Source organism: Phoenix dactylifera, unplaced genomic scaffold (genome assembly GCF_009389715.1).
Source record: "Phoenix dactylifera cultivar Barhee BC4 unplaced genomic scaffold, palm_55x_up_171113_PBpolish2nd_filt_p 000797F, whole genome shotgun sequence".
NCBI classification, from domain to species: domain Eukaryota; kingdom Viridiplantae; phylum Streptophyta; class Magnoliopsida; order Arecales; family Arecaceae; genus Phoenix; species Phoenix dactylifera.
In genome coordinates this window covers 840-143,142 of record NW_024068164.1, presented here as the reverse complement: position 1 = coordinate 143,142, position 142,303 = coordinate 840, and the positions used below count along the sequence as shown (strand labels likewise).

The window sequence follows — 142,303 nt, the reverse complement described above, 5'->3', positions numbered from 1 at the left end:
AAGGGAGAACAGAATTGAGCTTGATTTGGGCCTTAACACAAGTCGACCTACCTATGTTGGACCCCTCGGATTCAACAAATGATTTAGCTGTTGAGTGATTTGATCTCGCAAATATGTAGCAGTATTTCATAAGATTCTAACTAATATATATCGGTTAATTATTTTTCAAGAAAAATCTTAGATCAATTGGTGGCTTCAGTAGGGCTGCAGGTGAAATTTATTGTAGGAGACCATGAGCTAGAGCCATAGAAAGATTTGTTTTATTGGATATTTCTTGGCCTCGTCCAGTATTTATCATGGATGGATGGTTTAAAACTTTAATGGAAAAAGGTTTTCATAATTTCATTTCTTAGGCTATCAATATCTCTCATATATTTGGCTGTAGAATAAAATTCCAACAACTTGGACTGTAGATAGTCCGCATGAATGCCCTCCCAATAGAGCCATTGGGAATGCATAACGATGCGACCCATTTGGTTTATCTGTCATGTTAATCTACTTTCTCCTTTTGAAAAAATAGATCAGAGATGAAGAGGGTCTAAAGCAATGTATGTGATACCGGTCCAAACCGAGCGGTTTGGAATGTACCATACCGATCAGAATGTACCATACCACTTCAAAACATACCATACCGGTCGAAGCGTACCGTACTGTACCGGTTCAGTATCCAATATGGATGGCGTGTTGATACTTAATACGTCAAAAAAAATTTCGTATCATACGTACTGACACCATACTAGTGTAGCACTGGTACGGGATCCAGTAACGAGACGGCAAATCTTAATCTAAAGCTTTTGCTATAGAGAATCCTAAGAAACATATTCTACATACTAGTTTTTATATTTGATTTGTTTTATTTTATTCCATTTTTGCAAGAGGAAAGAGTTGCCTGATGGAATAAACCAAAATTGAAGTTCAACTGCTCTATTTGGAAGAGGGATGCAACCACCACCTACAACGTTATCCCTGCCACATTGACTAATGAGTATGCATAAGTAACAGCTGCATCAATTCATCAACCCTATCCCAAACTTCTCAATAAAAGATGGAAAACACTTGATGATAGGTCATAATTATTCACAGAAAAATCAAAGCTGATAGACAATGCGACCGACGGTAAGCGAGAGGAAGGGGAAAAGAAAACAAGAACATGTGGATGCTGGATGTTCTATCTGCATCACCATTTGAGTCATCTTCTTATCATTTGTTTGGTATCATGGTCAAGTGATGCATGCATGAGAATGCGAGGTAGCATGTTTTAAGCTTCTTTTTTTCAAGAATGTGCAAGTATATTTCCAATGCATGATATTATGAATGACTTCAAAAGGATATCCCTAACAGAAGTTTGCAAGAAGATATTAGAAATGAGAGAAAAATAATGAATAGAAACCAACTACTGCGAGAGATGATATCCTGCAGATTTGATAATGGAGCAATATATTGGGTCTACCACTTGACAAATTTAGTGTATTTGAGCATTCAGACAATCAATGCAAGCAGACAATTATAAGAAAATAATTACCAACTATGAGTACGATCTAGATACCCAAAAAGGAGCCCCTTACAAAACATCCCACATACTGAGAAATAAGGAAACCCCATTACAGAGCCCCTTACAAAACATCCCACATACTGAGAAATAAGGAAACCCCATTACAGTGTGATCTCAGGCAGTCCAGCTGTGAGAAAGTGTCATCTAAAAGTTGGTGGTGCCTAAGGCATATCCATCATAGAGATTGCAGATCATAATGAAGATTCATGTACTAGAATTACTACAAAACTGTGAAAATAAAATTAACAAGATCAATACTGTTATCATTAAGCATCAAGCGATGGCACAACTAACCAATCAAAGAAACAAAGCCCATGAATTTGAAGGGTTAAAGCATAGAGGCTGCAATCATCTTCATAGGCTGCAATATTCTCCATGGAACCTGTCATTTTTAACTCTCTAACCAATCAAACAACTATTGCAGCAAGCACACTTTATCAAGAACTTTTAGGTGCTCTGGAAAAAGTATTATCTATCACTTATTATTAACTCTTTGTGACATTATTCACCAAATCAATCACTAACAAGATCCTAAGCCCAATAAATAATGTACTATAATGCTAAAAATTTGTTTTTTCGGGGCCTTCCAATGTCTTGTTCTAGCAAGTGAATTTGAAGAAAGCTCAGTTTCGCTGTTTCCACTATCAGGTTCACCATTGAATGGTACTAATCACAGAGCACATTTTTCTACAGAAAGAAAGGAGTCAATTGGACAACATTTTAAATTAAAAGGGAGATGATAAACATACCAATCGGGTATCAACATCAAACTTTTGAGGCATGTGCATTATCTCCACCATAAACAGATCAATTGGAGCATCAAGCTTGCATATACAGAGCACCCATCCATAATCAAAAAATAATAATAATTGCTCATTGCATAGGAACTGGAGCACATTATGAGAAGACATGAGGCAATTCTGCAGGAATGAACTTTCCAATAAAAACATTCAAGCTTCATTTAGAAGGAATCACAATCAAAAGGCCAATTAGTGAGATATCTACAAAAAGATAAAAGGCAGCTGAAAATATATCAACTGATAATGCGTAAGTTCTTGTCAAGACATCTTCGATTCGTCCAAGAAAGAGCGCGAGATCCCTTCTCGAGAGGCAAGAAGAAGAAGAACGAGCGAGGGCGAGTGGAAGACGGCGACGTGTGGAGCGAGAATAGGGTTCTGAGCGGGAACGGAGAGGGAAGTGGGAACTACTACAGAGCTGCCGAAAACATCAAGCTGTTAACGACTTGAGTGAGAGAAGGCACAATATGAACAAACGACAAAGAAAAAAGAAACAAAAAGGGAACATAATCCCATTTTAGTCCCCTACCATAACTATACATTTATTTTTTATCCACCTCTAAAAATAGAGATATATAATATTTTGTACCTGAATCGGTGGCTTACTTTTTCTAAGTAGTGGAGAAGAGGACCGAAATTTGCCATTGAAAGACGCTACTAAAACAAAAAGATGAGCTGTCAAGAACGTAGAGGAGGTAGGATGAGCGGTTGGTTAGATTTAGTATGGATCGTACGATGACAGACAGGTGTATATGCTCCTATCGTCGAGTGGTTCAGAATATCTCTCTTTCAAGGAGGTAGACTTTTCTTGGGGGTAGGGAGGAAGTTGATCGTAAATTATCAATAAATCTAGAATTAATTCTTTTTAGGCCGTTGCCCGAGTGATTAATGGGGAAGGACTGTAAATTTGTTGATGATTTGCTAGAAAATTGATTTCTATTTGAAGAGTGCAGATAAGCTCATGCCAACCTGTCAGTCTTGGATTCAATTCGTAATTTTTCTTGGGAGGCCATTTGGATTTATTGGGCCGGACGAACCCCATTATTATACTTCATGAGATTAGTGAATAGACATTTCAAAGTTTGCAATATCAAGGCTGCATGTTCACAGGCCGGACGGCCCACCTGATGTGTTCAATCCCCACTATTTGGACGATCGCGCTTTTAAACCCAACGGGCCAGAAATATGGGCCTGCTTGTCAAATAAGCCATCCTCAGGCTTGTATCAGCTCAACTCGAGCACGGTCCGGCCTGACCCGGATCTTATAGCATATTATACATACATACATACATATACATACATACATGTATATGTATTTATGTATTTTCTTTTCAGATTACAAACCCTTGCTTTAGTGGAAATAATGTTCTTCTTACTAAGATCACAATACTGGGACAATTCAAGGTTTCAATAATGCCAATATCCCCCTTTTGTCACCTTTTTCTGCCATAGTGATGAAAATACTGCTATTACTTCCCTAGTCAAGCCTTCAATTGTATTTTTGAGAAATAAGTTGCAGCTGTTATTAGCTGTTGAAAATGAAAATATAACAAGCAATAACTGAAAGTTCGAACAGTTCGTTGAACATTTTATGTTTATAAAATAAAAATTGTTTCTGAACTAGCAGGAAATTTTTTTTTTTCTTTTGCGGAATGTGAAGAATGAAAAATGTGAAATAATGATTGTTATTTTCCATAAAAAGTGTAACAAAACGAATGCTAAAATAATGTAACGCAAAGAGAGGCCTCCTACAGTCAATATTCAAAGTTTGAGAACAGTTTACCATGTTGGTGTTATACATGTATTTTAACCTCAAAATCCAGCTTTGTGAACTGTTCTCAGCCTGGTTGAAGGCGCCTTAATTGACTTTGCTAGTCGTTATATGTTCCTCTTTTATTTCTCTCCATTTTCCTATCCAATTACTATGTGCCCTGAAGGCAGTTCGGTGGCCGGGTCGCCCTTCACCACTGTAATGTCCGGGCCCAGAACCTACTAGGCCCAATAAGAAATAGGCCCAGTTAAGGGTTGGGCCCAAATTTCACTGTGGGCAGTATTATTATAATGGTTATTATAATGGTTAAAAAAAAAAAACGAAGAGATAAGACTGACAGGGAAGGGTCACCTCACCCCCTGCTGGCAGCCGATGCCGGCGCGCCGGAGACAGGGGGGCGGCGGCCAGTCCCGGAGTATGGAGGAAAGGAGAGGATGGGACCTCTCAGAGGGGGGTTTCATCCTCTAAACAAATTATTTAAGCCTCTGCCGGCAACCCCAAGTGACAGACCCCCTAGAATACTGAACGAGAGAGTGAGAGAGCCGAAGCCCTGGAGCCGAAGGCGAAGGAGCCCTGAAGCTCCAAGAGGAAGGAGGGACTACCAGGGGGAGGTACTGCCCGATTGCAACCGGCCAAGGTAAGGAGCATTAGGGTAGGGTTTAACAGAAGAAAAGAAACCCCTTTGTGGGGTGCTCTCCCCCTCTGTGTCAACAGTGAAACAGAGGGGAGGAGGCCGGCACAGGAGAGGGAGAAAAACCCACAAGCCCCGGGTCGGGCTGGACTCACAGGGCCGCCAGCCCCGGCCGGACCACCACCTCTTCTCCGGCAAGAGGTGGTGGTGCCGGAGGGAAGGACCAAAGAAAAGAAAAGGAAGAAGGGAAGAAGAAAGAAAGAAAGAAAGAAAGAGAGAGGAGGAAGAGGCCGTAGATCCGGCCGGAGGAGAAGAAGAAGACCGGAGGACCGGCCGAAATGGCTAGGGCTTCCGATCGGAACCAAGGAGAGAGAGAAAAAGGAGAGGAGGAGGGGACTTGCCCGTGTACGGCCGTGAGCGTCGCCGGTGCGGGCTCGGCCGGGGAAGCCGAGAGCTCGGCCGCGGGCTCGGCCGGGGAAGCCGAGAGCTCGGCCGCGGGCTCGACCGAAGAAGCCGAGAGCTCGGCTGCGGGCGTCGCCGATCGCGGTCCGACCCCCTCCCCGTGAGGAGGAGACCATCGACCTCCCTTCGCCGGAGAGGAGAGGAGAGGAGGATGGGAGATCGGGATGAAAGGAAGCTTCGGGAAGGAGAAGAAAAAAAAAAAAAGAAGAAACGGTGAAGAAAAAGAAAGAAAAAGAGAAACAAAAAGAAAAGAAAAGAAAAAGAAAAGAAAAGAAAGAAAAAGAGAAGAGAAAAGAAAAGAGTGGGTTAACGGGCCGGAATCGGGTTCGGATCCGAAACACGTTAAGCCCAATAATAAGAAATTGGTTTAGCCAATTGAAGCTGAACCCGAGCCCAATCAAATTGGGCTAAGTCTGGACAAGCCGATTTAAACCAGGTCCAAACCCAATTAAGTATGTGGGTCTCAGTAGGCCCAATTAATCATAAAGAAAGCCCAGTTCAAACCCCGACTTAACAGATAGTAGGTCAAATTGACCTCGGGCTGACCCTAACTCAAGCCCAAACAAGCCATACTGACCCTAAACCCAAAATTGAACCCAATTAAACTTGGGATTAAGCACATTGACCAAATCAGAGGACCCAATTGGCTAGAAAAGGTTGAACCCAATCATGAACCAGGCCCAATCCTTTAATTAAAACCCAATTAACCTATGTGAACCCAATCTGGTTTTAAACTGAGCCCCAAAGGCTCTAAATTGGGTAAATTGGACTTGGCTAGATCCTTGGATGGGATCCAAGCAAGTAAGTTCATAGTATGATGAACTAAGAGATTTTATAATAAATAAATGGAAAATAATGTAAACCCTATGATGTTGTTTTAGGTGATTAAGAATTTGTCACCTGGACTTGAGCAATTTGGAAAGCGAATTGAGGTAAGTAATCTGTCTTAATCCTATCGTAGATCTTGTATTACGTTTTATAAGATGAACCAGTGTTTTTTTTATACAATTTGAATTGTATGCATGATTAGTGAAGAATGTAAGTAACCTGTCCTAATCCTGTTATGGATCATGTCATTAATGTTTCCTACGCATTTATTTTAAGTATATATGTTTCATGCATGATATGTTACAATGCATAAGTAACTTGCATGATCCCAGAAGCTATGGCTATGTATGCAACATGATGATACTGATATTTTAATTATGCATGTAAGTTTATAAAGTCTTAGCTAGCCCAGAGGCACTATAATGGGCTCAAAGATGCTACTGAGAATGACTGAGCCGTCAGTGGCTGAATAGTAACTGAGCTTGCCCCGCCAGTGGCTGAATAGTAACTGAGCTGCCCCGCCAGTGGCTGAATAGTAACTGAGCCTGCCCCGCCAGTGGCTGAATTGGAATTGGGCCTGCCCCGCCAGTGGCTGAATAGTAACTGAGCTTGCCCCGCCAGTGGCTGAATAGTAACTGAGCTGCCCCACCAGTGGCTGAATAGTAACTGAGCTGGCCCCGCCAGTGGTCGAGTCTGACTTCGCAGTAGCATCCGAGAGAAAAAGGACCACGGCATGCCGGGGGGGCACGGTTTCATGAAAATTTTGTGATTTGCACTACTGCTTTGTTTAAATTGCATACATATTATGCCATGATGATTATTAGATAAACATGCATGTCAGCTTCTCAAACCCTGATTTACATGTTTAGCCTACTGGTTGATCCGGTAGGATTATGCAGGATTACTTACTGAGCCGTGTAGCTCATATCCGTTCATTTACTTTTTCTTTCAGATCCTTACCACTGATAGCTGCCAGAGACACGTTAATCTGGTATCAGGGCTTCTTTCTTTTGGGGTAAAGCAAGTATACTATTATGTACATAAACTACATAGAAGCTCTGTATTTGGGTACTGACTAGCAGGTTGTACTAAGAATGCTTTCACATGAAAAGATTCGGTTGGTTTGACTACCCTGTTACCCAGGTATGAGGCTGCGTGCTATTATGGGCGGTAGTCGGCAATAGCACGGCCGTGTCACGGATCCGGGTCCGGGGCGTGACATTCTAGTGGTATCAGAGCAATAGGTTAACCATGAGTAAAAATTTTAAATTTTAATAAGGGCAGGGGTAGTTAAATCTCATTTAGTGAAATTCCGTATAATTGGAAAGAAAGAAAAGATTTTATTGGTTGCATCATCGGTCAGTCACGAAAATTGCTTGACACAAATATTTTGATAGGTGATAATGAGCAACAAAAAAGAAAGAAGCTAGGGCTAATACAAAGCCATTCTAGGGGCATGATTGTGACAGGTATGGTATTAGAGCTTAAGATTTAAGACTACTAAGGATTTTGGTATTTTGAATCAGAATGCTAACGAGCCATGCCAAAATAAGAAAAAGCTATTTTGGAGATTTCTCGACGGAGTAATTTGTATTTTGGATTATGATTAAATTAGATTTTGACTGATGTTAAGTGGAATACTAGCCATGGAATATTAAAGTACATTGTGATTATTTATGTATCAGTATATAGGTGATATTGGAAGTTTAACTTGGTACTGGGTACTGTGGATGATACTTCTAGTTTGAAGTTAATTATTTTGATGGCAGGATAGGGTTTATTCATAAGTTGTTTCAGGCTTGGACAAGGAAAGATATTTTTTAATATTCTTCGAGGATAAAATCTGTATGACAATTATGCAGGCAACTATTATATAGAAAGAAAGTATATTTGAGAAATGAGATCTAAGAGTTTCTCCTTGTTTACTTGGAATGTGAAATATTAGATCTTTGCAAATTATAATGCAAGATTAATATTTTGATTGGAAGTCATTTAGTAAATTCCGAGAATAAATTTCAATGTTGAAGAAGATTTTTAAATAGAGATCTTACAACAAAAGTATACATCCTTTTCTTTTAACGGAGATGTGAGATCCAGAATCACCTTCTAGCAATGCTAAAGTAGGGCAGATTATTGTTCATGCAATTTAAAGATACCTAATATAAGATTGGGATATTGAGAAATAATTTTCAGAAGTTTACACAATTTCGAGCTTAAAATGTCCTAAGATGACTTGAGAGCTTATCTCGTATTAGGAAAGAAGGCTTATTTTCAATGAATGAAGTTGTTGAAAATGTAAAATTCCTTTTAAAGCGTTGTCGCTTATTTAAGAGGATCTTATGTTGGGATACCCTTTCTTTGCTCGCTCATGGAAAAGTAAAAAGAAGTTTTGGCTAAGTAACATTCGATCAAGATGGAGGAAAGATTTGAAATGCAAATACAGACGAGGAATTAAATAGTTCTGTTTGTAGGCAAATAGTATGTTGATCAAAAGTTATTTGTGAATTCAAAGGAATTTGATCAGAATGCGCAGCGAAAACATAGTGATCTGAATTATTTATCTAAGTTGGCCAGAAGTATTATTCTTTTGATTCGGAAAGTTTTAATAACAAAAGATTTGATCTGTTTTCTTGTGTAGTAAGATTTTTCTAGATAAATAAAAGGAGAATGTTCTGATTTTTGGATAGCACTGTGCTATCCTAGATTCTCCAGTTTTATGTCATGCTAAGAAACTTCTTAGCATCTTTTGACATGAATTAATAGATCATCGATTTTGATCTTGGATCTAGAATATGTTGGTATGAACCTTCTCCCACCTAAATTTGAAGCTTGAATTTTTTTAATTAATATCCATCCTTTATTCGATTGAAAGAAATTGAGGTTGTCAATTGACTTTGATGAATATCTATCAAGGGTGGATTGAAGTTGTTTATGATCTAATCTTGTGATAGATCGGGTAATCGAGAGCAGTTGATACTTTGACAAAGAAACTCGAAGTTCTTATTCAGAATTGAGATGTAGATTTTTGTGTATAAGAGAAAAGTTTGATTTAGATCACCTACCAAAAGAATCAAATCTGAAAATGTTAGACCTTATTCTTTTGATAAGATCTAATGATGAAACTGTATTGATGAATAGAATTATTGAAAAATTTGAATTAGAATTCTAATGGAGAAAAGTGTTGTTGATTCTCTGAATAATCTGGAGACAGCTATATAATTTCACCAGTGAGTTTTTCTATTGTGGCAATTCCTGGAAGATTTTGAGCATCTTAAATTTAGTATTAACGGATTGATGGTTCCTTAGGGCTTAGACCTGGAATGGCCCCTACACCTAGCTATAACATTTTCAATCTTTCTCTTCGAAAGGGGTTTGAGGTTTTGCTAGGATAAAGGTTGATCATTAAATTGTAGGCAAAGTTAAGAGAAGAAAGAGGATTATAGATTATGAAAAGTATTTGATGCTAATGCTCTCACCTATTTCTATTAACCCGATTACGACCGTTGTGTGGACTTAATCGAGAGCAATTAATTTCTTGGGCCAAGAATCATAGCATTTAAAATCTAAGGTTGGAAGATTAGTCCTCTTTTGAAAGAGATCAAAGAACTCCTACGTGTCATAGATGGAAAGGTTCAAGTTTTGAGATGCCATGACTTTGTATGTCAAAATCTTATCAGTAGGTACTCCGAGAGAGAGACTAACTGAGATCTCGAGGATGACTCAATGGTTGACTACTTTTAAAAACCAGAACCTAAGGTATGTTTAATTTCGAGGACGAAATTTATTTTAAGGGGGGTAGGATGTAATGTCCGGGCCCAGAACCTACTAGGCCCAATAAGAAATAGGCCCAGTTAAGGGTTGGGCCCAAATTTCACTGTGGGCAGTATTATTATAATGGTTATTATAATGGTTAAAAAAAAAAAAACGAAGGGATAAGACTGACAGGGAAGGGTCACCTCACCCCCTGCTGGCAGCCGATGCCGGCGCGCCAGAGACAGGGGGGCGGCGGCCAGTCCCGGAGTATGGAGGAAAGGAGAGGATGGGACCTCTCAGAGGGAGGTTTCATCCTCTAAACAAATTATTTAAGCCTCTGCCGGCAACCCCAAGTGACAGACCCCCTAGAATACTGAACGAGAGAGTGAGAGAGCCGAAGCCCTGGAGCCGAAGGCGAAGGAGCCCTGAAGCTCCAAGAGGAAGGAGGGACTACCAGGGGGAGGTACTGCCCGATTGCAACCGGCCAAGGTAAGGAGCATTAGGGTAGGGTTTAACAGAAGAAAAGAAACCCCTTTGTGGGGTGCTCTCCCCCTCTGTGTCAACAGTGAAACAGAGGGGAGGAGGCCGGCACAGGAGAGGGAGAAAAACCCACAAGCCCCGGGTCGGGCTGGACTCACAGGGCCGCCAGCCCCGGCCGGACCATCACCTCTTCTCCGGCAAGAGGTGGTGGTGCCGGAGGGAAGGACCAAAGAAAAGAAAAGGAAGAAGGGAAGAAGAAAGAAAGAAAGAAAGAAAGAGAGAGGAGGAAGAGGCCGTAGATCCGGCCGGAGGAGAAGAAGAAGACCGGAGGACCGGCCGAAATGGCTAGGGCTTCCGATCGGAACCAAGGAGAGAGAGAAAAAGGAGAGGAGGAGGGGACTTGCCCGTGTACGGCCGTGAGCGTCGCCGGTGCGGGCTCGGCCGGGGAAGCCGAGAGCTCGGCCACGGGCTCGACCGAAGAAGCCGAGAGCTCGGCTGCGGGCGTCGCCGATCGCGGTCCGACCCCCTCCCCGTGAGGAGGAGACCATCGACCTCCCTTCGCCGGAGAGGAGAGGAGAGGAGGAATGGGAGATCGGGATGAAAGGAAGCTTCGGGAAGGAGAAGAAAAAAAAAAAGAAGAAACGGTGAAGAAAAAGAAAGAAAAAGAGAAACAAAAAGAAAAGAAAAGAAAAAGAAAAGAAAAGAAAGAAAAAGAGAAGAGAAAAGAAAAGAGTGGGTTAACGGGCCGGAATCGGGTTCGGATCCGAAACACGTTAAGCCCAATAATAAGAAATTGGTTTAGCCAATTGAAGCTGAACTCGAGCCCAATCAAATTGGGCTAAGTCTGGACAAGCCGATTTAAACCAGGTCCAAACCCAATTAAGTATGTGGGTCTCAGTAGGCCCAATTAATCATAAAGAAAGCCCAGTTCAAACCCCGACTTAACAGATAGTAGGTCAAATTGACCTCGGGCTGACCCTAACTCAAGCCCAAACAAGCCATACTGACCCTAAACCCAAAATTGAACCCAATTAAACTTGGGATTAAGCACATTGACCAAATCAGAGGACCCAATTGGCTAGAAAAGGTTGAACCCAATCATGAACCAGGCCCAATCCTTTAATTAAAACCCAATTAACCTATGTGAACCCAATCTGGTTTTAAACTGAGCCCCAAAGGCTCTAAATTGGGTAAGTTGGACTTGGCTAGATCCTTGGATGGGATCCAAGCAAGTAAGTTCATAGTATGATGAACTAAGAGATTTTATAATAAATAAATGGGGAATAATGTAAACCCTATGATGTTGTTTTAGGTGATTAAGGATTTGTCACCTGGACTTGAGCAATTTGGAAAGCGAATTGAGGTAAGTAATCTGTCTTAATCCTATCGTAGATCTTGTATTACGTTTTATAAGATGAACCAGTGTTTTTTTATACAATTTGAATTGTATGCATGATTAGTGAAGAATGTAAGTAACCTGTCCTAATCCTGTTATGGATCATGTCATTAATGTTTCCTACGCATTTATTTTAAGTATATATGTTTCATGCATGATATGTTACAATGCATAAGTAACTTGCATGATCCCAGAAGCTATGGCTATGTATGCAACATGATGATACTGATATTTTAATTATGCATGTAAGTTTATAAAGTCTTAGCTAGCCCAGAGACACTATAATGGGCTCAAAGATGCTACTGAGAATGACTGAGCCGTCAGTGGCTGAATAGTAACTGAGCTTGCCCCGCCAGTGGCTGAATAGTAACTGAGCTGCCCCGCCAGTGGCTGAATAGTAACTGAGCCTGCCCCGCCAGTGGCTGAATTGGAATTGGGCCTGCCCCGCCAGTGGCTGAATAGTAACTGAGCTTGCCCCGCCAGTGGCTGAATAGTAACTGAGCTGCCCCGCCAGTGGCTGAATAGTAACTGAGCTGGCCCCGCCAGTGGTCGAGTCTGACTTCGCAGTAGCATCCGAGAGAAAAAGGACCACGGCATGCCGGGGGGGCACGGTTTCATGAAAATTTTGTGATTTGCAGTACTGCTTTGTTTAAATTGCATACATATTATGCCATGATGATTATTAGATAAACATGCATGTCAGCTTCTCAAACCCTGATTTACATGTTTAGCCTACTGGTTGATCCGGTAGGATTATGCAGGATTACTTACTGAGCCGTGTAGCTCATATCCGTTCATTTACTTTTTCTTTCAGATCCTTACCACTGATAGCTGCCAGAGACACGTTAATCTGGTATCAGGGCTTCTTTCTTTTGGGGTAAAGCAAGTATACTATTATGTACATAAACTACATAGAAGCTCTGTATTTGGGTACTGACCAGCAGGTTGTACTAAGAATGCTTTCACATGAAAAGATTCGGTTGGTTTGACTACCCTGTTACCCAGGTATGAGGCTGCGTGCTATTATGGGCGGTAGTCGGCAATAGCACGGCCGTGTCACGGATCCGAGTCCGGGGCGTGACAACCACGACGCTACCATTAATAGAACTGTGCACCACCACGCCTTCCGCGAGAGGGAGAGGAGAAGGGCCACACCTGAGGGGCAAGCTTAAAAGTTTTCACTCTCAAGCAAAAGGTGATTATACTACTGACCAACTTGCAAGGAAAAGTCTCGCTTTCTAAACAATATTGCAAAGAAAGGAATCACGCACGGGGATGCCACTGCTACCACCATTCTTTCAAAAGCTTGTAGCCTTTCGTTCCTTGGGGAAGACAGTATGCTTGAATCCTAGGGGCTTCGACAGATTCGTGATGCTTTACAAAGTTAAAAGGAGCAATTCGTATGCATCACTTGACTCCACTGTCAAAGTGCTTGATTGCTTTCGAATACATTTCCCACTAGAGGAGGAGACAAAAGAAACATAGATTAAAGGTGAAAAAGAAAGCCTGTAGAACTAGGGTTTGATAGTTGGTCTCCCAAACAGTAGCAGGAGGTTCCAGGTTCGAAGCCAGATAGTTGGGTTCCTAGCTACTTCCTGCACTGACTTTAAAAACGGAAAGTATAACAAGAAAAAGATCTTGAGAGGTGCTCTTCCCATCCTACGTCTCAAAAGAAAAGGAAAAATGTTAAGATAATGGAAAATAATTATAAAGATGGCTTTCGTTCTTGGAAAGAAAAATGGAGTTATGTTGTTCTGGCAATTATTTGCATCCATAGTTGCATAAAATAGGTTTAATGCCTCAGTTATTCATGTGATGTAGAAAGCACAAATTAATGATCAATTTCTTTTTTTTCGAGATAATAAATCGATGATCGACTTCATTCCAAGGATATCGATTAGATATAGCTTGAATAGGGGATGAAACATTGTGAGTTATTTATGCATGCATGAAAGTTGGTAGAAATATTTGGAGACATTCTACATTATGCATGCATCTTTTGGACCAAACCTTGAAGATTATATGGCTCAGCTGCTATCAAAATCAGGACAGGATGCTTCTGGTTTCAGTCAGTCTTGTCCTGGAACCATTAATATGGCTTCATTGTTAAAGGATGTACCTCAGTTTAGTCGGTCAATACAAAGTAAGGGAGAAACCCTGTCCGCAATTTTTAACTAAAGAGGGATGGACCTCTTGGCTTGAAAATTCTGCTCATGTCTTTGAGTCGCATTCTCGATCTGACCGGTAATATATATTATTTCAGTTCTGCACTGCTTTTTTTATTTTCCGTCCAGAAACACCGTGGGATCGAAGACCATCTCACCTGAACAAGGATCTCTCATTTTAATAAAGAGCCGAGAACGCACACACACACACAAACATACAAATATATGTGCGCGCGCATACATACATACATACATACATATATATATATATATATATATATGTATATATGTATATATGTATATGTATATATGTATATATGTATATATGTATATATGTATATATGTATATATGTATATATGTATATATATGTATATATATATGTATATATATATATATACGCACACATGCATACATATATATATATATATATATATATATATATATATATATATATATATATATATATAAATATGCATATATATATATATATATATACACATGTATATATATATATATATACACCAGTTATATATATATACACGCATGTTATAGAAGTATACACAATCCCATAATTATTTGATGGGATCGGTGACTCGATCTCATAATTATAGAAGTACACAATATACAAACCTACAAAATCAGAAAAATAAGAAAAAATCTTGCATGATTGGAAGGTTGTTGAATAAACAAATATCTTTTGTCTGATTTTGGTAGATTTTTAATAGATAGATGGAATGGTGGAGAGAAGATATCCTGCCTAAACTTGGTAGGTTGCCAACGACGTCTACGTTTGATAGGTTGGTAATACCTTCCGTGACCTGACCACCACTATGCGACGTTGCAGGGTTCAAGAGATTGATTAGTTCTTTTCTGATTTCAATGACTGCCTTTACTTTGTGTTAGGCCCAACTAATGGTCAGCAAAAATTGCAAGGCTTGGAATCATCACACTGGAAATATTGGCTAGAACTCTACTGCTGAGTGCCTAAGGGCTTGTTTAGTTCGCGGAAAAAGAAATAAAAAAGGTGTTGTCAACGGGAAAGTAATGAGATGCCTTTTGTTTGTTGGAGTTTTGAAAGGAGAAAAATGAAAAAGTTGTATTTTTATGGAAATATAATTTTCACATTTTATGGAAAAATCTTTTCCATGAGAAACATGGGAAGTTAATTTTCAATGAGCCGAAAATCACTCTATTTTTATTTTTTTTCCAAAAAGTCCCTTCAGTATTAAAGAGGCATTAAAGACCTAATTTTTATTAAGAATATAATAGGAATTACAAATAACTTTTTCAGAAAAGTAGATGGTCAATCAAACCTAAGTGCTCTGAAAATCTGTCACTTTCCCATGATTAACCAAACATGCCCAATGTACTTTTTCATGCATCCTCTTCCTATAAATTTGCTTCGCAAGAATCATATTTGTAGAAGGAAAAATGCTTTCTGCGAAGCAAACGAGCCCTAAAGAGTTGAAGGACAGGTGGTATATGGATGCTACTAGATGCCTTTAGAATCATTTAGATTTCTGCTCTACTGAAAGAATGGCGAGGCTTATGGCTGATCCACATTACTGGTTTCATTTTGAGTTAAAGTAATTTGGACCGGATAAATTCTTCATGGCTTGAAACTTAAAAGATGGCATCCCCAGCCGTGCAGCTTGTTTCATGCAGCCATGCTCATGGAAGCAGTTTTTTTTTTTTTCCTTAAGGTGCAATTGAAAGCAGTTATTGCATAACAAGTGAGGGCGGAGATAATAGCTGAACCAAAATCAAAGCCAACCCAATTGCACTAAATTATATACATATTTTGTAAGCGTGACACCAGGTGATGACCAACGTTCTATAAAATCTCTATGCGTTACTACTTATATAAGAAGGACAAGAAAAGGTACGTAGAGGTCGCTTTCCATGTGACGTTGGACATGCTTTACTTCAAAACGCAACCTGGAAAGATGTGGACGTGGGTTGATTTTAGAAAGTGGTCGGTGCTCCACGAAACTAATGCATGTGACGATGTATATTACGGTTATACGATATAAAAATGGGAAAGGAAAAAGGCAACGGGAAGCCGAGTCTATACTCTATAATAATAATAGCAATCTTCGCAGGTAGAAAAATATTTGGCTATTTGGCAAATTTGACTGGCCGTACAAAAAATGAAGCAAGAAATAATATTAAACAAATAAGAATGCTACAGTTCATTAAAAAAAAAACAAAGAAGAATTCTTCAGATCGCCACCCTAATGGCATACTTTAAGCACTATTGCCATTCCTTTTTTTTTTAGTAAATCGAAATCATTAAAACGGTTTCAAATAGTGTCCATTAGAATTTCAAAATAAAGTATTAAAAATTTTTTAAAAAATATCTACCACAGTGGTCTACAAGAAAGAACCAATTCTCATTTTGTACCAAATCTTCATCAAAAAAATTGCACCAATCTCCACGTACCATATACATACATTTTTTTGCTCATACCATGATAAGTTTTTTTTTCGGTCTATACATCTTTACTCTTAAATGCCATACATGATCAATGAGGTAAATGTGCCCTTGTCAACCAAGCAAGTTTAATTTATAGGTGTTATGCCCTTCGTCGACCAAGCAAGTTTAATTTGTAGGTATCATGGTGCAGAAGCGATTGGTGGAAATTTGGCCTTGTTAATCTGGAGACGATAACTAAATTTTATCAATTGGTGAGAGATAGCCTGATGCAAGCTACTATATTTAACTACCGACGCTTGTACTTAAATAGAAACAAGCACAAATTTGTCACATACGCAAGTTAAATTTTGATAATCTAGTTAGTATGATAAAGTTGGCCGGATCAAAATATAACCGTAAGCACCATGCCAATTGGGGAGACAATCATCCTATTTTTGTGGATTTTGAAAGGTCAAACATCAATATAAAATGCCAATCTCATATGGATAAGTTGAGCCACTATGATCATACTGACTCTTGTCATAAAATTGGCAATCTTATTTGTTTCCATGGCTACTCATAGAGCACAACTCACATTCCTTATCTAGCGCATATCAAAATTATATTTTTATTAAAGTATACACAAAATTAAGATTAGCTGGATCCTAATAAATTATAAATTAAGGACAAACAAGAACCTTCATATTAATAAAAAATTGTAAGAATTTTTTTGTACCACCAGAGGAGAAGAAGCATCCGAAGAATCCTTATTTTCCACATGATTACGGAACAATCGTTAGCACTCCAACGTCATGTTTAATTTGAGGAATAACATAGTCTAAACCAAAGAGGATTTAGGCTTATTTCATTTAATTCGTGAAGTAACTGGAATATGGAGGGTTAGGAACAATCCACTAGTAATAATCCGTTTCCGAATGCAGAAAGAGGGATTAGATATTTATCGGAAATTCATCAATGCATCATGAAAAGGATTTTAATTATAGATCACTGGACTTTAAAATCCATATCAAACATGTAATAACTCTAGATTGGACCAAAGGAAAATTTATGGATATTAAATTTTTAGAATGAACATTATGTTTCTGTTCAAACTAAAGCCCGATGAGTGATGGCCTTCTCCCAAGAATTTAAAAAAAAAAACAAAGAAAGAAAGAAAGTTCAGATATGATGCTTTTATGTCTGGTAAAATATGTTTTCGCTCCAAAAACTGTTTAGGGATTGTTTACCTGCTAATGACATGATATACTGACTTAATTAAAAACATAATTTATTGACTAATTAGGTTCACAAAGAGTTGCAATTATTGCAAGAAAAATTACATCAATGTGTTTCTTGTGGTCTTTGTCATTACAACTGGACACATTGGCATATATAGAATTGGTTGTTCAGGTGAATCTTTTTTTAGAAAATTGAACTATTGCGTGCAATACATTGGTCGATCCAATCCAGTTTAAAGTTATTTTCTTGTTTACTATTTTAGCAGCCACTCTTCCAAGGATTTCGTGCCTTGAGTAATCTCCACCCCTCCTTCTTTTTTATATAATTTTTAAAATTGTTTTAGTAATAATATTCATTTTTATACTATTTAAATTATCCAAAAAAGTGAAAAATTAAAATAAATTATATTTGTTAAGTCCAGTTTAAACAATTTTGATGACCTGGTGTCACCATTCTTGGAGTGTTCTCCCTCGAATAAATCATGTGTATCATGATGCTTCTAAATGTGCCCAAAAGTACTTTATAATTATGAATGAGAAGAAAGGGTCTAATTAACGGAAAGAGGCTTCCACCATATGCTCAACGGTAGCCATCAGATAAAAAAAGTCTGATGTCAGTATGATGCACACGATCACTGTGGCCAAAAGGCATATCATAAATTTAATTTTTGTTTTAAAAAAATTACAGGACACTCTCTCAAAGTTGAGCAAATCTAAGATCGCCTCGAATTTAAAAAATTCTAAACAGACCTCTCAAATTTGCAAGTTATTCCAAATTAGCAGTCTTACCATTAATCTCCGAGTGGCGTATCCCACTGCACAGTAGTCTCAGAACTCACATTTCTTCGTACAAATCCACCATAGGATCATCCATTGCACAGATCTTAAAGTGCTTCAAAGTCCTTTATTCATCCATCTACATAGATCTCAAAGCAATTGGTGCATGACCATGATTATCCTTTTGTCTACACAGTTCTCAAATCAACTAGTAGATGATCTACATTATTTATCCATCTACACAAATCTCAAAGCGATCGCAAAGATGAACTAGATAATTCATCCCTCTACATGTATCTCAAAATGATTAGTGGATGATCATGATTATTAATCAACATGCACAGATCTCAAAGCAACCATATGAATGATCGGTATATTCGAAAAATGGTTATGTGGATGGTTTAGATTATTCATCCATCTGTACGAATCTTAAAATTGAAATAGAGTAAAGGAAGAAGATGGCATTTTAGTCAATTGAAATAGTAGGATGGCATCATCTGCTGGTTGGGGAGTCGAAGGATAAGAGATCCATTTGAAACTTCATGGAACCGAGGGGCGCGGCCCAAAGTTGACGAGACCAAATTTAAAACCAACTCAGACTTTCTTCACATGAATTAATTCACATTAGAGTGTTAAAAAATAATATAATACCGCTTGCTCCTGACATTCGGCGAGGTTTACGCCGTATCTATTCCGATCAAAACCACGCATGGGGTCAGATGCACATTTCTATCTTCCTGAGATAATATCTCGTCCGTTCACTTCCATCACCATCTAAAGCCTACGGCAGATCATATTACGTCATACAAATTTCTATGCGGCGTCAAGGCATAATAAACGGCGACATACTGACCATGAACTAAAGAGCACCCTGCAAAAAGATGCTGTCGCTTTCCGCGTGTTCGGATTCGGATAGCTCCGGAAAGAAAGAACGGTCGGATGGAGCGGAGCGGCGGGGGAAGATATCAGGATCCAACGGTCGACGTCGAAAAGGCGGTTGCCGCCTTGCAGCGGACGTCTCGGTGTTCCCAGTCGGATCCCTGTCGCTCCCGTTGTCGGCATTTTATAGAAAGCACCACCAACATTTAGTACTAATTATTTTTTAAAATAGACAAATGGATTTAGCTAAATGATGCCGTGCTATATAAAAAGGGGAGGTGTGCCTCAAAATCCTCGTCTGAAGTAAGGAGAGGAGAGCGGAGGAGGACGAGGACGGGGGCATCTTCTTCCGGCTAGGGCTTGGCCATTGGTGGTGGTCTCTTGCATCTTTTGTAACTGCGATTACAGCAATCTCCTTTAAAACATTCAATATAGCTAGGAAGAGGACGGAGAAAGAAAACTTCTCCTTTTTTTGTCCCCCTTCTCTCTATACACATGCATACTGTTGTCTTCTACACGTACAGTCGTGTTCTCCTCCAGATCGTTGTTGTTTTTTCTTTCTAGGTTCTGGTCTGGTCTAATATCTAGATAGTTTCTTTTGTTTCTCCAAGTTAAAGAAAAAGAGTTTACAGATATTGCAGGTGTTAATTTCTTCCTCTTCCTCGATATAATCTTCTTGTCTGCTAGAGTTGTAAAGGAAAATATATATTACCGGATTCTCGATCGTGATATTTGGGAGATCGTGAACCAGTTTTTTTTTTCTCTTGGTTTTGATTTCCTCGTTCCTTTTCGTCTGTTCTTAGTTTTTTTAACGAAGAAAGATATCTCCAGAGCTATTTATTTGATGGAGAGCGTACTTATCGATCAATCTCTTGTGAATCCGAGGAAGAACGTTGCCGTTAACAATAGCAGCAGTTACGGAGGATTTATGACGAGATCGCATAACACGTTTTCTTCTTCTTCTTCTTATCCTTCTTCCGCTAGCCAGCTTTTCCTCAACCTAAACGCCGGCACCGGCGGCAGCACGGCGAGTTTTGGACTTTGCGGATCCCGTCCTGCGCCGTCGCGTCATTCCTCTCTTCCTTCCTTCTCCGCCACTCCATCCGTGCTCGCTCCACCACCTGCTTTTCCTCCTCCTGTTGCTCCGGTTCATCAACCCCCTCTCCTTCCGCTCCCTTTCTCCAAGTCGGCAACACTCCCTTCCCCGAGTCCGACCAAGAGGATCGCCTTCTTCGCCGCCGCTGTCACCACCGCGAGATCCAGAGACCACCGGAACAAGACGAAGCCCGACGGTAACCCGAGGAAGGAGGCCCGATCGTCGGGGACCCCCTCCGTGCGATCCAACCTGCCTAAGGGAGAATCCGTGTCCGTGGTTCCCCAGAAGTCTGCACAAAAGCCCGCCAGTCCGCCGCCGCCGGCGGAACGGGTAGAGAAGGTGGAGGAGGGAGGAGAGCAGAAGGAGGAGAGGTTCCCGATGGAATCCGTGTACTCGCTCTCGCCGCCTCCGAGCAGCCTCCCGCTGCCGACGTTCTTCCTCAAGAGGCCCAAGGCCGCCTCCGTCGCCGCCGCTACGTGCGTCGCCGCAGCGATGGGATGCGGTGATGCAGGCTTCGACACAGGCGGCGGCGGCCGCGGCGGTAAGGTGAACGCCGGCGCCACCGATGACCTCCGCCGACTCCTCCGCCTTTAGAAAGGTGGACACGCCATTCCTTTTGTCCATTTTTCTTTTTGTTTTTCTTTTGGAAAAATAAAAAGAAAAAATGTGGCAGGAGGAATGTTTCAGTTGGTTTGGCGCTTGTGCGCTTGGTAAGCTGTGATGGTTTTGGAACTTCTGGCGGCGTACAAGTTTGCAGGGCGGTACATGCCCTGAAACGGAGGTACAAATTAGGGTTTCCTTGCCCCTGTATGAAAGGTTGGTTTGATATTATCTTTTCTACTTTTCTCATTGTTATGGTGGGTCAGGTTTATTTTGTGCTTTGATTGTGATCATCTAGGTATGGCTTATAAGTAAATACTTATTAATGATCAGATTATGTAACATCCTCATCTTTAGTGTTTGTAGAAAAGTATCGATATTTTAATTAGTGTTATAATTATTTTGTTTAATAATCCATAACAAGGTATGTTTCTACATAAGGTAGAACATAAAATTGGGCTTAAAAGAAAATTTGGTATTCTTCTTTCAATAGAGTTTTTGAGGCGCCATTCTTAATTTATTACAGAAAAGTCCAAGTACCATTGTGACTTGAATAGACTTGGGACATCTTATGCATCGCTTTTACCTTTCTCACTTGCCCAAATTTTGATTCACCTGGAAATGAAATGCGGCATGTGATGGAGATATGTTCAAGAATCAACACCTAGCTACTTTACATTTCCTTGTATGCAGATGTTTTAAGTTTGACAGTTTGGCTTGTTAAAGGAATGATGCATATATGTTGAACCATGGCCAGCCTCAATTTGTGAACTTGGATATGATCTTTGGTCTTGATTAATATTACATAGACATTGACGTTTGAAAAAATAATGAACCTTTTAGCATACGACAAATGGCTTCCGTTAACTTCATCGTATATTCTTCTGCATATAATTTTGATGACAAACAATTCTTCAAGGATGTAAAATATGTGCTCATGTAGGTGTGTCAATGTAATAACTATGGCTTGTGCTTGATGCTTCGGTATGAAGGAGGCCATGATTTGTATTTAGGTGCATTATAATAAATGTAGTATGGAAGTAGATGGCATATAGTATTGGTTTAGTTATGCTTTTTTCCTTATCTAGCTTTGTGATGTGAATTAAGTCTAGCATTGGCATGGTAATATCTAATGCCAAGGATAGGCTAGAAATATTTCGACCGAGCTGGTAGTATATCATGGCTTATTTTCCCATGTACCTAGTTAAGTTTTGCTTACGTGGGACTCCTACTGGACACTTGATTCAGTAGTTTGAAGCAATGATGCATTAGATCTAGTGTACCTGAGCTGCACCAATTCTTATTGAAATTAATAAAGAAAAGGTTGTTAGTATTTTCTATCTAAAATGTACATACATTTTGGTGAAACATATGCATTCATGAAATTGCAATCACAACAAAAGTATATAATTAAACAGTCCACAAAAATAAGTTCCCTTAGTTTTCCAGGAAAAAAGACTAGACTTAAAACACATAACTAAGTAGCACTTTTCTTAAATTAGATGGCCAATTTGTTGATCAATTTGCTTTTGGACAAATGCAATCTCAATAGGAGCTTCAATAATAGCTTGTATTTTATTAACTACTAGTTGCAAAGACTCAAACGTTGTGGAAGATAAGGTGGGATTGGTCAAGTTGATACTATTCACATGTAATCCAACTCTAGCGATGCTGTTATAGCATGATTGTTCAAAATCTAGCACGTGTAATGTGCATACCTTGTGCTGGAGTGAAAAACGAAAAGAAAATAATACATAGCAGAAATTTTTAGCGAGCGAGAGAGAGAGAGAGAGAGAGAGAGAGAGAGAGAGAGGGGCTGAGGTGATCTTGAAAAAGGAATAAATAAATAATTAATTTCTTTCTTGAAAGGTGAAACAGAACATCGAGGAGAGTTGTCTGCTTAAAATACGAACAATATGGAGTCAAATGGAAATAGAATTCTACCTCAGAAGTTCTCATCAGCCCATATTAACCTACAATGGGCATATAACTTGACCCTGAATGATATCATCCCAAAAAATATGGTGGTATTAAAGGATGTAGGAGCATCCCAGATTTTTCTATTAGTATATGCACTACAAAAAAAATCAGGTATTGCCGGTATTTTTAATTGTCTATACCGATGATTATAAGCGTCGTTAGTTCTATTACTGGCGCTTTATAAAGAATCGCAAAAGCGTCGGTAATGTGAGATTGAAAAAAAAATCTACCGACGCTTTTAAAAAGCGTTGCTAACTGCCGACATTGTCGATGCTTATAAGCATCAGCTTTTAACCGTTAATATTTTTTATAACAATGCCTTAAATCATTGTTATAATTATTTTTAAAAAATATTTAAAAAAATTATAAGCGTTGGCTTTTAACTGTTAATATTTTTTATGACAACACTTTAAAATATTATTATATATTTTTTTTAAAAAATATTTTACCAAAAAATAAAAAAAATTAAAACTCTGTACACACACACACACACACACACACACATATACTCAACAAAAGTCGTATTATTACATAATCAAACAGATTATTCAAAATATTCATATCGTCAAATATGATTATATTTACATTATCAATTGACATTTACAATGTATTTCGAAAAACATAAAAAATATACATATAAAACTCCTAAATAAATAGTCTAAGAGCTATCAGGGGTCCATGGCACTATCATCATCTCTACAAGTAGAGAAAGTATCAGAAACCTATAAGAAATGGATAGAAACTTTAGAAGTTAAGAAAGCAAAAATTATTATGCTAATACAAAAGTATATGATAATTATGTAAAATATTCAAATGGATGTAGTTATTTACCTGAGGAGGGACAAACCAATGCAATATAGATGCAATTTAGTCAAACTGAGCCCTTAAAGATTATATCTCTATCTGATGGCTATGTCTCAACTCCTCCATATCTGTATGATAGTTTTGTCATATCTCCTCCATCTCTGTATGATGGCTCTTCCTCGTCTCCTCTATCTTCTTCATCTCTATATGATGGCTCTACCTCATTTTTTCTATCTCTGTATGATAGCGCTCCCTCATCTCCTCCATCGCTACTTTTAGACTACAAACCTCTGCAAGGGTACTCTCTGGAGGGAGCACAAACTTACTCTACACCAAAGTAAATAATGTTTTAACGATCTTAAATCAAAAATTATAATTATAATAGTAAATAAATTAATACACAATATTAAATTCAAACTTAACGAGAGATTGAAGTAGTGATGAGAAAAAATAATGAAAAAAAGGAGCAAATGATGGTGTCTACTAAGAATGATGCTGAGAGGCCCAACTGTCGTGCCAAAGGAACAAGTGAGACCTTGATTCGGGCAATTAAATAATTAGAAGAGTCCCATGGTCAGGCACATCAAAGAGATTAGAGATAAAACAAATAGAGTAGTAATATCAAAATCAAAATTAGAAAAAAAATGTGCGAAGATTTAGAAACATTGTTTCCGGTAATTTTTCTTACAAAATAAAAATTTCCGTTGATTTTTTTCTTAAATAAATAGATCATAAAAAACTGATAAATTCTCTAATAAAAATTAAAATGCCCAAAAAGTCCAACTCAAGCCTTCGATTTGGATTTTTTTTTTAAAAAAAAATGCGGTTGGAGATAACAAAACAAAGAAAGAACAATAAAAAGGATAAAAAGCGGACTTAACCGAGCTTTCATTAGAGAAAAGGGTAAGAACTAATAGTCAGGGAAAAGAGCGACTGAGAAAAGAGGATGGAATGGTACAAGGAGATTGCGAACGAGAGGGAGGTGGCTGGCGTGGGCAGCGAGGAAGAGGGCGGAGATGTCGGGTCGAAGCTCCTCATACTCGACACGAACCCCATTGAGGGCCTCCTCCCGGAGCAGCACCTCTGCCCACCTCCCCTTGAGGCACACGGCCCCGACCCCGACGTAGCTGACATCCACCATCGGATCCACCGGACACTCCGCCGTTCTGCTATGCCTCTTCCGCCTTGTAGTCTATCGGCCACACCTGCTGCTGCCGTGGACGGGTAGAGGTGGAGCTCGACGAAAATGGAGACTGGGTTGGAAACGGTTAGAAATTTATGTTGGGGTACGATTAAGCCTCCAATGCTTACAAGCGTCGTCTTAGTACATTAAGATTTTTGATGATGATTTTAAAAAGCGCCGTGTTAGCTTAGATTTCTGACGACACTTATAAGCGTCGTTGTAACTTTCTTCCTACTTATGATGCTCTTAAGCACTGTAATATACCAACACAACTCATTCGGGTTGGTAAAATTTGGCGCGGTGGCTAAATTAGCGATACTTTTTTATAGCATCGACGGATCGTAGTAAAAAAAAATAATTTTTTTTCTATAGTGATGCATGCCACTTCTTGTTGTGTCCTTGCATTCCTAACCACCGAAGGTTCATTGCCTAGGGATAGTGATTGGAAATTTCAATAGGGGAAGCTTTAGTCACCAGTTCTCTTCTAGCATCAGAACTTGCAATCCGTTTGTTTTGCTGGGGGCACGGATGAGATGAACAATCCTCAGTATACGTTCCTCCAAGAGAAAAAGAATAATTTGCACGTAAACGTGCACCGTAACGACACGTGGCATGAGAGGGTCTAGGAGGCCGAGTCTCGGTCAAGGGCTGTAATAATTCGTGCGCAAATAATTTCCGATACCACTTTTGGCTGGTGAGCCTGCCACCACCAACCAACGGCGCCGACTTTCTACCATTATTGGAGGACGGCGTTGACAGCGGTCGGTGGCGACTGGCGAGGGCATTTCCAAGTAGTCAAATCGAACGGGGAGCGGATCAGCTACAATGGTACAAATGTGGTAATAAACCGACGCGCCGCTGATGACGCCCATTAAGATTCCACCCGTCATGCTTTCGGTGGAGCCATCGTCACTATCGGTGCTCGAAGACTTCTCTCCGATTTCCTCTGATTAAAATAGATAAAGTTACGGTATTTGATCAGCGGGAAAAAAAAAATCTAAGCTAAAAATTGACTATGACGCTAACCATGGTAAGGACTTGCGATAACGTTCCAAGCTTGCTATGTTTCTGTTTGTTGGACGAGACTTTTTGGGCCGGCGATAATTGAATTTTTTGCTTGGACGGTGGGCCATAGAAATCTATTCGCTGTCAGAAATAGTGTGCTTTTTTGTTATATTATAATCTGCTACCGTTCCAGACCGTTTTATATAATAATATATGAAGTGTTAGATGAGAGTGATAATTTATGATTCGGCCCTCACCCCAATTTACAAAGGGATCCACTTTAAATAAGTTGGATTTGATAAAAATAAATTTAAACGGTAAAAATGCCAATTCATCAAAATATATTTACTAAATAGATTGAGTTCAGATTTGAACCTTTGATCCGTTAAAACTATTTTGACCTCTTTAATAATTGAGTCAAGTTATTATCCGACTCGTTTAAAAAATATATTTAACCTATTTGAAACTTGTTTAACCCGATCCGCTTAATATGTTTAACCTATTTAAATTCATTTAAACCATTAAAATTCCATCTAACCTGTTTAATCTGTTATGGGGGTTACGTTTGTTCGGTCGGAATATCTGTTTAATAAAGACGTTCGATTCAGATTTGAAATTTTGACTGGTTTAATAAATATATCATATTTGGGTTGCTGAATTTTTGACTCGACCCATACCTGAACTGATTCGATTTGATTGCCACATCTAGTTTTAGACTTGCAAGGCCAACGTTTTTAATGTTGAAAAATAGATTTCATTATTGCGAGTGCATGCTCCTAAAAGCAACCTTATAGGTTCAGGTTCTAAGCCTCTAACCTCACATCATGGTTTGCCACTTTGTCTATAAATTGGTCGGTCTTTGTAAAGGTTTTTTCTTCTGGCGATGAAATCAAGGTACCATTCAGGCCTTCTACCATACTTCAATTTAGCAAGCCAACAAGAATGCATTTGTGTGACGATAAAAACATCCTGAAATTTGGCCGGCTTGGACGCTAAAAACAGACCTGTGAGGCGGACTTCGGCAAAAAAGAAAAAGCCCTATTCGGAAAGCACTACAGGCTTAGAAAAATAAAAAGTTAACCCGACCCAAGATGATTATATATACTAATATACTAATTATATTAACTAATTATAATAATAATAATATAATATTATATAATATATTAATGAATATATATTCAATATCGGATATGTTGAGCACGCATGATATTGACCTTTTATGAATGGGCCAACCCTCGACAAAAAGTGGAGGCCCCATATTCGGGCCGGACCGGGCTTAGGTATAAACATTGGGTCTCATTTCTACTGTATAGCCTGGCCCGACGTTTGATTAGCTCTAGTTCCAAGGAATTCAATATCCTCTACGAACACTAGATCAAGAAATAGACCTCTTTTTTCTACAGCAATCCAAGTGGGCAATATTTCTTCTTTTCTGATTTCATCAATTTACAAATTGCAAGGATGGCAAGCAGTGGCACTTCTAACCCCATTGGTCAAACAGATAACAGAGCTCCTCTTTTTTTTTTTTTTCTTTTTTTTTTCTTTTTTTTTTGCTAAGGCAGATGGATTATACCTGATGAGTACGGATGCATCCAATAAATTTAAAAATAAAATACCTCGGAATGCCCGGAGCAACTCCCTGTTACCACCCCATAGGGTATTATCGGAGTGACTAGCTACGTAAACAACCCTCTAATCCGCGGCCCCATTAGCTTTACGGAACAAATGCTTGGCCTAAAAGGTCCCTCCAAAATGATAGGGATGAGCACAAACCGGTAGGCTTTCGAAGTGTATCGTCACCTAACAATAGAGTGGATAACAGAATGAACGGAAGCACCTCTTCAAAATGACATGATCAAGCATATGCTGAATAAAACTGCTGTACTTCATGTAGTTTAGGTGAGAGCTAGTGGTGACAGGAAGTGCATGCTAAGCATGTCTGCTATGAGGTTACAATCATGGTTAGTCACCCTAGCTTGCCTCTAGACTTCACCTTACTTGGACGTGACACTCTCCTAGCGTATCTAAGCGTTTACCTACGCTGCAATAATATGAAATCGTTTCTGTTTCTTGCAAGAGAAATTTGTTTATAGATGTTCACTGTGAATGCGTCAAGAAGTCACAGTCATCGTGATAATGTCAAATAAACCGAGAGGTATACATATATTGTCATTGCTGGTGACAATGTGGAGACTTTTTAGGATCTTCATGGAGAGCTGAATCTGGGATACTAACTAATTGTGTAGTCGATGAGAGTACGTAGAAGGTTGGTGACTTCATGATTCTACTCATCAGCAGGAGTGTTCATGCAGAGAATTACTTCAACGAGTCTTCTGGGGACTTGCACTGGGAGCTAGCTTAGCTTGTGATCCAAAGTGTTCAGATCATGAAAGGGTTTTGTAGAGTAGAAGGGGAAAACTAGTAATCAGCAATGAAGGCTCTAGTTAGTGGAGGTGCAGTTCTTTAGTCTTCCGGGGATGAAGTTGGGATGGTGGTATAAGTTACAGAGCAGGAATAAATTGGTATGAAGTTCGAAGCAAAGTGGTTTGTGTTTGTATATTTTCATCTTCGCTGCAAACACTTGCACAGTGGTCATGGTCGAGATCCCTTCTACACATCCACTTAACTATAGATGAATACAATGTGTCCATAGAAAGGCACCATGAATTTCTTAACCTTCTATCTGCTGACTAATATTAAACCTTCGGACTGGGGCTGTATCTTTCCTTCCTTCGGGTGAATGGACTGTTGGATTGCCCGATGGTCACTTTGAGATCTATGCAGATGGATGAATGGTGTTCGGAGTGCTTCGAAACATATGCTGGGTGCAATCCCATTGTCAATCCACTACAACAAAAAATCTGTTTGCCGACCCTATATTGCCGACGCTAGATAAAAGCGTCGGCAATTTTTTCTTTTGCAACAGTAAATGCCGACGCTTTTGGAAAGCGTCGGTACAAAATCTTCCGCCGACGCTTTTGATAGTGATCACCGACGCTTATAAGCGTCGGCATAAGGGATAAATGCGACGACGCTTATAAGCGTCGTCGGACTTCATTTCTCCCACAACAAAACCCGATCGACCCTCTCCCTCCGCAGCCTTAAATCCCTACTATCCCTAGCTCGCTCACGCCGACCGACTCCCCCCTCCCTCCGCCGATCTCAGCCATTCCTCTTCTTCGAGCGACCCCAAATCGCGTTCCTCCGCCGCATCTCCTTCCCCTCCTCCCCCTCTCCGTTGGCCTCCTCTCTGTGGATATCTCCCGCCTCCTCCGCCGCAGAGCACTCACGCGGCGTTTGAAGTTTGGAGCCGGCAAGGACAGGGACAAGGCCAGGTTTGGGATCTTCTTCTCTTGCTTCGATCTTTAAATTCTAGATGTTCTGGATCTTTAAATCCGTGCTTGCCACCGCCATCCACACCGGCAGAGCCTGAGGGTAGCTATCCTCCTCCGCCGCCTAGGATGCCGAATTCTGAATACTACCCTCCATCATCAGGTTCATGGGTTTGCTCACATTGTTACTGGGATTTCTTCTATGCTAGTCTATATATATGTTGTGTTTTTCTTTCTATTAGTTCGTAACTTCTGTTTTTTTTTTAAATTTGAAGAACTATTGGTGCTTTTGGTTGATGTATAACTATAGAGTAAGGTGGTTTTCTTCTGCATATTTTCAAATTACTGCTCATAGATTACGTATTAGAAGCTAAATGATTGAGGAGGTGATCGTAGAGGGGAAAAAGATGCTGGAATGTTTGAGTGAAAATCTGACCTTGCCTACGGGACTCCTTCCCCAATTCATGGTGGAAATAAGCTTTATATTTTTTTTTGTTTTTAATTTTGATATGATTTTGCACGACAAAATAAGCTCCAGGTTCAGGTTCTATTCTGATACTGGTGTCCTTGTCGTATTTTCCAAAAGTATTATCCTATCATAAAGCTGATTATCGATTAGATGCAAAAAATATCAAATTTTAAATAAACTTTGATCGAAACCCATCAAAATAAATATAGTTTAGGCCTGATGCCCCTCCGCTATATTTGGTCATTAACTCCTTCAATTTTTTTTTTAGATTTATAAGTGGTATCTAAGTTTATAGTCATCATCTGACCAAAGATATTTATATACTACAAACAAGAGAAGTTCATGGTTCTGTTGGTTCTTCTGGTGGTCCTGATGTGGTGCTGACGGTCCTACTATAGTTCTCAAAAAGTAATTGATCCTTAGGTCTACCTAAACCATCTTTTTAGCTTTATAATTAGCATCTAATTTTGCAATTATGATCTGACACAGGACATTTGTACTAATGCACTATAAAATAATGTAAGAGAGAACTCCTTTCAGCTGTTATGAAAGTGAATTAGTACGTTATCAAATCAAAGCCATAATTATATCTCAAACAAAACCGTAGTTTATTTCCTACAAAAGTGGATGTCAGACAAGTAATTGCAGTTAAACATCGTGCTTCTGTAGCAGTGATGCGAGCAATTCCTTAACCCTTCATGCTTCGAGTCTAGACCCCATAAAACAGAGTCAACCACATTTAGTATTTATTTTCATAAGTACATAAGTACTAAAGGGTCTCAAAAAAATCTATTTTGAGAATACGACCATGGCAACCACATTTGGTCCAGACATCTACAGGCTGTAGAAATTTGAAAAATATATTAAAATGGTCTCACTTTGAAACACCAGTCAAAACACCATGCTATTAAACTGAGAGCAATATTTGACTTGCCTTGAACCATCTGACATCATCAGGATTGTGAAACATAAAACGCACAGTGGCCTTCTTCTTTGACACTCTTTGGGGGTAACTGCAACAACAAGGGTAACTCCATCTATTAGTAGTATTATAGAATTTAACCTTCATATTTAAATTTGTTCTTGAAATATAAATTAGCCTTTAGTGATTATAGATGATAAGGAACTTCATACTCTGCATGCAAAAAGAGAAGAGAGGAGGTTGGGAGCTTAATGCAGCTTGCAAATCTCATGGGTAACTTATTAGTAGTTGTTGAAACTTCATTCTTCTATACCTCAATGTCTAGTTGGAGAAAAGGTTTGTGCTTCATCCACTGTTTGCAATTAGATGCTTGAAATTTTCTGTCTGCTCTGGCCTAATCTGCTTATTCTTTTTTTATGGATTGTGATTTATGTGGTTTGCTATGAGCTGGTTCAATAGTGATTAGGTAGTGATTTAGTGTGTTATTTGGATTTTTTCCCTCTTCTGGTGGACTAGTGGATTATGCTTTAGTTACTCTTGTATTCCACTTCAGGTTGGTTCAGCTTCTCGGGGGGTGACCAAGAAATGGTGCCTAACTCTGCGAAAATGTCCACCGTGTTCAATTGCATAACATATATACTATCACAGCATTGTTATGTTTTTAAAACATTTTAACAGTCATGGAGTTTTGAATTTGGACTGGTTAGGCATGATCGATGTCTATTACTCATTGTAAGTCTTAAAAGTAGATGAATTAGAGAACATGGGGCTGTAGTAATACCAATATTGCATGCAATTGTCATTTTTGTTTTGTGATCCTGAGCATCGATGAACATTGGTCTTGTTCGGTTGCTGTTCTCTGTTAATTTATAGGTTTTGTATTTCCGGTTCTGTTTTTATTTGGCCCAGGTGTCTGATCTCTGTGTTTGACTGTAGTTATGATTTCTATGGTTATGGTTGTGATCATGATATAATTACATATTGAGATGAAATACAGCTGTTGTGTGGCAGATACTTCTATTCGTTTAATATCCACAGTGGTCTTCTCTTCTTGCTTTGCCTCTTGAAATCACTATAGCCAAATTTGATGTCATGAATTTTGAATCATGAATCAATTAAGCTGGGCATGCAGAAGACATTAGAGAATTTCAAGAACATTATCCTATTATCTTCGCCACAGGTATCGTTTCTTTCTCCATTAATAATAATGGCTTCTTCTTTCTCAGATAATTAGAAATAAATTATCTTTCTCAGAATTACTCATGGCCCCAAGCATTTTTACTTGCATTTTTATTACCTGGAAAATAATTAGAAATAATTAGTTACTCTTGCATTTTTAAATATTGATGCCAAATAAATTACTTGCAGAAATAAATTAGTTACTCTTGCATTTTTAAACAGATTTCAATTGCTTAAGTACTTGCTTAGGTAACAAAATGCACCGAGGAAAACGATTCAGAGATGTGGAGTTCCAGTAGTCTCAGGTGGGATCTTCTTCTACTCAGTCCATGCGATCCCAGCAGCCCCAGCAGCACGAGTCTGAGTCTCAGCATGAGTTCCAGTCTCAGCAACATCCAGGCCAGGAGGTTATGGATGACTTGCATATCCAAGGTAATTTGATTTAAAGTGCATATATTAAGTTCATTTACAATCTAATTATTTTAATTAATTTGCCTCCAATGTTTTAATTATTATTTTTTATAGATGAACAAGTGAGAGTGAGGTTGACACGGGGTTCCTCTCGAGCACGGGATGTGTGGCAGCTTCGTGAGGATGAGAAGATGGTCGTCGAATGCAACGAACTAGGGCAGCCCATCAAGAGGGCTGGAAGCCTTTTATCAAGTTTCTTAGGATCAGTTGCGCGTAGGGGTCAGTTGTGTCCGCTCAACTATCATAAGTGGAATGATATGCTTCCTTCTTATAAAGTTGAGCTTCTTAAATTTGTACAGGTAAAGAATTGAATTTAATATTGTTAATTTGATAGGTACTGTATGTTAATTTGCTTACTATTATAAATTTAATTTTTTGATTTTATATTATTATAACATTCTTTTGTTTTGGTGTAGAAAAAGTTTGTGCTCCCTCCAGAGAGCCATGATTGGGTGCTAAAATCCCTCAACCGCAAATGAAAAGAATATAAGTCGAAGTTGAAGGCCGACTGGAAGCGCGAGGGTATGACAGAGGAGGAGGTTGCTCGTGTTTGTCCTCCTGATGTATACCATCATCAGTGGAGGGAGCTTGTTCACTATTGGTTTTCCGAGAGAGGACAGGTTGTGTATTCTCTCTCAATACCTTATATAATATTTAATATATTTAATATATTACAATGTTTAATTTTTTCGTAGTAGACATATTCTGACATTGGTCGAGCCGCACGAGCATCTCAGACAATTCCTCACACTTCAGGCTCGAAGAGTTATGCGAGGCTCAGAGCTGAATTCGTAAGTTTTTTTGAAACTTTTTGAAACTCTTGTATCATATAGCATGTATCATGATATAGTTCTATAAGATGAAACTCTTCCAATATACTTTTTGTTGTAGATGGAAGACCATGGGAGGAAACCTGGTGAGGTGGAGTTCTATAAGATGACTCACACCCACCGAGATGGCAGCTTTGTTCGAGAGGAGTCGAGAGATATAGTTGTATGTATTTATTAATAATTTCTGCAATGATTTTTTATATATATTAATTTTTCAAAAATTAATTTGATTGTTTTTGAGAGATATAGGACAGAGCTACATCCCTTATTTCAGAGCGTATCGGAGAGTCATCTTCAATCGGCAACACCAGAGGTGTCGAAGCTCAGGTGTTTACCGAGTTGATGGGCTCGGAGCGTTATGGACGAGTGAGGGGTTATGGCGTTGGAGTTACCCCCACTCAGTTGTCTGCAGTGGATAGATATACTCAAGATGGTAGACAGAGTAGTAGCACTGCAGAAGTTAATGATCTGAAGGCAGAGATAAAAGAGTTGAAGCAGAGCCACCAAACAGAGATGCAATCTTTGAGGGCTCAGATTAATCAGATTACATCTTTGTTGCATCAGTTTGTCCCTCCTCAGGTAAATTACTACATCTACTTGAACATTTTGCATAAGTATCATATTTTTCTTAAAGAGTTTAATAATTTTCGTATTCTTAACTGCTTTAGTTTTTTTATTACAGGTTCCTGATAGTTCATCTGCACGTAGAGATGGTGATGCTAGCGACCCCTGAAGCATTTATTTTAGAGTTTATATGTATTTTTTTATGCTTTTTGAAGTACATTGTAAACGTAAATTGATAGTATGAATGTAATTTGACAATATGAATGTTTAGATAAATATGTTTGATTTTGTGTATATCTCGCTTAGTTGTGTGGCTTTGATTTTGTAAACAGGGTTTAGAAATTTAGTGCCTCCCTTTTCAGGAATGGCCTGAAGAAGATTATCCACCATATGCAAATGGTCCTGGCTATGTTGTGTCTTCTGATATTTCAAGCTTTATTGTATCAGAATTTGAGAAACAAAAATTGAGGGTACGCCTTTTTCTTTTTTTTTAATCTTCTTATGCTTTGAACATTCTGGAACAGTTAATTTCTTTAGACAGGCTTAGGACTGCTTGAAACCAAATCTTACGTGCGTGCATGATGTTTTTCATCTTTGAAATGATCTTTGTGATGGCTGTCTGAAATCAAAAGACAGTCTCCCATGTTTTTGTGGATTTCTTTACTATTTAATCTGTTAAACGTGCATTCTTGCCTAGGATGTGGGTTTCTGTACTCACTGGACAGATGTTTTTTTAAATAAAAAAAAAAGTTTTAAAACCTTTCTGGTTTCAATAATTGGTTCCCTTGACATGCCTTTGGAAAGGAACAAAAATAAAACGGAACTGTGTCTATGAAGAGCAAAAAATCTTCCTATAGCAATGCTTTGGTTTCTTTTGTCATTTGCATAAACTGACACCAAAACCTTCTGTCTCCCTATTTTTTGGCTAATAATGGTGCTTGTCCTATTATTCTCATGTGATTACATAAATGGCCTTTGCTTGTTTTCCATATATTGGGAGATGTGATAGGGTTCTATACTCTAATGTTATTTTAGATACCTTGGCTTTCTTGAACTGCAGGTGCTCTTTAAAATGTGGTTGTCGAGTACTATGCACTGTTCTTGTATCTGTTGTTTTTAAATATATTACATATCTGATCTGCATAGCCAGGCACTTGAATGCGTTTTGTAGTTCCAGTACTTTTGAAATCTGTATCCTTATTTTTGAGAACAGGTTTTTGCAGTTTCCATGAATAAATATTCTAGAGGCTTTTACTTTGGAAATGCAGAAGTGTTTTCAGAATTGATTTTGTGGAGGATTTGCCTGGTCGATGGTATAAGGAGGACCATTGAAGATGTAGGCTTTTGGAGTCAAGTTACTATGATCAAATTCTATTGATGTGCTGGAAGATAGGAACAGCGATAAGAACAGCTGATATATTGATAATCTTCCATTTAAAATGGAATTATGAAGGTTGAAGAGTATATAATGTTGCCGCTAGCTTTATGTTTGTTAAGGCAAATGAATCATTCTTTGGGAGGACATCAACATGACCAAGACTTTCATTGCTTTCCTTTTTTTTATTGGATGATACTAATGTTTCTGTGTTGCCTTCTGGAATTAGGACTTTGCAGCATCCGGATATTGAACAATGGTTTATGGCTACTGAAGTAGAAGAGCTAATAAACAACTAAAGGATATTTGGAATGTTTGATTGTGCTACAAATGAACTAAGCTCTTCATAAATTGCTCAAGCATGGCTCCGGCTTGTTCAACTAGTTGAATTCAAGCTGCAGTTAGGGCTGAATTTATAAATGAGCAGAGCTGGAGTTCTTTCCAGCTTAACAAGTTATTTCTGAGCACAGGAAAGCTATGAAAACCAGCTCATTCAAATTGTCATAAGCCAAGTCAAGCTGAGCCTGAACGAACTCCTGGTATGGCCAAGCTGAGCTACAGCATCCCAAGGCCAGCGGAGATGCTTGTACAGCTGTGCCCTGCGCCAAAGGCATCATAAATGCTCTCATCCCTTTTGGGGAACCCTGCAAGCCCTGAGGTCTGCCTGATAGTATGCATCCTTCCCCTCCTTCCAGTCAAAATCTTATGTGGGTAGGCCTGCAATTCAGTCAATTCAACCTCAAAACCATTCTCTAATCCACAAGATCAAAATCCAAATGCTTTGATATGGAAAAAAAGGCACGAGCAATTCTATTTTTGATTTTTTTTCTCCTGACCTGGTGACCAACATCCCAAATGATCGTCTTCAGGGGTATTGAACACATGATGGAGAGCCACAGTCAGCTCCACCACTCCCAAGCTGGCACTTAGATTTTGTAAACAGGGTTTAGAAATTTTAAAAATTATTTTTAAAAAAAAATTAATATTCTAACGACGCTTTAAAGCGTCGCTAAAATTTCGACCAGAAATCAATTAGCGACGCTTTAAAGCGTCGCTAAAAATGTCGACCAGAAATCAATTAGCGACGCTTTAAAGCGTCGCTAAGTTTGCAATTGCCGACGCTAAAAAGCGTCGGGAAAGCCTTCGACGCTTTTCAATGCGTCGGAAAACATTTTCTCCACTGTAGCATAGGCGACGCCTTCCCGACGCTTACGAGTTTTTAGCGACGCTTAAAAGCGTCGTTAAAGGCCAAAAAAAGCGTCGCTAATGACCATTATTCTTGTAGTGATCATCCTTTCACGCGAAAGATACAACCCGAACCCTAAACTTTCTGCAACTCATCAAAGCCGTAAAAATATTCTTATCAGCTTCTTATGGCACTAAGTTGGCAATTGTGGCACGAATGGAACTCAAGACTAGACAGCTACAAATCTTCCCAGCAGGCACATTGTCCTCACCAATTTAACAAGTTTCTAAACTCATTGAGAATAAGGATCTTTGGAACTTTAGAGCTTGGCCAAGATGCAAATTCCCGAGGTGTGATGGTGGTCTCATATTTCAGCATTTTGGAACCATCTCTCAATTGTGTGAAAGATTCGACTACTAACATAATCTATTCTAGATGTCTCCTAATTTCTCCATAAAATCTACACATCCAAATGCACATGTGCCTTTAGTCTTTAGAGCTCGAAGGAAAGTGCCATCAATCATCAAGTGCAATGACCAATTGATGATACAGTTGTCAATCCATTGTAAGTATATACACACACACACACACATTGAGATTCAGAGACACGAAAACATTTGGAAGCACACCGACAAAAGACCAAATACTCAGAAAAGTTATTCTACAATACATTATGTTCAAAAGAAAGCAACATGTCCTATAGAGAATGGATACATCAAAATATATCGAGTCATATACTTATGACAAGATACACAAACAACAAGATTGGAGAAACTAGAAATTATAATGGCTAAGACATACTCAAAACATAGAGATGGACTTGTTAGGCAAAAGAAGAAGAAGAATAAAAATCTGATTCTGAAACAGTGAAGATTACAGCAGAGAAAAGGTCATATTACCAGATATCAGTCTTATATGTAACACAGAGTTTCAAAGTTTTACATTGAAATTGTAAGGAGTAAGTTGTTAATCAAATCAGAGCAATAAAAGATGCATATTAAGCAACCACTAATGGTGGCTAGTATATTGCAGTAGCATGAAGAGAAAATGCTGAAGTAGCACCAAAATCTCACATATCGAGTTATAAAGCTTATGCATGATTTTCCTATTACTAAATCCAATGTCTGATTTTGTATTGTGTGCAGGAAAAAAATGTTGTAGTAATTTCTGATCGCTGATCTAACTCTTTTATTTCACCATAAAGCAATGCTCTGTCAAGAATGCGCTGCATGGTTTGATAATAGTGTAGGGCAAAAAATTTGGAAATCAGACCTCGTAGCATCATTGCTCAAAAGTTAAAGGTAAAACTATGACCTGATATAGAAAAAAAAATAGAAGAATAGGACCTACTTCTTTGTCTGGTTGCTATTTAACAATTAATCTTCATGCATGTAGCTAGGTATCTTAGTCTAGCCTTTTAAACAAAGTTAGCTCTATATCTACACTTTGTCTTTTTGCACACCATTTGACCTATTTTACATAAAGACTAGGGATTAAACATAAAGGAACCACTGAAATGAAAGATCGAGGATGAAATGCTATATCAATGAGGAACTAAGTATAAAATAGCTGACATTCAAAGGTGGCCTCAAATTTTTTTTATTTAAAAAACATTCTTTTGGAAAGAAATTGGGTAAGACTCAATCAAATTTCTTAAAATGAAAGGACACGATATAAAATAAACGATACAATAGAATAGAGAACAGGATAAAAATTGCATCAACTACCGCAATTGCTTTATTATCTTGCCCATTTGATAAAGAAGGAGGCATGCAACTTCGCAGGTTCATGCCATTTGACTTTCCAAGTTGATCAAACTATGTCGCCTAGAGTATTGTTGACCACTTATGCTATGTTTGACCAGGATATTCTAAACTAGTCCTCTCTTGTACCTCTTAAGAAAATTAAAATATACCATGTTTTGGCCACTAAAACAAAGCTTACCTACTCCATTGAATGTATTCTACTATTCTAAAATAAAAGCTTGACTTCTAGGAACTGCAGAGAGCTAAATCACCATAGGTATACAGCTCAGCCTTTGAATCAAGTCGTGCAAAGGAGACAGCAATACATAGATTTTAGATGAGTCCATGCCATTGACCGGACTCTTTCTCAACTCATAATTTCTTTTCATTCCTTGGCAGCCGCCATGGTATGGTTGGCTCTTGATGTGGTGAAACTTTTAGTTCAATCAGATTTATTACCGAGCTGGTGGACCAGTCCAACCACAAAACAATACTCATGGATCGCTTTCTTTCCATCATGTTCCTTTTTTATCTATTTTTATGCATGTTGGTTGGTGGCTGGATTGGTCTACTATTGAGCTGGTGGATCTGATTTAACCAATAATTTCTCCTTTATGAGCCCAGCTAACTGATGGGGCATGAAGTTGGCCACTAGCCGTTGGATAGATAATACTGTAGTAGATCCAACCAAATATTAATACAAGATGGTACTTGAAAATTGACCGCACATTATCTTTTTTTTTTTTGTCCAGTAGTCATATATAGTCAACTGAATGCGTAGATCAAATGGTTTGCCACATCCTAAGTAAGTCTAACCAAGGACACTAGTGCTACTAGTATGAGTTAGAGAGTTTGTTTAGATAATTATAATTATTTAAAATTCTAGGTGTCTCAACATTGACTCACCTAGAATTTTAAATAATTATAATATTGAATATCCTCTCTCTAATTCTTAAAAAAATATAAATAAAATGAACTATAAAGATCGACTCACCTAGGGTTTTATACATCCTTATTTTACACACATTTTTAACAGATGCATCTTTTACATATAAGTTTTTAAATAACTAAAATGCACAAACTGATACATGAGAACACCCATCCATAAAATAACAGAAAGATGAGGAAATTTTATGAAAATAATTGCGGTCGTATGTTTGCAATTTTTAACGTCTCATTTATTACCAATGACACTAGAGTCCAAACTGCATGAGAATTGCAATTCCCAAAAGCCATGAAAACAGTTGTGTCTGACACAGCTGAAAACAAAGGGCCCAAAAAGCATGTCACAACTGAACGAATTAGTGGAAATGGTCAACGGGAGAAGATCCAACAGCAAACTGCAAACACCCAGCCCTCAAAACTAACATACCGGTCACATACGTGTCTTTCGTTCAATCGTTACAAAGAAAGCTTGCTGTCCCATCTCTGGAATCGCATCCACACAGCGCCCTTTCTGTGAAAGTGCCAGTTAGAGCCCCGGCATACTCCGGCGGTCCCCAGCGCCGCCGCGGCCGCCGTCGCATTCACGGGCCTTGCCCACCGGTCCACCGGCCGCCCCTCCGCCCCCACGCCACGTCACCCCTCACGCTCCTCGCACGTGGCTCCCCCTGGGGACTAAACCAAGGACCCCTCATTAGAATATATTCACATTAATTAAGACTAAAACGGAATAACGAGAGAAGAGGGGACTTAGAAAGAGAGGGAGAGAAGAAGGTCGTGCTTCCGGGCCGAAGCTGAGGAGCGGTTTTCTTTGGAAAGCAAAGAGAGAGTAAGAGATGGGGAAGAACGTGTGACCTCTAACGACGGGAGAAAAAGAAAGAGGCCGCTACTTCGCCTCAGCTGCTTAGGGTTTCTGCTAAGCTCCGGTAATTCCACGCCCCCTCGCGATCTATTCCATGTATTTCTTCCGTTTTTCTTTGTAAATTTCTTCTGCTTTTGCTTTGCCTTCGTCCCTTGTTATCGTTTCTTGGAAGACCGTGGCTTCTTTTTTTCTCTTTATTTCTTGGTTATGAATCTCTCTTTATGCTGTTTGCTTCAGCGTGGCGGAGGTGGCGATGGGGTAGGGGTTCGGATTTTGAATAACGTGGCATGAATCTTGATTTTTCTTTTGTTTCTCACCCAATTTTGGATTAATTTTCGGTTTCTGATTTTCTTTTTGCCGAATTTGTCTCCGGAATTTTTTTTTAATATAAAAATTCTAAATCCCCCTTCCGATTTGATGAAGTTTGGTATGCTGATTTGGAGTTTATCTTGCGATTTATTAGCGTTTCGAGTTAGGGTTTGATCGTATTATCATGATTAGGCTTGTTTCTTTATGGGTGTCGTTGAAGATAAGTTAGCATGAGATTCTTGATTTTGAATTTTGAATCTAGTACTGTAATTCCTCTCCAAAAATCTGGTACCATTGTTTTATTTTTTATGATATGCATGATTGTGTTTGGTTAATCTTTTTTTTCCCTTAATTTCTTGATTACAAAATACATTGTCGACGGAACTGCTTTAAGTTTTGGTTGAATTGTGGGCACCAATTGTCTCTCCCCCCCACTTTGTACGATGTTTTAGTGAAAAAAATACCGTCTAAACTGTGCGTATGAGCTAGATAAGATTCCACCTTCATTTGTCAGGCTTGGAATGTGATTTGCTTTATTGCCTCTTCGTTCTATTTACAAATATGTTGTGGAATGATATTGAAACATTAGCGAATGCTGAAAAGTTCTCCTGCGTTTGGTGATTGTTATCTGGTTAAAGTACTGTGTTGATGTTGACCAATGTTATAGGGTGTACCGACTCTCCAAACAGTTGTTCTGTTATGTACGTGTATTCAATTCCTGGTTACTTAGAAGTGATTGATGATGATGAAACGTAATGGAGAACTATTCACTGATGGAGAACAGAAACACAATCTTTCTTTTGTCTTTCTTTATTTGCAATATTTCGCCAAACGAAGCCAACAACTTCTCAAGTTTTTTGGTCTGGGTTGGTTGTTTGTTGTCCACATATGTTTGCATTGGCTTTGTTCCTTTATTAGCATTCTGGATTCCCCCCTATGGCATCTTCCTGTTGCAATGCATCCTTTTCCCGATTACTCCATTTCTGTTTCAATGCATCTTTTTAATATTATTTTTTTAAATTTTTCTTCATTTTTTTATTTTCAGGATTCTTTCTTTGAAAATTTTCATGTTGTTTCCGGTTCATCAGCAGTTGATTATTGTTCTTGTATTATCCCGATGCATCCTTGTGCCCCAACATGGACAGAGTTAACTATATTGACAGCTATGGCTTGTCACGTTGTTTTGAAAACCGAAGTAAGACAGACATGATTCAAGGAGGACAAATTGGAGGAAAAAAATGAAAAACAGATATTACGAGCTGCTCTTGGATGAGTTATCATTGGAGCAGTTCCTGGATGAGCTGCTCATTGGGAGTTTAGGAAAATTCCATAATAAAATATTCTGTTTCTTTTTGAATTTTGCGAGTCCTTTGTAATTTATTGATATTGCATAATTGCATCGACCATACGTTGAATATACAGTTCCTTTTCCTTTCATCAGCAAGGCTTTTTAAATAAGATTTTGATGCTGCTGATTTAGAAAATCTTCAAGAAGCTTCACTAGTCTCTTTCCTCTGTTTATAGCGAAGGTTTTGTAGCCATGTCAGGTTGGCTTGGCAAACAATTCATGTTGTCAAAGTTGGGTTTGAACCTTAAAGGTTCTTGAAGTTAATATGCAGGTTAGGATATTTGAAGGATTGACATATTTCAAAGTTGAAGGAACCTAAACCTTAATACGCAGGAGGATTTTTATATATTTGAATTGATTGGGACTTGATGCATGGTGTTTGGAATTCAAGGAAAAATTTATTACAGGAGGTAGGGTCTTACACAAGGATTAAGGATGTAATTTTTGATACAGAATTTAAGGATTTTTAGGGATGAATATGAGAATTTTAAGTTTGCGAAAATTTAACAATAATCCTATCATTTGCACAGACTGTGAAAGTTGAAACTAATAATATAACTTAACGGAAGGCATGAGGTGGTTTAATTGATGATATGCAGAGGTAGATGTTTGCAGGTGGGGATTTGAAAGCATGATAATGATACATAAGATGAGTAAGAAGAGATTATATAAGAAGTAACGTACTGTTGGCATCACATCAGCAAAGTCTCCAGCCACCATATATAAGAAGTAAGAAGAGATTATATGAGTGTCCTTATTTTCTAATTTCTTTTTTGTTTTTTTTTTTTCGGGGGGGAGAGGGGCAGGGGTGTAACATATGGATATGATTGTCAAACATGCATATTGGTCAGGACATTGAGCCAAACATGCATACTTGTCAGAAAATTAATTAATGATGATTGATAAATATCAAAACTAGAATTTAAAAATTATTGATTTGTGTTATGTAGTAATGTAAGGATGCTTATGGTAAATGTTACTAACACTTGCTTTATGAGTCATTTCATAATTGAATAAAAACAAGGAGCCGAAGATGTTAGGGGCTACAGCTACGCTTTTGTAGCACCGAACATGGTTCTGAGTACTCAAGACATTGTGTCTGGAGAGGTCCCTTCACTTGCCTTAGGTGGCGAGTGGAGTTGGGCTCTTGTGTAGCGTGTGTTTTCGGTTGCGTGAAGGCGTGCTTGGCCTCTGTCTGGAGCGGTGGATGTGCCGATGGCGTGGAAGGCTGCTGCTGGGTTCACTGGATCAAAGAAATGACATTCGATTATACTCTCCTCGGTGACGATATCGTCATCGGGGATCAGAAGGTAGGTAGCTCTATGCTATAGAAAGTGTCTTGCACAGATTTGGGGGTCAGCCTTTCGATGTCGAAATCGCTGGTCTCGGATATTGTAGCCTTGGAATTAATTAGCAAAGAAATTCCGTTCATATAGAAAAATAGTTCATTTTTTAAGTTCTCTTCCTGTGGCTATATGTACATGTTGCATATTTAAGACCTTTACATTTTTCATACAAGAAGCCATTACTCTTATTAACAAAAGCAAAATAATCTCTGCTTCAGATTTATTATATGTTATCTATTCTTTTGTTTATGGACTATAATCTTCAAATTTTCACATATATGTTTAATTTCCTCATTCTGCCCATCATCCATTTTTTTTTATTGATTTTGCTACATGGTGCATTTGAGCATGTTTCTGACTAATAACATCCTCTATGATAAGGCTAAGTAGTGCAAGATAGTGTCATCAAGCCATTTGAAGAATCAAAAAAAAAAAAAAACACTAAAGTTGATAATGGCACATCTAATAAGACACTCCAGATCTAAAGGTACAGCTAGAGTTAACAAAACTTATAACCTTTTGATCAGTTTTTTTTGCTTGATTGATGACCTTATAAAGTTTTTGTTTTTTTTTAAAATGAATCCCATGGTTTTGAGATTTTTTTTCTTGAAATTTTTATTTCTTAATACTTCCTCAAACAAGTTTCAATTTTGCACATGCTACTTTCACAACTAAACTGGAAAAAAGGGAGTGTTCTCAGTCCTTTTTTATCATTCTAAGTTTTTATTAATATGCTTTGGCTAACAGATCTAACAAAGGAAACAAAAAATGTAGAGTGAAAGATATTTGACTTTCTAACTTCACCATTGTTCAGAAAGGGGAAAAATTGGCTGTTGAAATCAGTTTTGTCCAATCAATTTTCATTTTTCAGTGAGATTGCAAATGAAAAAGAATTTGGCTCTAGTCTGCCTTACTAGCCAATTTGTGGTGCTTTGTCAAACACTGTTTCTGAATCTGCTTTGATTTGGCCAGCAATTATCTAGTGTTTTTGTTTTGAGTGGCAGTATTATCTCTTCTCTGACTTTTGTAACTATACTACCAATTTATTTTCAATTAGGTAATTTTTCATCCCATTTTTTTTTGCTCTCTTTTTAGAGGTCTGTGCTGTTGGTGCTTAGTTATGTTTTTCTATAACAAATTCCAAACTATGATACTTACTCGAATTAATTAAATCCGCTAAAGGTAATCAAAATTTTAAAACTATGTTTTTTATGAGAATAAAACTATACATATGTTATTTTCTGAGAAGCTATCTTAAAAAGCATATACTTGTGTTTAGTGTAATTTTGAATTTTCCTATTTAACTCTTGTTCCTTCCTATGCATCAAATGTACTATGGATGACCCAGATTTGTTCAAGGTTCCTGTGTGCATTTATTTATAGGGTTGGATCCCCATCATCATTTTTGAGATAAAAATAATTCTTCAATTCCTTGAGCAATACACTAACTAAATTATGAAATTTTACATGAAGTATTTTGAATCTTTATCTTTATCAATTTTCAAAATATCTACTAATCAGTTTCTTGAACTGTTAATTTACTTATAACTAGTGGATCAGTGATTGTCAAACAATTAAATTGGGTACTAGAAAGATTTTGTACTCTCTGACTATGGCAAAGACTACATCTGGCTCTCTAATGTTTAGTTTCTTTTATCTGCATTGGGTGATGGAGCAGATTCATATATGAGTGGCATAGCAAATCTCATGAATTTTAAGAAGACGGGAGCACCAAACTGGTGTCTTCATATTTAAGTGGCATAAATAAAATGCATAACTACTTTTAGTTTTTGCATTCAATATGTATTCATTTATGAATCACAAAGCAATAAATTGTAAAAAAAATATTGAATTGGGGTTGTTTTTGATAATACATGGGACAACAAATTATGCATGATTGGAGAGTGGAGAAGAAGCAGTAGGTATCAGCTGCATGAGCAAAAGGATTTTAATGAATATGTGTTGCCCTAGGTAAATTAATTCAGTTACTAGGATCATCGTAATAGTTTTAGATCATGGCATCTTTTATGTGAGATAGACCGTGGATGGAAATTTTGGGACTGCTGATTGTGCATTCTGTGTGAGCTTAGTTACTATTAGCAGTCTGATGGATCTATATATACAAATATCTGATGTACACATATGGAAGTACATATGCACACATACATGTAGATATGTATACAAATGATAGTATTGATGGAAGGTGCAATTGTATCAAATCATGAAAAGAAAAGGCATGCATGGAGAGCCTTGAGAATGTCGTGAGTGGTTGGTTCAGGCGGAACCGGGATTTCGGGTTCATCTGACATAGTCAATACATGTAGACAGGATTCTATTCATCGATGAAAACGCGCTTTAAAACTCAATTTATTCTAGGAAAATAACCCTCGATTAAGAAGTGAAGTGAGGCTTTCCAGGCCGAACGAAACGCATGGCCAATTCCTCAGAAGATTCTTCCACAATGGACTCTGATGACAAATCCGGTCCGATGGCTGTTCTCCACAATCATCTCTTGGAAAGAAGAGAAGAAAGGAAAAGATGGGAAACAGCCGGAAGAGCCACGATAGGGTCTCCTAGTTTCAACTCTATCAATCAGATCAGAGGAAAATGCAAAGCGGAAGCTCGCGGGTCTTAGTAGTTCCACTTCTTGAGCCGCTCACTTAGCCGATCCCGAATAGCCGAGGATCAAATCAAGCATTAAAGACATACCCGAACCCGCCGATGAAAGTGGTACGTGAGTTGGGTTTAGAACGTCGTGCGGCGTGAACTCTGATTCGATCCGGGTATTCAATCCCGCCGCAAGGCCACAACGAGCGGAACGGAACTTCTATTTCGGCTGCAAATGAAATCACACTAGGCACACCAAGCTAAAAGTCAAGTTTGAGTGCTGTGTCCTGAATAGTTTTGACATACATATGTTTATTTGGTTAGCACCTTGTAACCCATATTGTTGCCTCCTATTAGATGGCACTGCATGGATATAATTGTTAGAGAATTGAGCGTATAATTATGATGTGGCACACTGGTTAGAGCCAGACAGATGCAAGCAGAATCTTTTTTTTTTTGGCGCCTTTGGGTGGGGGTGGTTAGGCAGGATAACACGCCACTTCAACCTCAGCCACCCCAAAGTTTTTTTAATAAATATTTGATCAGGTATTCTTAATGTTTGGCTATAGGTTTAATAGACTGCCCCTTTCGATCAATTGTGTTGACATTGTTATGACATTCCTTATCAGTTACTTCATGGATTAAACTTGTATAGGCTTTGTAATCTGCCCCAACAATCAAAGGGACTAGTTGTCAAGTTGCTTCGTGGCTCGTAGTTGAGTTGCTTTAATTTTTTAATAATCCATGAGTTGGGAATTTAAAGGAGGGTTGCTGTATTGCCTTCTTTAAACAATAAGGAGGTATTTTCATTTACTCCTATCTATCAACAGTTATACATGGACGGTCTGGATTATATGTAGTGATTTTCAGGAAAGTCAAACCCTCCCATTGCACAACTTGCACCCACAATATTCAGAAAACAGAACTCTTTTCTTTAAGTTATGAATTCAACTCTAAGTTGAGTTTGGAAAAAGAAGAAACTAAACTTGCACCCATTGCATAACTTTTTCATATCTACGTTTGATCTTTTATGATATTTTTTGGGAAAAAAATGATTTTGATGCCCTCCTTTTTTCCCCTTTTTCATCAAAGAAGAGGAAGAGTAATGTCTATTTTCTTGATTCATATATTTTATATTTTTAATTTGTTTTATTTTTTTCTCAATTTTTATTCATATTATGCTTTTTAACTCACTTGTATATCTGAAATATTTTGAAATTCGAATACGGGAGCAATATCTTCTGCTCTCTCTTTTTTTAGTTGCTTGCACCTTCCTCCTAGAACCCACCCCGACCAAAATAAACATAAGTAGCGCTAAAATCTTGGATCTGGCAGATTGGCACCAATGTTACAGGTGCATCTTGGCATGCACTTTCATTCTTTAGAAGTACATTCTTGTATACAAACATACACACGCCTCTATACATACACGCCCCTCTATGTGGTGACATGCTTTAAGGGATGAGTCCTTTGTAAGTTTATTTATATGGCGTTCTGTTGTGTTGGAATGGCGTACACTCCAGCACTTCTTTCCTGAAATTGATTCTATCAAGCTGGGATCTTAAAGGAAACTTGGAGACCGACCATGCATGCTTTGCTGCCCATCTTTACATTTTTGCCATCTGTGTCAACTTAAATATTAGAGCGATCTAGCATGTACACCAATTGCTGGAAATTAGGAAACTCATCATTCTTTAGCTCCTCTTTATCAACTTCCATGTAATATTTTAGTTGATATTTAGAAAAGAAGGTATTCTCTGAGTACTGAGTTGTACAAATGTCAACAGCCATGATGATAATAAATTGAATCTCTCGATTGGATGCTAGCGGGGTCCTCAATGCGGTGTTAGTTACTTAGGATGCTGTTTCATTGAAATATGACCTGTGGAGATCACAGTTGTTTGTACTGATAGTCTGCAACTTCTTTATTACTTTTTCTTACTCTTTGCATTTATTGCACTTGTTTAAAATAGTGCATGAAGTATCCTTCTATGGTTACATGCGTTACTAATGCAAGTAAAGCAATATGTGATGGCAGCAACTAACTAATAAGCATTATGCTAAGGAAGATTATGAACTTTGTGTCTGATCCAGTAGAAGTGAAATATCTGTGATGGGTGGGTGGACAGGTTCCTAGTGAGTTCATGTGCTCAGAGAACTGTCATCTTTTGAAGTGTATCCCTTGTGAACATTCTTCTGCTTATTTTTTAAATTTAACATCCTTTCCAGAACATGCGGCAGATGAGGTATAAGAGGTTGCGTTCTTTGTAAAAGTGAACTCTTATAATAGTCACTTTCTTCTTGAAACGTATGGCTTGCTTGATGAAGATTTTACATGCAAGGATGTTAGACATCGGTAAAATTCATTTTTCATTTGAAGTTTCTGGCTTCTAGAATCACTGCATGGGTTAGTGTATTACTGTTTAAGAATTTGCATTTTGAAATTAATAGTTCATCAACATGCGTTATTTGTTGAAGATAATTATGATGATGGCTTATATAATTGGTCAACTTATCAACTTATGTTCACTGCAGAGAAGAAAGCCACATATACTTGGTCTGAAGTTTTTACCATTGTTTTCTCCTCACCTTTTTCGGGGGCTGGATGCTTTAATAATAGCATGTTGCATGGATGGCATAGTTGAAGTTTATAATCTTCTTGTGTGAAACAATATGACACTAGAAGATTTCTTTACTCTTACTGAGATGAAGAATGGCCTTTCAACTCTTGCAAGAGTTGAAGAGCTGATTTCAGTGATGGAAAGGCAGAAAGATTGTGTTACGAATAATGCAGGCGATACTGCAAGACAATGGTCAACTGTTACAGGCACCTTAGCAGCCACAGAAAACAAGGACTGTCTTAAACATTTTGTTGAGTTAAATGGACTCTTCTTTCTCAATCATTGGCTTCAAGAAGCTTTGAAGTGTAGTAATGATGTCAGTAGCAGTACAATGGAAGAGGTAATAAATTCAATACTTGGATCCCTTGAGAGGCTTCCACATGACAAGGAAAAGTCAACTGCTTATGGAATTTGGGTCACTGTTGAACAATTGCTAGGTCAAAATAACCCTAGCATAAAGGAAAGGGTGAAGAATTTGCTCGATAAATGGAACAATAGAAGGGTGGACGATGTTAGTAACCAGGATATGGAGAATGGCGGGACATGCCAAGATAACCAGCACAAGCCTTCAGCTGATGCAAACACAGTTGATGTTGTACACTCACTGCAGCCAGTTGACATTTCTTCACACAATGTATTGCCTCAGGAGGGGAATTGCACGGTAGGCTTTGCTGGGACTGAGTCTCGCCACCCAAATTCTACAAAATGCTCTGACAGTCCCCAATTGGATACAATCAATGATGTAACAATTTCTGCGCCAAATCAGACCATGCCAACTGAGTCTCCAAATTCAGCAAATGCAAATGCAAATGAAGAAGAGATTAATTCACTGGGCTCCTCCCATGTGTCAAATTCTTTTCAGGAAAACTTTGCTATTACAGAAGAGTCTTCTGTCACAGTAGTGGAAATGGCCTCTGCTCGCTTATGCAGATCTACTGGTGGGGGCGGAAATGATGCTGATAAAGATTCTGAAGCTTCAGAATTAAATGATGTTGATGGTGCAAAAGAGATGGAGTTGGAGGTAGAGGTGAATATAACGGAAGGTGGCCTATGCAAAGCTAGTCAAAAAGAAAGTTGTAATGCTTCGTCATCTTCTGGTGTATCTGTGTCTGTACCTGCACAGATGAAATCCACTGTATCATGTGATTTTGATTCGCGGGAGAGCAAAAGTTGTATGTCAAAGAATTCAGAGCCTCAGCCAATGATTAAGGGTGCTGATTGCGGGTTGCCAAAGTATCTAAGTACCACAAAGGAGCTCAATTGTGTTGCTCGTGTTGCCAAGGGTTCTCAAGATTTGCCCAGCAGTGCATGCAACCAAAGTAAAATAGATGGTCCTGAGAATTCTATCCAAAGAAAAGAAGATGTGGGAAGTGATAGCAGCATTAAAGGGCATTGCAGTGAGGGAAAGCTGAAGGTGAGCGAGGGAGTTAACCTTGGGATCCTGAGTAGTTCTTCAAAAACAGTGAGCATGAAGGTTACGGATAAGATGGACAGGTCGGAAATGGAACTTGACTGCAGGGAGATTGATGCATTGGAAGTCGCACGGCAAGTTGCTCTTGAAGTGGAACGTGAAGTTGTTGACTACAGAGAGCCATTCTGTAGCTCTTCTCCTGATATTGATTCAGGGGGGAGAGTGGAAACCTGTAGCCCTGATTTGGCAGAAGGCAAACTGGATCAGCCAGTGATGGAAGAACTAAATGGGAACAAGTCACCGACTGGGAAAGATCTTTCTGATATTGCCTCTTCTCCCAAGGATGATAATCCAAGAATTCCAGTGCAAAGTGGAATTGATACTGAGAGACATGAGCAAGTTTTCAAACCTGAGCTGACTTCAGTTGCTCGAGAAAAAGAACGTAAGCTTGACAAGAATGTATGGGACTTTGATCTGAATGAAGATGTCTGCAATGAGGATGATCACTCAACTAACTCCATGCATAACAATCAAGTCAACCTGTCTGCGCCCAAAGCTATTGTTGCTGCTTCAAAAGGAGCTCCAGAATTTTCAATTAGCCCACTTCGCTTTGAAGGTGAACTGGGTTGGAAGGGTTCTGCTGCCAGGAGTGCTTTTCGCCCAGCATCTCCTCGAAAAACTCCAGATGCTGAGAAGACAAATTTGGGTCCACAAAACAAAACGAACTTCCTTGAAATAGACTTGAATGTGGCCGAGAGTGAGGATAATGTGGCTGATGAACAAACATCTGTAAGACAGATACCTTGTTCCCTTGGCTTTCCTTCTGGGGAATCTTCTATGGAGGTTAGTTCAAGAAGAGCAGAGAGGCTGAAGCTGGATCTTAATCGCCTTGGAGATGAGGATACGTCACCGCATCCATCATCATTTTGGAAACTTCATCGCCAGAACGGAGATCAGTGCCTGTCCACTGCTTCATCATCCTCAAGGCATCCTTCGATGAGAGATTTTGACTTAAATGATCACCCATCTTTATTTGACATTGGCGGTTCTCATAACCTGAATAAGTCATCTTCCAAGGCCTCAGGCATGTCTGGAAGCTCCGAACTTGATGATCCTGTTGTTGCAATTATGGGATCGAGGGTGGCTGTGGAAAAGAAGGATTATGGGAACCAAACTCGGCAGTCATATTTGGGGAATGGACCAAGTTTAGAGCCTGCTGTCTCTGCCCGACAGGTGCAGCCTTATGCTCACATGTGGCCGCCTGCTTATGTATATAATGGGCATGCCACCGGTCTTGCCATGCCTTACCCTCCAGCACAATATGGACCTGGGAGCATCCCGTACATGGTAGATTCAAGAGGGGCCCCTGTTGTGCCACAGATACTAGGCTCGGCAGGACTGAGTGGTGCACGCACTGCCGTGCCCCCTTTTCTTATGAGTGTGGCTAGTGCACCTGTGAGTGTGAACAGGATTGGTTCTTTGCCATCAGGTTTGGATTTGAATTCCGGCATGACATTTATGGACAGCGGAAACAGGGAGCCAGGGGATTTTAGGCAGGTTATGCATGGACACAATGGTTTAATGGAAGAGCAGACTTGGACTGCCTCACAGCTTGCAAGTTCCCAGACGACACTGAAGCGCAAGGATCCAGACTCTGGATGGGATCCTCGAAGTTTGTGCTACAAACAAGTGACATCTTGGCCGTAACATTCTCTCAGGCTAACGGTTTTGTTTTGTGTTTTCTTTATAATTTTATCTTTCAAGGTTTCTTCGTCGTGGGAGGGGTGCCTTGCGTGATCGGAGAGTTGTTCACAAGATTGGTTCGGTGAAAGATGAATCGACCGATTGACATGTGGGAGTGGCTTCAGAAAAGGTAAATTGAATAATGTTGGTTATACTTAGCTCAGGAAATTTAATTTCCGGAAAAAAATGTTAGGTATTTTTGTTTCATATTGGTTTTCTCTCTTTTTTTAAAAAAAATTTTTATTGCTTTGTGAAGGCAGTCTCATCTAGTGGAATCTGGGATCATGCATCTGTACATTCCTCATAATTATTTTAACATATTGAAAGAATTTAGGTTCTACCTGAAAGGCTTTAGTTCTGGTTATCTGTGCCAGTATAGTGAAATATTTGCTGTATTTATTTTAATTATAAAAAGCCATGCGAGAGTCTCCCCGTCTCATTGGGTATTGGTGCAATTTCCTAAAATTTTGTTCATTTCCGTCAACTGCTGAGGTCAAACTTCATTTTTAAGGTAGTTGATTTGTTGTTGTGCGATTGTCGGTAGTGGAGAAAGTATTCTTCACGGCTGGATGATGTTCGAACTGAACATTATAACAATTCGATTATGTGTTGGGTAATCGCCTTTCCTGGATTTCATTAATAAAAGAATAATATATGGGTAACTCTATGCTGAGTTGGAAAGTGCTAAAGTGATGCAGCAATTTTTTTAAGAGAAAAGTTACATAATCTGTTGTTAACCTTCTTATTTCTCCGTTGACCGTCAGTTAGTACATGATGCCGGTTGTCTACGTTATTTTGTGTTAATGAGCTGCCATGAGAGAGTTAGACAATTGTGCAACTCTTTCGTGTGATATTTTGTTGCCGCATGCTGCAATCTTAAAAACTGCCGGTTGCTCTCAACCAAGAGGGGTTCAACTAGTCTCAATGGAGCTAGGGTAAAAGTAGATAGGATAATATCCATATTCATATCTATTAAAGAAAATTGATATGGATTTGGATAGATAGCAATTTGAACTATATTCGAATATTTAATTTTATTTGAAATCTTATTTAATTTTATATAGTATTTATAAATTTTTAACCAAAATATATAATTATACGAATATGTTATTAATTTGATTTATGATGTATTTAGTAATAATTTTAATTTTATAGTTATACATTAATTATTTAATTTATATTCATATTTATGTCAATAATTTCAGTATTTCATTTCTATCCGTATCCGTTTAAATTAAATATATTAATATAAATTTTTTGCATTGTATCCATATTCGTGCTTGCATTTGTTAAATAAAATAAATATGGATATGGACATACTGGTATTTGATCCGTATTCGATATGATTTTAGCTCTAGGTGGAGCTAAAAAAAACCTTAGTCTGCGTCTGTCTCCTTGCTTATAATGGCCTGGTGACCTTTCCATATAAATTGCTTGCCGGATGGAATGATCACAGATTAGGCCACTCTTCATTGATGGTCTGAAACATGCCTCGATGCCAAGGCCGAAGTAGATGGCCGGAAAGTCCCAAGCTTGAGCCTGATATCAGCAGGCCCAACCGAACTGAAGCATTAAAGCCTTTAGGCTTAGATATGGCCCGACCCAAGAAATCCTTGGTGCTTATTCCCCTTTCCTTGATTGCCAAAAACTGGAGGATGACCCCGACCTCCCTAACCGTCGATCATTCTTGCGTGCGTGTGTGCGTGTAAAAGCGGTGAAAAGAGTAAAAGCGGCAAAGGCACGGAGGGTGAGAGTGATGACCGTAGTCACGAGGGACGAGGTGACGGGATTTAAGGGGCTCGAGCGAGGACTCTTGCTTCAGCTATGCCTGTCCGCTTCCTCAATTCACATCATCTAGTGTCGCTGCTTAATGACGTGTTTGCAAAATTTAGATATATGCCAATTTTTTTCCTTAGCTGTTTTTTGTTCTCAATTATGAATTGATGTGCTGTGCTAATTAGTCAGTCAAACTTTGAGTTGTCCTAGATCTTGGAGCAATGATGCTAGGATGTTGTGAATTGAGGAAGCGGACACAGACAGCTGAAGCAACCATGATTCATTTTAATCATACGAGAATTATAGACGCGAGGTTCTTGTTTACTCATTTCCAATTATCCACCTTGTAGAGTAGCATGGTACTCTGTTGTAGACCAAACGTGCCGGTCTAGGATCCGAAACAAATACCAATTAAATCAAGCAAAGAATGGTGAAAGAAAATTTTGGAAAGAGAAATAAATTACTCAAAAAAAAGGAGGACTAAAATAATGGTTTTGCTCTATTCCACAAAGATGTTTCTTCAAAACTTTTCTAGCTCTATTAATGTAACTCTCTCCTCTCTTAATAAAACTACACTCTATCTCCTACTTAAACATAAAAATATCAATATCTTCTACTAAAGAATGAAAACATCACTAATTCACTTCAAGTTTAAAAAAACAAAATTAGATATATTGAGCTTAAGCTTCAACTTAATTTAACGTAGATTTGAATCCTAACAAGACTAAGATTTGGTAATGAATCTCAACCCTCTCTCATTGGAAAGTCCATGCCCATAATATTGGACTTGTTGAAATTGTGAAACATCATATCAAACATTGCCAATATTATCATAGTAACAACAATATATAATAACTTATTGAACCAACAATTAAATAGTAAAACTTCTTTGTTGGCCTAAACTACAATATCTTCACTTGCTCATCCTTTTCGATGCCTATTTTGGAGTGGATGATATCCTCTAATATTTATTTTCAACGCCGACTCCATTATTAATATGCGAAGGTTTCATAAAATATTTAGCTTATATTAACAAATACCAAGTTGCTGGCTACAATCATTAAAGCTCCATAAAATATTCCGAACAAATAAAATAAAAATAGTAAAAAAAATTGGAGAAAATAATGAATTACAAAAAAAATTAAAATAATAATTTTACTCCCTTTGCCCACGATAAATGAAAACCTCGATCCATCTGGCTGAAATATTGACAGTGAATACATATTTGTGAGAGCAGGAGACCAAGTCAAAAAAGAGTTAATGCGCTTCCTGGTAGCAACAGGTTGATGCGGACGCCCGATCCCCTCGTCAAACGATCCACCGACGAGGTCTCGGCGTGACCTCCGCCGCTAAGCGACGCCGGGTAGGTGGCTGTCGCCGGTCCCCCCTCGCAAAGAATAATAAATGTTTCCAGGGCTGCGACGCGGATGGAGGGTCTCAGTCCATAAGGCTTCCTTGGAACCGTCCCCGTATTTCGGCGCAAACGACGCCGAAGGCTATCCATGCTGACGAAGTGACGCTGGACTTGGACTCGGAGTCGGGACCCAAATCCTATTGGCCATATCATTAAGCCTCTCACATGGAATTTAAGTGCTAAAGAAAAAGGCAGATGCCGGCAAATCTTTTGGGTCGTTAGTGGTCATTGAGGTCATTTTTTGGGCCCACAATCCAAATCTAGGTGCGATACTGCCCACTGAACTTAAGGGACTCGTAGCTATGGATTCTTGGGTTTGTCGGGCGGACATCCTTCTCCTTGGCACGTGTTGGAAGTGAGGTCCTATATTGGAATGGGGATGGTAGCACTTTAATCATGTTTTAAAAATAAAAAATAAATCATAAAAGAGAACTTTTAGATAATGAGATCTAGCTTTTCTCTTACTATATGTAATTAAAATTCCAAATGATCGTTAATTATTCGATGCTCTCCGCTCCGCGCAAAAGACTCGAAAGATAAAAAGAACAAAAAAAAGAGTAGTTATTAAGAAAGACATGAAAAGAGGGAGTGTCTGTTGATTTTATTTCCTATGGTATGTTTTCCCCCTCTGTCTTCAAGGTCTCCCACATGCTTCTTATCTGCCATTTATGAGTGCAAGTTTATGCAGAGGTTAATAAGATTGCTGACCTAGTGGTAGCTTTTGTAACATCTCATGCAAGAATTATGCTTGGAAGTTGGAAGGCAATGAGCCTGAGGGTCATCATTACCTTGATGTTATTGCACTTCTCACTGGGGTATGGTTAGGTATGCCACAAACTAAAAATTTAGTTTTCACTTTTGACCTGTGGGCAGGAGACAGCAAATTCTGAGACTTGTGATCGCCATTATAGGTTCAACAATGCATGGGCAAATTATCACGAGTGCAGTTTTTTACATGTCATTCGGTGGTAGCCTAAAGAAAATGAGAACAAAGAAAGCTGTGCCAAGTATTTATATCAGATTGCGTTTAATTTTTAAAATCATTTTATGTCCAGATAGAATGACCGAATAATTCTGTTTTGGTTGATATTTCCAATTAAGATATGCTGCACTGCAAAGAAAGACCGAGAGCGAAAATTAGCCCTGACCTCCCTCAAGCATTTTGTGCAAGTGGCTTCATTGGACTTCCCCTGTTTTCTTATGGCCATATAACTGAGAGTGGTCCAAGTTATATTTTGGCGTTAGAATACATCTAGGATTGAAATGATGATCTTATGGTCAAATTTGAGTTCTCTCACGAAAAAAACAGAAAAAAAACAGGTGGGTTTCCAATATTGATGTTGATATTAGCATTAGAAAAAGAGGAGGCAGAGGGTAGCAAGTGATTGATTATCTTATCACCTAAAAGAAAAGATGACACATGATACAATGTAAATACTAAGTGTACAAATGACCGATATTAATTAAATCGTTAAAAGGCACATTGGATATTGGTGGTGGGGTCATAGTTTCTTCCACTCAAGAATATTTTGTGTAACTTCAATGTTTTATGATATTATCACACGATATTCCCTTGTAAAAGTAGACAATCTTACAATCTGATGTTAAAGAACAAGCATTTGCATTGTTTTTTGGTAGAATGTTTCATTTGGAGCGCATACAACTAAAACCTTAAAGACAGGAAGTTCAGAATCTTGCAGCAAGACTTAAATCTGCTTCATGTCCCTATCTCTGCTCGCTCCCCTCTCCAAACCAACAATGAATCGAACCAAAGAACCGTGATCGAACCCAAAAGCAGGGGGCTGTGCAAAACGGGATAATACTTCATTCCTCCTATTACATGACAAAACCTGTCAAACCAAATGACACACAAGATAAATATTACACACCAGAATTAAAACATCAAAACTCAATAGTGCCGAGTGCGAGAGCCCATACTATGTGATACTAAACATGCAACCAGCCCCTACCCACATTTAGGCGTAGCCCTCGCCCCACCACGTGAGCAAAGGAGAAAAAGGACACGACCCCTAATAATTTACACTGTACCCCACTCTATCTTCCTTGCAGGCCCCCTTTTTCTTTTTCCACTCACCTTTCTCGCACCCTTTTCTGCTGTCCTCGAGAGAAGACCTGGATCAGCCCGGGCCGGGCCGGACCTGATACGGTTTAATATCCAACCCGGCCGGTCTCCTCACCAACCGACCGTATTGCGTCCTCATAAGGGCTGGATCCGCGAGACCACGATAGGACTCCGGACCTCGTGCGTCCCATCCGACCATGTCAGGTACCCGTGCCCCAGCCCTCCGTCCGCCCCGTTACCCTCCCCAGTCGCCGTCACCGTCACAGCGAAGCTCCGTTTCTTCGCCCCCGCCGTGAACGCTAGCTTCCCCGGCCTCACCGTCACCGCCACTCCCTTCCCGACCACATCAACCTTCGCTTTGTACACCGCCTCCGCCTTCGCCCCCACGTTCGTCACCGTCCGCAGCACCGTCTTGCGCTGGGCGCGGCCGCCTGCCGCCGCCGTTCCGTCGAAGGCCACCGAGATCGAGGGGTAGTTCAGGTTCTCCGCCGCCGGCCGCTTCGCCGGGCAGCTCGCCGGCGCGTGGGTGATCACCTGGATCGCCTTCGGACCGTACCCCAGGGCGCAGAGGAAGGCTACGTAGTCCTGGTCCCCGAGGTCGTACACCAGACCGGGGTCCATGGCCCGGTCCAGGTTCAGGTGCCCGGCCCCGAAGTCCAGCGGCGTCGCGGCCCCACCGGTCGACTCGTCGGTGATCGGCTGGGGCCGGTTGTCGATGAGGTTCGCCGTGGTCATCATGGCCGATCGGATCGCCGCCGGGCTCCACCCCGGGTGAGCCGATTTGAGGAGCGCCGCCGCGCCGCTCACGTGGGGACACGCCATGGAGGTCCCGGAGAGGATGTTGAACTCCGTCTTCCGGCCGTCAGAGTCCAGCCCCGTCGGCCCCACGGCGTCGGTCCAGGCGGCGAGGATGTTGACCCCCGGGGCGATGAGGTCCGGCTTCAGGAACTCCGGGCTGAGGCCGTTGGGTCCGCGGCCGGAGAAGGAGGCCACCACGGGGGCAGGCTTGACGCCGACCACCGTCCCCTCGAAGGCCATGGTGGCCGTGGGATTGGCGGCGGAGGAGACGTAGGCCTTGATGGCGTCGCCCTCGTCCGAGCCGACGGAGCAGGCGGGCAGCACGTGGGCGTCGCCGACGAGGCCCTCGCCGTTGGAGTTACCGTTGGCGAGGATCATCGCGGCGCCGCCGGCCTCCTTGACGACCATTCCCTTGGCCACGCGGGGGCTGCTGCCGCGGTCGCAGATCACGATCTTGCCCTTCACTAGCTTGGGATCCAGAGAGTTTTCCATGCAGAGGGAGGCAGAGAGGCCGCCGGACTGGCCCGGGTACACCAGGGGAAGCATCGTGCCCGCGAGGGGCTTGCCGGAGTAGAGGGAGACCCCCGCGAGGCGGCGTCCATCGCCGAGGACGACCTTGGCAGGGAAGCTCCGGTCGATAGTGCCGGCACCGACGGTGGTGAGCCAGGGGGCGAGGTTGGTGACGGACATGGGGCTGGGGCCGTCGTTGCCGGCGGAGGAGGAAACGAAAACCCCTTTAGAGACGGCGCCGTAGGATCCGACGGCAATCGGGTCGAGGTAGTAGGGGGCGGCGACGCCGTCCCCACTGCCGATGGAGACGGAGATGACGTCGACGCCGTCGGCGACGGCGCGGTCGAAGCCAGCGAGGATGTCGGAGTCGAGGCAGCCGGCGCTCTTCCAGCAGACCTTGTAGACGGCGATGCGGGCCTTGGGGGCGACACCCTTGGCGATGCCGGCGGCGTAGTTGGCCATGCTGGCGTGGAAGACGTGGCGGCCAGCGGCAGTGGAGGCGGTGTGGGTGCCATGGCCGTCGGCGTCGCGGGGGGAGCGGAACTCGACGGTGTCGTTGATGCCGGCGCCGCCGAGGGCGGCGTTCGAGTCGTGGCCTTGGGAGAAGTAGCGGGCGCCGATGAGCTTGTGGTTGCAGAGGGAGGCGGGGAAGCCAGGGCCAGTCTCGCAGGCGCCGCGCCAGCGGGAGGGGACGGGGCCGAGGTTGCGGTCGGAGAAGCTCCGGCGCTCGGGCCAGATGCCGGTGTCGAGGACGCCAACGATGACGTCAGAGCCGTAGTCGGAGTCTGACCAGAGGCCGACCTGGGTGCGGAGGCCGAGGAACTGAGGGGAGCGGGTGGTGTGGAGGCGGCGGAGGCGGTCCTCGAAGACGGCGAGGACAGCGGAGTGGCGGGCGAGCTCAGCGGCGCGGTCGGGTTGAAGTGATGTGGAGAAGCCGTGGAAGACGGTGTCGTAGACGTGGAGGAGGGGGAGGGGCTCGCCGCCGCCGGCGAACGCCGGGGAGGCGTACCAGTGGGAGTGGGTGGGGAAGATGGACGGCTTGGAGCGGTGGTCCACCCGGAAGATGTAAATCTTCTTCCGGGAAGCGGTGGTGACGGCTTTCCCTTCCTTCGCCACCGTTGCTAGGGTTAGGGTTAGAAGGAGGAGGAGGAGAAGGGCGAGATGTGATGAAGAAGCCATGTGAGTGAGAGTGGGAAGTAGCGTCAAGCGTGCAGTGTGCGATATTGTCTGTTGATAATATAGACTTTAAGCAGTGGTACCCCAGCAGCAGTGGAATTAACACACGAAAACTAGAGCTTGGGTGGTGGGTGAGTGAGACTGCCACCAGATGGTGGGGTAATGGGGGAGGAGATACGGTTTAAATATTTGGGTAAACTTTGCTTGTTTTGTTTTTGTTTTTTTTGTTTTTTTGTTTTTTTTTTTTTTTTTTTGGCTAAACTGGGTGATTCATACATAGCAGATATGAATACACCCTATAGAATTAGAAAACAAAAAGTTCCGAAGTGTTCCGGGCATCTTTCTCTCCTCGGCCTATAAGGTACCTCCCGAGTGGCACGCTACATACGCTGCCGCCCAGTTGGCCGCCCCATTGACCTCACGATACACATGTATAGCCTGCAATGTAACACCCTCCCTCGCCATCATCCAAATGTCACGAAGTAGGGGATGGGCACCACCATGACTGCTCGGGCCCCTACGGATCTAGCTGATCACCGTAGCCAAGTCACCTTCTATAAGAATCGAGCTCGCGCGGAGCATCCGCCGTGCGTAGGACAGACCCATCTAGACCGCTCGCAGCTCTGCTCTTGGAATCGAAGTATGAAAAAGCTGATAGCCTCTTGCTGCGCATCAAAATCCGGGCCTCTAACAACAAATCTGGCCCCTGCTGCTTTGCTTGTTTTAGGGCACAGATGTAGGAAGTTTTTTTTTTCTTTTTTTTTTCTTATCTGTTGTCAGGGATGAGTCAGCCATGATTCTTCGCAGGCCTGAGGGAGGGTGGACAGGGAACAGGTGGGAACCGGGGAATCCAGCTTCACTTCTTCCTAGTTCTAATTTAAAAAAAGGTATTAATTTTGTATAAAGAAAAAAGAAAAAGGAGGATACCGAGTGCCTTGAGTCTACATAAAAAATACATAAATAAGATTATGACAGTTATTTTTGGGTCTAAAGGTTTTCCAACGAACCACGATCACTCCCGTCGCATTCGCATGGAAGGGGACAGATTTGTACCTCTCGCGCGAAAGAAGGATTCACCATGGCAGAAATGAAGTAGCCCCAAATGGTTTGAGATGCGTGCAAAAAATTAATCATTTTTTCCTGCAAAAGATGCAACCCAAATCCATGTGGAAGATAGAAATGATTGTGATCTTATATTCCTCTTCCCTATTAGAAGTTATATCATTCATAGTTTGATATACATTTGTTTTTAGAGATGTTTTCTCCTGTCTCCTTCTTAGACTAGGAACTGAATTATGTGATGGTATGTTCACTTACCAGGGGAATAGCTATAAAGAGGCGAGGAGGTGGGGATGAGCAAATGCACGGGAAACCATATTTTAGTGGTGAAATAGGTGTTTCTAGCTCATGTTTGGAGCGTGCACAATGTTTAAATTGTTTCTAGCGCTTTGTTATAAACAAGCATCTAAGAGACAACGACATCATATCATCTTCTTTAAATTCTTCTCCAATCGAATTACCTCTTTGAAATAGCTAGTTGTTATTCAAAATCTTTCGATCCAAGTCAATCTTTGGGTTTCTGATAATATATGATGATTTCATCCATTGTCTTTAACAACAAGCTTCTTCTCACCTCTTTAATCTTTCCATCCCAAGCGCACCTTTGGCTCTTCTTTTCTCGCAAACTGGCGCTACCACTAGAGCCCTAGGCGCCAAAAGTAAGCATTCATGTCTGCCATGCTCGAAATCTTTTTTCTCCATCAACCTTCGCTTTCAAAGTTTCACCATCCAGACTTATCTATTGACGTCATGCAAGGCCTTCCCGTTCAAGTTGGCATAGATTTAGGTAGTTGTGTCAGGCTTTTAAGTATTATTATATCTTTGCTCGTCAATTGTACGTCCATAGTTTCGTGCGCACTGAATTTGGTATGCTCTTTTGCTAACTAATTCCACTAATTGTATGTTCATTTATGTTTCAAAGGCAAAGAAAAGCAATCACCATTGCTTGCCCCAGGCCTATGAGAGCTAGACGGAGAGTATGTTGAGCACCCAGGACATATCCTTTGATGGAAAAAAAAAACTTTCTTGCAAAAAAAATACAATATTAAAGTTACGAGTAATAAATTTGATTATCTATTTTATTCGCAATTTCTATCATCGATTTAAGTTTTTTCTTGATATATGAATTAAGGTTTATCCTAACGATCGCACCTCTCTTTGGCAACCAGAGTATTTGGGTATAATTTTTAGATTTGTTTGTTTAAAAATCTGAATGTAAATAATTAAAATATAATCTAGTCTCTCTCTCCTTCTCGCTTTCCAAAAAAAAAAAAAAAAAATAATCCCCTGGGCAGCATATTTCACGTAGCATGATCAAAGGCTGCTGGCCCACCACCTTTCTAAACCCCCTCCCCAAAACAGAACAGTCGTTATTCACGCCTCCTCCCTGTTCTTTTCTCTTTCGTTTCTCCCATCAAAATCATATTCTTGGAAAAGGTGGTGTGAGTTTGCATCCATTAGCACCAGGAGGTGCATGAGAGGTGCCGAAGTATAACCGTGGACCATTCGTTCCATTAAGCGGTGTCGCCCTCCCCCGTTGCCATCAACGAGCTTCGGTTGTGGCTATCGACGCAGAAAGAACAGCATTTTACAATAAAAATGAGAGCAGTCTCGATGGAAGAGGCTGGTCTCCAACCGTTCGTACGTCTCTGTCTTTGAAATTTATCAGGAATTCCATTTCTTCTCTCTCCTTTCCTACATCAAAGCAATAGAAAAATAATTATTTTTCTTTACTAATATTAACTTCTGCTGCTCCAAATAGTGGAGATCTAAAATATACAGCAAATGCAATAAATATCAACCCCAGCATCTCATGATTTCTAAAACTTTACTCGAACTTAATGCGTTGTTACCACAATAGTATTGGATGTGCCAAGCTGACTTGCCCGAGCATTTAATTTTTATGCTGAAGTTCTACACAATTTTCTTAGAACATAAGTTTTTAGAGCTATCGCTGAATAGCAGACACTGCAAGATTCAAATTTTCTTAAAATATCAAAAGTTCTTAAAACATCCGGTTTCTTTCCCGTTCCCTGTAATATGTGCAACGGAACTGTTTAGCTAGAAACGGACATGCGTTCAATTCTTGTTTATGTTGGATGTAGCTCTATTGATATGCGGTAACACCATCAACACAAACAGGTAAAAGATGAATGGCATCATGCACCCAAGGAGCCACACTGGGGGGTGTCTGGGGGTTGTGAGACATGTAACGGTGAAGCTTCCTTGTAGTTTGACAACCCAAACATACACGATGGACATCCTGAACCTGGCCTCTTTTTTTTTTTTTTGGTTTTCAAACTCAGAGGAGGAGCAGACACCAGAAAGAGACCAAGCCAGCTCTCTCTGCTGCACTAGGGACTCGACCACAGGCTGCCGGCGACAGCTTCAATTGACTACCAATCCTGCATTTGGCACCTTCAAGCTGCATGGCTAATGTATCTTATGCAGACATTTCTGCTCCTAAAATTTTCGATATTTTCCTTTATAAAGTCCAGCATTAGCTGAATTATGTCAAGGTTTCATGATTGTTCAACTAAGGTTTCATCTTAAGACTTTTGACTTGCTAACAGTTATATACATTTAGAGGCGAAAAAGAACAACTAATTTGATGCTAAAATTCTCGAACAGCAGAAAGATGACAAACAAGTCTCACAAATCACATCCAAGAACACTGTTATCTGATGAGATTCAGCCATAGTAAAGTAAGGACCTCTTAAGTTAAAGTAGATATCTGAAATTATGAAAATGCAGAAGAGCACAGATGATATCTAAGAACATAAATTAATATGGATAGGGGCAGGTAAAAGTGACAACAGGCAAAAGTTTCACTTATTCATCTTAAACTCCTGATGTGAAAACTTAAATGTGCACAGACGATCCATTTCAGATGCCGAAAAAGCAATACCCTCTTTTCGAAGCCCAGATTCCTGTGACAACAGGCTATAAGCATAAATGTTTTCATTAGAAACATTTTGTCTTTGTTTTATCTGTTAACTAGAAGGAGAGTTCATGAATAGGAAACCTGCTATATTGGCCATAGTTTAAGCTCATGCTACTAAAGCTATCATACTGGTCATGGTGTAAGCTCATGCAACTAAACCTACCCTCAAAATTCCCACAGATTTGGAAAGAGATATTAGATGAAAGGCCCTGATACAGAATAGCGTAGACCACAAATTATAATGTCAAAGAACTTGTAGGAGTCAACAATAAAAAAAATATTAAAGAAATGAATCCCTCATCAGCAAGAAACACAGGTGAATAACAGGGGCTCAATGGATCCCAAACAACTTGAAGACAAATAAGGACATTTTCAAGTAGGTACATATGGCGACATTGGCTTTATGAAGTCAAAATAAAGAGAATAGATTTATCATCATCAATGGCTAGATTTCTAGAGACCAATATTTATAGTGACATGAAATGCAACTATCCTTCCTAATATATGGTTTCACCATTCCATATGCAAATATGACACGGATGCAAATCTTGATTTCGGTAAACCATGTGTTTATGAGAATATATGCATACGAAGCCCGTGGCAGGCATGCTTCAAATCCAAAAATGGACTGAAACCTCAAATAGATGAATAATGGCTGAATCACAACATGATATATACATAGATATAATAAACTCTGGAGTATGATGTTATATGATTTGTCAAACTTTTAAAATATAAAACTAATATTCTTACAAATATGAGCATCAGCCAAGATATGAACCATGGCTATAAAGCAATTGTCACATCTTGTTGAATTAGTAAGTTCCAGAACTTTACTACTTTCTCCATTTACACCTGTGAAGAGTTCAGAACTCTTTAAGAATTTAAAGTTAAAATTTATCATGAAATAAGCTGCAAAAAAAGTAAAGCATCAAGAAGTACGCTTAATGATGAATTTAAAGGAAAAAGGGCAGATAGAAGCTACAATTTATACTTGTTAGGCATGGCCTCAATTAGTCAAAAGCAACCAAAAACAAGGTTGTCAAAAGTGAAGGGGCCCTGAGGCTACTGGACAGTCCGGACCCCTATATTGCCTGAGGTGCTAGGCACCAAAAAGGCACTCACCTTAAAAAAGCAAGGCAGTAATTCAAGGAAAGTTCAATAAATGTATTAGAAATAAATACTAAATGTATCTAAAAACAATATAAGCATTATAAGATTAAAGTTTCAACGTTAGATATAGTGCTTCACACTTCTCAAAACATCATATCGAAATAAAAGTCAGCAAAAATAAATCGTTGGACATCCTGTAGTAGCTCAAAATTCAAATATGATAGCAAAATACAACTTCCTAAAACTTGTTTGATATTTTTAAATAAAATATAACTCAAAAAAGTAAATCATTAAACATCCTAAAGTAGCCCTTTATTTATAAGATATAAGATTAAAGTTTCAACATCAAAAATCATAATTTTCTTGTATGTTAGATATAGAGCTTCACATTTTTCAAAACATCTTATCGAAATAAAGGTCAGCAAAAATAAATCATTGGACATCCAGTAGTAGCTTCAAAATTCAAATATGATAGCAAAATACAACTTCCTAAAACATGTTTGATATTTTTAAATAAAATATAACTCAAAAAAGTAAATCATTAAACATCCTAAAGTACACAAAGGCAATCATACCGAACACCATCTCCATGCAACCATTAGCATGTATACAAAGGCAATCACACACGGAATCACATCATGCAGATCTTAGCTAATGCTAAATTAGCAAGAATTTTGCATTTAGAAAATTCCGTGGCCACTAATAACATTTTAAACAAATTACGGATCCTTAACTATCATTTAGCATAAGAAATGTGATTTTTGCTATTAATAATAAGGGGAGCCAATAAGAAAACATAGGCAACAAAGAATTAGGGCTCGTTTGGTTCGCGGGAAGCATTTTCCCTCCTAGGAATATGATTTCTGGGAAACAAATTCCTAGGAAGAGGATGCCTAGGAAAGTACTTTTGGCATGTTTGGTTGACCATGGAAAAGTGACAAATTTTCAAAGTGCTTATATTTGGTTGGTCATCCACTTTTCTAGGAAAGTTATGTATAATTTCTATTATACCTTTAATAAAAATTAGGTTTCTAATGCCTCTTTAATGCTTCTTTAATGCTGAAGAGACTTTTTGGAAAAAAGTAAAAATTGAGTGATTCCCGCCTCATGAAAAAGTAACTTTCCTATGTTTCTTATGGGAAAGACTTTCCCATGAAATGTGGGAATCATATTCCCATGGGAATACAACTTTTCCTTCTCTCTCCTTTGAAAACTCCAACCAAACAAGAGGCATCTCATTACTTTCCCATTGACCACACTTTCCCCTCTTCTTTTCCCATGAACCAAACGAGCCCTTAGTTTATTCCATTGTGCTTTTGGGATTGGCCATTTCAGTGCAAAATCAGGTTAAAAAGCTAGATTTGGCTGAGAATACAAAAAAAATTTCGTACAATACCTTACCGATATTGTGCTAGTGTGGCACCCGTACGGAGTCTGGTATCGAGACGACGGACTTTGGTCTTATTCATGTAGTGTAGTGAGTATTAATATAGACCCGTATTGGTTAATGGGCTCTATAATGGGTGGATCCACTAGCATTATACTAATTAAACTAGGTCTCCAGTCCACTTCTATATATATCTATCTGTAGTGAAATCGTAGAGCATCCATGTTTTTATATTCCTAAGGGGCATCTATCCCATTGAGGAGACATGCATCAAAGAAGAGGAGAGGAAGATCTACCCCGCTTTTATGTTTTCTTCTCCCGCATGATACTGCTACAACGATTATCAATGCCTTCTTTGGGATCTCAAGGTACTCCTCATTTTTTTTTTTGTTTATTTTACAACTTTTTGTATTCTAATCTCCTACTTGGTATCCATGAAAAATCACACAGATATACCAGTAATCCAATTAGGCCTAATACATTCACAATCACAGCCTTAAGAATCAAATCTTTTACTGTTTATCAGTTAATAAAGCCCAAATGGATACTACAAGAAGCCTTTGGTTTTGCAATGATCCCTTTGATCCTTCTCCCAAATTCCAATATGTCAACGAGTCCTTGTTCAAGCTCAAGACCACCAACTCCCCTTGAATGATAAATCGTACCACAACTAAATAATAGATTCAACCTCAACATCGTCTCAACCTTTCTTTATCATGAAAACTAACCCTTTAGTTCATAACTTTGGCAAGAATACTATATTCCCATTTCAGAACCCAAACAAAGCCAATGATATAAGAACCACCGGCTCTAATGTCAAGAACCCTAAAATCTATCATTGAAGAAATCAAAAAAAGGACCAGTATTTGATCTTCGAAACAAAAAAGGCAACGAGCAAAAGGGACGGATAGAGAAGGAAAGGCTAGCTTACTTGGTTGGTGGACTCGTCAACGGAATGGACCTCATCCTCCGGCTCCTCCTCCTTCTCTTCGTCGTCGTCGGGAAGCGAGACGGGGCGCTCTTGAAGGGGAATTAGACATCTTGGCGTCGACGGAGGTGGTTCTCCTCCGGGCGTGCTCCTCGGTCACGGACTCCGAGTAGGAGGGGAACTCCCACGGGGACTTCTTCGCCCCTTCCTCGTCCGAGCTCACGTCGTCGAAGTGGAAGTCCATAACCATTGGAGCGGGAGGGAAGAAACGCGAGCATGATCGCAGGTCGAACGCCAAAAAGAGAACGGAGACGTCGGAGAGGGTTTCTTTGGGGGCTTTAGGGGTTAAAAATTGACCGTTGGATTTGGATGGACAGGGGCGGGGTCAATGAATTTGGACCCATTTCATCGGAAAATGGCCCAAATATGGACCAAATTTATGGACGTTGCGTACTGGCCCAGGTCCAGCAAAATGGCCTCAATGCCCACAAGAATTCAAGCAAAAAAAAAAAAAAAAAAAACAGAAATCTCTAGGATGAAATTATTCTTTTTTTTGAAAAATAGTTTCATCTTAGATCCACAATGAATTAGATCTATTTTTCCAAAAATATAGGTACGATAGGTCGCCTTCAAACTTAATCCATCGCAAGCCATAAGCTTGGGCTTTGTCCCACTCAGCTGCTTGGAAATTTAGATAAAAAGGATTGCAATAAATATTTTATAAAATTTTATTCATTTTTTCTAGTCTCTCTAAATATGTATGTATGCCCCTTACGAGGAAGTATCCCATCGATTTTTTTTTTTTACATCACTCATAATGCTGAGGTCAGGCTTCCATTATTTTTTGGGGGGTTGTACCTAATCATTGGTGCTTGATTGTTATGACATCAAAGGAGTAAGAAATATTGCAGATGAATGAGGACTGCAGACAACTATCCTCCGCTACTATTTTTGGTCAACATGAAATTGTGAGACTCCTTTTTATCCTTTGCATTACATGTTATTTTTATCATTTCTTTTAATAAATCATGTTCAAAATTTAAATAATAATGTCATGCTCTCTTCAACTTTGTTGTTTGTGGCAAGTGCTTTTGGCTTCTCTTTCTTCTGTGGTAGATGGGATTAGCAAGCCATCGACATATGTTACACATGCTTGATTTGGTCACATGAATCAGACATTCCACCAAATTCTTCTGTTTTTTAATCACTGACCTCCATTCGACGTTGGGGGCGTCAGTAAAACACCAAAGAGCTCGCCTAAATGCTGACCTCGACAGGCCCAGTCTGGTCTCTGGGCTGGCCTGGGCCTAAGTTTACCAAGATTTCCGAGCTCTGATTTCCTCCTTTGACCTGACCCCTCACCAAAACAAGCCTCTGATTACCTTATTCTAAAGGGAGAGAACAACCATGCTTGTCTTTATTCTCACATCACAAGGCTACCAACCACTAAATTAAGTGCAAGGATACAAACTTTTTAAACGAGCAAATGGGCGGCCAAGCTTGCCAGCCCCCACGCCTTGCTGAGCATCTAACGAGTGCTATCATAAAGTTTTTTGACACATAAGTAGACACATCTAAATGTAGATAAATAAGCAACGAGAGAAGCAGAGTCAGCAAGCAGCAGCAGCAGTGAAGAGCAGTTTTAGCTTCTCATTTGGCCCTTTCTCTGATAACATCAAACCCCATCTCAGTAGGATCCGTGGCCTGCACCTCATAGTGGACTCCCTCCAGCACCCTTCTCAACCCCTGTTTAGAAGTGGCATATAGCATCTTTGCTCTTATCCTTGATGCAGTTGGAGACCTAAAGAAGAAGAAGAAGAAGAAGAAGAAGAACCCAATCCATCATCATTTTGGCTATTAACAACAACAGTATGTGATGGGCCCAATGGCTCAACCTACTTTGGAGAAATAAGTTTGTCAGCAGTGTACATTAAGAAATGCAGTACCAAAGACAGCAACAAGCATGATTGCAACCGCAAACATATTGGGTAGGTCTGGCTCACATCATGATCAAAGGCGTCGGCAGGGTGGATGGATAAGATACCTTCTGTTGGAAAAAAAAATAAAAGAAAGAGGAAAAAAAGTGCCATGGGGGTCTTGTCTTGCATGGACTGTTTGTGATAAGGATTGACGCGTAGTGTGTTTGGCTGCTTTTTATCAAGACCTTCTCTTTTAATGCTTTATTTATTCACCTTTTTTTTTTTTTTTGAGTATTGCATTTCTTCTTTAATCCCTCTGAACCTTCGGTTAGAGGAGGTGGTGGAAATGCTTCGGAACCATACAATTACTCATTATATTATCTTTGAGAGCACATCACATTAAATATGTTGTGAATATATATCCCACAACTTTATGTAATTTTAATAAAAAACTTTAGAAATCATACACCGAAAGCGAGTGTCGTAATCTATGAAGGTAATTGGCGTTCTTCTGAAAACAATATTTATACATGACAGGAATTTTGATGTCCTCTATCTCAAAGTTTAGGCCAATCAAGCAACAAGGAATATGCTAAGAGTAAGGTAGGGGATGATCTAACTTTACCTTTCGGAACCGTGACCACCTAACATGGGCCACCACCTTCACCGTAATATGGACATCAAAGATATGTTTGAACATCTAGATAGATATGGATGCCGGGCATAAAGTTTCTATGCAATAAAAATTATAGCAGGGAAGTTCGGCATTCATGGTTTTCCATTTTTTTCTTCTGGGCAAAGCCTTCGTGATGGCCTTTAGTACAGGCTAGCTACAGATTGAAATGAAATTAGAATACAATACATACAGGCAGAAAGAGGCCCTATCAATTGCCTTTAATCTTCTTTCAAGTCGCGGTTATATTGCATCTACCTGCAGGCTCATTAATTTAAGAACTATGTCAATCTTTTTTTTGATGTAAAAGAACTATGTCAATCTTAACTTGTGTGTGTATATATATATATAAAGAAGATGTCTTTGATCACCAAATCTATAGGACAAACCTTGTGTTTCCTGGACATTCATTATTTTCCTATCTTAAAAAATTAACCTCACAGAGAGAGGGGGAGAGAGAGAGAGAGATAACCATGTGATGAAGAAGATCTTGCTCTTCTGGCATTTGTCGACTGTGACGAAGTCGAAGTCGAAGACAGCATAGCGGCAGTCGTCGATGGGGAGGGAAGCAGCGAGCTCTTCGTAACCCTCGCCAGGACCGCCCACCTTGTCCACCATCACAGCTCTGGACCCCTCGTCGATCTTGTACACGACGTATCGGTGCACCTTCTTCCACTTCATTTCCATGAACGACCGCCGGCACTCCTCCTTTACGCTCATCCCCTCCGTCGCCTGCCATCCAATTCCAAAGACACATCAAATTAAGCCATGCAAAGCAGAGCAAACTTCGACGATTAAATTCAATCGAAGAACCCAGAAAAGGAGGAAGAAGAAGAAGAAGAAGGTGGTGCTGGTGATGTTGACATCGAGATTACCATCTTGAAAGCCATAGCCATGGTTGCAGTGGGGGTTGTGGAGTTGCTGGCGTGTCCTCTCTTTGCAGGCCTTGGGATGTGGAGGCTCGGAAATATTTATAATAGACCTGAATTTCAGAGTTGTCCTGGTCCCTCATCTAAATTGCATAGCCTTTTGTTTTTATCCCCCCAGTAAAATGGTATAATTACACAGCCCTAGATACAGTCAATCCAGTCTGCAGCATTACCCACCTTTCTCTAAATATTTGTTATCGCATATATTATATAGATTGTTTAAACTAATGAAAGCTTTCTTTAGTTGTGTGGTAGGGAAAAAGGGTACTAGGACAAATATGTTTGATCTCAATTGGGCCCATCACTGCTTTAGATGGTGTGAGCTTCGCTTGTTATCAAAAATTTTCTTTTTGGGAGGTGTGGGTTGACCAATTAGTGAAAGTTGCTCAATTTGGAGGCGGGTGGACAGGTTACATGGACTTCCAAAATAGGCCTGGTAAATGGGTCCATGTGGCAAATTATTTTAATATACAGAGAATTCAGAAAATCATCATATAACAGTACCATTATTGGGTCTCATTGGACACGTCCAATCAAATGTTAAAATATTTTTTTTATATAATGTATACTTTTAAGGCTGAAATAAAGAGAGCCAAAAAAAAAAAGGCCAGAGAGAGAGAGAGACTAGAATGAGATCAGAAAGCAATATCCTAAAGCACAGGATAAATAACAATCCAGTAGTTCTTGTACTCGCAAAATCTTGGAGAAGGGCTACTTCCCCTCCCTCACGTAAATGTACATTGGAATTCAAACATTTTAAGGTTCTAGTTTTACTTGACTGGGATCGAAATCCCAACTAGATCTGGAATCTGAGGCCAGTGCATGTTTCGTTTCCTAAATCCTTCTGAAGGTGGATCGAGTAGATCAACCATCCAACGTGGATTTTGGTCCCAGTCTTCGATCCAACCGGTAGCCTCGAGTTCCGTTTCGTCCTTTGCTTCAAAGGAAAGACTGCCGATGAGATTACACCAAAAGAGAACGCACGAGGAACGTAACTTTTTGACAACTAGTGGCTGCTCCAATATACACGTAAAGCAGACAAGGGATGCGATGACTAAAATAAGGGCGAGGCCGTGTGCGAAGATGGTGGGTGGCAAGAGAGTTTGTACACTGGATAACTGTTTGAAAGTTCAAGAAAGCTTTTCAGGACAATAGACATTCTTTTATTGGATCATGCTGTGGTTCTTCATCCAGTTTAGTAATCAAGATGCAAGTCCATATGTGTGTGCGTGGGGAAAAGGTAGCAACCACCGCAGGAATATTGTAAAACGATGGTTCGTAGAAACATTGTTATCATTATTAAGCTGAGTATGGAGCATGTGGGAAAGGGGGATGCTTTCCCTTTCATGTCCAAGTACTTTCTCAAATGCACAAATTATATGAGATTCGTCAATATAAAGTTTCTACAGACATCCGTCCCATTCTAAAGCCATTTCTGAGCATTTGTCAATATGGGCTTGGCTCATTCCATAAATTTCATAGAATTTTCAACCTAATTATCCAAACAAGCACTAACTCACTAAGACAATGTTTACATGATTCAATCTTTTTTGACTAGCTGGTTAATTTTCTGGTAAAAATTATGTACCCAGAAAACTCTAAGTAAACAGGGTCATGGGGGGTTTATTTCGTAGTCTATTTAGATTTATTTGCAACAGTTGCTTGACCTTTTAGGGCCAAAGAGATGGTGGATGATGATCATATCCGGCACAGTAGAACAAAGTGACTTCTATGACTGGCTATGAACATTATATTTATCCAATAATATTTATACTATTTGTAAATGCTTATAAACCTTTTATAAGTTTTGGATTTGATTTAACAAAAAAAAAAATGAAGCCTTAAATATTTTACTGATCGAACCTTTTGAGGTGATGTCTACTTTATCGGAGATATGTGATGCATGTGAGAGGATGGAAGGGTACATGCGATTGGAAGCACGAAAGATTGCAATCTCCCATATTTCTACAAAACTGCTTCACTAACTGTAACTTGACAAGGGGGCTCTCTCAGCTTTGGCCGACACAGCTTGGGAAAATGGAGACGCAGAGTTTGACATTAGCATTTAGTCCAAAAACTTTTCCTCCCTAGATAGCAGCTATATGTACGAGAGATCGGACCATTGAATCCAATTAAAAAAAAAAACAGATTTCAATCTTATTAAAATTAATTCTTCTTCCAGGAAACTTAGAGATCAAGTAACAAACAGATGGTGCAATTGCAGGGAGAACCAGTACGACCCATCGAAGGGACGTCCGAAAACAAAGAGCATGACGAGGCTTTCAAACAAGGTGATCGGTATCTGTCCATCCTATAATGACTGCCAACTGAAGACACGGGCACGGTGGATGTCAGAATTATGGTTAGGTGTTGATCGAAAGGAATCAGAGGATCAGCTTTAGCTTCCTTCCACACAGACTACAAACACTAGAAGCCTAAACGCTGCTGCGGGCAGCAAAAGAGTGGATGCAAGAGGACGAAGGGACCTATACGGTCCCGGCTGGTCTTCGTTGTCATGCAGCGGGCAAGGGAGGACAAACGAATCTATGAATTGGAAAGAAGCCACCCGGCCCCACTTGTCTCCACTGCTACGACTGCTATCTGTGGCCTCTTCATCAATTTTCTGGATTTAGTCATTTCCACCTTCATATTAACAGTTTCACCATCTCCATGATCTTCCTCACATTAGTTCCAAAGTTTGGACATCAGTGGCTCTATCTCGTGTGTGTCTGTGTATCACATATGGTCCCCTTTCCAACCAAATTCTAGATATAGCTACTGTATTGTGACTGGAACATGGGCCATGAATCAAATCAAACAGGCTTCAGGTGTCATGAGATCACCACTTGGAAGGAATCTGCAAAATAAATCGTGCTCATAGGGAGGACAAAATGTCCCTTCTTTTGGTAGTAGGATGGGCAGGCCAATCTAGATGAGAAATGAAATAACAGAAAAAGTATGATCAATGAAAAAATAGCGAAATGTGTTATGTTTGGTAGAAGTTTTCAAAGAAAAAGATGAAAAAATAATTTTTCCATCGATTAGAAACTGATATATTTTTTTTCCAAAAATATGGAGTAAGATCTTCCTTTTATTAGAGGTATAATAGGTATTTACATATTTTTTTCAAAAAAATAGTTGTTCAACCAAATATAAATCACTTTCATTTTTTTTTCATGGTTAACTAAATATACAAATCTATTTTTTGAGGTATCATATACTTCTCAGAAAAAATATTTCAACGAAGAATAAATTTTTCCACAAACCAAACGAGCCATTAAAAATAAGCTGGGAATAGCCTACTCCTATTTTAGTTAATTAAAATTATAGTGATTATTTAAAAGATAAAAATTTAATATTGGTATGCACCTCATAAAAATTAGGAATTTTCTATGGTGCTTCTTAAAATCTATGTAGAATAATTTTTCTAATATTTTTTCTACCATTCACTCCGCTTAATAATGGATGAACCCTGATGTTTCTCATGGCAACCGGTTAAAGTTGGCGGGAGAGGTGCGGTTGGCAACAATAATAAATTGGACGAAAAGGAGACCATGAAACCTCTGCGACTCCAGGAATCAAATCCAACAAGATCCCCTTCGCAACTCCATTTAATTAGTTGCAATGGTCAGGATTGAAAGTTCACAGCAAATAAAACATATACATGCACCATAGTAACACCCTAACGCGCTTCGCTATATTGGTGGCTGAGATGCGAAGATCTGAAGCACACACAGGCTCTCATCTAAAAACTCCCAATTCTCGATTTTGCAGAAGTTTTATTTTCCAAATTTTTAGATCTAAATTCCCTCTCCTCCTACTTCAGCACGATAGCAAAGAAATATTGGAAGAAAATTGGGGCTTGCAAGAAGGCGAATGGCCCTAGAGCTTGCTCCAAACGGACGGTAATTGGCTCACAGTGGGCCCACTTAAAAGCGACAATTTCCTGCAGACTAGGACTCGACCATGAGTCCATCCTGCCGCGGGCAAGTGAAGAAGCTAATGCCGACGGTGTCTCATACCTATAAGCCTCAACATATCTATTGAATTCCTAATCGATAAATCCTGTCATTAAGTCTCACATGGCATGAAGCTTTCACGTCATGAATGATTATTCTCTGATTCATCTAAAGAGCTGCTAGTGCTACAAATCAACATCGTTTAATCAACCTTAACAAATACCAATAACTCTTTAACATAATTAACATAAAGAACAGTCTATGAAAACAAAATATTTGCTCCAGTTGATTAGCCACAGAGAAAAATGTGTTTTTGTTGGGTCATATGAAATAGCATGCTTCCTCTAATCCATGACCGCATCCATTGACTTGTTGCTGCTGGCCATAAAGAAGTCTGGGTGACCGACCTGCAGCAAAGGAATGAATAAACTTGCCATATGAGTGCTACAGTTTGAATAGCTCGTGAAAAAGCTTAAACATGGAGAAAGCAGGTAGATGAATAGTTTGTGAAAAAGCAAAATGAGTAACAGAAAGATGTCAGATCACTAATGATTTATATAAGTACGAACAGGACTCAAAGATAGCTGTCAATACTGATGGGTTATCAAGCAGGTAACGTATGGGAAGAATTACCTACCCTGTGACTATCTTTAATCATCTAAATGAAAACTAAATCAAAGGGAAATATTTGGAGCCAAAAGATTCAACTAAACAATAGAATGGCCACCAAAGGAAAACAGAGGGTAGGCAATGTTTCTAGCGAACAAAAGGAAAATTGGTACGCTGTGTATCTCCACATTTCAGAAACTAGGTCATAAGAGAATTAAATCATGCCTTGAGATCAGGCTTAGGCATCAAATGTTACCTTGGAGAACAAGCTGGCACGAACAGACTATAGGAAATCATTTACTTATCCTCCTCATTTTCTTGCTTATCTTCATTTTGCTTTTGCTGGGACTGGAAAAATGAGCACGATCAGAATATACAATAAAATCAGCATCAGAACTTCAGACTAAAATGGTTTAAACAAATAACATAATTGAACATAATTCAATTAGTAATAACCAGCTTTGGCAGGAGCGAAGTAACACAAAACGGCATGCAATGACAACTGCGCGATTCAAGGTGTCTAATGGTAAATTCATTGACAACATTAAGTTCAGAACATTTATTATGAAAATATATGATATAACCATTATCCCAAATTGTGCAGCAATGAAACAAAAAGAAACAATTAGATATGTATTAAATTTCTTATTTTACTCTTTGATCAGTTTCACTTGTGACAGTACAGTGTTAAAAAAACTTGAGGCTTGATCCTTCGAAAGTGTAGTTTATGGCACTTTGAAGCACAACAGATTTGCAAGTTGCATAAAGCATATTTTATGACTTCAACATACACAAAGTGAGCTTCCTGAAGGAAGTTTTGAACCCTTTATAATGACAATTTTTTTCCTCTGGTTTTTCAGATCCTCAGAGTGGATATATTGGTAATATATAAGATTCATGATTGGATTCCCTTTTCTCGACTTTGCAATTAAATTGTTGGAATGAGCTTGAGGAAATCAGAGCATATCTGATTCTCCATGCAACATTTTTCCCATTTATATGAGCCATCTCTAGTGTATGTATGTAAAGCCATCTCTAGTGTATGTATCAAGTAGAACGAGAAGCTATATGTAAAGTTTAATTCAGATGGTATCAAAACCTTCAGAAGTGTCATTTATGGCACTTTGAAACACAATAGGATTGCAAGTAGAATGGCACTTCGATTAAGTTTTAAACCATTTATGTTACCCTTTTTCGTTCCAGTTTTTTCAGATCCTCAAAGTCAATATATTGGTAATATGAAAGCATATAAGATGCTTGATTGGATTCCCCTTTTTTCAACTTTGCAATTAAGAGTTGGAACGAGCTTAAAGAAATCAGAGCATATCTAATCCTCTACGCAACATTGTTTCCATTTATATAAACCCTGTTAAAGCCATCTATGATAGACATGTCAAGTTTTAATATCAAGTAGAATGTGAAGCTATATGTAAAGTTCAATTCAGATGGCATCAAAGACGTATAGGATGCATCATTTTCAACATTGTGATCCAGATTTTACAGACTTATATGCAATACATACATGTATGGATAAGCAAAGAGTTGAAAACTAAGAGCACCACACAGGAGCACTTGATTATAAGCATACACTTTAAGCGAAGAAGCATAACCCATAATATATGGCTAGCATGAGGAAAATAATTTACTTATGCATCATGATGCAGCGTCAACAATAATTATGCACTACAATTATACAGTATTTCCACTTGCATGGACCCAAATCTGTGGTGAAACAACTAGCAGCATCCATAAGATGGCTTCATTGAGAAACTTATGCGGTGTTGACAGATAAAATAAGAAATGGCGTTCCCAAATTTAAGCTAGTGAAAGTATATTAATGGATATTTCATTGAACAAACTCTAATTAAATTCAATCCCAGTGACATTATTAAGAAAGTTATAGTCAGGCAGTGGATCCCATGCCACTATATCCAAGTGTTTTCTTTTGAAACCAGCAAAATTTATCCACAAACTGAAAGCCATCATGATGAAACACCATGAACAAGACAAGGGAGTGGAGAACATCAACACCCTAAGTTTTTTGCAATTTCAAATCTATCTGTTGTATAAAATAATGAACAACGAGGTGAATATATATACTTTTGCTGATGGTAGATCAAGTGGGGATATACTTTTGGGCTATTCATGGCTGTCATGTTCTAGGAATTGTCAATAGTTGCCACATTATTATGAGGTGGGAAAATTACAGAACAGTAAGAAGGTCGGCTTAAGTGCTGCCGTAAGGAGCTCTCAGGCATGTAAGGAGATAGCAGTAGCAGTCAGCATGTTGAGGTGAATGTTTCGGAAAAGTAGAGTTTGACGGACTATATACAAAGGAAATTGTATAAAAAATAGAATTGATATTTATTGATGATGGTATGTCCAATAATATTAAAGAAGCCTAGGTCAGGAAACTGAGTGAAGAGATCAAAAAAGAAAGGGAGAATCTAATGGAGAACTTTTTTTTTGATGGGAATTTAAAAAGGTGCTTGTTCGCCCGATGATGCCTGTAGGCAGTAGCAGGCGCATGGTGCAGCGGCCCGTTATTGTTCCACCATTGAAAGCGGGCAGTGATCGTGGCTCTGTGAAGCCAGCCTCACATGGTCCCGTCATCTTAAGGAGTGGCACGATCTACGCTTAAATCTAATGGAAACCTGAATGGCAGTCAAGGTTGTTAACGAAAGAAATAACAGCGAATGAAACTTTGATGCAAATGAATTGTGAAGGATCCACAATATCCAATCCAAATAGAAACAACATTGCTTGTTAGTACTGTCATTGTTAAACGTTGTAAACCAGTTGCCACATCAAGAATAGCATCTATTATATGTTAATGCTCATTTACCAAATCAAGATACTAGGGTAAATAACATAAAACAATGTGACTTTTTGACACTTGTATTGCACCTGTAGTATACTGGAAATAGAAACATGTTGAAACAAGCAAAACCAATGAAAACCATCTATATGATAAGAATATGTTATTAAATACGTATCTTCCTTCAACCACCCCAGAAAATATATATTCCAAAAAGATGCAATTAATAGTTTATGTATCCTAGTAGAACAAGAACAAATGGCTCATAAAGACATACCTCAGATTGGCCTTGTAAAGATGCAAGCAAATCTTTCACAGAAGGGTCATTAGGATCGACACCTGGAAGCTGTAAGAGTGAAATAGTCATTATATGCTGCCGGTAAACCATAACACTACAGAACTGAGATTTAACAATCATAGAAATTCAAGTAAATGCTATACCGAATTTAGGATAGATGAAACAAATGACTGGTCCTCCAGAACCTTGCTCATCTCAGACTGGGTTGGTGAGTCTTTTGCATTATCCTGAACAGACATTTGAAGGGCTGCAAACAGAGCAGTGCATGCATCAGAATCATAACACTGCAATTAGATCTAAAGGAGATAAAGTTTGTTAAGTAGTAAGGAAGCAAAAATGTGCAATTATGATAAGGAACCAAGTTTTTAAATGCAGAACAAAGATATCATAGTATTATTCCAATCATGGTCAGTGTTGTCAAAGGTGTTGTAGGCCTCCTAGGTACTCATGCGAGGCAAGGAAGCCCTTGAGTGCCTCAATAGTCATGCGACGTGAGTTTGCTAAGTCAATGCCTAGCCAAGTGCCTAGGACAAAGTGTGAGTGTTGGGCAAGCGCCTCTCCAATATCCAGCAGTATACATCCTATCCCTTTTTGGCTCATTCTTTTAGAAGCTTATTAGTTTTATTTTGAGGCTTATTTTGGTCTATTGGCATTTTTATAAATAAATGGCTACTCTACCATGTTCAATGATTTGTATTTTTTTAAAGTTGTCGTGTTCATCAAACATGTTTTAGGAAGTGATATTTTGCTACCATGTTTGAATTTTGAAGCTACTAAAGATATCCAGTGATTTATGTTTGCCGACTTTTGAGGGAAGTGGTATTTTGATGTGATACTTTGAAAGTTGTGAAACACGACATGTAATGTACAAGACAATTATGTTTTTTGATGTTGAAACTTGAATAACTAATCTTTTAATACCTGTATAATCTTCAGATACATACGTAGTTATTTCTAATACATTTATTGAACTTCAATTAAATTAGTGCCTCATGTTTTTCGAGCAAATGCATTTTTGTGCCTAGTGCCTCGAGCAATATAGGAGCCCTATCACCTTAAGTGCCCCTTTTTCTATTCACAACCTTGATCATGATAATGAGGTATGACTTGGTCATTTCTCTAGATAACTAGTGAATCTTTACTAGCAAAAGAGGTTATATTATATGAGTAGCCATATAAGGTACATAAAGGGGTCTCCATGAACTCCAAATCAACAAAGGCAACATGATTTCCTATGAATACATCATCTCTAATCACATCTTAGTGAGCAAAAAGGAGTCCACCATCTTGCTTCTTTTCTAAGGCCTTGTTTGGTCACAGAATTGGGGGATATCCCCCCCACTTCCCGCACTTATTCTACCAAACAACATTCTTATTCCCCACTTATATCATCCCAGCTGTTATCCCTCTTCTCCATTTATGTCATAAGCCAATTTCAGCCCTAGGCTTAGATAGGCTTATTCTGCAGGACTAGGATCCATCCAATTACCATATTACCACTCGAATTATTCTTTTGCCCCTATTTACTCTCTAAATATACAACAAAGTGGGAGGGCAATTTTTGTCCTTGCGATAAAATCCAAGTCATCATGAAATACGATGCACATTATATGCACTTTATTCCCTGCACTTATTTCCTCCACTTATCCCTCCAACCAGCCGCTAAAAAGCTCCTATCCTCAGAATAAGTCCGTCCCATGAACAGTACCCAGATAACTTTTTCTCATTCCCCCAAAATTTATTCCACAACCAAATGCTATCTAACGGTATGAACCAATGTGATTTCACGATGGTATGGATAGGCGCCAGACTATACATGGGCCAAAAATGCTTAAGCAAGCATAGAGTAGACTGCTATTCACATATATGATGCACAAAGACAGATGTATGCATGCAAATGTGTATATGTGTATACGTATCTTTCATCTTTGAGGTGTAACAGACTGGACTTCAAAGAGATATGATATTGTACTACAAAAGAATAGAATAAGTTAAATTAAAGTATCAAACAAGTGACTCCAAGAGGTCTTTACTCAAATATGTAAACCAAGTTCCACCCTCGAACAAGTTGCGAACTAAGTAACCTCCTCATCAATCTCTACAATTTGGGCTAAGACTACAATGAGAAATGAAGCTACTATTAGACCTGTCACAGCATTTAACTTTAGACAGTCATAATGAACTTTTAGTGAAAGATTTTTTCCAAATAAATATAATACAAATACCTGAAGCTGATATCAGAGCATATAATATATTATTAACTGAAATTCTGGCTTATCTAAAGTTAAAGAGAAAGTTTCCATTACATGATTTGACCAGCACATTAATTTCAGTGGCTTAATCTAAAGTTAAAGAGAAAATTAACTTTGAATTTAATTAGTTTGCTGCTTCTTACAAGGAAAAAAAGGGGGGCTATTCAGTTAAAATGTTCAGGCATTCAGATAAACAAGTGATAATAGCATTCCTGTCATAGATTATGAGATTTTTTTAGCATTTAGATTTTTTAGGTAACTTAAATAAAGAATGTTCAACAAAAGCAAGAAAACATATGCCTAATCTTGCTGTTCATAAATGAATTGTTAGAGCAACAACAAAACAAACCAAGTGCTAATTCATGGTCATCTGCGGTAGCCTCTGACATATCAGTATCTGCCACAGCCACATTAGTGGACTTAGGGTCATCCATCGACATTGCAAGAGCCTGCTCTAGCAAGGCAGCCTCATCATCCTGTTACCACAAGAAGTACATTTGATATCTACAGTTGCTAGAATTGTTAGTGGAATAATATAATAATTATAAAAAATAAATATACTACACAGAGAATCATGCTTGCATATATTAAAATACTGATGAAAGCAAATTTTGGTTTAAATTCATCAATAATCCATGATAACATATAAGTATGCATATACAGCCCGTAAAGGAGAACTACAACATCATATGTCAGTGCTCCTGACACATTTAATCCATTTAACACTATTAATTCTGTATAACAAGCATTATATTTCACAATGGAACAACATCTACATATGGCCCCTTGAATAATCGACATCTTGAATAAACACTCATATTGAGTGTTCTTGGAGATTCAGCTTCCCGACAGATGAACTTCTAAAGGATGTTCTCTTGTAATGTGCACTCATGACTCTTAAGGTTCAGGGACGGAATAATCTGGAGCAACCCGACAGAGCACCTTCTTACTAAACGTTTGGACAGACAATGCCAATTCAGGTGCTTCCTCTAAAATAAGACCACTTCTTTTGTTATCTTAGAACAATGTAAAACAGTCGATATCTAAAAAAGATTCTCAGCATTGCTTTTGCTTCGTGTGTAGGGTACTGAAAGAATAAAAAGTTTATAAGCTACTTTTCTTTTCATTTTAATCAATATTACGCAACAATATTCAGAACCAAATAGTACACCTATGATCCAAGATTGCATAACAAGAGCAATACCAACCACAAAAGATACCATAAAAAGGGAGCCTTGTTCAAACTAGTTGTCCTCAGATTTACAAATCCTCATTTACCATGCATTCCTATTGAATGCTTTTCCCAATGTTATTTCAAGGTTTTCAGTATCCTTTCTTGTAACTTCCATCCATATTATTTTAAGTCTTCCCCTCATCCTAAGTTTTTTAAAATGATTAATGTACCCACTCCTTACTGGAGCTTCCTCATATCCTTGTTCTACATTCCGTGCCACATAAATCAATAATCCATCACTTTGTCCTTAATTTGCACACTTCTTATAGATCCTTCAACATACTCATTTCTCACTTAGTCCTCAATTTGGACAAGTCCTATAGCTTCTTTAAAGTGAACTAGAATAAAGGACTTCAAATGGAGCTTTTGTGTTGAGAAGTGGGAATTGAAATGTATGTTTTGAACAGTTTGTAATATAGGTCGGTGCAAGAACAAGCTATGAAGGCCAATTTTGGGTCAGAAATGTAATATGAAGGTTGAAAGAGGGAAAAAAAAAGATAAAGGTAAATGATTATAAACTAGGGTCTTTGAGAGGTCACAATGTGTTAAGATAAAAGATGAAGGGGAGAAGTTCAATACAAATAAGAAATTATAAAGACAAGTGCCAATTTAGCCAGGCACCGCATATAGTGTTGAAGGAGCTGCATCTTCAAAACATACTTGCAAAGTTAGACCTTCAATAACTATATGATATTACTCAAAATTTTCAGCTGGTAATAATTAATGAGTACCCTAAGGTACATTCTAATGGACCACTTGCAAATTTAGAAGTACAAGATATAAAGAAAGAGAAAGTCCACTCCCCCAAGGATACGAGAAAAACTTCAAACATAAATACCCTTTCACAAGGATGACATAAAAGAGAATGAAGGAAAAAAAATAAATACATTGCAGGACTTAAATACCAAAGAATCCTCTAGACCTTCTAAACTAAATTCTAATAACTAATTCAAAACTTATATTTAAGTCGATTTATTTTAGATACTAATTCTACTTTATATAGGTTTTCTAAATCCAAAAATTACAATAAAGTCAAAATAAAATTTTGAATACTTCTTCAACTCAAACTTAAAAGGTAAAACCAGCGAAATCAAAACAATACTAATGCATCTACAATACCCACAACCAATTAGTAATAATACTAGTAAATGTTTTTACATCATCAACATGGGCCACCTTATAATTTGCCTCTACCATGAATGATCAAATTCCCTTCTTTCTTATCGCATTATACGGGTCATCAATTAATTGTTTGCTGATCCACGTAACAAGCACTCCATGAAGAATCAACACTTCCACCAATTGTCTCTCATTCTCCCTCCTTTTAATCCCATGGGATATTTAAAGCTAAAATCACTCACATGCAAGGTTGGCACTACCAATACTAGGACCGTACAACAAAACATGGTATGTACGCTCCATTGTGCTAATCAAGCACCAATACACCCTTTTCTCATGATAGCAACGCAATGACACCAAAATATTTAATGAAGCAAGCATTGAAACACCAAAAACTTGGAAGACCAAAGTGCCTTAAAGCACATCTCATCACTAGCCTAACATGAATCTCTACATCATGATGAGAGGACACTATGGAGCTGCTCGACCATCAACCACTCTGATGACAACAAATCCACCAAGCCATCAACCCTTGCAACCTTGCCCGTTGGTAAATACAGCAGATGGTAGTAAATACCATGGACAACAATAGCCAGCACCAATAATAACACCAGCCAAGGATAAAGGAGAGTGGAAATGAAAAAAAGGGAAGAAAAAGCCTGAAAGCATTTCATCAAATAGGCAAAGGCATACTCAACAGCCATCCCATAGAACAATAACCACACCCCACCACCATACACAAGGCATCCACCCTAGACACCCAACCGGGCCAAAAAAAAAGGCATGCTGCACAGCCAAGCCACTGCATGCTGCATGCACAGCCACAACCTCCACAGTGATGCCAAGGAAGAGAAGACCCCTGAAGACACGGGACTAGTGGGCCCCCAAACCCTAATCCACTTGCTCCCATAAAGAGAAGCCACCAAATGAGAAAAAGGGCAGGGGTCAAGACACCCAAGCAAATCGGCATTTGCTGGTCAGTACTGCCCCAAACCAGGTAGAACTGATTGATTCCACTCAATCCAACCAGGTTCAGCTATGGGACCAGATTGGAAGGTCATTTCGTCCTTGTTCCTCGCTAGGTCGGTAAAGCGTGAGGTGTTCCACCCATCTCAAGATGGTTCAACCAACCTTCACACATGCACAACTCCAAATAACTTCCTGACTCAAAAAAAAAGGGATACAAATGAATACACTCCCAATAAAATTGAAATCTGGTGGAAAGAGCAGGAATGCAATTGCATAGTGTTGTTTCAGCATTAAATGCAGATGAAAGTTAAAACAAAATCTCAAACTTAGATGTCTTTTGGGGTGGTTCTATATCCAGTGGATATATTTTCTATTCATGATCATGTAGGAAAATTATGGGTGGCAAAAGATCAGGTCCATGTCGAGTTTGGGTTGGACATCATATTGAGGTTGCACAGAGCTTGGATCCAACTTGGAAAACAAATTTCCGAAAATTTTTAGGACAAGGACCTGGCCTGCTTTAAAAAATGTCAATCTGGAAGTAGCCCAGTTTGACTAACTTGCTAAAAACTAAGTGGACCTACTAGTTAAAGAAAAAGAAATAGCAACCCCTCCTTGTCTCCTACCCCTTTACTTTGTTCCACTGATCCAAAGAGAGCCTAAACCAAATCCATCTCCCACCTTCCATAAAAATATAGTAATACATTGAAAAAATCCAGTCTCCTCCCAACTATCTAGGGTCAGCACACCTTTTTCTCAAAAAAAAAAAACCAAAATTATCATAAAATCCAAGATGGTTAGGGATGTACAATGGAACTGAGAAGGGTTCTATAGTATAGAGAGAAGGCTTGTAATTTAGAGGCATCCACCACGAGTTGGATTTCAAATGTTGTTATTCCACAAGCCAAGTTGAACTTTAGTGATGATGCTCACTCAAATGCCCCTTTTTTCTGTCATATCCATGAACATGCCTCCCCCTCTTTTTATTTCCTCTCTCAATGGCCATGGGAGGAAAGCAAAGAGGGATATTAGGGATTGTGTGTGAGAGAGAGAAAGCTAAAAAGGGAAAGGAGTTTAGGAACTAGCTCAGTTGGTCATCTAAAGGATATCTCAAATCTCAAGCGAGAAGGCTATGTTAAAGGGTGGATGGAGCAAAGTCTAGTAATTTTTAACTTCTCTTGCCCCAAGTTGTCCAAAAATATAGACCTGGACCCAACAAGAACTTAAATTTAGATAGATGATCACATTTGGAGCCAAATTCCAGACAAAGGGATGATTCTTTTGAGCTATTATTTCTCAGATTAGAATGGGTCAGACAGAGCATCAGACAAAAAATTGCAACTCCTGAGGAAACTAAGATGTAAATGAATAAAATGCTAAAGATCAGCTACCTTCCCAAAGTGTCTTACTTCTGATTTTTGGAAATAAAAAATGGTCAAAGAAGAATGTCAAGAGTCCTAAGGTTCAAAGAACTAATATCAGGGAGTTATATAATATAATGGAACCATCATAACGTGATAAACAAACTAGGATGAATAAAAAAAATATCTATAAAACAAATTTAACAATTTATAACCCTACACATTTAATTAAGTAGTCATCTAAATTCAATATGTTTGTATATTATAGTGAAAAACAATGAAGAAAGTATTTGAATGCACTAGGGAGTAGAGACTAGAAAGCTTCATAATTACTTAAAATGAACTTTTAAACAAATGAAGTTCAAAGTAAATACATATTCATGGTACAAAATACCAATATACTTTATGAACTTATATGTGAGCACTGACTCAGCTTAAAAAAGTTACACAATAGAACCTATATTTTACAATATTCAAACTTTTCTTGGCTACACTTATTTTCTTTTTTTCTTTTTTTGCGAACTTTTGGTGATTCTTATGCTGGAAATCCGATGTTTGGACCATAACTAGTGAAACCATTGATATCACAAAGACTGTAAATTCACAAGCCCAACCAAAACCAAAAAGGAAAAAAAAAGATTTTTCAAACATTTAATTGTCATAAATAGGACTAACATGTCAGGAGGGAAAACAACAATAGGAATTGTGGATTTCCACCACATGCACAATATGTCATGATATAATTTTCTAAACCCTTTAATCAGATGATTAGCACAATATAGAAACATTAGAGATGCATAGGCTACTTCCATATTTAGTCAGAAAAGGCAGGAAAGGAAACAAACTGTCAGATTATGTCTTTTATCATCAACTGCAGGTACTGAGCTACTGTTTGGCTCCGCCATAGTTGCATCGTGAGAGCTTGAAGCCTGTTCCCCTCCTTTTTCTTGTTTAGCAGCATCCTCTGCAGCCTTTTTAGCAGCAGCTTCTTGCCTTGCCCTCTCCTCTTCCATCGAAACCCTAAGTGCAAGAGCCAACTCAGGATCTATGTTAGGATCCACTCCAAAATCAAATCCAGATAAGCCACCAGCTGCAGCCGCAGCAGCAGCAGCAGCAAAACCACTTCCACCATCCCCATCTCCTGTAAAGACTGGTGTGCTGCAAAACAATAAATAAATGAGATAACTTGGGCATGATTCATGGATCTTAAGTTGTATCATGGACTTCTGGAAATTTTAGTTATACCTTATAAGTACATCAGAGAGAGCATTTGGTCCAGGTGGGACATGAAACTATGTGACTGCTGTCATTATTGTTTACAGCAGCAAGAAGGGCCTCCAGTTTTTCAGGTTTGCCATCATCAGATTCTCCAAAATCAACAATATCAAGAGAAACACTGTTCTTCTTCAACTTTCTTCCAATTGCCTCCAATGTCTTCTTATCATATTTAATTGGACTAATACATGAAAGGTTTGACAAGAAAATCATAAATCCATATAATCATGCAAGTGCAAAAACACATCTTGACCATACTGTACCTTCCAGCAAATACTATGATCCTTTGTTGCTGCTTCTTATTTTGGCGGTGTTTAAGAGCCAACTGAGCAACCTGGATCCCAGCAGTCAAGTTCATCTCACCGCCAATTTCCAACCCTGCATACAGAAAGCAATCAACATACATGCCATGACATATGAGAAGTTAGTCAAATAGTATAACAAGAAGATGAATCTCTGCTTTACACCAAGCAGAGCTTAGGCTATTCTGCCTAGCATGTTTTGCCATTATAGATCTCAAGTTTCAACCCAGAATACAAAACAGGTAGTAATTGTTAGCATGTATATCTCTTAATATCTCTTCAGTCATGTGTTTTTCTGAAAGAACTCTAATAAAAATTTTAAGAGCAGGGAAAATAACCTATTGATTTTCAAGATGAACTTCAAAGAGTTGAAGATATCGGTGAACTGACATTTTAAAAATGAAAATTTTAGAAAACACTCTCAAATAAGAAATAGACTTTCTACATTGAAAAAGACAAATACACATATTAGCATGTATATACAAATAGAATATATGATTTGGTCATCATAAATAATACATGAGTGGAAAGCAACATGTTGAATTGCCATCAGTTGGCCATTCTGAATAGGAAACAAAGCCAAAATCTGATTGCATAGCCTCCTATCCATGGATGCCCTCTATGAGGATCATGGATGACCAATAGCTATGGCTCTAAGGTATAAATTGTAGCATCAAGGATTCAACAATTTAAATTGTAACATCATGATGAGGAAGAAAGGAATGCTAATCAAGTATTCTTGCCTACACCTTTAGCATAATGAAAGTATGAGGAAAAAGGATAATCTAATGATTAAGAAGAAATGAAATTTGTCATGCCATAACACAGCCCATAAGGCCATAACCATAACATTACACCAGCAGGTACCATAAACATGCTCAGATAACAGCCAGCTTATGTATAATGATTACATACACATCTAAAGCCATGATGTTCAAAAGAGTCAGGGCAACTTTGAATGAGCACAGAAAATTGCAGCCTCCATAGATTAAAATGAAAGCTCCAGGTAATCTATAATCTGTGGAAGAACTTTAACATGTTCTCCTTATTTTTCTTTAGTTTTCATCAGTATAATATTCATTATACGTAGTACTGGAGTAAATTTCCTATGTTTTCATTAACCATATGCAAAACAATTTGTCCATTTTTCCTTCTTTATGTTCCAAGACTTCTTATCAAGAGCCACTGGAAACAGGAAACTTTAAAAAAAAAGCAATCATCATGAAACAGATAAAAAGAACAGTGCAGGGATATATGTCCTATAATCCTTGCTTAAATTGCAGGATAAGTGCGTTTGTAATCCACCAAAATACCACTCAAAAGAGTGTTTCTTCAAACAAAAAGATGTGACTTTCTGCGGTGCCTTCATCTCCAATATTCCAAAATTCCTGAAGCTTCAGTTCACCAAATAGTTTATAGTGTAAAAAAGCGTGGAATAGCTAGATCGGAGAATCAATCTAATCCTAAAAGAAGCAAAAGCGGACTATCCAAATTACAATCTACTACTTGAATGATAAAATAGTTATTATGAAGAAATTGGGGTTCGTTTAAACAGAAAGTTTATCATAAATAAAGAGATGCAACGCTAAAAAAGAATAAATTTTGCAAAGAAAAATTCTACCATGCATGCAAGCTAGGATCTTTCCAAGATCACTGGTTGGAGTGACTAGAACACGGACCCCCTTGCCTGCCATCGTCAGGACGCCCACTGTATTCTCCGGATTAGACTGTAGGATCGGACATATATAATACATAAGAAGAAGAAGGCATATAATCTAAAACCCTAATAGTAGACCAATCCAATGAAAAAAAAGAAAAAAAAAACACCCCTAGAATCCATAATTTCAAGCGTTGGTTTGGAGTAAAGATAGAGGCGAGATCGAGGGAAAGGTGAGTAATTACCTGCGTTTTAGCCCCGCATATGAGATTGACGGCGTCGGCTTGGGCTTGGAATCGGGTGGGCGAGTAGTCCCCATTCCGCATCCACTCCGAATTATCGATACAGATCATCGTCGCCTGGGAGAAACAAGAAAACGACTAGGTTTCAGCGAAACCCTAAAGATCCGACGAAATTATGCACACCGAGAGGAACGGAAAGAAAAAAGAAGGGAGGAAGAAGGAAGGGACCCAGAGGGAGAGATGTGACCTCAAGAACCATGGCGACAAGGCGAGATGGAGATCGAAGAAGAAATCGCGATGGAGGGAGGAGGGGAGGTCGGAAGAGAGATTTCAAGAATTTTTGCTTGCGATCGAGACAGCCTACGACGGTACTAGTTGGAGCAAGGAATAGATGTCCAGTCTGCCGCACGTCTACTTTGGTAAAGACAAATAAGAATACGACACGTGGCTAAAGTTTAGATGTGCACGCCGGCCCGCATCAATGTAAAATAAATAAATAAAAAATATGTGCGTAAAATTATGATTTGCATATATGCTTTTATAAAATATTTATTTTATATGTACAATATATTTATATATATATATATATACACACCAAATAGCATCATTAAAAAATAAATATTTTAAATTTAAAATAACTGAAATATTCTTACAGAAAGATACGCAAAAAAAAAAAATATAAAGATATGCATATAAATAGTAACTTTGTAAGAGTATTCATACAATTACAGATATTTAGAATGGTATACAAGTAAAAAATAATAAAAAATAATCAAAATTCAGTAAAAATAATTCATTTTTTTAATAAAAAAGATGGTAAATAATGATTAACATTATCGTATCACATGATCTCATGTTAATATCAAATATTATAAAATGAATTATGTTGCTTGTACGAAATTCTCGCTTCAAGAACAACAACTACTTAATATTTACAAATTACTAAAAAATATTTTACCAATCTGAGCATCTATAATTAATTTAAATATGATATGCTTGAACTTTTAAAAAAAATAAAGAATATATAGATGTCATAGATTCAATAATGATAATTATATTAAAATCAAATGGAGAATAGCATTACCAAAATGATCGTCTAATATTCTATTTTTGACTTGTCGATCTAGCTGAATCATAAAAGACTTACCAAGTTCCAGCCGAGTTTTGATCTTTTTTTAATTTTTTTTGAATATATATCCTTCTAAATATGAAAAATTGTATAAATATCTTTATAAAGTTGCTATTTACATGTATGCCCTTATAATTTTTTTCTACATATCTATCCGTAAGAGTATTTCAGTTATTTTAGTTTTAAGTCATTTATTTTTTAAGGACGTTAGATGATATAAGTACATATATATAAAAAAAGTAAAAAAAAAGAATATACATGCAAATAGTAATTTAATAAGCGTATTCATAGAATGCACCCCCACTCAAAAACTTTGATGTACTTTACATTTGATGCATCTTGAAGGTATAACGTTGTTGATGTTGCGCCAACGCACGCACTGTATCTGGCTCATCCGATTAACGTAAGAGGATTGAATGAACCTACATAGATGATTTTGACTTCCATATGTCCATGCCTAAAGTCCACGCCTGAAGGAATAAAAGCTTTGGTTAATGCTGATACTGTCGAATCTGTTTTCTTAGAATCTAGCTCTCTTTTTCTTTTTTCTTTTTTGTTTTTGGGGGTCGTTGGACCCCAAATGCATTGGGGGAAAAATAGACTACATAGTAACATGAGCATCGCACGTATCATCGTGTGCACATTTCTCTTAATAAAATCAGTACTGATTAGATTAGAGTACTTTGAACTGCAGTAACCATTGTTTTGATACACCTTGGACAGCCCGAACCATTTTGTAGGACGTAGCCACGTAGGTGAAGCATTTTTGGTTAAACAGGCCACAAAGAAATATCAGAAGTTCCTTTGTAATCTTGTGCATGCAAGATTCTCCCGTGAATAAAAGTGAAGAAAACTTGGAATCTAGGAATATGTATACGAAGATGGTGGAACATGGAATGGAAGCACAAAACTCAAACAAAATATACCACAGTGCAAGCGAGCAAAACACAAACAAGCCATCACAACAAGAGACTCCATGACAGTGGCTTACAGAGGCTGTTCGCTCCTGGAAAAAGAACCTGAAATATGGGGAAGCTCTCCGAGGAAGACATGACAGCTCTTCGAGGAAAGGTACAGCATCACAAACCCTACAAGGTATTCTGAATTGCCCATGGATTCAATAAACAATCCAGATGCAACCAGAACTGGAGCAAATAAAGCATACAAGAAGCAACTTCACCATCAAAAGATGTCATATTATCAGAAGAAATATGATTACATTACTTGTACAGTTGAGGAACAATCAATTTAGGTATCATGCAAGCGCTGATGATTTGGAGGCAAAAGATGTGCATGCAATTAGTTAACCTTCCTGGTGGCAGCAGAGCGCTTATTGCTCATGTCATCTCCATGAAATGACATTCTCAGGATTATACAGAAGGGTGAGAAGCAGATCATTATGCAACAAATGGAGTTCTGTCGTTAAGGAAGGCTCTACGATTTCTACTGACAGGGAGAAGTACATAAACCTCATGGACCTCCTGCTTACACGCTTCCCCTTTATCCCTGTCTATGGCATAGCACACATAAATGGTATCAATAACGTTATCCAACACATGAACAAAGTAACACAACACCACCATGAGCAGCAACCATGCAAGGGCTGCAACAAGATACGTTTCAACCCCGAGAGCACTAACAGCTTTCAAAATCGCATAAACCTGTTTCAAGACACAGATATACTGATATTCATCAGAACATAAAACAGAAATCCTTGGATTTCTGATTCACAAAATTTCACCAAATTTAGTTACATAACAGCATCTAACAAATGTGTGTTATTCATAACACCAAGAGAAACAAAAATCTTATGAAGATGGATATGTTTTTTACTGGCAGTTTATTAATGTTCCAGTTTTAATATCTTGGCTCTTAGAAGAAGGCTGCTACAGAACAATTGTTATCAGACACTCCAGAAATAAAAAACTATAACCCACATGCTTAAATTTCTTGCATAGACAATAGATCTCAATATGGCATGTGTCATGATATAGGGAAGAAACATTGTTAAAAGGATCCCACTCTCATCACACACACACACACCCCACCGTAAACAATCAAACGGAAATGTCTATCTCGTCATGTGAATATATACATTAACTTGCTAGTATTCTTTTATAACAATGAATACCCAGAAGTTCCTAGATTCAAATTCTTTGGAAGTCCATGTATCGCTCAGGAATGAAACATTTTAAAGTTAATTTTGCCATTAGACAGAGATTAATGAGTATTAAAAAGCAATGAGCAATAATTATAAATTTTCAAAAGCTAAATTTGTATTGGTGGAGTTCTTCAATGCTCCAGAACTATAAAGGATGACAAAACAGCTATGTAGGGATCACAGCCTAGGCATTTCTTAGTTTACCTAACGAAAAATGTTCTGGTTTGGGAAGATTCTTGCTATCATAAGATGAGTGTAACAAGGATGAGAATGCCAAATGAACATGACGTAAAAAATAAGACAAGATACATAGACTAGATTTGTACTGCAATGTTTTCAGTCTAAAATGGAATGAGCTGTGGTCTACACAGAGCCCATCAAAACATGGTTTCTTGCAAAAGTTAATCCACCAGAATGCAATTGCATGAAGTTTTCAAATAAATATAAGTTTATTTGTCCCTTTGTCCAGACTGTAACATCTTTCTTTTCAGCACACTAACAGATTTCTAGATTGAGAGTCAGAAAGACCTTTCTGAATGGAATGAGAATTTTTTTATCTGCTCCATCCTTGGTTCTTCGCATAAACAATCACGAAAACAATGTTACACATGATTAGAACACTGGATGCCCATAATCTCAACAAAACCATGCCCATGCCATCAAGCCTTCTCCCAACATTATCTAGAAGTTATATTCTAACTATAACTAAAGCCCCTTAGCTATTTACATGGAAAGAGTTTTAGCAAATTTTACACAATTTTCTAGCATATTTTGTGATAGAGTTTTAAATTATAGGTGTGCTTCCAATCCTCATCATCCTATAGCTTTTCAAATCCTTACAAACCTTTTTGCCGGAAGAGTTTCTTTCAATCTTTCCAGTTTCTTGTGAAACATCTAGTGAGTATGAAGGTTGACCAGTCTTGACCTTACAGAATGACATACAGTAAGGTTCCTTCATGACTTTAAACATAATATTAGGAGACATAAGGCTTGCCTCTGTTCAAGTTGTAATATCTCTCTCTTATGCCCCAAGTTTAATTGTTTAAGTGACCAAGGGATCTTGTGATAGAAGCGTGGAATCTTTAGGTGTCGCACAGCTCTCTAACAGCACGAACATCCTCTTGATGCCCAACGCCATAACCTCTATCCTTGGCCTTATCCTCTTAGTAAGAACTCTCAGCTTGGTGTATAAGTTTCATGGTACCAATTTGATTTATCTTCCTATAGTTGAGACATGTACAAGGTACAGGGAGATTAATAGATAGGATTATCAGTGTTTTAAGGGATTTATAGGTCTGCTATCCAGAAATTTGTCCTCCAATGGATCTAGACATATCTACAGAATTTGGGTAAAGAAGGGCGAAGAAAGGGGTTTCTTGGGACTATGATTAGTAGGAAACTAGGTTAAATTAGGGGAGGGGTGCAGGGGGGTGTTTAATTTTGGACTAAGAGCCAAGAAACAGCAGGACGTAAGAAAAAATAGAGAGGAAGAAGCGTGATATAGGGAAAAGAGAAAAGGGTAAAAGAGAAACTAAAAATAAGCAGACATTACAAGGAGATGAAAGCTGGCTGAAGATGGCCCTTTCACTTCTTCCTTGCCTGGATAATGGAAAACTAGTCCCCTTTCTGACCAACCTCTGCACTTCTATAGAATTGATAGCTATAAAATATGGAGGATAAGTCAAAAAAGATTATAGACAAATGCCACTAATTTTCTCCCAAATTCTTGCAAAGGAAGAAAGAAATCTAAATTCATAAAAGCTAAATACGTCCCTTTAGTTTCTTGCTGAAGATTCCAAAAATTTCCATGATAGCATCCAAAGGATGTTATGCTGTCAACCACAAACATTAGACCATTTCTGGAAGAGGTGGGCGGAGGCCTGATCCAAGGATTACGAATGGATGCTAAATTAAAAAACTAAGGAGATTTTTGAAAATGCAAGCTCATGAATCAGTAGAATCAATTGTATGCAGAATCCAATTTCAATGAGATTTTGAACAAAATTGCAATCCATCCAAAGCATCTCAGTGTAAAACTAGACTATACATCTTTGTCCCAAAAATGTTCCACTAAAGACAACCACTAAACCTAGAGAGAGATAGCTGGGTGATAGCCTTGTTCACAGTAAAGATAATTTTCTAATTAGATGAAATATTATGGCCTAAATGTAAACACTTCATCCATCATAGGTATATGCATTATTTGTTGCTGACTGCAGACAGAAACTGAAGTTGTGAGATTTATGAAAAATAAATTTACAGGTTTCACATACCGCTATAGCATACAATGCTGAGAGAACAAAAATAATTCCAGCCAGTATGCGTGTGGAGACTGTCTCAACTCTCAACAAAAACAGCAGAAAGAAGATTTCGTTTTAGAAGCTCATATGTCATCTTAGAAGAAGAACAGTAACCTTCACCCATTATTGCAGCAAAATTTATGGTAAACTTGTTAACAAAGTCAAATGCTGACAGCAAGAAATTAGCACAGCACTTGAGCACTAGATTCACAAATCCTGGAGCTACATCTTCTTGCTTTGCACTATCTACAACAGCACGGACAACACGGATAGCACCCATTACCATTCCAGAAAAACATACTGTACCAAAGGAGGGACCAAAAGCATTCCTGCATATATTAGGAAAATAATCAAGAACAGCAATGAAATGTTTCCATGAAAGTATCCATGTATAAATATATTAAACCATTAATTTGAAGAGCAATAAAGAAAAGCTGAGGTTTCTGTTTGACAACATCTGCGACCTAGGTTCTACATCCAGGTCCTGGACCTAGTATCGGTCAGGGACCGGGTTGGGACTGGTATCATCCTGACACTTGGGCCAGGTTGGCATCTTGATAATTCACTGGGTACCTTTTTTTCTTATTTTTTCCGGTTGTTTGTTGTTTTTTTAATGTTTGTTTAGAGGGTTTTTAGGGTTTGCTTGTCATAATTTAGGATTAGGGTAGGTTTTCGGAGCCAATGATTGGATTTATGGTGCCCATACTGATGCCAATTTCATATTAGGTTTATGGTGTCACACAAAGATGTAATAGGCTATTGTATGATTATGAGTGTTAGCTTTGCCTTGTGAATTTGTTGTAAAAAAAGTGGTTAGTTTGACTCATGAAAAAATAAAGATTCTGATTTTAGATATTCTTCTTTCAACAGCTATATAATTTTATAATAAAAGCAAAGTAAGTATTGGTTCTCTACTTTCAAACCTTGCATGTACAAAAGATACATAATGGAGAAAAGAAGCTAAGTTTGTTCAGTGACTAAGTTAGATTACCAACCTTTTTAGGTTTTCAAATATTTTCTGGCCTCTAAATTTTTTCTAGAAGAATATTAGAACAAACCATAAAACAGAATAAAATTGTCACAGAAAATAGAATCATGAGTGCATATTATATTCCAGATCTAAATTTGAAAAATGTACAATACTCATTATCATCAAGTGAAAGCAAACAACCCCATAATCCATAATCATCACAATCAAGCCTTACTGCCTTACCAAATTATTTGGGAATCATCTTTATATCCTCATTCACCAATCTTTCCCATAAGCTTACTCCAACCAGTGTTACTGCTCCATCAATGCTAGTGTAGGCCGTCCTCTCCCTTCTCTAGACACTTCAACATAGATTCAAACACCTGTCACTATCAAGGACTCATCACTGCAACTCCTATGCCTCTAATATATGTTCTTAGCTCTGTCCTTCCTAGTTTTACCATTCTTCTACATCAACAATTTCATTTGTTCCATGTTCATCTTGTTCTCTCATCCTTCTTATTGCCCAATATTATAAAGCATACAGCAATATGGTCATATCCTTCTTATTGCCCAATATTATTGCCAAGGAACACATCAGTCACATAACACACAATAAGCATCTCTCCACTTTATCCGCCTAGCTCTAACTCTATTGAATGCATTAGTCTATCTTGCCACTATGTTTTTACAATAAATCCAAGAAAGCAAAATCCTACTGCCACGTAGTATGTCTTGGCCAGTAACTAAGACCTCATTTTCATTTGTAGTCCATTGGATTTCATTCCATAAACTATATTTTGGCTTTACTGACTTTTAAGGCCCTCATTTTCAAAGATTTTACTCCATATTTCCAAAAGAACCACATCCTATTCTCATCCATATCATCTGAAAATAACACAACCTATAATATATTTTCCAAAAAAATAGCAGTAAGTTCATCTGCAAACTGATAACAAAGTTGTATATCTGGTCCATTAATTTTCATGAAGGCCTGACTCTGTATGTATTTATGTATGTACATATCTATGTATGTATGTGCATATCTATGGATATATGCACATGTGCCCATTTAAAGCGCATTCCAACTGAACAGTCAAATCTTATCCGCTTCTCATTAATCACATAATAATAACAAACTTTCCTGAATATTATCAATAAGTTCAACTAGGGATAGACTAAGGATACAGAATATATCGCTAATCCTCGGCGTAAACTCACGGTGACTAAAATTGACTTTTCTCTCATCGTAACCACTAGCAACTGTCACTGCCTTAAAATACATGCCATCAACAATTTCAATGTATCATTTACTCTCAACTTACTTCCTCAATTCCCACCAAAATGCATCTCACGATACTCCATCATATGTTTTCTCCAAGTTGATAAACATGTCTAGGTTTTATGCTTCTCCCAAAAACTTCCCATCTATTACCAAAGCAAAAAAGATAGGCCCCATTAGTTATCTGCCAAACATAAGGCCATATTCACTCTCCTTTAGTTTGTTATTATATTTGTTAATTCTTTGTTCTTTCTCTCTTTCCCATAATTCCCCATATTTTGTTAATAGTTGGTACAAATTTATGAAGCAACTTAGAGGTCAACAGCATGCAAGCAAATGAAAACTAGGGCATGGATTAGGTCCTGCTTCTATACAGATAACTAGTTTGCTAGTCGAGCTCATGAGCTCACAAACGCAATATCTTGACTCTTGACCAAATAATCAAAACTAATCACCAATCTACCAAAAAACAGATGCATCCTGAACAAGGGAAATTCCTGCATAAAGCAGCCAGTGTAAACAGCCACCATTAGTTCTAAAATGCTTTCTTTCACTTCAGGAGGTGCATGCTTGAACCTATTAAAGGTTCTACTTCAAGATAGCAGAACAAAAGACAGAAAAAGGGCCACCAAGGTGGTAGCTCAGTTGGAACGGGGCGTTTGCTTCCAACCAAGTGGTTACAGGTTCGAAATACGCGGGCGTCGATTAAATTCGGGGACTGGATGCCCCACGCCTGAACACGGGGTCTGGAAGCGCTACTGGTCGGCTGGTAACCTTGGTAGTGCTAGGTGTGACATACTCACATGGTAGGTTCGTGCCAGAGCCCAGAAAGGTAACCGAGCCGGCCCACGGGTGGGAAGGGTATGAGTAAAACCGGTCGGGGTGCCCAACACACACGGTCAGCCCGCATCGAATATTCTTCTGGCGGGGTGGGGGCCCAGTGGGGGTTGCTCTGCAGGGTGGGCTCCCCCCTTCCCCTTTTCTTTAAGCAGAAAAAAAAAAAAAAAGACAGAAAAGGGATAAGAACATCACCTTAAAGAGCTCCTTATGCTCCGGCTAGGCTTGGACCCCTCCTTCGAGAAATACCACTGTGCGATCGTCCCACTAATGACATACACCTGTGCCTCCACCATTACAGCTACTGACCACACCATCGTGATGATCGCCAGTGCAAAGTAAGCCGGAACCCACCCATCCTGCCTCCACACGCACAAATAATACTCCCCCCCACTGGCTCCCTCCTTCACCTTGGGCACCACCTTCCCGTTCCACGTGGAAAACACCAAGAACACCACGACTGGGGCAAAGTAGACCAGGAGGCCGAGCCCCAGCGCGGGAAGCACGGCGAGCAGGCTCATGTTGCCGGCGAGGGCGGCGGCGGCGATCCGGACGATCCGGACGGTCAGCTCGACGCGGTGCCAGTTGGCGACGATGATCCAGAGGATGATGGCAATGAGGAGGAAGATGAAGATAAGGGCGAGGATGCGGTAGGCAAGGGGAAAGGAGTGGCGGCAGCCGTGGCTGAGGGCGCAGGCGGCGAACCAGTAGACATTGACAAAAGCCGGGATGAGGATGAAGAAGGGAAGGGCTGCGTACACCAACTGTTTGGCGTAATGTCGGAGGAGCCAGAGGACGGCGAGGGCGATAGGGCCGGCGAGGAGGAGGGTGACGACGAGAGTCCAGCTGAGATCCTTCAAGAAAGGGGAAGAAGAGGAGGAGGAAAAGGAGAGGGAGTTGGAGGAAGACAGGACGCAGGAGGAGGTGGCCGGGTCGAAGACGAATGAGGAGGCGCGGGAGGCGGCGGGGTTGCGGCGGGCGACGGCGACGAGGCCGAGGGCGATGGTAGAGAGGGAGAGGAGGAGGAAGAGGACGAGAGCGGGGAGGTCGCGGAGGGGGCGGGGGCCGTGCTGGTAATTGATCGGGCGGTAACTCTCGTCGGCGGCGGCGGAGAGGAGGGGCTCGGAGGCGGAGGAGGGGTCGTATAGGATAGACGGTTTGGACTCGTCGCCGCTTCCCATAAGACGGGGCGGATTGTATGGACGGCTTGGTGATCTCGGGGGCGGTGGGTTCCGACCAACGATGAAGGGTCGGAGGGCCCGGGTTGGGTGATGAGCAAAAAGAGACGGCGATGTGCGATGGCGGAAATAGGCCTGCGAAAATTAGGCGTGTGCAACAAACCAACAGAATCAATCCAGAGCTGTAACGGGTGAAAAAATAAAGGGTTTGAATACGGTTCTTCGGCAGCCTGCATAAATACTGCAGGTTAATCATCCCCAAATCAAGCATAATCCTTAAGGAACGTTTAGTATACGTGATCATCCCAGGATCAAGAATGATGTAAGTGGAAGTGATGAGATCACCGCATTTAGTTGCACCACAATGATCCTACGTTGTGGTGATTCTAAATTACCTCTACTCCTCGAATCACCGTCCAACTCGGTGATGGAATATCCGCCCTTAAGATCCGAAATCCAAGAACACCCTAGAACAGTGGTTCTAAGTTAAAAGTTAAAGACAAAAATACCTTTTAATTTAGCAGAAAAATTGATATGTCAATATACCATCAATATATTATGACAATGTTTATATATATATATAATATTATGTTGGCATTATATATTATATTACGATTATCCAACAAGGCAGCATGTGATTGGAACAACAAGTCGTGGTTCGTGTGTTCCCATGGGGCTGGACCAATCATGGGGAATCATTTTCCTTCACCAATCACGGCTATTACGCCTTGCAGTTTTGGCTCCCGTTACAGTTCATGAGAGAAGACCTTTTGAGCCATCCAAGGTATGATGTGCTCGCGAAAGCTAGAAATGCTGCAGCTTGCCTTTTGCAAATCAGGATTAATAACGAAGAAGGTCCAGTTCTAGGCTCCTTGATGTATGATCGACACCCCTGATCTCAAAGGGAAAGGGTTGTGAAAAAATATTCTTTGCTGCAAATCAGGAGACAAGAATGGGATGATGGAGTCTGCTATCAGGTACGAATAAAATGAAAACAAAGGTCGTGTTAAGAGTTAGGTTAAAAAAGTTACTAGTGCCATGATTTGAGTGGAAGTCGTCATCGGCCAGAGACAATCGCAGTGTTCCCATTACAAAAAAGTAACGGCTGAGCCAAAGGAGGACCTCTTGGATCAGCAACACAAACCTCCAAGGCATTTTCAAAAATAATGACATAAGACTCCAATATAAGATATTGGAAAGGAGTTATCAGGGAATTGACTCTTGCAGTATGTTCTCTCACGGGAAAGACCTGGAATCTTGCAATATGGAGCAGGTCTCCATGCATGGAGGCATTCCCAAATCTTACTCTTAAGTGCCAACATGGAGAGGAAGATGAGCTTTAATGACTAAGCCGCAGGCTCATTTGATCAGAGCGAGACAAGAGGTGTAACCTCGAGAGCAGTTTGAACTTGGATCCATTTGTATTTCAGTTTAGAGCGCTAAATCTTTAATTATTTATAATGGAGCTCGAGCATTTATTTCTCGATAAGTTTATAAGAGCAGCATGGGAAGGATTGAAGGATGCTGTTTGCCAGTTGAATGCCAGTAGAATATGATTGGAAGGGGATTCATTAACAGCCATTAATTGGATTAACAGGCCTCGGTTGTGTTCGGTTAGTCACCATCCTATTCTAAAAGACATCTGGATCTTGGAGAGAATCCTCCAACTATTCCATGCTAATCACATCTCACAAGGAAGCCAAGCTGAGACTGGCTGGCTGATACAGGAACAGAGGAAGATTACTTGTCTTCACAGGACAAGCAACCTCGTTATCATTATTTGTGCATGCTGATAACTTTGGTTGTTCTTTCTTGCCATTTTGAGTTCTTGAGATTTCAAATCCAAATCAGACAAAAAAAGAAGAAGAAGAAGAAGAAGAAGAAGAAAAATTCCTTGCTTAAGAAACTTGAAATGTACGACGATGACTCGAACTGATCATCATTTTGAACCAGACATCATCCATTCTAGTAATGGTTCCTGACTCAAATCCAAACTCAGCATAGATAGCATGATCTCTATTGTGGTTGAAATCTGACCTGAGAGTGACCACGCCGGAAAGAAGCTAAGGAGACGCCGGCCGGGATGGAGAAGAGGGCCACCTTCGATGCTCCGGGGTGCCTCCGAGAAGACGCCGGCTGGGACGGAGAAGAAGGGCCACCTTCTGCGCTCCGAGGTACTTGCACAGAGCCTTGGCCGGGGATTCCGACGAAGGCCCTTCGATAGCTAAGTTAGCCGGGCCTTTTTGTGGAGAGAAGAGCTTTCTGTGTGCCTTTGATGGCCTCTTGTAGCTCAAAATAGCTCGTAGAAGCTTAAGAATGCCTTTAAAAGCTTGTCCAGGCTTATCCAAACTTACTGAGGGCTTTTTCCTACCCCTTTTTTTATACGGTGAGGGTTTCAGCTGTTACTTGAAGTCTCGGGCCGATTTGTGATTGATGGGCCATTAGCTGGAGGCGGCGTGTTGGCAGGTGCGGCAAGATATGACCCTTGGCAGGTGTGGCAGAATATGACCCTTGATAGCAAGCATGGCTGAGACAACAAAATGTTGCCCTTGGTTGGCACGTCATGGCATAGCCAACAAGTAATGGTTCATAGAAGGGGGCTGGCTAGGCTGAGGCGTTCGGCCATGTGTGCGAGCGTGGGCGTGCGTGCAGGTACGGCTGCGGGCGAGGTCGGGCATGCTTGGATGCCGCGACATATGCTTGACAAAGTCGGCTTGGGCCTCTGGCCGAGGTCCGCCTGGCTCTTGGCGGGGCTGAAGTCTACCTCTCCGGCCGACTCGGCCAGAATTGGATGACTCCATGCCGGAATGGGATGATCCATTTTGTCTCCCATCAATCTCTTTTTCGTTTTTCTTTCCCTTCTTTTCCTACTTTTTTGTGGAATGCAATTAGATGCATCGGCTATGAAATATCATGGGCATCTTGAGAGCTTTGTAGACTCTGTTCTAAATCAAGCGAGTGCGAATTACTTAATATCTCGTATTTCATGCATGCACTGCATCGAACTCGTGCAAGGGCTGGAACAAACTCTAGAAGGTGTCATGCAGCCTAACGATGAAGTATTTTGATCGTTGTACCAGACATGTTGGATCAAATCCAGCCCTGGTCGAGATCAGAGAAGAGTTCAGGTGGATTGAGATTTGAGAGAATTGCTAATGGGTATATGATCCTTAAATGCATGCATATATAATAATCAAATATAAATTTCTTAGGTAAAAAAAAACATTTGCTGGAGCATTATGAGCTTTAACAATCATGGATTTTAGGTGTGCTAACATGATTGAATTTAATGTGCAAATTCAACTCTGATCTCAGTATCAAAATAATACAAAAATTCCCAGCATTTGGAACAACAACTGGGGCTTAGCATGGCAATTGGACAAACTGTCAAAGATCCTTGCAGTCCCTCATGCACTATAAACTTATCTACTTTATCATAACCAGTGCTAATGAATTCGGATTAGGTTGTATCTTTTGCACAAAAGAATGATTGATCTTTTTTCATGATATCAACTGTTGGAACCCACACATGTCTCAAAGCATTCCAAACTTTTCCTTTCATCCATCGATATAGATCTTGAAGCGGCTACTACATGATCCAACAATCGACATCGACGTCGCAAAAGAAGATGAATCATTCTTTACCATGAAAGATACAACCTGAACACATTAAATTCAAGAATAGCACTATACATATTCTTAGCTGATATTTGTTTCAATATTATTTTATTTCTATAGACGTACATATGTGAATCAACTTAACACGAGCACTACAGCTCTTCTCGAGGTTTCTTCACGGCAAACCCATTCTCTACCCATGCGGCATACCCACCTCCCATGTTCTGAACATGCTTGAAACCCTGCAATTTAATTGAAAACACCACCTCAATTTCATATAAAAAACAAAACCATGCATCTCCACTCCAAAAGAATGGCCATGTCTGCTAGCACCACAGAGCTAAGGGTTGAAAGTTTTTTTTCCTTTCTGGTTCAAGCTGAACCTGATTGTATTCTTTACTAAAATCCACGGCAGTTCTATAGATTTGGCTTAGTTTTCTAGCCAAATTACAAGGTCATTGGATCTATAATAGATTAGAACAGCCATATAGATTAAATTATATATGGTTAGCAGATCAATTTACTCTATAGTGAAGGAGAAAGAGCAACAAGCTTGACCTAGTTTACCTCAGTGTGGAGGTTCTTAGCACAAATTAAGGTATAACAAATGAAAAGGAGAATTACATCAAAAAAAAAAACAAATTAAAAGGAGATAACCTATAAATGTAGACACAATTTTCTTAGGCTATCTTTTTTTTTCTTCTTGTTCTCTTTTTTTTTTTTAAAAAAAAAAAAGGGAAGAGGGGGTGAGAAGAATCTCACCTGCTTAGCAACCTTCTCTGAGCTCCCTCCCCACTGGAGAGTGTTCGATGCGGGTGGAATATTTTTTACTCATACTCTTTTCATCTGTGGCAGAGCCCCACATGCTATCTCCGTATGAATACATCACACCAGCACCGCCTAAATAATGGCACGACTTCACCAGATAGGAGGGCATCCGGTCCCCACATTTAATCGACGCCCACGGGTTTCAAATCTGGGCCACTCCGGTTGAAATCAAAGCTCCATTCTCACCGTGCTACTACCTCGGTAATTTAGGCTATCTTTATGGTAGCTTACTCTTCAGATTTTTAGTAATCACATTAAAATACGGTGTCTTTCATCTAGTGGTATAATAAAGTCTAGACATGGCTCTTAGCTTTCTCTGTAACTTCTTATTTATTTCAATGCTTTTGCTTTTATTTCGCTCCTTCATTACCGAAATCTGTAAGAAGAAGGGAAGAAACCACTCACAGCGTCGAGAAGATCCACAGCAGCTTGGAGGGACCGCACTCCGCTTAGACATCCCTATTCAGGAAGAAGGAAAAAAAATTATTTCCACATGAAAGGAGAAAAGGGAAATAAAAGAGAGGAAAAATTGAAGATGAGCTACCACAACTATGTGATCATCCTTGTCGCAAACCAACGAGACCTGCTCCACGAACTTGAGATTTTTCTCCTTTCCTGATCCACGTTACCACAATTTCAATGACATGAAAGAAATCGATTCCAAGGAAAAGAAATTAGCAGAGGCTTACCTTGTGGGGTGAAGAAGAGATAGGGGACGTTTATGGCGTTCTCCAAATGGCCCTTGTTGAACTCCTCGACCGTCCTAATGAATTAGTAAAAACAAATTGAAGATTAGAATAAGGGGGAAGAAGGAAAGGCGAAGGGAGAAGAGAGGAAAGCGCACCTGACGTCCAGGTAGCGGTGGCCGGAGTACACGAGGCGTTTCGCGGCGTGGACGTCCACGGTCGCAATTGCTTCCGAGCTACCAGAAAGAGGCGGCCACAGGAAAAGAAGAAACAAGGCGATAACATTACAAGAACAAAACCATTTCAACGCCCGATGAGAAGCCATGGCCTTCTATTCTTTACTGGTGAATTAGATATTAGAAAAAAAATAGAGGGGAAATTGGGAGGGAGAGTGAGGAGAGAAAAAAAGATTAGAGGGAATTAATTTGGTTACCTTAAAATGGGACTCGTCGAGGGATCAAAGTAGAAGGAAGAGGAGGCGAGAATCGGAGGGCGAAGGAGGGAGGGTCTGTGGGTGCCGCCGGTGGTTTTCCTCTCCAACGGCGCCGACGGGGATAGAAAGGTCCCCCGATTCCATATTTCCGTATTATTTTTCTACGAGCAAGAAGGAGAGGTTTTCCCCTTAGGTGACCTGAAGTGGGAATTGTAACATATCAACTTCCAATTGAACGCGAGGCGCGACATCTGTCCAGTATTTTTCTTGTACGGACGTAATGGGCGAGGGCAGGCAACACCATTTATATTTTAAAAAATAAAAAATATATATAATTTAGAATTATTTCATTCTAAACTTATAATAATTTTAATTTATTTAAATAATTTTTTTAATAATAACTTCTAATATTAGTCGTGTTAGAATGATGTCGGCCATGCATGCAAAATGGCAAAAATTTTGGGCCTAAAAGGCAGGACACGCCACTGAGATGGTAGGTTAGTGGAACTGGCCTTTACTTCCACCCATGCGGTCCAAATTCGAAATGTACGGACGCAGATTAAATACGGAGACCGGATGCCCCCTGCTCGGATACGTGGGGTGGGAGGACTTATTTGTTCCGCTGATAGCATCGGTGGTGCCGGGTGTGATGTACTCATATAAAGGTTCGAATCGGAGCCCAGAGGAGTAACCGAGCCGGACCACGAATGGGGAGGGTATAAGTAAAAACGGCCGGCTCGCCCAACATACGGTCAGTTTTACCCACATCGAATATTCTCCTACCCGAATGAGGGCCGGGTGGAATCTGCTACGCCGAGGTGAGCTTGTCTCTTTCTCCCCCTTGCTTTTTTGCCTAAGCAAAAAAAAAAAAAAAAAAAAAAAATCCTCTAAAGTTTTGAAAATATTTGAATTATATATATATAATTTTTTAATTAAAAAATTGATATGTATTAATAGAGCACCAGCGAGATTGAGGAAATACGTGTAAAATATTAGTGGTGGCTACGAGACCTGATGCACTTTAGACTATGCAATCCGATGCCATAAATGATGCTCAGGTGGTCTTATTCTGCCTTCCAAAGCAAGTTCAACAACAATATTCGGCAAGCAAACAAGAAAAGCAGTTCTCGTGCATGGTCAAATAAGTATTTCTATGGAGAAGCCCTGAATATTCAACATCACCATCATTGTTCAAGCATTTTGTGATCAAATTAATGCAGGATTGGCTATGTCATATTTACAGGAAAAAACATAGCTAATTAAGGATATACAAGTGTTCGGGAAACATATTTAAGGAACAAATTCAATTTGGTTGCTCCAAAATTATGATACACGTATTTGCAAACAGTGTGAAAACCAGGTTGTACTCAACATACTTCGGATATATCTATAAATAACGCAAGAGATTTGTTCAAACTAATCCTTTGCTGAAAGCACTAGAATTGAGAAAAAAAGAAAGGAAGAGACAATATTGGATTGGGCAAGATCTCATTAGAAGTGTATTATATATCCTTTTAATTATATATAGACCTCTTTTATGTCACAGTATATAAGATAAAAAAATAACTAACGATGGTGTCTGGACACACACCAAGAGATTAAGACTCACTATAGCATAAGAGAAAAATAAAATATTAACAAAGAGTAAAGGTGTGTTTTAGCATGCATCCATGCACAAAAAGAGAACAAAATCAAGCCAACAAGAGGAATAGCTTTTGCTTAATTGGTTGATTAAAATTTAACTTATTTATAGAATTACCCTTACCTCAAAATACTCCAAGGAAAACAAGTAGAAACCAATTTCTCATTAATTTATATATACTCTTTATACATGCTTTTCTTTTATAGTTTCCACAACTAACATCCTTCGTCATTCTTTCCTGTTTTCCACTTTGCGGACTCTAGTTGTTCTCCCCGGTAGACTGAAGACCAAACATAGCCACCCGACTTCCATTTCTCTGCGTCAAATATATTTGTTACACAATTAGGTTGGTGTGTGGAAGCATTGCCAAACATCGACTTAAGCCTGACTCATCATGTAATACTCGTCAAAATCATTTTATACCGTGTCGAGACGGTCGTTAAGTGATACCGCTTGGAGGAGTCAATGACCTGCAATTTTTGGTCGTAAGATATTTCCAGATTTGGTACGCGTGAAACCGCGTCTAACTTTAGGTGGTTTAGGGTGGTGGATTTTTTTTTTATTTTTTATTTTTTGTATGTGTGTGTGTGTGTGTTTCAATCGGATACACCATATTATTCTAACATGAGTACATTCAAAAAAATCAGAATAAAGAAGTGATGCAAAGGAGAGGTGGAGCGAATTTTTAGCTCTCAGAAAGTTAGCAGCTGAAATGCTGCACAACAAATGAGACGACCCAATCAACTGCGTTGTTCATTTTATGATAAGCATGAGTAATCTGAAAAGCCACGGATGTTCCATAGCCGTGAGTGCTCATCTCCTACTCTCACACAGCCCTGGATCTATCTAATCATAGTAGCCGAATCTCTTTCTAGATGGTTGGTTTTGAATGGAGAAAAAATTATCAGTATTTTTTGGTCAATCAAGACTTTCCATATGCTAAACTGAGATGGTTTCATTTAATTATATTGTTAAATTTTTTGTATAGATATCCTTCTAAATATCGAATTTTGCATAAATACCATTTCAAAATTGATATTTGCATGTATACCCTCATAAAACTTTGTTATTGTATAAATGCCCCTAATATAACGATTGTTTTAACAATATTAAGAAAAATTATATTTATATTAATTAAAAATAAAATAAAATATAAAATTATGCTATTGTCCCTATCTTTTTCTACTATCGGGATCGCGATCTATTTGCATGTCTATCCATTAAGGATATTTTAGTTATTTTAATTTAAAACCGTTAATTTTTTAGCGTCGTTAGATAGCATTGGTATACATGCAAAAACAAAAATAAAAATAGAATATAATAGCAAAACAAGTATTTTACGAAGATATACATATAAATATCAATTTTGGAAAGATATTCAAGTGAAATCTAATATTTTAGGAGGATATTTATGCAAAAAACTCTTTATTTTTTATTGGCTCGTTTTTTTTTTTGGAGCGACTTTTCGTTTTATTCACTCTATTCTCATCTCATTATTCATATTTTTCATTTTTGATATCGTTTTATTTTTATTTATTTATTTTTATATGCGCAATGCGCACGCCAGTTTTCTAGATGATGCAAGGCTCCCGTTATTTAACCACCAAAGTGGAATCAACAAAACAGAAGCAAGCCAACCCGAGAAATTAAAAGACCAAAAAAGGGCAGGTCAACCGGAGAAGTTCCGCATGGCAGTCTGCCCTCCCACTTCTCGCCGTCATCATCCCCAGCCCCTCTCACCGTCGCCTCATCATCCCCGGCCCCTCTCGCCGACGCCGCGATCACAAAAGCCCAAGGCCCGGCCCGACGTCCCAAGCTACCAGGCCAGATGGGGCTCCAGTCTAGCTAGTTTTGGTCATATGTGGGGCTTAGCCTGGGCCGAACCCGGCCCGGCCTGCCTGATAAGCAGGTCTAGTAGCGGACGTACCGTCTCTCCAATATCGGAGGTAAGGGCAGAGACTCCCATACAAGGTTTATCACGGTACAAAAAAAAAAGAAGAAGAAAAAGAGGAGGAAGAAGAAGATTACAACAAACAGTCATTTTATACAGTCACTGTATGCTGACATCATAAAAATAGGTTACATGCTAAAAGAAGAGATCAATTCAGTGCCAGTTCCCGAGCAGCTCCGTATCAGCTCAACACCCTCTCATGCTCATCAAAAACCAAACACGCGAGTGAGACACATCCGCGTCAGAACACAGCTAAACACCGAGTACTCTCAGAAGGGTACACGAGAATACAGAAGATGCACAAATGGGTAGAAGGATTAATAAATGAGAGCATGACGAGGCAAACATGACAAGAAGCATGAAACAGATGGTTGGAAAGGACAGTTGATTGCTCCCAGCTTTTGCCTGCATTGCATTGTCCATAGAGAAGTGCATGCTCTAGATTCATATGCACACCCCTCGGATCTTACAGAAGGCACGAAATTCCTTGACATTCGAAGCGGAAGCGTAAGCTGCCAATCTTATTCCACTTACAGATGCAACACGAGTAGAAGATGGATAACTCGTAAATAGTTGCCAAACTTATTCCATCACTCAGCCCAATGCAAGTTGATTTGCTTAAAATCAGGTAGCCTATTCTCCCGAGCTCATTTCATGCTTGCAAATTGGGCAGAACGTTCCCCATTTCGTCAGCCATGAGTCCACACAAACTGCATGGAAATCTGTGAAGGAATTTATGAGTTAATGTTGACAAGTGGGGAAAAAGATGCAAATCGCATCCTCCATGATTAATAAGCTTAAAGTAGTCACCTGCGTCTGGCTTCATGTAACCAAATTCAAATGCAGAAAGTAATTTTGCCAGGTCCTTATCATCAGGAACACAGGTTTTAACTTAGTTAATACTCAGGAATTAAAAGATATTAACCGTTCCAAGGTTTGAAGAACACACGCTATTTTACAATTCACCATGCAGGGAACATCACATTTGACTTCAAGTGACAGTAGAATCTAAAAGTATAAGCTCTGGTGACAGCCCAAGAATCAAACATTCTAAAGTGGTCATGTTGCGGTTATAAATGCCAAGATTCTTGTCCAAAGAAGCATCTGGTTTTCAAGTGCACACAAGCCCCTCGGTTGTCATCCAACAACAGAATTAGCAATCAAGTAATGGTTCAACTAAAACAAGTATAACTTTTCATTGAATAGATTAAAACTAAATATGCGAATCCAGCTTACCATGAAGACAGGGAAGAACCCTCAGTCTCTCTCCATCTCTGTAATCCTCAAGACAAATGGCACAAGTTTCTGCCATGCGCTTGCTATTGACATAGGAACTTTTGAATGTGAAAGAAGGAAGTAGTTCCACTGCCTGTCTGTTCATACTAGGAGGCCGCTTATGGGCTCCATGCCTTAGAAGCCGACAATTTCGAGCAAAGAGAAATGCTGCAAGAACTGATACTATGACAACAAGTGAGACAAAAGAAATCACCAACACTGTTCCAGCAGTCTCATCCATAGAAGAACCTATACAACATTCTCCTTCTTCACCTCGAGCAAATTTCTTTAGTGTCTCACCTGCCATCTTTGAAACAAATACTGCATGTATATAAATGCCCGTGGAGTCCCCGATCACTACAGCCAAAAAACAAATGATTAATTGACAGTGTAAAAGAGGGACAAGAAACTGCACAAGAGACAAAAGTGTGCAGCATTATGAATGGACTAAAAGATGATATGGATCTGCCATAGTTGTCACAGTAGCAGTATAGGGCAAGCAGGTATTGGGATTGTTATATCAACCCAAGCAAGTGGAACAAAAGCCTAGGATAAATTTATCCTACAAGGTTGACAAAAAAGTCAAGCATAAAATCCACATATAGATTCGCTTCAAGTCAACCAAACCCTCCTTGAACTAATCTACAAATATGGCAAACCAACTACTTCCTGACATCACAATCTGGCCAAGACTTAGGATTGAATGCCAAGCCCATCTCAATGATATATCCTTCATGAAGCATGAAGAATAAATTAAGTATATTAATCGTAATAACCAATTACACAGTCGATATATACATGGATTTGACATCGCACAATTGGATACCAGTGTCGAACATAACAGGTTCTCAAAATCCAAGTATGTTGACACAGGGGTTATAGATCTATGCACATACATATGCATGTCCTCATGTGGCCTATGCTGCTAATGTACATACAATTATGTATGCACTAAATGAAATGTTTGCATGTGCCAGACACTGCAAAATGAAAACCTGTTCGACTAGATTAACAAAATAGGATTCTCAGTTTATGCTACATGAGACTCCTGTGGTGAAAACAAACCAAACTAAATTAGATAAACATGGAAATTTTCACTCAAGAAAAAAATGAAAACAATGAAAAGTTGAATTCTTTGTTTATTTGCATGTTATTGAGTAGTAAGGATTTTGATTTGGTGTATCAAGTGGAGAGAACCTAACAACTTATAAATTTAATTTTACCAATGTGCTAGCTTAACTTCTGGGGTGGACTCTGTAGTTTCCTAAAAGTTCTAGATCAGTTGCCTTTGGTCCAACTTCGCAATGCATGGTTATGTCTATTAAATTTAAGGGTCATTACAGATAGGTTGAGAGCCATCTATGATCACTGGAACCTTTTTGTGATGCATTTGGAAGTGATTCAATGTGGAAATGATTTCAAATAAAAGAACTCAAAATGCTTAGATGTTCTTGGCAAGAATCTATAAGAGCATATGAATCAATCAATATTGTTTGGTTGTCAGCTCCACATCTGTCTTCTTTGTCTTCTTTGCCTTTCTTCCACTTTCAACATCTCTTATTTACCACCACTGTATCAGACTATTTGCATCATGATCTGTTCCAGGGCCATCTGTTTTATGATTGTTTCTTTTGGCAGAAATTGGTAAAACTTGAGTTGTTTATCTGCCTTCATGAGGACTGTCTAATAAAGAAGATTTTTCTGTCATAACTTCTTTGAATAATAACTGAAGGTGTGTTAACCTTAAACAGTAATATAAACTTGTTCCATCAGTGTAACGTATCTCCTTACATTTAATCCCCGATATTCACAGTCATACTTCTATAACCTTCCCCCAACAAGATATACTACACATATAACCTGAACAACTCCATAACCACGGGGGGAATGAAAAATGTATATTCATACTTAGATTTATAAATCCAGCCTCTTACACATTGATCCCCAACCCTTACATCTTATTCATTTATACTACTTAGAGATATTCTCCCATTATCATTTTTGCTGACAATTAGTACCACTGTGGTCTTCTGTCTATCTGAACAGGTAAAATTACAGTCCAATTAGACCTTCCCTTAGGTTAAAACTCAATCAACCCTTTCATATTAGATTTTGCTTTCGACTAAGTAAAAAGAGGCTGTTCAAAAGTTGATCGCACCAACATCAACTGCTAGATAATAGTAACAATATTTGAAACTTATTCAAAAGAGACTACAATTCCAGCAATTGACGATTAGAATAACAGCATCACTATCAAACTTCATGAAAGTTAACACTCACCAAACATGAGTCATTTGGTTACACCCTATAGGTTTCGAACATGAATCTTTTTGGCTCATGAACCTATAAGAAGGAGAATACTCTATTACAAACATAGGATTAATCCACTATCATTCAGCCTTCCCTAATTCTCCTGAGGAACATAAAAGACAAGAACACTTAGCCATCAAAAGAGAGGGATTTTGGTTAGGTGGCAGTCACGAGTCAAATGGACTGAATTAGGCTAAATGAAATATGGCCCAACAAGGTAATTAACCTAATCTAAGCTTGTTAGAATTAATAGGGCTTTAAACAGGTGCATCCAACCCAACGACTCTAAAGGTCCGTCAAATAAATGTTGGGCCTGAGATCAAAAGTTAAGCCCCATGATTTGGCTCCCACTTCATCATAAAGGCCTGAAGTAATCAGTGCCAGGCTTGGGCTTAAATAGGACAGATATTAGGTGATTAATTTTCTATTGTAAGAGGAGCCCTTTGTAATTATTGCTCAACCTTTTCAAGTTACTTTGAACAAAACTAGAACTTGAGATGATATGTAGATGTTTACTTTATTCAAATCATAAAAATCATAAACCTGAAAGAATTCATATAAATCGGAATGGGAGTCTTACATGTTCAAATTCTAACTAGGCCCAATTTATAAAGGACGAACCACCAAAGTTTAGCTTGATATTGATGCCATAAATAAAATTTACATGTTCATTGTCCAAAACAAGTTGGATTCTGCTAGATTGAATATTCACTTCCCATTCAGATTGTTTCTGTTTTAAAAGACTTTTGATATAGCTAATGTTTATTAAAAATGATTGAGGATTTGTAACAACCTCTAGGGTATCAAGGTGACTTCTGTAACATATGTATCATTATATACTGAAATGATGCTATAACATGGAATACTCTTGTCTCCTTAAGGTGAATTCTTGTTTTCTTAGATCAAGCCTTTGCCAGTGAATTTATACATCTATCTCTTTTTCTCTCCTTTTTTTCTTCTAACGACTCTTAACTTATGCATCTTAGTTATTATGTTGGATCAATTCACAGAAAATTTAATTATCCAGCCATACTAACTTTGGTTAGTTTGTACTAGAGATAAAGATCCAAATGATTGGAGGCAACACAGAATGACAAGGAAGTACATAACAAGATGAATTAAATGTTTTGACAAGATGCCAATGCCTTTTCAACATAAAACTACAGAAGATGATATCCATGTTAAAGGCACTAAGATTATCAAATCTCATTCATCACCACATGTCCCATACCTTGATCAACATGAATTTTTAAATCAGGCATGACATACGACAAACCGAACCTCAAAATTGTGTGGATATGCCTACTGTAAAGCTAACAGACACCCATTCTCACAAAAACTTGAAATCTAACACTAGATCCCCTCCCATCAAAAATATACTGAGTCACCCTTGGACATACTTCCGATGAAATACCCATTTCCACTCCTTCAAAAATTAATCTTACCACTCCAATGACAAACAAACATATATAAGAGATTTTCACCATCTCAAGGTTTGCTTAACCAATAAATCTCCACCACCATTTTCCCAACAGCACCCGAATAACCATTAACCATCCTGAGAATTTAAACATCAACATCACTGTCTCGACATAAACAACAAACTTATTCCTGCATCTTTCACTTGATAATACCTTTTCAGGTTTGTGCAATCATATAGATGAATTATCGAATTGCACGTTCAGACTAAAGCATCCCTTTACCTTAACAAAGTATTCGCTTAAATTAGGAAACAATGATTAGACATAGCAAACCCGAAATTAATGGGTTAAAAATCCTATTCTGTTTTAATTGACAGTCAACAACGTGGACGCCACAGAAAAGCAATCCTTCAGAGATAACATTACATACATAGAGACATGAACAAATTTGGGAAAGAAATAAGAAAGACAACTTATATACTCACTCGAGTACAAGCTGCCCTTCTCCTGGTCGTCGTAGATGATTGCAGCCTGGTATCCAGCATCCTGAGCGATCCTGACCTTATTCTCGAAGCTGCAAACACCTCTCACGATAAGAATAAAATCGGAATGCGCCGAACCCCCGCCTCGGCCTACAGCGGTCCGATTGCTCGGGAGGGTAGAGCAAGCATCGATAGGATCGGCAGTGTGCAGAGCTCCACAGACCCCAGAGCCACGAACAGGAACAGCTGACAACAGGCAAAAGAAAGAAGAAGAAGAAGAAAATCAGGTCATTTTCTAATCTTTAAAGAAGGGGGAGAAAGGGGGAGAAAGATTTGGAAGCCCTAACCCTAGAAGTAGGAAGGAATTGGAGAAATACCGAAGCGGGCTGGGGCGTCGAGGAAGGTAAAGGAGAAGGACTTGGCACGGAGGTTGACGAGGGCGGCGGAGGGGCGGAGGAGGGAGGAGAGGGCGAGGAGGAAGGAGGAGTAGGAGACGAAGAAGGTGGTGGCGGTGCAGGGTTTGGAGAAGGAAGAGGAGGAGCGGCGACAACACTTCATCTCCTCATCTCTCTGTGTCTATCCTTGTAATCGTCTCCGTCGCCTCTCCGTGATGTGTCCGCACCGCAGGGAATGTGGGAAATTGGTAAAGGCCAGGCGGTCGGACGCATGGGATGATGCAACACGAAGGCGTGAGGATAACGCTTCATTTATCGCCCACGGCGCATACATCACTTCATTTGTCGCCGGGGAATACGTGTCACTGAATACGAGAGTTGATGAGAAGCGGCCTATCTACAGTGCTTTTTTTTCCCCCCTCTGCGGCTGATGAATATATACGATCTAACGTTAATATATTCAAAAAATAATAATAATAAATTTTAAAATATTTAAAATATTTTTTTAAAAAAAATAGACGGCCACAAACCCAATTTATAACCTTATTAGTCTCTTTACAAATATACTTTTTAATTTTTATAAATATATCTATATCCAAATAATCTAATTTATCTGAGTTATTAAAAAATATTTTTTATATTTTTTTGGGGCATGGGGCCATGGACTCCGAGAAATTGATATCCCATCCACATCATCTGCAGTTAGATTTTTACCAACGGCTATAAGAGCACAAACTGGTTTCTGTTGTCCGCATAGTTGTGGACTATTCAATGCACAAAGCATACTAACTATATAGAGAGGTGAAAAAGTAAATATGATATGACCGTTGAAATCAAGATTTGGGAATGAAAATTTTTGTCAACCATGATCAAATGTAAAATTTCAGCGAATCCAAGATTTCATATTTGGACAGTGCAAGGAAATATAATTTATATGGATAGATATTTTGAATACCAAATGCATGTACTGGTGCGTTGCACACTTACACACTGGAGTCTGGAGTATGTCTATGAAGCCAAGTTCAAAAATTTTCAAACATTGGATTATTCTTGAGAGAGGGAAAAAAAAGACAGCACAAATCTGCGAAATGGATAGTGAAGCAAGCTATTTTTGCAAAATACCCTTGTTTCAATTTTAACCTGAAGGTCGCAATGAGATGCAATGCATGTAAACCAACTAATCCAACAAATTTTCCAACCGAACAGCAAAGGAATAACTAAGTATGTAGCCCTAAGAAGCCTTTGAAACTGTTTTATGTTTGTCTCCAGTTCTCTCTCAGAACCATCATATCACAAGAGTCCCTCTCTATTTGGGAAGCAACATAATTTACATGAGTAAGATGCAACTTTATAGCACCTTTATATTGAAATATCGCTTGCCTCCATTGAGGCAGCTATATGGCTATAATTTACAGCTAATAGGCACAAGTTAAAAAGTAAACATAGTAGCACCTGAAATTGAATGGTGGGTACAAATTATATATACGCAACTCCTTGCAAATTATACTGGTTCCCTCTGAATGTGCAATCCCAATATGACTCATTTGGAATGGCCGTAATAGCAGAGAAACACTTGTAACCAAAGCAGCATCTGCTTCGATGTGCGAGAAAGAGATTGTGACTAATGAGTTGAAGCTTTCCAATTACCATTGGCTCTTTGGTTGTCTCCTGAGGCATCAATGATAACCTTCTTGCTTGGTTTCCCATCGTAAGTCTTAGCGATCCCCTCTATCGCATAGACTGTGTCCATACCCTGAATGACTTTGCCAAAGGCAACATGCTCGCCATCCAACCTGGAATCCCATTAATGAAGCAGTATCAGTTTAGGTAGACCTTTACCTGCAGCTTGCATTGACTGTCGTTATGAAGAATTGGGACCCATTAGTTTTGGGACCTGAGTTTGCCATGGAAACGATACCTGGAATAGAAAGCAACACTGAGGCAACCAAGGATCATGAACTCAACAAAGGACGCAGTTTAGCAAGCATGCTACACAAACGACACAGCTTTTTAAGTAGACTCCATACAATACATGCTTCCGAGCTACCTCGGCTTTGTGGGCTGCAATGTAGGTTTATATTTTCATGGAACATGTCCCAATAGATTTGAAGTATAGAAACACTACCCTTCAACAAGATGGACAGCATTTGAAGAGGAAGAGGTGTAAAGCAGGAGATTCAATCTCTCATAGTTGCAAGACAAATAGTTTGTGCTCAGAAAAATAGTGTGAAAAGGCATGATTCAATCTCTCATAGCATGATGGACAGCATTTGAAAACACAGAGGTGAAAAGGCAGCCTTATAATTCCCCTGGAAGATATAAGAAAGACAAAATAGTTTGAAAATAAACAAGGAATATGACATGGCTGTTGTGCTTAGATTTGATGAAAAACTGTGATGATTAGGATCCCAACAATTGAGACGTGTGTGATGTACATGACATCTTAGAGCTACTATTTGACATGCGCAATGCACGTGATAAATGTAAGGAGAATGTATCTGATTAATTGCCATGATCCCATCAACAGATGAAATGTCTCAAGTAATATTTTCTTATTTCCTAACGTGGTTGTTATATCAATTAAGGTTATTTTAGTAAGTTTTTAATTTTTTTTGTCATAGCATTGGAGTCTTATTTATGGTTGATGATTTGATTGATATTTTTCTAAGTTATGTGTTAAAATATTGGATAAAAATAAACTGTAAGAGAGTAAGCTAAAGTTTTTCAAACTATTAGATATAACGGTAATTTATCACTAATTCTAGAAGAAATTTTGTAATTTATTTTTTAAAATTATATAATAAAAATTATATATCTTTTCAATTATATATCTAGTTAAATATTATTTTATTTTTTGAGTAAAATATTTTTCTTGATCTCTTTCTCGAGCATACTTCACTTGATGTCTTAAATAAACACAACAAAACTAAGACTACCGCATTTTAAGTTGAGACATATTATTAATTTGAGCATTCATATGGTGAATAGAGAACTCAATATGAACCGAAGCTTTATTTTAGTTATATATCATACATAATAAACTAGCATATAACTCATGAAATATGCAAGGTAAATTTTTTTTCCTTTTTCCATGAAATACCATGTAACAATGTAATGTATTATAATAAATAGAAGGCTTTAAGAGACAAGTTTCTACCACACATTAAATAATGAATTTTAATGATTGCCTTGTAAGAACGCTCATCATTAATGAACTTTAATAATTACCAAGGAAAATTTTCATTATTAATACTAGTGTTGTTAATACCAATGTCGAAATAAATGATTCTATACAGTGCAAAAACTCTCATCATTAATACCAATTTCTTTAATATTGACCTCACTCAATGAGTGGCGCACATTTTTTTTAGTAATTTTTGAAATTCAATATGATAATGTAACAAATTTAAATAGAAGTTTAATAACCTAAATTTTGTTTCACATTAGGTAATGGATTTTAGTAGTGATCGAGCACATTAATATTTGTTGCATATTAAGTGATGGAGCACATTTAATGGATTTTAATTCTATTGTCATTAATATTTGATCAAGCATATTAATAAATTATAATGATGGTTGAGTATATTAAGATTGGTGTCGTTAATACTAGCATCCATATCAGAAGTCCTGTACTGAGCCTCTATTTTAGAGGAGATAATAATCCATTTCATTAGACAAATATTGCACGCACACATTATATACTAATCCATTTCATTAGACAAATATTGCGCGCATGCATTATATACTAATCCATGGCGTCAGATAAATAATAACCACTCAAGTTCCCCAGGGACAAAAGAAGAAAGAACGAAGGTTGGCACTCGCTTTTTTTTAAACTATTTTTTGAACTCAATATGACAGTGTAAGAAATTATAATAAATAAAATATTTTAATAACCTGATTTATGTTGTACATTTAGTAATAAATTTATAATGGCCAAGCACACTAAGACTGTTAATAAATTTATATATCATTAATGTTTATTGCATATTAAATAATAAACTTTATTAATGACCGAGATACCACTACACTTACAGTGTATGAAGAGCTGAAGAGCTTTGCACAAGCTGAATCTCTATTATATATATATACTATCTCAAAAGGTTTGCTTGGTGAAAGCTTGATATATATATATATATATATATTTAAATATTATTTCAAAAGGTTTGCTTGGTGAAAGCTTGCAAGGCTAGCTGCATGCAAACATAAATTATTTAACGGGTCAAATTAGGAAGCGTCCAAGCGTTGTATACCAATCCACGAGAGTTCCCCCGAGAGAGAGAGAGAGAACGAATGGGGGTTAGCATTCTCTATAAAGAGAACATATGAACGAGGCATGGTGAACCATAAACAAAAGACTAGCAGCGCGCTCCTTGTGAGCGAACCATAAATGAAAGACTAGCAGTGCGCTCCTTGTGATCTCAGCCCTTCGATCTCTTCGAGAATTCCGCCGGCACCCGTCAACCATCTCCCCCATCATATCATCAACTTCTTCATGCTCCCAAGCCGCTCCTCCTTTAAGCTTTCCACTCTCCTATATGAACACAAGCAGAGACCTGGATATAACGGACACTTCACAAACACAGCAAGCAACTTGCCAATGAGTGGGAGCATGAGAGGCTTGTCCCATGGTTTCTTTGCTCTATTTCTGAAACTTCTACCTTGGTTGATCTTGCCCTCACACCTTCTTGCTGCATCCTATGGTCAGTTTCTCTCTCGCTCTCTCTCTCATCTTATGTTTGATTGGCATTGACACGACATCATGTTGTATATTTCGTTGCACTGCAGAGGGACCGTGGTACGATTTTTCTGCTTATACCGAGGTATTTGTTATTGCCTTCGGCACTTCGTGATCTTTGGCTCGATATGTTCATTGGTAGTATCGGTTTAGTGGTCACACCAAGCCAGCTCGAGAACACACAGCCCAGCCGGAATCAGGCTCATTTTGGCAGTGATATGTATCCGGGCCGAGCCCATCGTGTGCTACTTCTTTTATGCCCAAATGAGGGCAGACTGAATCCAATGCGAATAGAAAGTCTAAATATCAAACAAACTATTCTGTTGCCACCAAGATAGTAGCACAGATGGAACGGGGCGTTGGCTTCCACCAGGATGGTCCAGGTTCAAAATGCTCCAGCGTCGATTAAATTTGGAGACCGGATGCCCCACGCCTGGACGCTGCTGGTGGGAGTGCTACTGGTCCGCTAATACCGAGGTGACGCTGGGATGACGTACTCACACATGGGTGACGAGCCCAGTGGAGGAAGCCCATAAGTTGGAGGGGGTACGCAGAAATTTACGACATGCATCGAACATTTTCTAGTGTAAGGAAGATTCAGTGGGGGCTGCTACGCGGGTGAGGCTCGCCTCTCCCCCTCCCCTCCTATCTTTGACCAAAAAAAAAAAACAAACTACTCTGTTCCAATAGGAACGCGCCGTGGCAAGGCTGGTGGGGTAGGGTAGAGCTGCCCCTTGTGCCCGATGCTCTGAGGAATGGTCACGAAATTAAGGTCCATGTCTTGAACGTGGATCCCATGCAGTGTGCGGCCGCACCGTGGAGTGCTGTGTAGTTCTCTATGACCATTACCAGAAAATAGATGACTATCAAAATCTAACAATCTATAAAGACATACCATACTATATGGTGCATATTGTTTGATGGCTATCTATTTTTTAATCGTAACTATTGAAGGTTGCACAATATTCTGTAGTGAGGCAGGGAATCTTGGTTGCCCTGTCTTACTAAATGTTTTCTTTTTCTTTTTTTGTTTTTTTGATGTGGATACATCGGCCAATTGATGGATGGATCCCAGATTTCTATTTAATAAAGCTCTTCGATCTCACAGAAGTCTCCACGACACTTGACATCGATTTCATCTGCTAATATTTCAGTGCAAACCAGACCCTGAGCCTCCTCTTTACAATGGTGGGATCCTACAATCCGAGAATGGGGAGATTCCAATGGCATACGATACGACGGAGACAGGAGCTCACCGACCGGCATTTGTGCTGGGCAACCTAACCGAGACCACAAGATACAGCTTCTCATGTGAGTCTCCAGCAACTTCACTCCTCATATATAGATGGTCCTGTCATGCTCTGCCAGATACTAGAATGGAGAGCCTGGTCTTATTACTGATACATTCATTACTTGTTTATCTTTTTTTTGGAAATTCTATTACTTGTTTATCAAACAAAGTCTTTGAAGTTCGAGGCACTGAAAAATCCCACACAATTATGTGATTCATATTAAGCATTACATTCTAGAGGCCTTTATCTGAATGCACATAAATAATCCACCCTTCTGTCAACTTTGCTCGATTTCCATAGGCGAGTGAACGTATTACATACTATGCTTGTCAATTTTGGCAAATCGTATTAGCTACCATGTCGAGCGAGAGTTCTTCACTCCGTAGTCGCAAAATACCCCAGAATTTTCATTTAGGTGATTCATCTTCGGCAGGTTGGGTGCAAATCCAAGGAACTGATTCAGCTCTCATAAGAGCAGTGTTAGCAACGGATGATTCGAAATTTAGATGCGTAGGAACAACAACGGCACAAAATGGCTGCTGGTCTTTTCTCAAGGGTGGCTTCATCCTCGATGCGTCCTCCAAAACCTCAGTACTTTTCCTTCAGGTGCCTTCAACTTTGACACTTTGGCATGCAACGTAACAACGATCCTGATTGCTCCCGAGTTAATTAACCGCACAAGTTCCACTTCTTTTTAAATTCAGAACACTACCAATGAGGTCGATGGGATCGAGATCTTGGTGGCAAGTGCTTCACTGCAGCCATTCTCGGTCGAGCAATGGGAGATGCACCAGCAAGACAACATCAGAACAGTACTCCCTGCTGCTTTCTATTGCTCTGTTCTTGAATATTGTAGCATTTTTAGGCCAAGGTTTCTCTTCACATCATGTAGTTGAAATCTCTAACAATGGCAGCGCTTTATCTGGGCAGAAAAGGAAGCGCATGGTGGTCATCCATGTGTCAGATACACAGGGAAATCGAGTGATCGGAGCATCCGTATCGGTACAGCAGCTCGCGAAAGACTTCCCATTTGGCTCTGCTATAGCCAGCACCATCGTAGGAAATTTACCTTATCAGGTTTACAATCTTTTGCACAACTTTAGTCTCTTTGCATTTCTACTACCGAAGTGCTCAAGAAGTATTTTGATCCAATATTGTTTTCTACTAAAACATATGTCGCTGCAAGGCTTGGTTTCTGGAGCGATTCAATGCGGCAGTCTTCGAGAACGAGCTTAAATGGTACACGACAGAGCCCCAACCAGGGAAGCTCAATTACACTCTAGCTGACGAGATGCTGGAATTCATCAGGGCCAACAAGGTTGTGGCGCGTGGCCATAACATATTCTGGGAGAACCCAAGCGTCACCCCATCTTGGGTTCGCAACCTCACCGGCGACGACCTCCGATCAGCTGCGAAGTCTCGCATCCAGAGCTTGATGTCCAGGTACAAGGGGGAGTTTGTTCATTGGGACGTCAACAACGAGATGCTGCACTTCGATTTCTACGAGCAACGGCTTGGACCCAATGCTTCTTTGGAATTCTTTGGCACGGCCCAACAAGCTGACCCCCTTGCTACTATGTTCATGAATGAATTCAATGTCCTGGAGACGTGTGATGATGTGAACTCAACGGTGGATTCCTATATATCAAGACTAAGGGAGCTGAAGGAAGCAGGAGCCGTATTGCAAGGAATCGGATTGGAGGGGCATTTCTTCACCAAGCCAAACCTGCCTCTGATGAGAGCTGTGCTGGATAAATTGGCTACTTTAGACCTTCCCATTTGGTTAACGGAGGTCGACATAAACCACATATTTGATCATCAAACACAGGTGAGAGGTTTCTCTTCATGTCTTAATATAGATTGCAACTATAAGCTCTTTTTGTTTTTTTTTTCATGTCTTAAACGTAGACTATGTTTTAGCATCGATCTGATCTTGTGTTCTTCAAATCTTCTGCAGGCTATATATCTTGAGGAGGTGCTGAGAGAAGGATTCTCCTATCCATTTGTGAATGGAATAATGTTATGGACAGCACTGCATCCATATGGGTGCTACGAAATGTGCCTCACAGACGAGGACTTTCACAACCTCCCTTCTGGAGACGTTGTGGACAGGCTCTTACAGGAATGGGAAACAAAAGAAACAGCGGGGGTGACGGATGACCATGGTTTGTATACCTTCAGTGGATTTCTGGGAGAGTACAAGGTCTCTGTGAGTTACGCTAACAAATCGACAGAGACGACATTTTCCTTGGGTCGAGGAGACGAGACAAAGCATTTGAACGTTCAGCTCTGAGAATTCTTTCCTCCTAGCAACTAATGATCCAAATGGCGTATGGGAAGCCAATGTTTCCGATGCATCAGTGTCCTCGTGCTCGCATTGTCAAGTGGCAGTAGGATAATGACAAGCCCGCCGTAGGCAAATTTGCTGTACAATGCTGGACCTAATAGGTTTTTAAAAATTGAGACTCTGTTCAGCCATGTAGCTAATTGTTCATTGCACCGAGGCATTTGCACATGCAAAGGGAAAGCGGATGATTCATGTTATAAACAATACATGCCGCAATTTGTGATTCTTTTTCCCCTCAAGTCAAGTATGATATGGGAGGACCCATGTCGAACACTTGGGGAAATATATTTTGTGATTCGAGAACTCCTCCCATCTGAAGATGAGTGCATATACTGTGCTGCAGTAGTTTAGTTTCTTGTCCTTGACTTGATTCTTTACCTCTTCTCTCTGAATTTAACCTGCAAAGGGGAAGTTCCCACCATTAATTATCATCAAAAAGGACTAAGAGAAGGACCGTTTTTGTTACTATGCCTGAAGATATTATGCTAATGCTTTCGCTATGATTTGAGCCCCCCTCCCCCAAGCATAGCGGTCAGCTTCTTGTTATGGTAACGAGCCTTTCTCCATGAACTTTTTAACTTGCAGAGGAAGCTAAACACATGGAAAAATTGAAAAGAAAAGCTTGTTGAAAAAGACAATATCTTTCTTATTAACTCTTTGATGAATTAAAAAGATTAAAAATTGATGCGTCGAAACTTCTTGATTGTTATTTGACATGCAGCTTAATGTGTCATACATAATTTTATATTGCATGATACAAAAATTGCATTGAACAGCTATATTTGTGCACCGACAATTGACATACAGTTATTTTACATTGATTTACTGAACTAATGAATAAGATTGACATGATGGAATCTACTATTAACGCTGATTTGACAAATAAATGAACATGCATTAACATTTTGCTGAACATAAACTCCATCTCTTTGATTTTGAGACCGGATCCATGCTTTAGGGCATGATCTGGTGTTCGAAAACAAAGACTCGGGTTAAATCATGTTCCCTGCCGAAACATATTGAAATTGCCCTTGATTTAGGATTGGAGTTCTGCAAATATATACAAATACAAAAGGGGTAAGGAAGGCACCACCTAGCTAGAGGCAATGTTCTAGCTTCTCATGAATGTTTTACCTCCTAGTGAACTATCTTGAAAGGCACATGTCTTCATCATGAGAGATCTTTACCACTTCTTGCTGCAATTCCCACCTTGAAGTGGTGAGGAAAATAATGAATAGCTTTTAAAGAGGTCCCAATCAGCACTAAACAATTCAGGCACATTATGGTCCTTGTGCATTTTCAGATCAAATGTGTAAATTTTTAATTTATATGCTACGGCATGCGAACACCTTATCTTCTCCAATATCTCCAATTTATTCTCAATCCATACTTGATTTATAAATGGGATGCCTCCAAAGAATTTGAGTTTTAGTTTTCAAACATTTAATTGTTCTCAATCTTAACCAGCAATTCGGAATGTCATTCGCATGCTTCAATTCATACTTGCAGGGAAGTCATCCAACCCTCTGCCCCCTCCTCTCCCTTATGTACATACCTACGCTTGTCCATATTTACGATATATTACGCATCATGTAAATGTGTGCACGTATAGACATGCATGTGTCAAAGGGATGGTTGTAAAGCTTTATTGTTCACAGGATAACTTTGTTAGAATAACCTGGTATTGAAATTCATGGTGATCAGCAATCTGCATCTGCCATCATGATGACCTTTGTTCAAACCACCTAGAGACCAGTTTAGAGATGTTTTGGAAACTCAATTATCTCTTCATCAATTGGTCACAAAATGAATAGCTAGCTTTTCCAAAAACAGTAAAGTTTTTCTTTCAGAAACTCCATGGATTTTGGCACTAGGACTTAACTATGTTAGTTGCACACTTAAGCATGAGCAGATATGGAAGAGAAGTTTTACGCCAAAGAAAGCAGGTCTGTGTTCGTTGTCTAAATCTTCTTTAACTGTTAACTGCTATGTTTTTAACTTAATAGGATTCTTGACTGAAACAAGCTTTATTATCAAGGTCCAAAAGTGTAATTGAACCTGGATGAGGCCATGGATTAGCTGGATTGGTTATTGCTGTAGGCTCAGATGCATGCAAGGTAGTAATTTCTGATGGAAATCCACAAGTTGTTGATTGTATCCTATCCAGCAAGGTAATACTCCATATTCTTTTATAGTTAAGTAGCATTTATGGTTATTTCCATCAAAATGCACAATTGTACTTATAAAGTTATATAATCTGTTGCTTACCTGAACTTTGCAGGTGCTGTAGTAGGATAAGTCTCTCTGGAGTCTGTTTTAATAAATATCATCATAACAGTAGTCTATAATAACATGAGTGTACATCTATCATAAAGATTGTTGCTACTGGCTGAAGCCCATAAGATGATCATTAAACACCATTTAGCTAAGAATTTTCTTCACTTTTGAATTGTAAGGCTGCTAGTTTATGTGTTGATTGCATTTTAGCAACACAATCCCAGAGCAGGAAGCAGCACAAACAAAAAAGTCTCAGACCATACAGATGACCATCTTCCCTCGAGGGGGTCGCAAGACAAATAGTTGAATAAATAAATAAAAAGAAAAGTAAAAGACAGAAATTTGGCCAAATTTAGTGGTGTCGGATAAGATCAGTGTGTAAACATTATTATTCACACCATGAGCCTGTTAATTTTGCTTGCCTTGGATGGCAGTATGAGATCTCCTCGAGGCTGGATATTGGAATTGCTATACTAGGTTCACATTTCTTAGAAAATTGTACTGTGCATTGCATGAGGTACTGAAGTCCTAGTAGTATGTTGATTACTCTATTTCATGCCAAGGTTTAATTTAGACTTCCTAGCGATCCCTTCTGTTGCTGCTTGTACATAAAGAGACGGCGACTCCCATGCAGTAACTATGGCTCTTGATCTAGTCAGAATCACAGTTTGCCACTCTGGGAAGCTTATTGTTGTGCCTATCTGTAATTCTTTTCATTATTACATAAACATCTTTCTTGAGGACATGCATGAGTGGTCCTTGCAATTATTCTTCCTTGTTGATGTCACATTGCTTTGCCACTTATGACTGGTCCTTGCACCTTGAACTTTCAAAGCAGCAGATGATTCCCTATCCTCTGGCCTTGCACAACGATCGCATATTAAAAGTTTATTAAGCGGCCGTCCGGAGACATTAGGCCAAAAGGAAGTGGTGCACAGGCATGCTAAGCATAGCCAAATAACAATATGTAGCAAGTATTGTAGTTCAAGTAGCATCAAGGTGATTGAGGAATGTGATAGGTGCTTTGTTATTTTTCAATGATACACTTCTAACGCCCTTGTGCATTGAAATCAACCGTGAGTTGCTTGGCACAGAAGGAATTGGAATCTTGTGGGGCAAGTGCCATTATTTCAAATGCTAGGTTTTGTTTCTCTCAACAACTTAATGGAATTCCCTCATCATATCGAACATAAAACATAGTTTATGAATGTCTGCAACTGATTTTGGAATCCGATCTAGAGATAGCGTAGATTTAGGATGCTAGTGTTGCATTGTTTGGTGTGGCATCACTTTCACTATGTGGTCGCTTTGATATGCTTGATGATCCTTTAGTGGAGTTAATTGCTATCGATGATCCCTTTGAATTCCTTTCTTATTGATGCACAATAGCAACAGCGGAGAGTCCTTTTGCCCCTTCTTGTATGACATGCACTCAGGCAAATGGTTGTTAAGAAGACTTCAGCAGTTCATCTATGCCGGTGATGCTCTGAAAGGGTACACATAAAGCTTTAAGAGGGAGAAACTAACAACATGGTAAAAGAAAATGCGTAGTTCCACTTTCACTATGCTAAGCAAACTATAATTCTATCTGCTGGTCGGGTGAAGTAAGTACTTGTTCGGTTTGACGCCCACCCTATATTGATAGATGCCACAAGTTAGAACATGTTCTAAACTCTTTTCCTAGGCAGCAAACAGAAAATAAATAAATAAAAATTTAAACTAAATTTTTGGTCGCCGGGACTTGAGCCCTAGGTCTCTTGGGTGAGAGCCCGGTGTCCCAATCCCAACTAGGGCTGTCAGTTGGGTCAGGCTAGATTGAATACATAGTAGATCGAAAATCTATCAACTTGAATCTAAACTATTAATTAAACGAGTCAAAAGTCCGCTTTCGAATCTGACTATTTAACTAAATAGATAATCCAATCTAATTTATAATAGGTTGAAACAACTCAAACGAGTCAAATAGTTAAGCATTGTCAACCCTAATTCCAACTCATGGCTTCACCAACTGGAAATACGCTGCAACAAAAGAGAAAACTAACTTATTCCTTGTCATGTGAAATCACATGATGGTAGGACTCAGAAAAAGGGCTTTCTGTCTGCTAAAGTTTTTTCTTTAGGTCTCCGGTACAGTAGCAAGGTAGGTTAGTATAACACTATCAGCTACTAAAGTATCGTTTCTTCGATTGTTTCTAAACCCTCGCAGGCCTCCAGTGCACACAAGTTGGGACAGCAGAGTCGAGCACCACACGAAGCTGCTGCCAAATAAGAATAAGAATCCCCCCCTATCCGGAGTCCTTTGAGGCTACTTGCCCGAGCTTTTCCTGGGTTTCTTTCACTTTATCAGTATTTCTTTTTTTTCTTACTTGCATATTGCTGGGGACTTTGGCAAAAGGCTAGAAAACTGTATCCTTGAGGTTGCTTTTGAGTATTAGACTCTTTTGAAGGCCAGCATCTGCAGGTGATTGAGAGCATAAACTTAGAGGCAAGCATGTGAATACATTTGGGGATAAAGCGGATTGGGTGGGAGAACTGTTCCCTTGTGGATGGTGGCAATTTTAGGATGAGGAAATATGGATGGACAACATAGTACCTCATAAGGTAACGAAAGCAGCGACTTCCATGTCTCGGTGCCCAACTCTATTTTGCTTGGGCTAAGAACAATATCAGGCTGTGCTCAGAAAAAAAAAGGGACCTTTTTTTTTTTGTTGTTTTTGGATACAAACGAGGCGGATGCAAAGTTCCTGAAACAGCAAAATAAGAAGTTGCATGGTAATCCAGTTCATGATGGATCCCATCTGTTTCTGAGATGCTAAAGTCAACCTGACATGCCTGAGCAGCTTACTAATCTGCTGCATAATTTCCTTCTCTGCATATTTGTCGTGCCTCAAAACCCCTACCCGGGTCGGGCACCTGACACGGCCGGATACCCTCATAGAGCAAGGCCCTAAAGAATATCCAAGGCTTGAATTTTTTACGAGCTCAATATATGTGAACAAAAATTATCTCATTTCATTACAAGTAACAAACTTGTATAGAATTAAAAAATTATTCATCCAACCAAAAATAATGATGCTTTTTCTATTCATCTATTTTTCATGCGAACTTAATCAAAGCCAAGCAACTATAACAAAGTACTAAACAACCTGCAACTTACAACTCTAAAAAAAAAGAGGAAGGAGGTTGTGAGCTTTATAGCCCAGTAAAGATAGCTGCAAATTTGCACCAATATAATAATATAGTTTGAAAATAGCAATAAGCGACACCAAAATGAAAATATAAATGATGAAACTTCTTCTTAAATATCTAATATAACTCAATTAATCCAACAAATATCCATATACGCATGCATAAAATATCCGGCTTACTAAAAGAGATAAACATCATAAATACGAACAAAGACCCTCTATTGGGGTCAACCTAGGTCCACAAAGAGAATATCTAGGACCCTCCTACTGGATTTATTAAATCATGCAAAGAGAGAGGAAGAGAAAATAGAGAGAAAGAAAAAAAAAAAAAGAGAGGAAGGAGAGAGAAGAGAGAAAGAAGAGAGGGCTCTCTTCTTCTTACCCAAAATAGGGGAAGATCCCATCTCTCTCTCTCTCTCTCTACTTTTTTCCGATCAAGGATAACGCCCACCAAGGCAGCCCAGCCAGCCCCGGCGACGGTGGCCATGGGCGGCCTTGAGCTGCGGCACCACTGGCGATAATGGTCGGCCAGTGGGAGAAAGAAGAGAGGAAAACGAATCACAAAGTGCAAGGGATGATCAACATCAATCTCGGCCTAAATCATGGCTGATTTTGCAGACCAATGGTCACACGATCTCAAAGGTCTTCGGAGATGGCAAAGCTCGACCTATTCCAACGGTCGGTGGCAGTGAATAAGGGAAGAAAATAACTGAAATAGAGCATCCTATTTTAGATTGAAAACTCGGCGATTTGCCGGCCCAAATAAAAATACCAACAGCTACAAAACTAGAAAAAGAAATTGAAGGAGACGTAGGGCAATTACGTTAGTTCGGCGAGGTGGTCCGATGGAAGAGAACCTTGGGATTGGCGGCTATTCCTCGGGGGATAGTTGTGGTGCTCAATGAAGGAGGAGGATCTTTAATAGATGAGTCCCAGAGTTTTAGATGAACTCGAATTGCCCTGGGAGTGTCCGATTCTGCCGAGATCGAGGGAAGAAGAAGACTCCAACCGAAGTCTCTTCTCTACCTGCTTTGTGCCATAGAGCGTGATTTTTCTGAGGCCTGGCCTCTTCGGGCTGGGCTGCTACAATATATGAGTAACTTTGGTTTCCCAAATAGAAGCCATCCACGTGTTAATATACTACAACAATGGAAAGTTTGCATATTTAGAGGAAGAAGGATTAGTAATCCAACTTATTACTCTTGTGGAGTCTCCCTCTATCTATAACTGCTGAGCTCCCAGCTTATGTACAGCAATTTGTATACCATTGCAGACAGCGGCAAGTTCAGCAAAAGCCACTGAACAACACAAACGCTTACCACCAGCTGTAATCAACTTCCCCTGAAAATCACGGATTATGAAAGTAGACCCTGCAACATTAGCTTGAACTGAGCCATCAAAGTTTAAGTTTCAATACTCCAAGGGATGGGTGCAGCCAAGAAACAGATATAGTATTTGCTGAGTTAACAAGGGTTATTCAAGACACTACTCTAGTACCTTGGTTGAGCATGAAACAAAGATTTTTGCTGGATCTGAAACATATAACAAGGTTTATTCGAAACACTACTCTATTACCTTGGTCGAGCATGAAACAAAGATTTTTGCTGGATCTGAAACATATCCACTAAAAACACAATAGAAGACTGAAACAGAGTCTCATTTCTAGTATTCCAAAGCAACCAAGTAAAATGGGCAACTAAGGCTCATTGCTGCAGTCCCATATTAGGTACAAACCAATCCGTAGCCATACTAGTTACTATGAGAGCAAACCGAGGATTACAAACACATTCCATGATCCACCGTATAAACCTGCGATGAAAGCCAAAATGGATGAGGAATTGAGATAAGTAGTGCCAAAGAACTTTATCATATCCTGAAACAAATGCATATTAATGACTTGATCTCTAATATATCTAACACAGCTAACCTTGGCGCATATACCTGGCCTCATGAAAAAAAAGAAAAAGTATGTCTTTTTAATCATATATTAGTTGCCCTATGTTTAACTAGTCTCATTATTCTTTCTCGGTCTTGATTCGTTCTTTTCTCCAATCTCATATCACCCTTCCTCAAAATGAGTTTCTCGCATTCATTTGTTTTATAAACCCTCTCTTAAGGAATAAATTACAGCACACAAATAACACAAGAAACAAGAATGGACAAAGGCCCGTGACAAGTAGCAGAGCTAACATATATCAAGTACAATTTGCTCTAAGATGTGACTAGTGCTGTCCCTAGCAAAATGTACTAATGCCTAATAGACAATAGTGCACTCAACAAAATTGGACTACGATAAATGCTTCAAGAGTTAAAATAGGATTAGTCACATATAACGTATGGTTATGGCTTTTTCCTTCCTTTTCTTATCCTCTTTCTAGATATTCAAAATAAACAAGTTATCTAAAAATCTGATAGCTACTAATTTATTCAATTTCATTTTGCATCATGTGGTCATAAAGTGAAGGTTTTGCACTTTGCTGGTATAGTCGTAAGGGGGAAAAGGAAGTCTTTTTATAAATAATGCGAACCTTTGCAAGCTTGCAAAGATACTTAATGTTACGGTAAATGATTAATTGGGATCCTATGTTTGGATGACTAATATTGTTACCTCATATCATTAAAAAAAAAGCATGGGAGCCGTGAAACTAGTTTATATTTTAACTTTGTTGTCTCCATCTGCTCGCGTTATGGATATGCAGCGGCTCTATTTTCTGCTTCTAAACCAAGATTTCTAGCGTGGACGGTAACTGCTGACCTTGACTGCGACTTCACACCAAGCATCACGTTGGCTCCGTCTAATTAAGTAATGGTCCCCGAAGCTGCTGATATAAATATTCTTGCATGAACAAATAAAAGATACATAGGTATTCTTGCACTTTGAATTGAAGCGTAGGTAAATGTTCTCAAATCACATGGTCAAATGCTTCAGCATGTCTCAGAAATAATCCGAAAAATTTTATTCTATACCGCATGCACCAACACGACCATCTACCATATCAATCACCTAATCTTATTTTTATGGGCCAATTTTAAAGACGAACATATGATCAATAGAATTTACAGAAAAAAGATAAAGTGATTGACATGGTGCACGATCACATGGCACATACGGTATAATTCGAGGAAAGCAACCTCTGCTTTAAATCTCTTCGTTGATAGACAATAGGTAAAGAATGGTGTTTTGCTTCCAAAAAAAATAACTAATTTAGTTGGTTGGCCATCCATTACTTTGCTTGATAATAACAGAAGATTAAAGACCCGAAAATATCGCAATCATTGCGTCCTCTTCTTTTTCTTTCCCCTTTCGTCATTTTCGTGCGCTTCTTGGACGGTACTCGAGTTCTCCATCACCATTATTGTGTCGCAAATGAATCCTTTTTACATTTCTCCTACTTAATTACTGCTTATAAGTGTAGCAATAACAATTTATTTTTTGGTTAGGCTGTGATTTGATAAAAAATATTACTTCGAAAATAAAATGCTAAGATCTTTGTTCAAATAAGAACTTTATTTAATTGTTATTCTATTATTTCAATGAATATCCCACTTTTACCCACATTGAATTATCTTACATCAATTTTTCTGTGAATATCTAAATATGCACATTTAAAAATTATACTATTATCCACTAACAATTGGCATTTATGATGAAGTATAGCCAAGATCTTATTTAATTGTACGTCACTATTATTTGAAATGCAATAAATTTTTTGGTACCTGTGCACTTCTATTTTTTTCTCGCGTAAGTGTTGGATTAGATTGTCGAGAGATAATTTAGGACTCTATGGAGAAAAACATTAGAAAGTGAATCAATAAAATAAAAGATTTAAAAATTATAATTAAAAAATATGGTTAAAATTATAACATTATATTATATATAAAAATATGTATAGCCGATTAGATTTACGAGCTTTCGAGTCGACTATTGTGCCGCTTGAGCTCGATTGGAGCTCGCTAACAATAAAGTCGAGTCGAGTTTGAGCAACTCACGAGTAGCTTGACTCATTTATATCTCTAATCTAAGCAAATGATAACTAAAAAATTATATTATTATTTTATTTTAAAGAATGCTAAAGATCATCTATACTGTCGCCGCTCGCTTCACCATATACGTGAAAGCCACCACTAGAATAGAATATAAGGCTTTTGACTAACGCTCTTCTATTTTTGGTCTATTGCATGAATCTTCTATTATCATCCAGCAAAAGCTACATGATAATATAGCACAAGCTATGTTGGCCTTCCTTAGAATCAAAAGAGCAAAAGAAAATGCAGCACAAGCTGAATTGGCTGATCTGTAGGAGAATATCCTTAGAGAGCCGTTATAATACTTGTCAACCGAAAAAAGAAAAAAGAAAAGAAAAAGAGCCGTTATAACGGGATAACGGCTATTAATGAACCGTGGGCATGCTCTCCGAGATATCTGCCATGATAATATCTCCCATTGTTTAATATGAAAAAGGCCCACTCGGTCTGACGATTTTTCTCACCTAGCTATCGCAAGTTCTTAAGCGGCCAACTTTATTATTGCCCCAAGACAAACTCATTAGTGGTGCCAACTTTTTTCTTAAAAAAAAAAGTTTTTCAACAGTCACCTCACATTCTTTCTTGCTCACTCTTGCCTAAACAAGAAATTATATAAAACAGGGAAGAGACATTAAACCCTGACAGCTGACCTACCAATAGCCCTACTTCTTTGCCGTTCTGGAGACGAAAAGCAGCACCGACGGCGTTCCTTTCGTGTGTGCACAGTTCTAGGCTATCTAGAAGTTGGGTTCCAATAACTTTTATCAAAAACAAACTAGCCTTTTTATTTTTCCCGGTCGAGTTAGCTAAAAAAAAAAAAAAAACCTAAGACATCTGACAACTGCATTTCCCAGCTAAGCTGGATTCAAAACACCTAAGACATCTGACAACTGCATTGAAAAATATTTACTTACAAAAATTTGGAGCCATTAATTCATCATACAAGTTAAGTTTTCACTAAATCTGCTAATTGATTTGCAATTAGTAGCTCAAAAAGATAATTGACGCTATAAGGAAAACATATACATAGCTCCGGGCCTTTTGCAAGCAAAAATAAAGTTAGGGGGGAAGAAAAGTGCAGTTTAGCTGCTACAGAAGTCTATAAGGGAGATCATTGCATCCAGCCACCAAAGCGTCCCACTGAAGCAAAGTAACGAGAGGTCCAGCTCACCACCATCATCATCCTAGTCACTGAAGTTAATAAAACTATTCTTTTCCTCCGCTCTTTAGAGAAAAAAAAGGAATTAAAGAGTAAAAAGCCATCCCACATAATTCCTAGATCCCAAACACCCCCCGTGATCATCAAAACAACCATATGAATTAACGAGCATTCAAATGAAATCTATAAAATACAATACAAAACCATTGGGTTACATCACTTGGCTTCAGTCAAACTTCCATTCCTTGAGAAGGATGAGAACAGCCTTGGGTCGCCACAAGGCTTTTTCTCTTTGGAACTTGGAAGGCGACCACCTATTCCTTTCTGTGTCTTTTTTTTTTTTATAACCAGTCCTCTGAAGTGGGAGAGAAAGCAGTGTACAAAAAGAAAAGGACTGGAAGAATTTTTAATGCTATAGCAACAATAGGATGAAAGCCGTGGTGGAGAGGATCAGCAAGGATTGGTGGAGGAAAGAAACCCTCGTTTTGGTGTTAGGAGCAGCCCCGGCGGCCAGACTTGCAAGCCAAGAGTCGTCTTCCAAAACCACCCCTCCAGTTCTCGGAGTTGGATAATCTCTAGCGGATTTCTGACTGTTTTGGCTATCAAAAAACAAAAATTAGTAAGTTAGGCTTGATCAATATATTGGTTGTGTCTAATTTTAATAAATCAACAGTTAGGGAAATGACATTGAAGAAAAAAAAAATTAAGTCCAGTTTACTTGGCAAAGAGTGCTGAAGAGCTAACATTACAAAACCTTCTATTAACGGGATAAAGTTAAGGGAAGGAAAGCAAGAAATTTAATTTAATAAGCTAGTAGTTAAGGCAGTGATGTTGAAATTGACTGAAGAGGACCTTTCCAATTATATTGGCTGATTAATGAAATCAATCACCAAAAAAGAACTTCTATCTAAAAAAGAAAAAAGAGTGTTAAGGAGGAGAGTTAATTTACTGAGCTACCAGTTAAGGTGATACTTAAATAAAGCAAAGTCCATCTTTCCAATTTACATGGCCGAATAATGAACTCAACACACCCCGATGAAACCAAAGAAGAGCTTCGAAACGGGTGCGTGGGAACAGAGCAAAGTAAAAGAGAACAAGAAAGCAGAACAAAGCGGAGAAGACATCATTGTTTCTCTTTTTTTTTTACTTTGTTATTTTCCTCTTCTCTTAGCTCTGTGAAAAAGAAAAGGCAACAGTTTGCCAATTTGCCAAAAAAAAAAAAAAGCGAGAACCAAAAAAAAAAAAGTATGCAAAGGAACCACCATTTGTGCAAGCAAATATCCAACTTGGCAACTAGTCGTTGGAGATACCAGCTTTCCACCATAAAATTCCGTCAGAAGAAAACTTCCACCATAAAAACTTATCAAGAAAACCCAAAATCATAAAACTCACTCCGAGTTCCAGTCCACTACACCATCCAAAAGTTAGTGTGAAAGGCACTTCAAAAAAAAAACAAAAAAAAATTTCTATCTAGCACCATTCTATACCTCTCAATTGCGACATCAATTTGCAAAAGAGCACCTAACAAATACGAAATTCAAACACGGACAAATGAGAATCAAATTTACCTCATAAAAGCCTAGGAACCTGAAAGCAGAAAACCATCCATGCAAAAGATCGGTATGCTAGCGTACCTGGGTGCCGAATCCGGGCAGAAGGTGACGGTATAGTCGGCGCCGGAGCAGGTGAAGGTGCTGGTGGCGTCGTCGAAGGCGTAGCTGTAGGACTTGGGGCACGCCGACTTGAACATCTGGGAGTAAACCGAGGGCCGGCAGGTCCCCGGGCTCGCGTACGCCCCGCTGCAGCAGAACTCCGGCTTCCCGAATGCCTCGCACGCACTGCGGCACGCCTCCCCGACCCTCAGCTCCGCTGGGCACCGCCGGCTCAGATCCACCACGCATCCCGTCGACGCGCACCCCCCGGTGCCGCCTCGGACATCCACCACCATCGGCAGGTTGTACCCGTCCACCAGGCTCACGTCGTAGAAGTCCTTGGCCGACGCCGGCCCCGCCAGGGTGAACTCCGCCAGCGTCGCCGGCGGCGCCGCCCCGCTCCCCTTGCACTCCACCCCGCCGGTCCCGCAGTCGCCGGTGGCGCAGGACCCCTTGCCGGCGCCGTCGAAGCTGCACTCCGTCCGGCCCCAGAAGCGGCCGGACCACCCGGTCGGGGCCTGCAACGACCGGGAATCGCCGGTCGCCAGCTCGAAGCCGGTCGTCTCCAGCTCCGGGCTGCCGGAGCCCGACAGGATCCCCGGCCACACCGTGTAGCCGCACTTGTTCACGAATGTGAATGCGGTGCACTCCACCAGCATCTCTGCATGCATACAAATCCCAAAAAAAGAAGAAAAAATTAAAGACCCGGACCATAAGTATAGCCTAATTGGGTCAAAGGAATCGTGGCAAGAATTAATACCGCTTGAATGGAAAAATATGAGGAAGAATGAGAGGGAGAGAAAGTGGACTGGGGATGAAAGCATGGGATCCATTAAAATGAAACAATTGGTGGGCTTTGTGCCTCCTTTTCTTTCTACTTCTCGATTTGGTCTATTGCCTTTTTTTTCGTTCTTTGCTTTCTTGTTTCTTCAAATTTGGTGGGTTGATGTTCTTATAGTTCTTGTCAGGGTTTAGATGGATGGGTACTGGGAATGGTGGAAGTGGGGGATGGGATGCTGGTTATGGGAGAAAGGAAAGGAGGAGGGGGAGAAGTGAAAGATGGCAGTGAGAGAGGAGGAATGGAAGACCCAGTGCAGGGCACCAACATCCATAAAATTATCGAGAGGGGAGGGAGGTGGAAGGGGGAAATCTAAGTACAGCCTCTTGGCCTCTATTTATAGAGAGCTTCACTCATTCTTTCAGTGGAGAAGACCACTTTTTTTTAGTGGGTAATTAAGCAAGGTGACCTTGATATCCTCTTCGACTTTTCTTTTTGACGGAAAGCTTGAGCCCTTGGGTGCCTGGCTTTCAGCTGCTGACATGATAGGAACATGATGATGGGGGATGATAGCTGAAAATTAACCAACTTTGATAGGAAAAGCTAACCTACTGAATGCAATTTGCATTCATAAGATGGTAGTTAGTTCTTTTGTTATTATTATTTTAGAAACAATTTGAGCAATATTGAACATTCTTTTAGATTATATGATTTGCAGTGGGGGCATAACAATAATTGGAGCGTTATATCACCATTAGGTGACTCCTGTGTGCTGCTGGCCGCAGTGGGATTGGGCCAGGCCAATCCACAGCTATTTGCTCCAACAAGCGTAGCAAATGGGTGGGTTACAATACGTTCCGCTGACAATTGGAGAAGCCCTTCCATACCGTGTATTGAGCCAGATTCTCGGCTAAGCCGAATCTCACCTGGGTCCGGGTTCTATCTTTCGTGGCAAAGAATGATTCACCTCCTTTTGCATTATCCACCATTAGATTGTGCAATAGCTACTCCAAGATTTGTGAAGACGGTGCAAGAAAGAAGTTGGATTGCTTTGAAAGCTATACAAGATGCGATACGGTGGTTGATGTTGCAAAAGTAGATCGATCGTTCGTTTGCATGAAAGATGCAACCGAACCATCTCACTTTTTGAAAGTTTAGGTTACACTTGGAAAGATTGAAAAATGTTTGAGTTGGGCCGGGGTTGGAGTAGTGTTGGCCACCCTAGGCCGCACTAAACCTCAGTGGGGTGTCAAGGGTATGGGCTAACCAGTAGATAATCTCTGAAGTGGCCTAGTTCAATTAAGGCTGCAAATGGGTCGGGTCGACCCGGGACCCGACCCGACCCGACCCGCTTTAGACCCGACCCGACCCGAATTTTAGGACCCGCGGGGCCGGGTCGGGTCCTAAATTTAGACCCGATCTATTTTTCGGGTCGGGTCGGGTCCACCCAATCTTGATCCGGGACCCGACCCGACCCGTTACTATATAAAGCTAAATGCCTAAATCCTGCCTTCTCGCCTTCGGCCGCCCACGTGGTCCTACTCAAGCGCCGTACTGCATTCTCCAGTCCACTGTCCATTCTCCATCAGTCCGTCATTGTCCGTCTCCATTCTCTCGATATCTTCTCTAGAGACTTCTTCCCTGGACGCTGGTTCTCTTCCCCTGTTCCACTTACCATCCGATCTTTCATCCTTGAGGGTTTTGAGGTTCTTCGGTTCTTCCATCCACCGATCACTATAGGTACTCCATGAGTCTGTCCATCTCTATTCTCTTCTCTAGCAACTTCTTCTCTGGTTCTCCGCCACATTCCATCTAGTCTTTGAGGGTTTTGAGGTTCTTCAGTTCTTCCATCCACCGACCCCCGTTCCTTAGGGTTTCCAGGTTTTCTTCTATTGACTAAACTACTAGCCTACCCATTCACACCTTTGCCGCTTCCATCAACTGATCAACCAACTCCGAGCGGTGAGAGCCTGAAATCTTGCTGCATGGGAAAGATTGACCTCTAAGGCTCTAAATCCCTCTAGATCGACAGACTCCGAGCTTCTTTCCTCAACGATCTAGTCTTCCTCAAACCCTAACTCCCTCAAAAGTTAAAACCTCCATCAGCTTCTTCAAGATACCTCATCTCAAAGACTAAAACCCTTTCTATTCCGATTTCTCTCCTCTGTCTCTTGATTTTCCATCCTTTCAGCAAGAACTAGAGAATCTCCAAGGAAGAGAAGAAAAAGATGCACGGTAAGATCAACTTCTTTTTTATTTTTCATCTTTTTATATTTTTTCTCTCTCTTTTTTTTTCTCAATATAGTTTTGATTTGCTCGATCTACTGCAGTGTGGTGTGGATCCCTCTGCGAAGAAAGACTGGTAAGAGTGGTGCTGCAGCAGCCACTGTGGCTCCTTCCATTTCCACTGCCCTGCAGCCCAAAAAACCAAAAGAAAAAGCTAAGCCACTATCTCTTTTTTTTTTTTTAGTTCGTTTTCTCTTAAAAAAATAATCTTACTATTTATGAAAATGTTAATTAATTAATTTGAATTTTTTACCCGATTTCGGATGGGAAAGGGGAGGGGGGCCGCCCATATCTTTAGCCGTCCCATCATCATTAAGGGCGACATGATATTCGCCACGTGTCATAGATGCCATTTATCCGGACCCGACCAGATCCGGACCCGACCCGACCCGAATGACCCATCGGGGTAGGTATGGACCCGACCCGACCCGATCCGTTTTTCAACCGGGTCGGGTCTGGGTCCAAAATTAGGATCCGAACATGCAACCGGGTCGGATCGGGGTCACCTAGGACCCGACCCAACCCGACCCATTTGCAGCCCTAAGTTCAATGGATATCAATTGCTAACATTCGTTGTACGATAACATTCTAATCGATGGACGAGTCTAGTCTCTGCAGGATTGACAGCGCCATTATAAACTACTGCTCAAGTTTCGTTGGATTGTGGCACAACCGAAACAAATATACGTTTGGGTTTTGATTAGGTGGTCATTTTGATCCATAGTAGAGCAATCTAAGATACATATTGCCCTAATTTAACCCAAGTTTAATGGTTCTGGTTGCTTGGGTTCAGGTCGACCTGGCCTGAGATGTACCCCATGTAATGGATCAGTCAATAAGTTGAAACACCAATTTCCGCCATTGCACAACCATTGCAAATGTATGAAGAAAAAAATTATATGTATCTATTAAGATATGATCACAAAAAATCTGATATTTTCTCTACATTCTAAAACAAGCACGAGGCCATATACAAGCTCACAAATTTGTTGACCTAATTGTATTTAGCACTTAAACTATCCAATATTATAGAATATATCATGGAGTCACATTCACTGAATGACGCAATATGTTTCTCACTGATCATGACCAAGTTCTAAGAAATAAAACCTGCCAGGCCTGAACAAGATAAATGCACTGCAACTAATTAAGCTTGGATGGACTTGACTTGAACTTCGCAAACATCTTCATAGATCCAAATTTTGACAAAGGAAAGCATCACAGCCCCTCACATGTAATGCTAATGGGCTCGTCCATTATGATGCCTATTAATTAAATTAGGCTTACATCAATATTCATGATACCGCATAACTGAACTAATAGGATCCAAAATAATTGTATGATCACAAATTAAGTACGAACTCTTTAAATATTTATTTAAACAATTTAGTCTGTATTATATAATAAATTATAATAGAATTAGTTTATAATAAATGAAAGCTTATCTTATAAGAAATTTTAATATTATAACATTGGAAGGACCCTTCTTGGAAGATATCTTGTCTCGTGCTGCTGCAACTGAGTGGATGGTACCCGATTCTCAAAAAAATAAAAGAAAAAAAAAACTCGTGTTACTTGCGTGGAGGCGTTGTGATGAAGTGGGGCTGCCACATTGCGTGAGACACGCATTAGATGCCGCTGGTGGGGCATGATGATACGAGCCCGTGTCGGCACGTGTCGGCGCGGTACATGAAAGGAACTTAAGCACGTTCAACGACAGAGTTTTGATGGGATCTGGTACGCTAGAATAGGTGCCATGTGCATCGCTTGCCGACGCCAGCCCAAGAACTGGTTACTGAATCGGGCCTTAAAAGGCCAGGTCCGACCTACTGGGCTAACCTCCTGGGCCAATGACTACATGTGCAGTGGTAGATATTCAGGCCACAACTGAGTTTACAGTGTAGGTTTTGCAAAAATGGCCACTTTACTTTTCTTTGAAAAAATAGCCTAAATGGTGACTAAAAGCCTCCTGCAACACTAGAGGTGCTAATGAGTCGAACAGCTTGAACAATTTTTTGAATCTTACAAGCCTAGTTGAGTATATATTCTTAATAATATTATATTTTTTTAATATATATATTATTAATTTAATATTTTAAAATATAATATTTGTTTTAAACATATTTTTTAGTTATTACAAATGTTTGAACATGAGAGAAAGTATGGCTCGACTGGTATTTGAATCCATTTCGAGTATTATTATTATTATTATTATTATTTGATCGAGACGAGTTTGAGTATTAAGGCTCAAATCGATTTTGAGTTGAGTTTCAAACCCACGTGTTTTGAATTGAGTCGAGCTAAGGCTCTAGCTACTTGACTCAATTTGGCTCGATTGTGTCCTGCATGCAACAACATAGGGCATGATGGGCTGTATTTAGGGCTACTATCCTGTTGGAAAATCCAATTGAAAAGCCCAAAAAGTGCACCATCATCCTATAAGTGCCTATCTAACTCTAGTTTCTACTTTTTTTCCTTGGAGAATAACAATAGGATCGCTACCAAATAGAGTTTGATCTAACTAGTTATAATGCATATGCAAATGCGTACAATTGCTACTAATATACTGAATATAACTTAAATTTGAGAAGATTTCAGTGTGGATTAGATGGCAATATAACTTCTCTAAGAATTCTTTATGATGCATTTGCTATATTATATTTTTAATCTAAGTTAGTTTAAGTTCTGTTGTCCAACTGTATACGCTGCTGCAAAACAAATAAATAAATATATGTTGTTTTTTAAAAGAGTGAATTAGATGCTTATATGCTGTCTTCATGAAATTGTGTATAATTTATTCTGTATGCTATAATTGTTTTGTAAATAAGCTTAAGTTTTATTATGATCACAAATATCTATGAATTTCGGTTGAGGATCTCGGATTTTTATTATGCATAGAATTATGGAGATCTCTAATCTCAAAAAAAATTATGGAAATCTTGACTTAGTAAGATGTTTTTCCTTGGCACCTGAATTTTAGGTTATTTTCTAATAAAAATTAAACATGGCTTAAATCTTTAAGTGAGAAATATAACTAGAATTATTACGAGAATCGAAAAAGATGGGAATTTAACTGCTCTTGTAAAGTGATAGGATGATTAAAAAACAATGCAACTTCGATTCTTCAAAACCTTTCTCCGAAGGATGCAGCTATTCAAGCATAGTCGCGTTCACGTGGCTGCAATACTTTTGCCACGCCATTAATGCATCTTTTTACGCGAGAAGAAGAAAAGAAGAACAAAGAGAACTCTTGACCTCCAAGCCACGACTTCGGATAGACCTCCATTGATTGATGGATGTCGTGTAAAGTCCCTAAGGATGCTGTACCATAAAAAAAAAAAATTCCCTATCGATAAAGGGTCAAGGAATGAAGTCTTTCTCTTCTCCATCTGATGTCATTCTCCGTCTCTCTCCTTTATAAAAGGTTTTTTGTCACTGCCCACTACGTTATACCTCACGTAAAGGCTTTGCAGAATCTAGGGGAAAAAATGACTCTCTTCTCCGTATGGTTCTTCTATCCCTTGCTTATTTGTTTGCTTTTTGGGCATGCATAAGATGATAACTTAAAGCGAAATCGACCACGAGCCATGTCGCATAGCTTATGGAAGACAACAAAGATGCCAAGTAAGCTTTGCCAACGCAAGAAAAGCATGCGCGGACGTTAGAGTGGTTTCATCTGAATTGGGCCGGAAGGGGAGTAGCGACCTCATTGCTAAGATGGCAAAATGGCAATTTATGTAAAAAGGATTTAGTGTTAGTGTTGCTTTTGTCTGGTACCAAGTTCCTTGAAAGCCTGTTCGGATAATTGGACCGAAAATCATATGGGATTCATGGGTTGGGCTGGTACAATTAATAAAATTATATAATTTATAGGCTAGACTAGGTCTATAATTATAAATACCTATAGGATCGGGCTGGCTCACTCTAAAGCTACTCCTAATCCTAGATATTTATGAATATAGGCCGAGCTCGGCCCGTAATTCAATGATTTTGCTGGTTGTACTAAGCCAATTTGCGAATCTCATAGAATTTTCAGCCAAATTATCCAAACTAGCTCTAAATGCCTTTATTGCTTTTGTTGCTGGTGGTCCAAACCGAGAACGATTGGCACTGCGGTGTGAACGGGGTTCCGTCTGAGTTGTCTTGGTTGGTGTTGGTTGCGCTCCACCTTCCGCCAAGAAACCTGCAAACAAGCCTTGCACCACCACCAGGGTGGTGATGGCCCTCCGACGGTCAAGTCAGAGGAGATTGGAGGAGGAGGAGAGGTGATAATCGCAAGTAAGAGAGTGCTCTGGGAGATATTGCTCACCCCCCCTTTCTCCCCCCAGCCGCATATATACCTGGCTGGGGGGTCTCTCAGGGGGGTTCGTTATCGTGGGGCACGATGGTGTGGCCACTGACATGGCCGTTACAGGGCGTCGTGGAGCAGCACCGGGTACGGCCACGTCAGGGCATAGTGGGGCTCCGCTTTGTACGGCTGATGCAGGAGATCGTGGAGCAGCATCGGATACAGCCGTTGCAGGGAGTAGTGGAGCAGGAGGCCGCGGCGTGCCTCTGGGGAATAGCCTGTCGTTATCAAGAGATCTCCGACTCGGGGTCGGAGCGCTGGATCAAAGGGCAGCCGACTCGGGGTCGGGCTGCGGAGCCGAGGATATCCGACTCGGGGTCGGATTGCTGGATCAAAGGACAGCCGACTCGGGGTCGGGCTGCGGAGCCGAGGATATCCGACTCGGGGTCGGATTGCTGGATCAAAGGACAGCCGACTCGGGGTCGGGCTGCGGAGCCGAGGACGTCCGACTCGGGGTCGGAGCGCTGGATCAAAGGGCAGCCGTAGTCTTCCTGGGCGCGCGTGCCGGTCACGTGGGGCATGGCGGCTTAGTTCCCCCGTAACAGTAGCCCCCCACTTCCGAGCCTGGAACCAGAAGGGGAACAGGTGAAGGGAGTGATGTTTCGGGATTGCCGCCGTTCCTCGGAGAGGCGCGCGCGCTTCGAGCTCCCCGCCCTTTTTATGGCGTATGGCGGTTATTGCTGACCTGGCAGTCTGAGGATTTCGGCGGACATCCTTCCCTAATGGTGTCGATTCGCCTTTGGGGCGCGAGCGACCCTTTGGCAGCCAGGCGTCCTCTGGCGTCATTGAGGCGTTACTTGCCTTTCCGCCTATTTAATCGGGGGCCTTTCCCCGTCCGTCTTCTTCTTTACAGATATTTTCAAGTTTCCCCTTTGCGCTGCTGTTGCTGCCGTCGGACTGTTCACTCGTTTCTCCTTTGGCGCTCTCGGAGCCGTTCTTACCTCTTTTCCGGTGAGTTTTCCCCATTCTTCTGCTTAGGGCTCTCCATACTTTCCCCTCTTATACTAGTGTACTCCAGTCGCTCCGGTCTTTCCCCCCTTCCGGTCCCCGTCCTAACCGTAGGTTTATTGGCCATTAGGAATGGGCGAAGTGAGAGCAGACCAAATTAAGTCGGAGCTGGTCGCCACAGATTTAGACAGACTCGTGGCTCGGTACCACCTTCCCGAGGCCTGCAACGCCACGCTCCCGGGGCCTGAGGAGAGGATGTCCCATCCTCCTCCAGGGAAGATCGCCATCAATGAGGGCATTCTCCAGGCCGGGTTCCGCTTTCCCCCTTCGGACTTGGTCATGCAGGTGCTACGGGGTTTAAGAGTGGCACCGACGCAACTGGTGCCGAACTCGTGGCGGGCCCTGACGGTCTTCCAGGTTCTCTGCCGTATGCACGAGATTCCCGCCACCCTGAATATTTTTTGGGAGTTCTACAGCCTGAGCGGC

General features: G+C 39.6%; 9 protein-coding genes, 2 long non-coding RNA genes and 1 pseudogene across 15 annotated transcripts; 4 read left to right on the top strand and 8 right to left on the bottom strand.

The window, feature by feature from the left end:
* The first annotated feature begins 31,659 nt into the window (after window positions 1-31,659).
* Window positions 31,660-32,497, top strand: LOC120107213. Its single transcript, XR_005509114.1, has 3 exons — window positions 31,660-31,717; window positions 31,966-32,148; window positions 32,242-32,497. It is a non-coding gene; the product is annotated as an uncharacterized LOC120107213 (long non-coding RNA).
* A 151-nt stretch (window positions 32,498-32,648) lies between these two features.
* LOC120107212 lies at window positions 32,649-33,877 on the top strand. Its single transcript, XM_039120383.1, has 5 exons — window positions 32,649-32,807; window positions 32,886-32,978; window positions 33,079-33,180; window positions 33,267-33,596; window positions 33,700-33,877. The coding sequence occupies exons 1-5, from the start codon at window positions 32,712-32,714 to the stop codon at window positions 33,748-33,750; spliced, it is 672 nt and encodes a 223-aa protein (XP_038976311.1). The 5' UTR covers window positions 32,649-32,711; the 3' UTR covers window positions 33,751-33,877.
* Window positions 33,878-39,558: 5,681 nt separating this feature from the next.
* On the top strand, window positions 39,559-51,518 carry LOC103700927. 2 transcript variants are annotated; one of them, XM_039120385.1, is made up of 3 exons: window positions 39,559-39,755; window positions 42,373-42,658; window positions 47,837-51,518. In XM_039120385.1, the coding sequence occupies exon 3, from the start codon at window positions 47,975-47,977 to the stop codon at window positions 51,038-51,040; it is 3,066 nt and encodes a 1,021-aa protein (XP_038976313.1). In that variant the 5' UTR covers window positions 39,559-39,755; window positions 42,373-42,658; window positions 47,837-47,974; the 3' UTR covers window positions 51,041-51,518. The 2 variants fall into 2 exon arrangements, with proteins under 2 accessions (XP_038976313.1, XP_008781048.2); XM_008782826.4 differs by lacking the exon at window positions 42,373-42,658.
* A 4,354-nt stretch (window positions 51,519-55,872) lies between these two features.
* Window positions 55,873-58,986, bottom strand: LOC103700878 (subtilisin-like protease SBT1.6). The gene has a single exon (XM_008782773.4). It carries the CDS (start codon window positions 58,834-58,836, stop codon window positions 56,485-56,487), a length of 2,352 nt encoding a protein of 783 aa, XP_008780995.1. The 5' UTR covers window positions 58,837-58,986; the 3' UTR covers window positions 55,873-56,484.
* Window positions 58,987-63,509: 4,523 nt separating this feature from the next.
* On the bottom strand, window positions 63,510-66,623 carry LOC120107211. Its single transcript, XR_005509113.1, has 2 exons — window positions 66,268-66,623; window positions 63,510-63,691 (listed from the first exon to the last, which is right to left on the bottom strand). It is a non-coding gene; the product is annotated as an uncharacterized LOC120107211 (long non-coding RNA).
* Window positions 66,624-67,622: 999 nt separating this feature from the next.
* LOC103700879 (actin-depolymerizing factor 5) lies at window positions 67,623-70,042 on the bottom strand. Its single transcript, XM_008782774.3, has 3 exons — window positions 69,732-70,042; window positions 69,329-69,588; window positions 67,623-68,065 (listed from the first exon to the last, which is right to left on the bottom strand). Exons 1-3 carry the CDS (start codon window positions 69,750-69,752, stop codon window positions 67,915-67,917), a joined length of 432 nt encoding a protein of 143 aa, XP_008780996.1. The 5' UTR covers window positions 69,753-70,042; the 3' UTR covers window positions 67,623-67,914.
* Window positions 70,043-73,859: 3,817 nt separating this feature from the next.
* On the bottom strand, window positions 73,860-88,280 carry LOC103700880 (26S proteasome non-ATPase regulatory subunit 4 homolog). Its single transcript, XM_008782776.4, is given in 12 exon segments — window positions 73,860-74,151; window positions 74,610-74,701; window positions 77,449-77,517; window positions 77,613-77,716; window positions 80,071-80,197; window positions 85,250-85,562; window positions 85,650-85,693; window positions 85,695-85,860; window positions 85,943-86,057; window positions 87,603-87,708; window positions 87,884-87,997; window positions 88,128-88,280. Coding segments are annotated over 11 exon segments (1,221 nt in total). The 5' UTR covers window positions 88,140-88,280; the 3' UTR covers window positions 73,860-74,151; window positions 74,610-74,650.
* Window positions 88,281-90,184: 1,904 nt separating this feature from the next.
* LOC103700881 lies at window positions 90,185-97,987 on the bottom strand (annotated as a pseudogene).
* Window positions 97,988-101,267: 3,280 nt separating this feature from the next.
* LOC120103809 (thiosulfate sulfurtransferase 18-like) lies at window positions 101,268-103,425 on the bottom strand. The gene is made up of 6 exons (XM_039120381.1): window positions 103,303-103,425; window positions 103,028-103,210; window positions 102,873-102,946; window positions 102,728-102,798; window positions 102,589-102,642; window positions 101,268-101,597 (listed from the first exon to the last, which is right to left on the bottom strand). Exons 2-6 carry the CDS (start codon window positions 103,192-103,194, stop codon window positions 101,508-101,510), a joined length of 456 nt encoding a protein of 151 aa, XP_038976309.1. The 5' UTR covers window positions 103,195-103,210; window positions 103,303-103,425; the 3' UTR covers window positions 101,268-101,507.
* A 3,543-nt stretch (window positions 103,426-106,968) lies between these two features.
* On the bottom strand, window positions 106,969-113,095 carry LOC120103812 (receptor homology region, transmembrane domain- and RING domain-containing protein 1-like). 4 transcript variants are annotated; one of them, XM_039120396.1, is made up of 5 exons: window positions 112,761-113,094; window positions 112,387-112,629; window positions 108,471-108,527; window positions 108,132-108,353; window positions 106,969-107,617 (listed from the first exon to the last, which is right to left on the bottom strand). In XM_039120396.1, exons 1-5 carry the CDS (start codon window positions 112,939-112,941, stop codon window positions 107,529-107,531), a joined length of 792 nt encoding a protein of 263 aa, XP_038976324.1. In that variant the 5' UTR covers window positions 112,942-113,094; the 3' UTR covers window positions 106,969-107,528. The 4 variants fall into 4 exon arrangements, with proteins under 4 accessions (XP_038976324.1, XP_038976325.1, XP_038976323.1 ...); XM_039120397.1 differs by having other exon boundaries at window positions 108,132-108,347; window positions 112,761-113,093; XM_039120395.1 differs by having other exon boundaries at window positions 106,969-108,024; window positions 108,132-108,527; window positions 112,761-113,095.
* A 4,383-nt stretch (window positions 113,096-117,478) lies between these two features.
* LOC103700928 (endo-1,4-beta-xylanase 5-like) lies at window positions 117,479-121,224 on the top strand. Its single transcript, XM_026802165.2, has 7 exons — window positions 117,479-117,601; window positions 118,671-118,827; window positions 119,242-119,414; window positions 119,513-119,620; window positions 119,739-119,885; window positions 119,995-120,636; window positions 120,766-121,224. The coding sequence occupies exons 1-7, from the start codon at window positions 117,479-117,481 to the stop codon at window positions 121,099-121,101; spliced, it is 1,686 nt and encodes a 561-aa protein (XP_026657966.2). The 3' UTR covers window positions 121,102-121,224.
* A 10,373-nt stretch (window positions 121,225-131,597) lies between these two features.
* Window positions 131,598-134,630, bottom strand: LOC103700884 (thaumatin-like protein 1). The gene is made up of 3 exons (XM_008782781.4): window positions 134,218-134,630; window positions 133,440-134,118; window positions 131,598-132,404 (listed from the first exon to the last, which is right to left on the bottom strand). The coding sequence occupies exons 1-3, from the start codon at window positions 134,288-134,290 to the stop codon at window positions 132,218-132,220; spliced, it is 939 nt and encodes a 312-aa protein (XP_008781003.2). The 5' UTR covers window positions 134,291-134,630; the 3' UTR covers window positions 131,598-132,217.
* Window positions 134,631-142,303: the final 7,673 nt, after the last annotated feature.

Excerpts from the sequence above, each read along its gene's own strand:
- LOC120107212 (XM_039120383.1), top strand. The coding sequence starts at position 32,712 with ATGACAGAGGAGGAGGTTGCTCGTGTTTGTCCTCCTGATGTATACCAT. Across the intron at positions 32,808-32,885 it reads GGTTTTCCGAGAGAGGACAG|ACATATTCTGACATTGGTCG; the intron begins GTTGTGTATTCT and ends TTTTCGTAGTAG. Across the intron at positions 32,979-33,078 it reads CGAGGCTCAGAGCTGAATTC|ATGGAAGACCATGGGAGGAA; the intron begins GTAAGTTTTTTT and ends TTTTTGTTGTAG.
- LOC103700927 (XM_008782826.4), top strand. The coding sequence starts at position 47,975 with ATGACACTAGAAGATTTCTTTACTCTTACTGAGATGAAGAATGGCCTT.
- LOC103700878 (XM_008782773.4), bottom strand. The coding sequence starts at position 58,836 with ATGGCTTCTTCATCACATCTCGCCCTTCTCCTCCTCCTCCTTCTAACC.
- LOC103700879 (XM_008782774.3), bottom strand. The coding sequence starts at position 69,752 with ATGGCTATGGCTTTCAAGATG. Across the intron at positions 69,589-69,731 it reads TGGCTATGGCTTTCAAGATG|GCGACGGAGGGGATGAGCGT; the intron begins GTAATCTCGATG and ends ATTGGATGGCAG. Across the intron at positions 68,066-69,328 it reads AAGATCTTCTTCATCACATG|GTCTCCAACTGCATCAAGGA; the intron begins GTTATCTCTCTC and ends CTTCTTCTTTAG.
- LOC120103809 (XM_039120381.1), bottom strand. The coding sequence starts at position 103,194 with ATGGCTTCTCATCGGGCGTTGAAATGGTTTTGTTCTTGTAATGTTATC. Across the intron at positions 102,947-103,027 it reads CACCGCTACCTGGACGTCAG|GACGGTCGAGGAGTTCAACA; the intron begins GTGCGCTTTCCT and ends CTAATTCATTAG. Across the intron at positions 102,799-102,872 it reads TCTCTTCTTCACCCCACAAG|GAAAGGAGAAAAATCTCAAG; the intron begins GTAAGCCTCTGC and ends AACGTGGATCAG.
- LOC120103812 (XM_039120394.1), bottom strand. The coding sequence starts at position 112,941 with ATGAAGTGTTGTCGCCGCTCCTCCTCTTCCTTCTCCAAACCCTGCACC. Across the intron at positions 108,528-112,386 it reads GAAGGGCAGCTTGTACTCGA|TGATCGGGGACTCCACGGGC; the intron begins GTGAGTATATAA and ends TTTTGGCTGTAG. Across the intron at positions 107,618-108,131 it reads GGTTCTTCCCTGTCTTCATG|ATTTCCATGCAGTTTGTGTG; the intron begins GTAAGCTGGATT and ends ATTCCTTCACAG.
- LOC103700928 (XM_026802165.2), top strand. The coding sequence starts at position 117,479 with ATGGTCAGTTTCTCTCTCGCTCTCTCTCTCATCTTATGTTTGATTGGC. Across the intron at positions 119,415-119,512 it reads CCTCAGTACTTTTCCTTCAG|AACACTACCAATGAGGTCGA; the intron begins GTGCCTTCAACT and ends TTTTAAATTCAG. Across the intron at positions 119,621-119,738 it reads AGCAAGACAACATCAGAACA|AAAAGGAAGCGCATGGTGGT; the intron begins GTACTCCCTGCT and ends TTATCTGGGCAG.
- LOC103700884 (XM_008782781.4), bottom strand. The coding sequence starts at position 134,290 with ATGGATCCCATGCTTTCATCCCCAGTCCACTTTCTCTCCCTCTCATTC. Across the intron at positions 134,119-134,217 it reads CATATTTTTCCATTCAAGCG|AGATGCTGGTGGAGTGCACC; the intron begins GTATTAATTCTT and ends GTATGCATGCAG. Across the intron at positions 132,405-133,439 it reads TGCCCGGATTCGGCACCCAG|CCAAAACAGTCAGAAATCCG; the intron begins GTACGCTAGCAT and ends GTTTTTTGATAG.